This window comes from Vigna umbellata, chromosome 8, assembly GCF_029865625.1.
Source record: "Vigna umbellata cultivar VRB3 chromosome 8, Vumbellata_1.0, whole genome shotgun sequence".
Taxonomy (NCBI): Eukaryota; Viridiplantae; Streptophyta; class Magnoliopsida; order Fabales; family Fabaceae; genus Vigna; species Vigna umbellata.
In genome coordinates this window covers 30584910-30729088 of record NC_142172.1, presented here as the reverse complement: position 1 = coordinate 30729088, position 144179 = coordinate 30584910, and the positions used below count along the sequence as shown (strand labels likewise).

At 32.1% G+C, this 144179-nt stretch overlaps 7 protein-coding genes and 1 pseudogene across 9 annotated transcripts; 3 read left to right on the top strand and 5 right to left on the bottom strand.

The window, feature by feature from the left end:
• Positions 1 to 4986: 4986 nt before the first annotated feature.
• Positions 4987 to 5759, bottom strand: LOC124827344 (acylphosphatase family). The gene is made up of 2 exons (XM_047300364.2): positions 5607 to 5759; positions 4987 to 5517 (listed from the first exon to the last, which is right to left on the bottom strand). Exons 1-2 carry the CDS (start codon positions 5757 to 5759, stop codon positions 5251 to 5253), a joined length of 420 nt encoding a protein of 139 aa, XP_047156320.1. The 3' UTR covers positions 4987 to 5250.
• A 33154-nt stretch (positions 5760 to 38913) lies between these two features.
• LOC124827345 (heavy metal-associated isoprenylated plant protein 5-like) lies at positions 38914 to 40863 on the bottom strand. Its single transcript, XM_047300365.2, has 5 exons — positions 40705 to 40863; positions 40464 to 40614; positions 40119 to 40336; positions 39927 to 40005; positions 38914 to 39790 (listed from the first exon to the last, which is right to left on the bottom strand). The coding sequence occupies exons 1-5, from the start codon at positions 40711 to 40713 to the stop codon at positions 39279 to 39281; spliced, it is 969 nt and encodes a 322-aa protein (XP_047156321.2). The 5' UTR covers positions 40714 to 40863; the 3' UTR covers positions 38914 to 39278.
• Positions 40864 to 54147: 13284 nt separating this feature from the next.
• Positions 54148 to 55807, bottom strand: LOC148194451 (uncharacterized; annotated as a pseudogene).
• A 1014-nt stretch (positions 55808 to 56821) lies between these two features.
• LOC124827346 (zinc finger (C2H2 type) family protein) lies at positions 56822 to 58805 on the top strand. Its single transcript, XM_047300366.2, has 3 exons — positions 56822 to 57139; positions 57749 to 57811; positions 58503 to 58805. Exons 1-3 carry the CDS (start codon positions 56946 to 56948, stop codon positions 58603 to 58605), a joined length of 360 nt encoding a protein of 119 aa, XP_047156322.1. The 5' UTR covers positions 56822 to 56945; the 3' UTR covers positions 58606 to 58805.
• A 5623-nt stretch (positions 58806 to 64428) lies between these two features.
• Positions 64429 to 95660, bottom strand: SAR1 (SUPPRESSOR OF AUXIN RESISTANCE1). 3 transcript variants are annotated; one of them, XM_047300368.2, is made up of 28 exons: positions 95359 to 95660; positions 95137 to 95269; positions 94764 to 95034; positions 94387 to 94447; positions 94091 to 94248; positions 83870 to 83955; positions 82678 to 82782; positions 82496 to 82590; positions 78584 to 78704; positions 77754 to 77936; positions 77454 to 77643; positions 74680 to 75251; positions 73985 to 74147; positions 72591 to 72865; positions 72289 to 72476; positions 71354 to 71430; positions 70921 to 71267; positions 70088 to 70156; positions 69691 to 70009; positions 69298 to 69429; positions 69055 to 69163; positions 68894 to 68965; positions 68565 to 68688; positions 67739 to 67846; positions 67324 to 67464; positions 65236 to 65409; positions 65044 to 65161; positions 64429 to 64948 (listed from the first exon to the last, which is right to left on the bottom strand). In XM_047300368.2, exons 1-27 carry the CDS (start codon positions 95544 to 95546, stop codon positions 65120 to 65122), a joined length of 4503 nt encoding a protein of 1500 aa, XP_047156324.1. In that variant the 5' UTR covers positions 95547 to 95660; the 3' UTR covers positions 64429 to 64948; positions 65044 to 65119. The 3 variants fall into 3 exon arrangements, with proteins under 3 accessions (XP_047156324.1, XP_047156325.1, XP_087953868.1); XM_047300369.2 differs by having other exon boundaries at positions 69298 to 69426; XM_088097742.1 differs by lacking the exons at positions 94387 to 94447; positions 94764 to 95034; positions 95137 to 95269; positions 95359 to 95660 and having other exon boundaries at positions 82678 to 82796; positions 94091 to 94231.
• A 3640-nt stretch (positions 95661 to 99300) lies between these two features.
• ABCB1 (ATP binding cassette subfamily B1) lies at positions 99301 to 105954 on the bottom strand. Its single transcript, XM_047300370.2, has 10 exons — positions 105071 to 105954; positions 104917 to 104971; positions 104633 to 104808; positions 104220 to 104420; positions 103872 to 104131; positions 103458 to 103774; positions 103086 to 103309; positions 101630 to 102003; positions 100824 to 101538; positions 99301 to 100748 (listed from the first exon to the last, which is right to left on the bottom strand). The coding sequence occupies exons 1-10, from the start codon at positions 105500 to 105502 to the stop codon at positions 99465 to 99467; spliced, it is 4038 nt and encodes a 1345-aa protein (XP_047156326.1). The 5' UTR covers positions 105503 to 105954; the 3' UTR covers positions 99301 to 99464.
• Positions 105955 to 109316: 3362 nt separating this feature from the next.
• Positions 109317 to 110016, top strand: LOC124827325 (putative prolyl 4-hydroxylase 7). Its single transcript, XM_047300352.2, has 3 exons — positions 109317 to 109631; positions 109753 to 109839; positions 109921 to 110016. Exons 1-3 carry the CDS (start codon positions 109528 to 109530, stop codon positions 109994 to 109996), a joined length of 267 nt encoding a protein of 88 aa, XP_047156308.1. The 5' UTR covers positions 109317 to 109527; the 3' UTR covers positions 109997 to 110016.
• Positions 110017 to 121226: 11210 nt separating this feature from the next.
• Positions 121227 to 122073, top strand: LOC148194450 (uncharacterized). Its single transcript, XM_088097234.1, has 2 exons — positions 121227 to 121572; positions 121814 to 122073. Exons 1-2 carry the CDS (start codon positions 121227 to 121229, stop codon positions 122071 to 122073), a joined length of 606 nt encoding a protein of 201 aa, XP_087953360.1.
• The last annotated feature ends 22106 nt before the right edge of the window (positions 122074 to 144179 follow it).

Here is a 144179-nt window from a genome sequence, read left to right as displayed (position 1 = left end):
CTTTCTAGTGATTCAAATTAAAAAGAAAAGAGGGAAAATTATTTTAGTCTTTCGAATTTAGTAAACTATGATTTTAATAAGTATTGACTTTAAGAAAAGCAAAGTCTATAAAACCAAAAGGATATTTTTAAATTGTTGAGAACGTTTAGGCTTAGATTCTTTTATAAATTGAATTTGGAATCACTGTAAGGTTCCAAATAATTTAAAAAATATTACTTTTATTTTTTATATTTTATTTTAGTGACGGCATTAGGTTTTAGTTGTTTGTAAAGTCAAAGCCTATTTGTGTTTAGACTTCGGTTTTATAAACAATTGAAGCCCAAACCTTTGTTCAAGGTTAAATTTTATGAATTTTACACTCGCGTCAACTTCTTGTTGCAGTGTTTTGTTGCAAAGAAGTTTCACACTCTACCCTCGTTCCAATCTTCAACCGTTGATTAATTCTTGTAGTTGTGCCACCATTCATGTTAGGGTACTCCATTATGGTGGCATTGCGTAGGTCATATTTCCTTACTTCCAAAATAGGCTCCATTATTGTGGTTCCTATCATCAGCGTTATGAGGTTCTTATGGTTAAAAGTTTATATTTTTTTAATATGTTGTTAATATTGTTGTATGTTTGATATGTTTAATTGTTTATTTATTTAGGATTGATTAATTATATGTTTAAATTTTTCTTATTTGAGATTGTTGTTGCATTGAGTTAGCCATAGTTTTTCGTTTGAGATTCAATACGAAAATTTACTGTTTCAAAGTTTTTTTATGAAATTGTACTTTTAAAAATTAATATAAGAGGAGATAATATTAATAATTTATATATATTGAATCTTGAATTGTTCGGTTGGATAATTTAAGAAGACTAATAACTTTTTCATAGTTTATGAGTGCATACATATTTTAATATACATATGTGAAAAATCATGAATATTTACTAATTGTATTTTGTATTGATCTTTCGATGCATATTTAATTGTGATTACTAATCACTTTCATTTTTTGTAACCTAAAAACCAATGCAAAATGCTGACAAAATTTATGAAATTTAAGATATGTTGTTTAAAATTGATATCTACCAATAAACAAAAAAAAATGAATTTTCTTTAATGCGATAAGGTCACACCTTGAATACAAAAGTAAAGTGATAATTCATTTAAAGATGAGTATCGTATAAGAGTAGAAAAATTAATACAATTTGCATAATGTAATGAGGGTAGAAGTGGTAATGAAGTTAAGTTTAAATATCCTTGTGTCAACTGTTTGAATAAGAAAAAGTTGAATGCAACTAAAATTAAGGAATACCTTATATGTGATGGTTTCCTTTAAAGTTATACAATAGGGACATGACACGAAGAATTAGTAGACTCCCCAACTGTAATCATTGAATCATTGGCAACCAATGACCACCAAACTCAACATGACACGAGTTAACTATTTAAAAAGGGAATTTTGGAGTTTGGAACTTAAGATGTGATCTTAGCCCTAAACAAAATCATTTCATTGCAGATGGACGAGCTAAACAAGCAAATGACGAAAAATTCATCTTGATCCACAAAAATCAAGGCTTGGCGCAACAAGTGATGAAATGTTATTTCAGTTCAAATTATCATGAAAATGGTCTGTATTATAGACTTATAAAGGGAAAGAGGTGTATTCATGAACAACAATAGAAGGTTAGACAACTATTCATGGACAAAAACTTGTCCATTGTGAACAAGTTTTTGGCATCATTATAATGATTTGAACCAAGAAATCTTTGTTTAAATCAGATTTATCATTGTACAAATATGTAATTAGTCATAAAAAGAGCTAACTAATTTTTTTTCTATTTTAATTTACTGTTTTATTGGATACTGTTACATTGAATTTCACCACTATTTTTGAAAAAATATTGTGTTGTAAAGTTGCTTACCACTATTTTAGTTGTTCGTGTAATCAAAGGAGAAGAGAAAAACAAGTTTTCTCACCACTCTACTCAAGGACTACACCACAAAATTTATCACATTTCTTCCTGTGTCTAAGCTATCTTAGTTAAAAAACCATTTTGCAAGATATAATGAATTTTCTTCCAGCTCTTCGTCTTTCATAATACAACAAAACACTAAAAAGTTAATATACTTTTATTCTAACCAAAGCTCGAACTCACCACCTCCAAGTTTCAAATAAACACTCTAAACTAAACAGACTATCACATTTATCTTGTTATTCATATACACAACAAACACTACAAACAATCATCACACACACAATCACGTCAAAAAATAATAAAAATATAAATCGCATACAAAAGAAATCGAACACATGTCCTTCAATCCATCACAAAGAGCTTTAACCAACTGTGTTATGATTTACTTCAGAATAATTTGTTATTTATTGATTTAAATAATGACGTTCACGCTCATACCACCCTTCTTTTATTTTTTTTCCTGAGTCTTAAATTCTCTCGAACTCAAAAATTTTATTTTTTGAAAATTGTATTTACCAGGGAAAAGATACAAATATGTCTTCCTCATATTGTCTATTGTTTTCTGTGTTTATCTGGTCAGAGATGCAAAGTTCGAAGTAGGTACGGGTGAGGAAACTTGAAGGAGCAATGCCTCTTGTTTTCTGTGTGTTTTTCCTATCTAAGGATGAATGATTAATATGTAAGGAAAGAATGGGAATGTGTGGAATGTTAATGGGTAAAGATTGAGAAAGATTTGTGCCCTCTTGGAAAGCAAGAGTTTGTTCATTGTAAGGAAGGTAAGGGTTGAGAAAGGAGAGGATTGATGTGCTAAAGGAGAAAGGAGAAAAAAGAGAGAGGTGCAACACATTTTATTAAAACTTCTTTAAGGGTAAAATGGGGATATTGAAAATTATAAGGTGCATGAAGATAAAAATAGAGGTACAAAAAGAAGGGAACAAAGTAGAATGAAAAAAAACGAGAAGAAAAAGAATGATAAAAAAAGCTTGTGGTTGTTTTCACTAAAACACTATTAACGAAAATGGAAGAGCCGGTGAATCTTTCATTCATTTATTTCTAATTATTTGAGTAAAATTGAGAGTGCAAATTTCAAAGAGTGAAGAGATGTTCTTTGATGAGGTGAGAAGACGAGAAGAGAAAGACAACTCATATTGTATAAATTGACACAAAAGTTGTGTAATTATATTGTGTGCTTACTTAGTGTAACTGCTATTGTTCACTGATACCATTAAAATATATATTAATGAAATAAGAATGCACAACCAAAACAAATTATGGACAAAACTTAACATTAAAGAATCGATTTTTTTTAATGTACATAATATATATTGAAATTTCACATCTAATTAATGATAAGTTTAGTTAATTTTATATGATTAAATTAAGTTTAAAGATAACTTCTTATAAATCAATTTTATATGATTAAATTAAATTTAAAGATTACTTCTTTATATCATAACCATGGTAATAAAATTTATTGTTTAGAAGAGATATTTTTTCAACTTTTGTCTAGTTGCTACATGACCATTTATAAATAATTAGTCTTCACAAGATATATATATATATATATATATATATATATATATATATATATACTTGGTATGAAAAAATATATTAAAATTTTTAAATTTACTAATGACAAAATCACTTTGAAATAATTAAATTAGATTTAAATTTCAGTTCTTAATAATATATATGAATCAACTTTTTTTATACTATATAATAAAATAAAATAATAATAATCATTAATGAAATAAGAATCCACAACGAAAACAAATGGACAAAACTTAATTTAAAATGCACATAATTTCAAAAAATATAGAATGAATTCTTGATTCTTATATATGAAAGGATTTTGATTTTTTTTATATTATATATAAAATAATAAAATAATAAAATAATAATAATAAAATAAAAATAGATAATACAAATAATAATAATAATAATGAAATAATAAATAAATAAAATAATAATAATAGTAATAATAAAATACAACAATAACAATAATAAGATAAAAGAAGTTTTTCAATTGTGGGGTACGACGTTTGATTATGAGTGTGGGTGACAGGTTGGAGTGAAGGAGGGTTGCCTCTTGCGATTACATGGCTTTCTCGTTGGACTTTCAAATATTATGGAATTGTTTAAAAGATTAAGTTCAAGAAAATTTACTCTTAAATTTTCTTTTAACGTGTAAACACAAAAACATACATTTGTTCATAATTAGTATGATATTTCTTAGTTTCAATTCCCTTATTTTTTGTATAAAAGGAGGTATAATCTTTATACAAATTACTTATGAGGAAGTTTACTATGGACAAATATAAAAGTCATTTGTATTGATTTATGAGAAAGAATAAACCACTTACACATTTGTAAAAAGTTTAATATGATTTGAAAACATTTAGATCAATTCAAGGTCATTTCGCTTGCTAAAGGACTTTATAAATTTATTTTTGTTCATTAGAAGACATGTGAAGGATTTTAAAGGTTTAAACTTTGAATTTATCTTCTAACACTCTTTGTAGTTTTGCTTGGAATAAAAGTTTGTTCCTGCTGCTATGAAAATGACGAAAATCCAATTTTGAGTACATGCCTTATGGCCTCATTTAGAGCATTGGCAGCTAAGAGTATTGGCGGCTAAAGGCAATCTTCTAATTGGCATGATATTGATACACCTTATCCTTGGACGATTAGACGATTGCATTATGATTAAGTCTGGAAGATCTTTTGTTTGTGTCTAAATTGATGTCGATATGTTATTTGATGTTCCAAAACATTTGCATACCTTCTAATGAAAGAAAAGAAAACTTATAAAACCTTTACCAAGCGGAATGATTTTCCATTAAGCTAAATACATTCAAGCCACATTAAATATTTTACCAAGATCCAAACTTGTGTGTGGTTTATCCCCTTTTTGTTAACAAAAATATGTCATGCAAATAATTTTTAAATTTTCCAAATCAACTTGATAAACTTCTTTGATAATTTGCACAGAGACTATATTTACTTTATACAAGAAAAAAGAAATTGAAACAAAAGAATATCACACATATTATTAACTATATAAGAAAATGTAAGCTTTTATACCTTCAGACTTGCAACTTAAGGAACAAATGCATTGTAGAAGGACTAAATAGAGTCTACTAAAAGCTAAATTTACTTATTCTTCTCCATACACAATTTATACACCACCAAATCATCGAAAAAGATAGGTGCACAGAGATTCACTGCCTCTAGGTCGGTGGCAGGTACGTACGAGGGAAATTACCGAATTGATGGAAGGATAGAAGATCAAAGCGTTGGCTTGCGGTGAAATCCAGTGCCGGGATCATCATCCGAGGGAAAAACCTGAAGCCCCGTGACAAGCGCATCAGGAGGGCCACGTCGACACCTTTGCTCCATCTCCTGCACCGCATCAACATTCCCAGAGAACAGAGCCTCCACGGACCCGTCCTTCCGGTTGCGCACCCACCCCTTTAACCCTAACTGCGTCGCATTTTCAATCGTCCAGTTCCGGTAGAACACTCCCTGCACCCTCCCCTTTATCACCACTCTCTCCTGCACCCAATCAGCTTGGCCAATCTAAATCACAATCTCACCACAGATGGCATATAACAATAATCAAGATTGAGTTCGTCACTACGCACCGTTTTGGTAGAAGAGGATCCTTGCTGTGTCGTCATCGCAGAGATAGAACGCGTGAGAGGAGAACGGAGATGGAAGATTCTAGAAGCGTTGTTTCTAGGATAAGTGAAGAGGGTGAATCGTGGCGGAATAAGCGTAACAGTAGATGGTGCCATTGCTCCAATTAGTATTATCCTTGTTGCCACATTCGTCTGGGATTAAAAACGGGGTTTCTAGATTTGTATTGGGCCGAGTGAGGAAGGCCCAAGCTATATTGGGGAGCCCAAAGCGTTGGGATTGGAATGGGGATGAGGTATGTGTTAAGGGTTTTCGTGTCGGCGAAGCACATGACGGCGAAGGTGGTGGAAGGGAACAACGGGAGAGAGGTGGCGAGTGCGTCCAGCGTGGAGCATGCACTGAGAAGCGCGTTCGAATGGGGGAAGGGGTGTGACGCGAGAGCGGCGGCGTCCGTCGGGGAGGTGTTGGCGATGCGGCTGAAAACGGAGGCGCCGGAGGTGGGAGTGGGAGGTGGGGTCCACTTTAACGTTGAGAAGGAGATTAAGAAGAAGAGTGTGGACAACGGGGATAAGGTATGGACCGTGGTTAACGCTCTGAGGAAAAGAGGAATCAAGGTTTTCGTCACCGACGATCACAGTTAAGGTTCGCGTTTTCCCAAAAGTTAAAGAAAAATGGCTGTTTATGAATATTATTTTTAAAATTAAATAAATTTTCTTGTTTATAAGTTTCTAATTTTTCATGAAATCGATTTGGTAGGGTTCGTTTATAAATCAAGTTAAACATATGCCACATAAAAAAAAAAGTATACTAGAAAATATAACATGTAGAATTTGTATATATATTGTTCTTGCACTTTGTCAATGATTTTAATGAAGGCATAAATTAGAAAATGCAGAAGCAAAATGATATTTTATTGTTAGTCTCAAACCAAGCTAAAAACTTTGTATTGACATTTTCGTTCTTGCTAACTATCTTATCAATTTAAAAGTGATCTTTAAACAAAATTGATTGCTGGTTTGGAAGATGAAATGCTAACCTCTTAACAGTTGGTCATCTTTAATGGATATCAAAGCTAAATTATTTTTTCAAATTGTCTCACATGCTAACAAATATTTATAATCATTGTATCTTTTTATTTCATTAACAATAACTGTTTCTTAGAGTGAACTTTATTATTTGTAATCTATTTGATATACTTGTGATTATTTCAATATCGTTACTTTACTAAATTGCATGTATAGGATTGAAGTATTTTATGAAATTAAATAATCAATATTTATAATTCAGTATTGAATCAATAATAAATAAAAATACATCACAATTACAAATACAGCAATAAATAATTATGAATACATAAATATTGAATCTGAATATATATAATTGAAATATTTAAATACTAAATAATTAATAATTAAATAGTAAATACATGAAGAAATAAATAAAGCAAACATAACCTATAATTTTAATAGTCGGATGTGATATGTGGCAATGCCACCTAGGAAACTATCATATGTCATTGTCATTAAGTGTTATTATCTGGATTTTAATTCATTCTCTACGTTTCTTTGATTCTATTTAGTCTCAGTAATTTTAAAATTAAACAATATTATCCTTATCCAAATTGAGTCAAAATTTATTATTTGTATAAATATCATATTGATATTTTTATTAAAAATGACTTTTTAACATATTACATTATTGTATATTATTAATTCATGTTTTGTTAATCATGACTTAACTACTAAATTTAATATAAATATTAGTATAACATTTATACATATAATAAATTTGGTCCCAATTAGAAAATGATCAATTTTATTATTTTGTATAAATTGTATAATTAATTTATTTTTATAAAGAAACATGGATTAATAATGTATTAGTTTTAAATACTTATTTTTTTGTAAAAATATTTATACTTAATTAGCTTTAATCTTATAAAAAAATATGGATTAATAATATATAATAAAATAATATATTAAAAAGTCATTTTTAATAAACATATCAATATAATATTTATATAAATGATAAATTTTATCTCAATTTGGAGAGAGTCAATATTGCTTCATTTTGAGAGAAAATTCGACTAAATTGAATCAACGAAACATATTAGAGACTACATTAAAATGTAAATAATAACACTTGATATTCACTGACAGGGGAGTATCTCCCACGTCACGTGTCATCAAGAATGCGTGGTAACAAAATTTTATAAAAAATATAGAAGAAACAACGTTATTAGTAATTTATTTTAAGAAAACATAATTGAGACACTTTCTTTTTGAAAAGTTAGAATGCAATTGAAATTCTTTTCAAAAATTGAGACACCATCGCAACTTTTTTAAAAGTGAGAATCAATTTCAAACATTTCAACCAAAGTAGAAACTAAAAGAATAATTAAACATTAAAAAAAACACAATTCTTTCTTCTTATTTTTATTTTTATTTTTTTTAAAAGATTTATAATATCTACATGATGACCAAACAAGTAGTATAATGATAATTTAAATAGTTATAAGAAAATAAGGCTAACCCATTAGTAACTTGCAAACTTTTGGAATGGGCATAGCTAAGCCCAAATTAAAGTAGGTTAAAATTTGAAAGTAGCCTATATCTTTAGTAAGTTAAATAAAACGATGTAATGAAGCTTGTATAGAAGTTCATGTCGTCTCGCCTACATCAAATGTAGATATGAGAGATGCACCTTCCACCAATGGAAGTGTAATGCGATGCAGTTAGAAGAACCTTCCAACAGCAATGGAGGGTGACAATGGAGGTGAGACATATGTAGTTGCTGATGTATGTATCGAGTTGAAGCGACGCTGCTGTCATGAAAGGAAGAGGGAGTTTTTATTATTTTAGGGTTTAAATTAGAGTTTTTATTATTTTTCAATCAAGGGTAATTTCATCATTTTAATATAGGTATGGGGTGGAGGAAGAAATTAGGGGTGCAGAAAGAAATGGCCTTCGTTGCAAACAAAATTGATCTTTAAAGCCCTTTACAACATTTTGGGTACGTTAACGTGTAGCGAAAAGGCAGCATTGTTATTACACAGGCTTCTCTAAATTCATTTTAGGAGAAAAGATATAAAAAAAACTAAAATTAACTTTTTTATAAACTTAAATTAACTTATGTACAAGTTAATTGTTAAAGTTCTCTCAGAATATCTCAAAACTCTTAATTTCAATTTGAGCATAAAATAGTTTTGATTTATAAAAAAATTTATCCATAACTTTGTTCACAAGAAGGAAAAAATGTGGTTCATTAATTAAAATTAGTGTATGCATAAGCTAATTTATATAAACTCTCTCATAGATTTTCTAAATTTGCATTTTGTTATGTATACACACTAATTTTAATTTATGGACAAGTTTGCTTAATTTTTGTTCTTATTTTTCTCCGTTAGAAGTTCATATGGAGAAATTTATAAATAGACCCGTAGGCCATTTGCATAATCTTTTTGATAAAGACTTTAAAGAAAAAATATAAGAAAAATAATGCTTTCGTAAACTAAAATTAACTTATATACAAATTAAAAATAAGAATTTAGGCAAGTTACCAAATAGAGTTTCTACCAATTAAATTATGCGTAGAATAATTTTAATTTGCAGAAAAATAATTTAATTTTTTTCTCTCATAAAATTCCTAAATAGTATCTTGTTCAAACATATTTTTGATACAAGGTTAGGATCACTCTCTCACCTCAATAGTTTCATAATTCTTATATAAACCAATTTTTCATCTTCTAAGTATTCTTAACAAAACCTTAGTATCATCACTAATTCACAGGCCCTTAAGTTATAACCATGATAAAGACGTAGTCTTTTTATATTACTTATAACTTGTATCCATCAAAATATATGTGTATTCTTCAAAAGATACATTGTAAACTTGTACGTGGTCGCATTGGAAATTGTAGAGCAATGAAAGGTACCATTCAATAAAAAAGAATATGGGTAGAAATATGAACTTTTGTTTTTCATTCATTAAGGGAAATCACATTTAAAAGATTTTATCCACAAGATTTTAATTGAAAATAAAATATTTTAAACAAAATAGGAAGCTAACAAAACATATTTTTAATTTTATTTCTTTTCCAAAATGCTAAGAAAAGATAAAAATACTTAAGTTCAATTAAGAGAGCAAACTCCCCTTTTATTCTAGTTGGAAATCATTTGAGAAAATGATTCAGAATACAATTGTGAATTTAAGTCATTGAGTAAATATAAAAAAGTTGAATATCATATAAAGAAAAATACTTATAAATTCATCTTAAGATTTTACGTTGTTGGAGGTGATGTTAACTTTTTTATATGAGATAAACTTATATTTTATCGATGTTATATCTCTTTAGTACATCTTTCTCAAAACATTCATTAATGATATTAGAGACAAGTATTTGTTTTGGTGGTCGAGAGAAACAAGTCATATATCAAAAGTTTTTAGAGAGGAGGTTCAGGTAAACATGTCTTGTTATAATATGAACAATATAAAAATAAATAAGTACTAATAGTTTAAAATGTTTCTTATGGACAAAATATATGAATATGAATAAACTCACATTTGAAAAAAAGATTGTTAAAAATACAAGTATGAATTTAATTCTCACTTAAGTAAATATAAAGAAATTAAATACTATATAAAAAAACTTAAATCTACGTCTTAAGATTGAGTTTGAGTGTGATCAAAACTCTTATATAAATTAGATTCATATTTTCATTGATATTTAATCTCTAATAAATTTCTTCATAATAGTCATAAAATATGTCATTTTTATTTTATGGGAGTAAATAATTTATTATGTCTCTAACTATTGATTTTGCCAACATAATAACTAAGACATATATAGTAAGAAAAAATATTATAAGAATATGTAAGAGAAAAGAAAAATGTTATAGTATTTATTTATTATGCATTTCCAATACCACCTACTAGTACACGATTTTTCGTCAAACCATAGAATTTTACACGGGAAAAGAAAATCGAATATATGAGATCCTGATTCCAATCCTTATCCAAATTACATATTCCAAATCAAGAAACAATGACCGAAAACATGATGAGCATTACAAAAATAAAAAAGAGACAAAGTTGAACATGTGTGAAAAAGGATTGAAATTGTAGAGGGAGAAGAATTTAGATTGGAGTGCACGTGGGTTTTGAACGGACACAGTATTTGGACTATAATATAAGAGAAATCTACGGCTTGACTATGGGCTTAATAAACAGAAATTGGAAGGAAAAGGAAGATGATTGTGTCCGAAAAGTGTTTTTTTTTTCTTTTCTTAAGAAAAGTGAAGGGTAACCCTTAAACGAAGTCGTGAAATGCAGGAGACGTGTTGAAGTTAAGGGAAAAAAAAGACACTCGTGGCGTGCAAATTCAAACTCCAACACAGCACCATGTGTAGTTGACGTGGGATGGTCCCACTCTTGTATGGTGGCTAACCACGTTGTTGTCTTAGTCAAAAAATAACCAAGATTCAACCCAAACCCTAAACCTTTTTCAAACTCAGACATCACCAACATTAATGCTCCAACACCAACAACGCCAACACTGTAGTAGTAATCAATGTTGTTGATGCCTTACAACAACTGTAAATTTTTACTTTTAATCAAAATATGATACAGGTCTAAAATCTAGAGAATAGATAAGTTCGAACGTTATGGATGTGATTAAAAATAATTAGAATATATATTTTTTAAATTTTTAAAATGTTTCTTAAGAATAAATTTGATAGACTTTCAAATTATATAATGAATAATATTTCAAATACGATATTTGACATATTATTTTAAAAATATTATTATTTTTAAGAAAATATCAAAGATGAATCTTTATTTTTTTAAACCTCAACTAAAAACTTTTTTTTAATATTCTTAATAATATTATATCATTTAAGAATTTAGGTTAATAATAATTTAAATATATTTTTTTTATCATTTGAGACATCTTTAAAAATAAAGTGGAATATATTTTGTTTTTAAACTTTGAATTGAAATTAAAAATTATTTATGTCCTAAACTTTGATATATTTTGATTCAAAACTTAAACAATGAAGTTGTCTAAATCTAAATAAGTTAACTTTTTTTAACGTGTCAAATTGCGTTTCATCTTAGTATTTAAATTGTTTATATTATTTTACAGGTTCTAAGTTAAGTTCAACTTAGAATTTTGTTTAACATACAAAAATGTTGAACACTAAGATTAAAAATGACTACATTAATTCATTATTCATTATTTTATATATTTAACACATATAAAATGACTACATATATTTTTATTTTTTAAACTTTAAATTGAAATTAAAATTCATTTATATCTTAGATTTTTTATATAGTTTGATATAAAACTTTTAAAATGAATTAGTTCTCAATTTTTTAACATATTAAATGACGTCTTAAAATTAATATTTGAGTTATTTGATACATTATAACTCAAATGTCAATCTAAAATTATGTTAGTATTGAATTAAACGACTATATTTATTCATTGAAGTTTGAAAACTAAAATATATAAAATTTAAAAAAAAACTAATTTTAATTTTACATCTACAAATATATTTAATTCTTAAAAATATAATATAATTTTAAATTTTAAAATAAATAATATTTCAAATAGGATCGTTAACTTCGTAATAAATTTTAACCGACGGGATAACCAAAATTTTCAAATAAATTAATCATCAATTGAATTTCTGAATATATTTTATTAATAACATCTTACTAACACCCTGTAAAATAAATAGCCATAGCTTACTACACAACCAAGTACACAGGTATATAATTTCACCAGCCAAATTTTGTGAAATTCTCTTTTTTGCATCAAATAATTTTAATAAATTGTTTTGCATGCCAGTGTCTTTTTCAGACTTTTTATTTTTCTCTGTGTCTTCTATTGTGGGTAAAATATAACTATTTAAGTTAAACCTGTCATCTCATGGCAGACCAGCTTTTAGCCGAAGCAACCTACAATAAATCAATCCATCAACATTCACGATATCAATTCATATCTAAATTATTAGAATGGTGTCAAATTCATTCCCTTTCCATCAAATAATTTTCAAGCTTATCATTTATTTCTTTTGTTTGCTCTTACATGCTCTAGACTCTGTATTCTTTTCTTTTGTGTTTTGATGTTGAGAGTGACATAATTTTGATGATCAAAACAATATTTTTATTAACTAATAGTCAAATGTTAGAATTTTAACAGATAAAGTTCATGTTATCATTAAGGAGTTTAACTATCAAAGTTATTAATAATGAAGATTAAATGGAAGTTACAATTGATGTTGTTTTAATATTATATTTGTAGTAGTGGCTACACATCTATATTTATTTTTTATAATTATAAAAATAGTAAAATTATTCTTATTATTATTTTAATTATAAAATAAAATATAAATACTTTTTATAATTTTATTGTAATCAATTTTTATTTAGTTTATAGATACTTTTTAATAATAAAAAATCAAATCGAAAAAATAATTAAATTTAAATAAACATTTATTTAAAATATAATATTGGTAAAATAAATGTTTTAATTTTAAAAAAATTATTTAAAAGATAAAATAGAAAAACAAATGTGTACACTAAAAAAATCTCTTTAAGTACAGATTATATAATAAATATTAATTTGTAAATACTTATATAAATTTTCATTCATCAAAACGGTTATGGATGGATAGACCATTGCAGTGTTATTAACTATTTTATTTAAATAATGTAAATATTTTATCTGTTTGTTCTATACTCTTTTTCCAAATTCTTAGTGAAGAAAGAAGCTATAATATGTTTTAGGGAAAATGTACAATGGAGTTTCTATTGTTCTGTAGAATATGGAACAAGGTTAAATCTTGTGTATAAAATCGGGTGATGTTTCTAGTACTTTTTACTATCTTCTCCTATACTTTCAAAAAAAAAAAAAATATATATATATATATATATATTAAAAGAATAATATATTTTAAAATATCAAAATCAATATATATTAATCGATTTTAAAGAATCCGTAGATTGACAATAAAGAAACTCAGTATAAAGTTTAAATTCGACCATGCATGGATAAATTGATGGTTGTTAGCAGTGTTTGAAAGCCAGATTTTCGATAGTTTCTATAGCCATTTATTGTAGTAAGGTAAGGTTGTTTCTATTGTTTTGTTTTTATTTTTTTTATTTTTATTTTTCTATTTAATACTTTCACTATAACATTATTTCACTATAACATTATATACATTAGTAATATAAAACTACTAAAGTATTATATTGTATAATAATAATAATTTACAAGAAACTACAAACTATCGATTAAGAAGATTTTATAATGGAAGAACAAAATTCTATGTATGTTACTGCTTCACCCTTAACTTAAATGACTCAAAAAACATCATCCCTAAGTTCATCCCAAAGTGATCATCGCCAAAAAAAAACCTACACAAACAAACAAAAATTAAATCTCAAACACTAAACCCTAAACCGGATATCAAATCAGTTGGCATATGTTAAAAGATTTCATAAATAATTTTTTTAAAATTTTGTTTTTATTTAAATTTTAATAATTATTTAATTTAATTTAATATTTTAATATAATTTAATATATTAAATTATATTTTATATTATTATTTTAATTTTCATTATTATTATTTTTTATTTATTTTATTTATTTAATATAACTATTATAATAATAGAAATTATATTTTAATAATTATTAAGATGTAAATGTATATTAAATAATATTATAATTTTAAATTAAATTAGATTATTATTAAATTTTAAATTTAAAAAAATTATGAATCGGATTTCGAGATCTGTCTATTAAAGTGCATAATGACATTATAATAAACAAATTAAAAAAATTATTAAGATTAAAAAATAATTTTTCAAAAAATTGGAGGTGTAGGATAAGATGTTAGAGATACAAAGTAAAACACCCTTATTTTAATAATTTTTTAAATTCAAATTTAAATAATTTTACTCTAAAATGACGTTAAACTTAAAAGCGTTCAAATGTAATTAAAAAAAAACTCAAAAAGCGAATAAATAAGTTTATTATATTGATAATTTTTGTGTCATTCATCCATTTATAAGATTAGCATTTTGAATGAATAAATTTATAAACATATTTTTCTTTATTTTAGTGAGTCAATCCGGTTCACCACGAGTTTAACCTGAGTGAGTCGGATTAAAAATTGATCCGTATCAAAACATTTCATATTTTTCAAACTCAACCCAGCCCGAATCCATGGTGAACCGGGTTGACCCTCGAGTTCTATCCGATTTTGACAACATTAATATACATACCAACTTTTAAATATAAATTAATTAATTTTAATAAAAAAATTAAAAAAATATGATATTATCATATATTCAATATAAAAATTTGTATTTAATATCAAATGTTTAAAAATAAATAATAATTATATAAATTTTAAATCAAAATTAAATAAATGAAGAAATTATATAAAAATATTACATACTTATACATAAATAAAATTTCATAATAACCAAAACACTAATTAATTTTAAAAATGTTAATAAAATAAAGATGTTAAACTTAAATACATTTTAAAAAAAATTATAGAATGAAAACAAATATTCAAATTTAATAATATTTAAAATATTCTATTTTTCTTAAATTATAATGAAATCTCTTTTTATATACATTTATAAAGATTATAGCATACTACTTAAATAAAATTCCATATAAAAATAGAATAAATTAACAGTAAGAGGTTAGTATTTTGTTAATAGAATCAATCCACAACTTTTTTTTACCTTTCTTTCAAAATTCATCAAACCAACCTTATAATTACCAAGTGTTAATAAAAGAAGTTAAACTAATAATTTCTCTCATCCTTTTTTCCAACTTTACTATTAAACCACCTTGTAACTCCATAAAATTAAAGCTATGATATTTTGGAGATTCGAGAAAAATTTCTAAATGTCAAATTACTTAAACTGTTAAAAAATAATTTAAATAAACAAAAGTCTATATATAAATCAAAAGTTAAGAATCAAAGAAATAAATAAAAGTTTTTTTAAACTATATAGTAAATCAATACTTGAAATTGAGAAAGACAAACATTCTTATTTGAAAATAAAAAAATAAAATAAAAGTGAGTAGAAATAATTAAATGTGAGATAAAAATTTATTTTATTCATTTAAATTGATAATACACCTTTTGAATATAGTTACACAAAAGAATATATATATATATATATAAGTTTTTATATTCCTTAATAAACAATAAATGTTTTAATAATCTAAACGAAATTATTTTATATCTAATTAAAAAGTTAAATATTACTCATATTTATATTTATATTTTGTGAATCGGAGAATTCTCCATATTAGACTAATACTTATACAGATTAATTTTTTAGTTAAAAGTTAATTGGAAAAATAGTTTATTTTTTGATTAAAGTTTGACACAATATTTTATGAGATAAATAGAAAGGTAAGTTCTTATTTTTGTTTTTGAAGACAATGAAAGATCCATTTTGGCTGTTTATAGTAAGAAGGGGCTGAATGACATCATATCGCAATCCGTTCACACTTCACATGTTACTGAACAGTTTAACCGGTTACACTGCTCTAACTGACAACTTCAATTAATCAATATTATAAGAATTTTTAAGACTATTAATACATATGATTTTAATAATAACTATGGTTATACATGTGGATGATCCACATGATATACAATGGATAGTGCATTTCCATGTCATGCATGTATGATGTAGCATGTCATACTCCATGATCCATGAGTAGCCGACACATTTTTGTTGGAATCATAGTCACGGCTGAGTCAGAAATGGTAAGTAGGGACCACGTTCATGACTGTTCCTTCCTCTCAGAGTCTTAACTCAACAACTTCATCAGAGTCATCAAATTTAAATCTCGTATTTTCATACAACGAATGTTGTTGTTGGCAAAATTTCCTTTTCAACAACTATTGTTTTGTTCTTCATTACATTGCTAAAATTATAACTAGTTAACTACCAAAACCACACTTTTTCTAACAAAATAATATGTTTTCTAACATAATAGGACCCATTTACAAAAGAAAAAATTATCAGTATTTTAATTTTCTAATGTATTGGTATTTGATACAAATGTAATGAAATTTAAGTCTAATTAGAAATATTCTTACTAAAATCATCTTAAAAAAAAAGTACGTCTATATTTTTTTTTTTTCTGTTTACAAAATGATGCCTATCTATATCACAAAAAGAAAACTGTAATTCACTGAACTCTGAATCTGAATGTAGTACAACTTGAAATCTGAATATACTACAACTTCATCCTGCACGAAAATGATTTAACACTGCATTTTGAAATCTGTGTCAGATTTTCTTTACTTTTGTACACCAAAAACAAAAGTAATCATTGCCATTGCTAAATTTCCTTGTTTCCTTACGGTTAAAGAAGACAAAAGTAGAGGAAAGTTAAAAAAAAAAAGATAAAAAAAGTTGGAAATGAGTAGAAAGAGAGATTATTTAACTATAAATAAATAAATATTTTACTTATTATTTTTAGGGTTAAATATGTTTTTAGTCCCTAAACTATGGGCCATTTCTGGTTTTCGTCCCTCTTCCAAAGTAAGGTACACTTTAGTCCTCATCCTTTTCGAAACTTTGGTTTGAGTCCTCCAAAACTAACACCGTCAAAAATATGCTGATGTGTCTAACGTCTCTTTGCACGTGTTCAACGTCTCTTTCCACGTGTTTAAACAGCTAAAATGCAAAGTTAATCCAGCGTTGGTGAAGTTTGGTTTATTAGTTTCATTGCAAAGTGTTGTGTGAAGGATTCGAGCAAAGACAAAGTGGAAAGAAGGTTGAAGCTTGGATATCACCTTCTTGAGCGTTGGTGGAGTTGGGCACGTAAGTTCACATTTGTCTTTGTTTTGGTTTAAAATGATGGATGGATTTGGGGATGTAGGGTTTTGTTGAAGGGTACTGGTTTCGAGTACCAATTTCATTCCAAATTAGGGTTTACGATACAATCGACAACTTATTTAAAAAAAAAATTACAAGCAAAAGAAGGCCATTGGAGGTTCGAGATTGAGAGAGGGAAGCTGCAGCGCGGCGGAGGTATAAACCCTAGCCACCAAGTCCTCGGAATTCTCGGTCTTGCATAAAGCATGAAGCTTTTTCACCTAATCAAAATTAAAGCAAGAACAAAGTTAATATTTAACAATAAATAGAGAGAGTATAACGGAATGAAAATGTAAGAATTTGAAGAGTTACGGAAGGAAGAAGGGAAGGATCAGAAGCGGGATCGTTGGCGGTGTTAGAGTCTCTGCCACTGACAGAGAGCTTCCGGAGGTGAAAATCCCAACCTAAGTCCTTCTCTGACATCCCCAGATGACTTAACACACGTCAACAAAAAATCAATTACACGTGGACAGAGACGTTAGCCTCATCAGCATATTTTTGACGGTGTTAGTTTTGGAGGACTCAAACCAAAGTTTCGAAAAGGATGAGGACTAAAGTGTACCTTACTTTGGAAGAGGGACGAAAACCAGAAATGGCCCATAGTTTAGGGACTAAAAACATATTTAACCCTTATTTTTATTATTAAATGTTGATTATTATACTTAATAATATAATAATTAAAGAAAAAATATATCACTTTTTTTAAAAGAAAATAAGTATTATAATGTTAATAATATACAAATATATTATTTCTCTGATGCCTTTGATTTATATAAAGGAGTGATAAAATTGATAATGTTAAAGTGTAAAAGTTATAAGTGTCATTTGCTATAATAGATAGTTTAATATGTTTGTGTTAATTTGAACCTACCTTGTTTTAAACGAGTTATAATATTTATATTTCGTTAGATTATTAGTAAAACAATAAACAATTTTGATCCTCTTAAAAAAAGTAAGTAAAATAAATAATCTTAAATAAGAAAGCTAAAAGTAAAATATTTTAAAATTGGAGTTCTATCAATAAATTAATTTTAATTTTAGATATAATAATTTGATATATAAATACTTTACTTTTATTATAATTACTTTTATACACATACATTCAATTACTTTTATATTAACAATTGAGAGTCTAATTTATTTAGACCATGAATTAAATTATCCTTCTTCTGATAAAAAAAATGAACTAAATTATCATTAAAAAATCGAAATGAATTCATTGACTTGATCTCATCTATTTTTGTTAACTCATTGACATTAGCCATCTAGAAAACCTCATTTTAATAATTATAGTAATTATAATTAAACCATAGTCAAATCGATTCCATTGGAGGCTTCGTGAATCTTGCTATACAAATGAAAAATATAAACTTGCTTTAAGTGTGGTATCTCACGTATTTGTTTCCAGTAAATAGAAGTCTTCAATAATAGGTACACATGAAACTGTTATTAGGTGAATTGAAGGAATATATATGTCAAAGATTTATTTTTCTTTGTTCCAAATGCCATTGAAATAATATTAAGTCAGTTCACATTTAAGATATTATTCATTTTAAATTTTAGAATTTTATCATAAATTTGTCTTTACAAATATAATAAAAGTTAAAAATAATGTATTTTTTTAATTATACTTTGACTTTGAAAATATATGATATTATTGGATATATCATAACAATGATATTAATGTAAGAAATATAGCAAGTGACTTAATTTTCCGCTAGGGGTCATGGAACAAAGATAAAGGATTCATGGAAATGTTTGTATTAGAATCACGTACGATGAAATCGTACAATCAAATGTTCGTAATATTCAAATGGCAAAGTTTGAAAACCATGGTAGCAGCCGTGGGTTTTGAAAAATTATACTAAACGATAAGTAAAATTATTCATAAAAGATAGCACAAATGAAAATAAACAATACCTAAAAGACAATGATTTCTTAAAACCAGCCATTGAATACAACAATATGTTGAAAATATAGGTCACGATAATACATAGCAAGTTACATAAAAATTACTTTTATATTTTGTTGCTTTCGAATTCGTTACCCATCTCCAAAGATATGTTTTACTTATAAAATGTAACATATGATAGACACACAGAACTACAATAATAATAAAATGTAAGACAATTGTGACGGTTCAACCCACGTAGATTATAATTCGAACGTTGTTACTAAGTGGTCGGAACATAATATATATGCATGCGATTTGAGTAACTTTACACGTTCACAATTCAAGTAAGTGGTGTGAAAGTGATGAAGCAAGAAATGGAAGATGCGATGTTAACAAAACTATATATAATTATTTCTTGTACACAATTTATAGTTTTGTACATCTTATTAAATGATTTTGAATTATAATTATTAGGGCCATGATTAAGAGGATAATCTTGGACGAAGCTTCCAATTAGAGAATAATAATGAATCTTAAAATTAAAAATTAGAGAAGGTGTGGGTTGGTTTGGTGTGATGACCTTATCATAAAATCCAAATACCAAAATACGAATCACAGATGTAGTAACTAGCTAGGCTTCTAGATCATTCTTGTTCTTTCTTGAATCCTCCTTCTTCAACTCTTCCTAAAAATGTTATGTGTGCTGACGTGGAAGGCAACTGCATCAATACTTTACATGACTCAGCCAACCCACCAAAGCCACATGAATAAAAAGACCTAAACGTCCTCACAACCCAATACACTTTGTACTGTTAGTATTTTATGGAGCAGGCGCGTAGATATTTTCAATTATTTTACATTTCTTTTTTAAATTTAATGGAAAAGCATCATAATCTCTTCAAAAGGTTCTCATTTTCGAATTTTACGTTATCGAGAAAAACAAAACTTTTTACGTAATAAAACTTACGTTGGTTAACATGAAATCTATGAAAAGAAATACGGAGATATTGTGGTAAATTTCAAAATATTTTTATAGCGGATATTTATATAAATGATGTATTACAGTGATACATTATTAGTTTTTATTTTGATTGATATTAATTTACCTGTGTAAGTGATGTTTTATAAAATTGATTTAAATAAAAACTGATGTTACATTAAGATATATAGAAGAAATAAATATATATTTTGTTGCATTTAAAGTATGTATTTTCCTACTTTCTCCAACTCTCTCATTGCCTCCAACATCATAAAGCACCTAGCCCACCTCCCTAAAATGCCTTTAAACACTAGGTTGTCATGAGAGTAAGTGGCGACCCTCCAATCATGTCACTATGTTTGTGACTCACATCTCCATTGCACATATCCTTATTGATAAAATAAAAATATATTGCACATATCCTTATACAGTTCTTCTATCACTTGAATCATCACTTTTGTCACTTGCAACACCATGTGACGATGACCATTTGTTTCGAAAAACATACTACCATGGTACTGGGTGTCGTTTATTATCATTACCAAGATTATTTACACAAAGGATCGGTTAAATTTCATGTCAATTTCGACATCAAACGTATCACGAGCTTAGTGAAACATATTCAATTTAAGATCTATGTTAACAACTTATTCTAACAACTTATTCTAACAACTTTTCGACAATGAATTACTGTGATATTGTTTTATTGGTCCATATATGTAAAACAGAACAATCACAACCTATCACATAGACGGTTGTAAAAATGTTGTCAAAAAGAGTTGTTAAGAGAACATTTTCTTTCAATTTAACAGACAAGTGAAAGTCGTCAACAAAGTTATAGTGATAGAATAAAAAAAAATATTAGACACGATCAAAAGTAAATGATCATTAGATTTACTAAAAGTTTTATGGACATATAGATGTACTTCACAATTATTAACCAAAGAGATATTTCTTAGCTTCCAAGTTATATCCAAGAGCATTCAGAAAGGACGATCGGGTTCGACACATGGCTAACAATGCTAGAAAAAGTGAAGACAAATTTTTCGCCAACTAGGAAGAACATTTTTGGGTAGTTGAATATGCCGACAAGGGCACCTACAAGCTAGAGTACTTGTTGGGATAACCCATACCTAACACTTGAAATGTAACTTATTTGAAATTTTATTTCAGCTAGATGCTTGTAAAAAGTTGATTGCTTATAACTCTATGTGTACTCTTTCCTTACTCGACCTCTTTTCCACAAGGAGGGTTTTGGTCGAGAAGATTTTAGTGAAACACTTGATTAATAAAATGAGAGTTTTCTCCTATTTACAACTATTTTATGACTTTATAACTTGGTTAATATATGCAACTATAAGAGTTCTCTATTGCCTTCCTAAGCGAAATTAGTTAAGTAGTTCCCTAGAGATCTGGCTGAACCAATCCAGGAGTTCCTTGTCGTCTATATATATATTTTGACGTTTTTCACAAAAGAAAATAATTAAACACAATTTATTACTCTACGATGTCGTCAAGATTCACCATCTCTTCATGCTCAAATAATAGGAATTGTTGAAGTTGAATCAACTTAGCCCAATTCCTACACGAGTCTTCTTTTCATCGACAACTGCCAACTTTAAACCATCATTCTCTTTCTTCAAGGTCTTTGTTTTCCTTCTTCAGCTTTTTCTTAGAATCAAGGCACCTCATCTCCTAGATCTTCAATCTTTTCTCGTTTACTTCCCTTTCTCCTTCAAGGGTTTTCTTCTCATCAGCCCATGATAGTCGACCTTAAAATTCTTTTTCAAATTGGCCAACTCATTAGCCATTTTCGCCTTGTCTTCATTGACTAACTTCTTTTTCAACATGCTGGAAATTCTGTGTCTATACACGAGTGTGAAACTATAAAATTCCAAGAAGATACATATAAGGGTAACTGGCTTAGCCTCTTCTACCACCTTTTTTTCCTCATTCGTTAAGGTCACTTAGACACCTTTGTACATCCTAAGTTGGGGACTATCTCACTCCTCGTAATTAGTAGCCTTACTCCCATAGTTGCAAGCTTGGAGGTTGAACTCTCCCTTTAATATTTTCCTATATTTGTCGATGCCTCGGCCTTTTGTAGGAACATTCCTTTGCAACACTTTGGGACCGACGAGTAGCCACCACAAGCCTTGTCAAATTGGGCACCACATTGATTGTCCTTTTCTTCTTGGCTTCATACGACATCTTGTTCATTAAACAATGAAACAAGTCTTCTTTTGTCCCCACCTTTGTTGTGTGTTGAGCCATATAACTTGAAAACACCAAAAAAAATCTTTAGATTAGCTCAAAAGTATCCAAGTTACAAGATATTCTACACTTATCTTGCAGGTTAGTAACCGACTGAGGTGATATGTAAAAACTAATGATACTCATAACTTGAACAAGAAAGTTGCTCTAAGATGCTTACGATCCTTATATCCTTGTCGAACAAAATGTCATTTGGCCACTAGTTGTATCTAAAGGGTGAATCGATCCACTAGAAAAGAAACTTCGATTTATTATCCTCATCATAGAAATGTGATCAATTAGAAAGTTTCACTACCACTTTAAAATATTCATTCTTAAACGGTTTGAATGGTTAAGTATATGCACTAATTAAACATGTACTCGACTTACTCGTCAATGACAACCATGTGATAGCGTCTCGTGGCCGGATCAAGTAAAAATAAAGGAAACACTTGGTTGAAGGTGATAGGTAAAGGGCTTGACATATCAACCTAAACATCTAGAGACAATCTCAATTATTCGGATAAAGTTGCGTCAGCGCAACATTCAAAAGACGAAGAATACTTATGGTGAACTCGTCAAAAGGTAGTCGAACGTGCAACTGAACAAAGAAAGATATGTACATATAAAAGAAGTCCTCCTCATACTCCTCCTGTCCATGACAGACATTTTCTATGGTGCGTACCCTTTTAAAAGACACAATATCGTCTACCTCCACCACTCCCAGACATATATATTCTATTTACCCAAGAATTTTGCAGCTTTGACCACTTAAACTTAGAAAAATACTTCCTAACTAAGGGATCCACCTACTCATAACCATCCCTCAAGGGTAAATTGTCCTTGATAACCTTCTCAGGAGGATCCTCCCGATAATCTCACCTCCATTACTACCCTTTGGGCCCTTGAAGCTTACACACTAGAGGATGACGAGGTCAACCTACTATCACTATCCTTCCCCTTAGTAGAACCCATATTAGATCCACTATGCGACATGATATTACTAGACAATGTTATTACAATGAACTTCTCTCACAAATATTGAGAATAGAGAAATCTCTCAAAGATGAAGGTGCTCAACTAAGACAAATGAGCAATCTATTTACAAAAATGTTGGCACCCTTTCACCTCTGTATCTTTCATCTCAACCCTTAGATCTTTTTAGATCCAAGGCCCAATAGTCGCAACTCTTCACCTTCCTAGTGTCGCCTCATTTTTTGTGTCACTTGACAACTCTTCATCTTTCACATCTAGTCATACCTGACACATTAATCATTGCAACCTCTTCATCGTTATGCTTCTCGAGGGTGTAGGGATACTATACCCATAGGGTTACATAACCAAAGAAATACAAATTTTATTTGCATTATGTGACACTTAAGATTGGCACCATAGCGAAAAACATAAGGTTCAAGTGCAGGCATATCGATCCTAGGGGGCTAGTGTACAATTTACACTCGACTACATCTTAGTCATCCATGCCTAGGTGTACTCGGTCCACATGGTATGGCCGTAACATAAGGAAGCATGGTTAAATACATGTCAGCCCACCACGACAGTGCTCCTCACATGTCTGAATACATTTAGGCCACCCGCACTTAAATGTACTTAATCCTCATGGTATGATATCATGACAACTTGGTCGAATAAATGTTGGCAACCAGAACCTACAGTTGGAAAGTGTTGACTAAGTTAACTAGCCAAAGACTAATAAGATAATTAGGCTCCTAGATCAAATCAAAAAAGCTCATAAGCATATTATAAATAGCAAATTCTACTAAGTACTTACAACATTGATTACATTCTGATACACTTGACTGTTTGACTTAGACAAAACGAGTATCCTTGGAGAGAACGAATACCTTTAGTTTGAAATTAGAAGTGTTGAATCTTCGCAAAATAAATTTGCCTTTGTTAAAAACAAAAATTATAATTCATTAACCAGTTTTCTTTATATGTTATTTATTTGAATTTCTTACGAGTGTGCGCTGATAATATTTTACTGAAACCTAGGTAATTTTATTTAATCTTTAGAAACGAGTGCGAGCATGAAATTATTTCTTCCATCTCAAAATGAATGTAGTTCTACCTCCTTTCTTAAAAAAACAAATATATTAATATTGTCACTTTTTAATATATTATTTCTATTTTTATTCATAATTTATCAATATACTAATAATTCTCTCATCATAAAAATAAGGAATTTACCGAGAGAGTAGAATTATTGTAGTAAAATTATCCCCCAAAAAAAAATAATGCATTTATCATTAATGTGCAACACAATTTAAAAAAAAAAGGATGGAGTAATTTTTGTGAAAGGAATAAGGTACTATTAGTCTATTAGGCTTCAATATTGCTACTATATTTTTATCGTATTGTTACCGCGTTAGGAATTAAGATTAATTTTAAATTTTAATATTTAATGGCGAATCTTATGAGGGATAGAGAAGTTCAGGTCCCAACCTCATTGTTGGATTTGGATAACAGAAAGAATAGATATTATGGTAAGTGATTAAAGAATGTGTAATTGTTCTTTACTTTTCATTTTCATATAAAAAAACTCATCTACACTATTTTACAAAAATATGAATAATTGATTATAGTGATTTTGTATCAAAATTAGAATTAAAACTAAATTTGGTTTAAGTATATTATTTTGATTTTTCAAAATTATTGATTAAGATCTCACTATTTACATAAGTGAATATATATATATATATATATATATATATATATATATATATATATATATATATATATATATATATATATATATAACAGAAAAACAGTATTGAATCTATTACTTTTATATTTGAATTAAATATATATAAATTTCTTCTAGATATAGATTTTTTTGGTATTTCTCCAGAAATAATTACGTACATTAAGCAATAAAAAGTTGATAGCAGCATGAATGGAGGCGAAATGAGAAACGATCAACGTAATTAATTAAAATTGGTTAATAAGCGATAGTTACAACCACATCAGCCATTGTCAAGGCTTTAAAATGCTTTGATTTTTATGACCTAAATTTGGTGCATTACAAGTTTTAGTCGTTGGTTGATTAGAGGTTAATGTGAATTACACATGGATAGTGGATCCACTTACGTGACATAATTGAACTTAAGATGGGAAAAAGTATGAGATTAATTAATGAACAACTTTGAAAAGAAGGGAATGACAAATTTGTAAGCATTATGACAAAATTTGACACCTCCAAAAGACGAAGGAGATTTTTCCACATTCCAATGATGACTTAGTCTTTATGTGTAAAACGCTTTTAGATTTGAGAAAAAAGGCGTAACTGTGAAAGTTCCACGAAGCACAATCATCACTGCATTCCAATTGTACACGGACCATACAATACAAAAGTACAACGTTGCTGTCTCATTTTATTCCCTCCTCGGTCCCACTCTAACACTTCAATTCATCAACCACCACTAAAACACCTTTCAAACACAATTTTTCTTAGGTAAAAATTGTTTTCACCATGTGTGAATCTAGCATACCTAACCACATTTACCATAACATGACGATTGTAGGTTAGTTTTCAAAATATCCAGAAGAAATGTATATCTTCTGTCAGGTTTAAATCTGGTCACATTTTCTAACAAAGGAATTTTATCTATACTTTATGAAAATCATTTGATTAACAGACTCACGTCTTAAATTATTCAAAGAGATATCAACTCATCAAAATATTAGGCTGTTACTATTACTATTATTATTAATATATTAAATTTGCCAAAATATATATGTTTATCTCTCGTTAGTACAATGAAGAGTTTTCACTTCAATTATTTTTTATGGTATATATTATTGCTAGAATGAATGTATATCTAGTTATAGTGAAAAAGAGAGGGTTCAAGGCTATGGTTTCCAGCCGAAGCCTATACTACAAAAAAGACTATGATTGTTAATACAACTTCTTCGAGGTTTCACAGTATATAAATTGATGCAAACTTTATTACGTAGAATCGATTTAGATTTAAAGTTTATTTCTTAACATGGTATAAAGTTATGAGTTTGAGCTTATCCTATCTAGATTTATTATTAATTAGGCCTATCGTTATCGAGTCTTTATTAGACTATCCATTAATATCTAGTCTCACTCAAAATTTTATATTTTTTGGCATGAGGAATGTGTGTTGGAGATTTTACATCGATTAGATATTACACAAGTTTACAATATATAAGTGAGTGTAAACCTCACCTTACAAACCAATTTTGTAAGGTTAAGTTGTAGGAAGGTTAAACACACACAGGTCTTCACAATAGTAAGATATTGTCCGCTTTAAGCTAAGTCCTTACGAATTTGCTTTTGGTACCACTCCAAAAGGCCTCTTACCAGTAGAGGTATCTTATGTGTATATAAACGCATGTTCATCTCTTATTTTTATACGATGTTTGACTTTGTTTGTATCTTAACAATCCTCCCCTAAAATAAAGGACTATGGTTCTTCACCTCTCATACAAAGTCGAAAGTCTTTTTTTATCCACGAGTACATCATAACTAAGCATCTCTTGCTCTCGTTTACGACCCATGGTCACACCACTAAGCATCTCTTTCTCTCCACCTCCCATGATTCATCGGGCTACTGCCACCGACCACCTACCAGAGCTTCACCTTACCATGATAGGACATATTCATCTAAGCTGGTCACCAAGACTAATCATCGGTTCTGATACCAAATGTAGGGAGGTTCAACATACATAAATCTCCATAGTGGTAAGATATTGTATACTATAGGCCAAGCCCTCACAAATTTTCTTTTGGTACCATTCCAAAAGAAATTTTACCAATGGAGGTATCTTATGTGTATATATACTCATGTTTATCTCTTGTTTTTATACGATGTGGGACTTTGTTTGTATACTTACATATGTTAGGCTTAAATTTTATTCCTTAACACAACCAAAGCCAAAATCATTCAACAAATTTTCAAACCCAAAATTGTCGCGAGAGAGGAACCTAGGAGCGGAAGCGAGAATGAGAATGAGAATGAGAATGAGACAGAGCAAGAGTGAGACCAAGACCATGAGACCAAGACCGAGAGGAACATGGGAGTGGAAGCAAGAACAAGAGAGACTAAGATTGCAACAAAATATGGACACCGATTTTGTCTTATTTATAAAATACACTCATTTTTTTATTGTCAGATTTTTTTGTAATTAAATGTAAATCGTGTGACAAAATTGACTATTTTTACTAGTGATATAAAGAAATAACACACAAAAATTGAAGAGACTTGAAAAAAAAAAGAGAAAAATGAATAAAATTTTTATAAAAAATATGGAAAAGATAAAAAGAGAAATTGAAGAAAGGAAAAAGAAGAAAACTTTGAAGAAAAAGAAAAGAAAGGAAAAGAGAGAAAGAAAAGAAAAGGGAGAGATAAAAGGAACTTAGAGAAAAAGAAGTATAAGAAATGGACAGAAAAAAGAAGAAAAAAATAAGTTATTTTTAAATTATCTAGTGACATGATCAAATACTTTTGTTTAGTCGCCTGTTGAATATTAGATAGCAATTGAAAAAATAATGTGAAAAGAAGAATCAAGCTCTTGAATGTTCTAAATAATGTTATTTAGTTTTAAACTTGACAATAATTGTAAGGACTTTAAAAGACGTTTTTTTTTAGTAAATGACATAAAGAGAAATGAGATTTGATATTAGAATAAATTTTTATATTTTTTTTGGTATTGGACATTTGTACTTTTTTATACTTTTCTATTAAAGACATTTCATGGATATTTCTAGCTAGATTACTATTAGATGGGATCATATAATATTGATCTATAGCATAAATATGTTTATCTTTGAACTTTTTTTCTATAGTTTAAACCTTATGTTGGATGAAGCTGGTAGTTTGTAAGATAATATATCTATAGTTTCACGAGGAAAATTCTTTTATTTTATTATTAAATTATTAATTTATGTTATACACATTTTTATTGTTTTATGTACATATCTGGTCCAAAAGTAGGCTAGAAATCACCAGTCTAAAAATAGACTCAATATCATTTAAGAAGCTCAATAATAAAGAGTTCATTATAATAATAACAATCCACGAAATTTTAGAAAGATATGCTTTTATAATTATTTATCTTTTACTATTTAAAAAGATATTAATAGAACCTATTAATATATCTCTATATATGAACTTAAAAACTCTATAAACACATTCTTTAATCAGAAGGGACGTATACATTTAATACTCAAAACTACTATACACTTTAGAGGTGGACTTCCCTTCTGCTTCTGTTAACGAGACCAGGTAGTGCAGTAAAAAAAACGACAGCGGTTATTTTCACACCGATTCCAGAACCGAGACATATACAGACGAAGTAAAAAGGGTAGGCTTTTCGCCTCGGTTCATAATCGAGGCAAAAAGGGTAGGTTTTCGCCTTCACTCCTTATGAACCAGGACAGTATCTGGGACTCTACGGCCTCGGTTGGGACCTGAACCGAGGCAGTAGAGTGTTTTTTATTTTAGTTTTTTTACGTTTGGTTTCGCCAACTTTTCTACCTCTTGCGAGACCGGTCGGTTGAGACCGATCGATTTCTGCGTCCACCTTCTATGTTTTTTTTTTCTGCGTCCACCGATCGGTTGTGAGAAGCTTGATGACAAGGTGTCCACCAATCTTCAACACTCCAAGTCTGCCAAAACGGAGCTGCCAACGCCATCGACCTTGACACCCATGGCCACCACCATCAGCGCCTCCCTCACCACCACTCGCGTAACCATAGAACAACCCAAAATCAGATAACAAACGAGAAACCCCAATTTAAGAGCCGAAACCCATATCCCAGCCATCAAAATCACAGAAGAAAACACAGAAACCCTACATCTCAAATCATAGAAGAAATCAGATCATTAGAACTGAAACCCCCAAAAATTTAAGAACAACCTAAACCCTAAATCGCAGAATCAGCACCACCAAAATCCAAAATCATTGTGCAGAGAAGTAGCAAAGGAAAAGACAAAGCGAGTCTCCCCTTTGCGCCGCGAATCAGGATGACCAACGTCCTCGCACAGTCCCCGCGACCTCGCTGCACCATCGCGTTGTGATCGTCGCGCCTCCACAAGCCACCACCAGCGCCGCTGCGAGCCACCACGAACGTCGTCTGTCACCTTCTCTCACCGTGCGGCGAATCAGCAAAGGAAAAGAGAAAGGGAGCCTCCCCTTTGCACCACGAATCAGGACCTCTCGCATAGTCATCGTGACCTCACCGCACCATCGCTTCATGATCGTCGCGCCTCCACGAGCCATCACCAGCACCACTGCGAGCCACCACGAACGTCGCTTGTCGCCTTCTCTCACTGTGCGGTGAAGTAGCAAAGGAAAAGAGAAAGGGAACCTCCCCTTTGCGGTGAAGAGAAATGACAGAAGCTTGTGTGAGATCAGAGATAAAGAGAGAAAAGTATTCGCTATTTCAGGGTATATGCCTCGGGTCGCCACTTAACCGAGGTGATATTGTGCATATGCCTCGGGTCCCCACTGAACTGAGGTAGTAGATCAGGGTTCAAAAAGTTGTTAGACAAAAAGGAATTTTTCAGGGTGTTAGGCACCGATTGGAATTCTAACCGAGCTCATATGGTGTATATGTCTCGGTTCCCCTTGAACCGAGACAGAAAAGTTCGAACTATGAAAATGCCACCGCGTTCTAATAGGCTTCGGTTGCTCCTAAACCGAAGCCTATTGTGCGAGTTTAAATCCTCTTTTTTTACTAGTGAGGCTATCGTTGCTATATACCAGTGGTTCGCATGATCCTTCATATTATTTTATATAGATTTGGGGTAGTAAAAAATTTCAATCACGTGACAGCCAGTGTAGCTCTTTGTTCTTTCTAGATTTAAAAAAAATGTCATTTTTTACTTATTGTTAATTTTTTTCCAAATTTTGCAAAAATATTTCATATAGTTAGATTTTGAATTTTAATCTAAACTTTTTTGGGGGATTTCCATAATATTTTGGTGCTTTCAAAAAAATTTCAAGTCATTTAGAGTTGTTTTGAATATATTCTCAGTTTTACCCTAAAGTTTGGATTTATAACATGTAGTGTAGTATGAACAACAAACAAGTTCAACAATACAACAAACATGCTCTTGAAAATGAAAACGAAAACTAACCTTTATGAAGGTGGATTCGTCTAAATAAAGTTTTGTCGCCAGTGAGAGAGAAAATCATACCTAAATTAGTTAATCAACATGCATTTATATAAAATGAAAAGAAATTACATGTGTTGGTCGCGAAACTTCGTTCGAGATAAGTTTGAGCAAAGAAGATGGTCTCACGCTAAGATAAGTGAATGAATTTTCAGTCTCCTGTCCAATTTTTTATTGAATTCAGTAACATATAACGTCTGATTCCGGGCATTCGACGTCTTCTAACATTTTGACGTCTCATTCTAGGACATTTGACGAAATATGTAAGTATATTTTCACCTTCACGCCAAACATTTTTGCGAAATTTACCCAATAAAACGTTAGACTTCTCAATATGCAATGTCTTATAACTAATTGACGTTGGACAAGTCTAAATCTAACGTCTTAATTGAACTTTTATTTACAAAAATGTCACCGTTCATTTTTAACTTAACTTTTTCATTTTTTGACGTTGAACACGAAACGTTGAAGCCTTATTTTGCACTAGTGTTGGATGAAAAATCATTTGAGAACTGCTTTAAAAAGCATTTAACCACAACATAAATCTAGATGGAAACATATTTGGTTCTCGTAAAGAAATGTATACTCTTTTTCTTTAGTTTTGATTTTCGTACTGAATTAGATTTTTGTCAAGCAAGATTTTAAGGAGACATATTTACTCAATTACATCATTTAATTAATCTTAGATGCACCCAACATCCACAAAATACATAACGGAGAATGATAAAACTTATTCGCCTAAAACAACACGATCCACCTACAATTTTGTTAGTTTTTGATGTTTTGGGTCTATGTACATACTCCACCTTAAAGTAGATCCAAAATCATCAATATAACAATAGGCTTAATATCATCTAAAAGACCCAATAATAAATGGTCCATTATAATAATAACAACCATTAAAATATTGAGAAGATGTGCTTTTAATAGAACCAGTTAATATATTCTCTATATATATGAACTTAAAATGTTTATAGTACATCATTCTATTAGATAAAGTACTCATTTAATACTTAATATTACTTTACAATTTTACACTATATATCTACTCTTTGACAGTGTTGAAAGAGTTTTTGTAGATGAATTTTCCATCCGCTTCTATCATCTCACTAGTGCAGAAAGGGCATTTAATGTCTGTTATTTTGGCCTTTTAACGTCAGCTCCAGAACCGACGTCTTTGTGGGTGACGTTAATCAAACGTCGGACTCAAACAGGTCCGACGTCTTTATAGACGTCGGTTACTGCATGACCCCGACGTCTAAAGGGCTCCATAGACGTTTGACAATGCAATGTCCGACGTCTAAAAGGCTCCATAGACGTCGAACATTGCATTAACCGACGTCTACTGCAGCTTGTGTCTTTAGGTAGCATAGTAGCACCTTCTTCCTTTACTAGTTTCATCATAGAAAAGGTTGCGTCTTCTGGATATCTTATGGCATTTCAACCGAAAACTGAATCTGGGTCCTTGCCTAGTTGCATTAAAACTGCCAATGAAAACGAACGGTGACAATAGAACTAGGCAAGGACCGAAGTTCGGTTTTGGGTTGAAACGCTATAAGACATCTAAAAGACGCAAGCTTTTCTTACGAGAAAACTAGCAAAAGGAGAATGCGGTACAAAGCTACCCAAAGACACGAGAAAAACTGCACCAAAACACAACAAAAACTCATTTTAATCGGTTCAAATGAAAGATAATCAACCACAGACTAATATAATCGGAATAAAAGTACGTTTAAACAGTTCAAAAGAGACAAAAACACACCTGAAAAAGCAATGCCGCGGAGAGAAAAGGCGAGAAGGAAGACGATGAAGTGCTCGTAACAGCGGGTTTGCTGTCTGATTTAACAGCAAACTAGACGTCGGCTCCCCAAGTGAACCGACGTCTATTCTGGCCTAGACGTTGGGACCCACATTAATATGATATCCAATACAACTTTTCATCAGGCCATTTAGACGTCGGATGGCGTGATCTGACGACTGTACGACGGAAAAAAATAACTTTTCATCTACCTGTCAGACATATACACGTCCGTTAGGAGGGGCACCGACATCTATAATCAAATATAGACGTTGGGGTGACGGGATCAGACGTCTCTAAGGCAGAAAAAAATGATTTTTCACCTACCTATTAAGCATTAACACGTCGGTTAGGAGGGGCCTCGACGTCTATAATATTATAGTCGTCGGAGCCCCTCCTAATTGATGTCTATATGCCCACTTATTTACGATAGTGCCACCGGTCAATAAATTACGTTGGTTATTTTGTGATCCGACGTCTACGAGATGATGTTAAAGCCCAATTCTTCACTAGTGTGTAGACTAGACTACGATCACTATGCACCATTAATCCAAACGTTGAAGATCTTTCATTTACCTCATATACCTGCTTATCAAATTTATAACTATTACATCTTCTTCAACTTTCGATTTCTTTGTGAGTTTTCTATTTCTTTTTAATAATTTAGTGAAAATTATCATAAATTATTCTTCTTCTTAATTATTGACTAGGTTTGTCTTCGCTTCGACCACGTTTCACCTCGACACAAATGTTTTTTTTATTGTTTTTGAGTATTTGTTTCTTTTTTTTTATTCGGCTTCCCTACCACAGTATGGGAGTAAGACTGTACAAAACATTTTCTTTTGAAGATAGCAAGAGTATATTAGTATATTTTTCTTAAGAGATACTAAGTTATTCTACAAGTCTATGTTTTAGATCTTTTATTTTGGCTTTTAGTGAAAATTTTTGTAAAAGGATGAGATTTTACATTTAAGATCTCAACTAAAGATGTTATATTACGATGTCAATGGAATATCTTGCGTTAAAGATGTTCTTAATGTTATAACATAATTCAAAAAAATCATTATTGTATAAATATAACAGTTAGGTTTGATGTAAGACCACTAAGTGAAATTGATGTATGAGTTTATATAAAATAACTAAATATTATTGTTTGGGGAGGCTTTCTAATATTTATAACTTATAACGTAAAAATATAATAGAATCATTTTCTGTAAGTTTGATTCTCTTACGAGAGGGAAACACTTCTGCCATTATATATATTTTGCTGATTAAAAAAAAGTATTAAAACACAGTTAAAATCAATATAATATATCAAATATATGGACACATTTTTGGAAGTTGAGAAGACATTTTTAATTACATTTTAGTAGCAATAAAATTGGATAAGTGTGCTACAATTTATATTTGAAAATCATAATTAATTTACTTTTAAAATAAATTTGTGTTAATTGAGTCGCAAACAAAAATTATGCCATCAATCTCACCATTTTTTTTTACTGAATGTTATTGCCGTTAATTCGTAATCCTGAAATGATTTAACAATACTTATTGAAAAAAAAAACATATTCAGGACTTAAATAAAATTAATTAGAGAAATAGAAAAAATGGCACTTTTATTGAAAAAATGTACTTTTTATTTTCTATTTTTAGTCTGTTTTTATTTTAACATAAAATACTCCAAGTATTAAATTTGTATTTTCAACATATTATCTGTATTTATTTTTTGTTTTCATTTCCAAATAATTTAATATTTTTCAGTGACTTTTGTCCTATAACCACCTGCAGAAAAATATGTGAGCATGATTTATAAGTCTATTGACATAAAATATAGAAGCTTACGTATTGTATTATGAAACTAGAACAAATAAATTAAATTAGAAGTTAGGCACAACTTTCTAGTTAAACGCAATAAGCTTTGAGTGTCTATAACAGACACCTAAGTTTTCAAAATAACAAATTTTCTTTAAATTGAAATATTAAAACATATTACAAACTTTTGACCATATCATCATATGGCATCAACATAATCTTAAAACGAATATTAATCTTGAACGAAAATAATTATTTTAAAACATTAGTATTTCAAGAATTATTAGTTACGAGAGAAACAAAAATATGAAAGAACTATACTCACATTAACAGTAGAAAGAAAAATATGGTTAAATTCAAAGTTTATATTTTTGTTTTTTTAATATTTAGATAAATATTTTATATCTAGATTTCAATCAAAAAATGAGAATAAAAATATCCAAAATTGATTGTTATACTAAAATTATATATTTTTTAATTAGTCACTAACATGGAATAACCAAAAACTAAAAAGTTGTATATGAAAGATTAATGGAAGAAACAAAGTTACTATTCATACAATAAATAAATGTAAGATTCCTTGTGATCTCTGTAATCTATTATAAGCCTTTCGTATCATTCTTTTTCTAATCACTAATTCACTATAAAATGTGGTGACAAGCACCATTGATCATGCGTATAATGACGCAAGTAATGTCCATTTTCCTATCATTGAAAATATTGGTCGGTACCAATATAAAAATGATTGGTTGGTGCATATTCTTATAAAAAATTAAACGATTTTGTAATTTAGTGTTTTAAAACTTAAAAATAAAAAATATTTACTGAAAATACAATATTTAATGTTATTGATACACATCTATCGAAATTTTTAATAATTTATTTTCATCATCTTTCAACTATTATCAATAATTAATAGATAACAAAAAGAAGAAGATTAAAAGGATTGGCTTTCTCTTTTGTCTTCCCATAAAAAGCAGAATTTAAAAGTCTCCTTCATCGTGTGTCATTATTCGTAGTCTATAGTTATTGAGTGTATATGAATGTTTAGACTTTTGCTAAACGGAATCTTTTTAAATTTCCAACATCTCCATGTTGTCAATAACTCAAGAAGCCTAATTTGGATTTTTCAATAATTATTCTTCTGCTCTGTTTTTGAGATAATCCTTATCAAATAATCTTCCTGTATGATAGTTTAATGGTAATTTAATATATTATATATAATATCCAAAGACTAATATAAAAGAAAAGAAAAAGCCGTGTAACTATGAAACTTGTGGCCTTTTGTTATTGATTTGTGTGGACATTTGCTCATAATGTTGGAGTAAGATTAATAGATAATAATTCTACAGATAATATTCAAGAATATTTATAAAAAACAAGAAAAATTTATAACTTAAATTAATTAGTCTTACAAATTTAAGTTTTTTTACATTTTGAATTGAAATTATATATTACTAGAGTGAGATAGTAATTGATAATGAAATTATTAGGAAGATCTAGAAAAAGATGTGTTGATATAGTAAAAATGAAAGAGAAGAGAGAGTTGTAATGTGTTCGATGAATTTGAAGAAAGATGTCTGAAAGAGGTATTGAATGCAAAGATAGAATCCATGTTCAGACGAGAAAGGCATAATAACCTAAGTGATTGAGGTCCATGCAATGATTGAAGCCAAACATAAAAGACACACCATATACAAACACTTCAATTTCTAATTATTTCTCCCTCCATCTTTATAACTTAATCTTTTCTTTTCGAATCATTTCCTTTCTTTTGGTTATTTAAAAGTCGAGAGAAAGAAAAAAACATCAAAACATATCTTATCCACAGGGAAAAAGAGTCCTTATATTTAAAGGAAAAGAAAAGCTTATTTTTCATATTTTTTATTAGAAATATTTATGTCATTTTATATATACATAATTATTGAGAGTAACACTTTTTTTATTAATGTGTTTAAATATTTAAATATATATATATACATACAAAAGATTTGATGAGAAAAAGCTATATAGGAAGTAGGAAAGTAAGATGAATAAGAAAAAAACATATGTAATTTATATATACAAAAGCTAAAACACTTGTTGAAGGTCTTCCATACGTCATGTTTCTCCTCCCCTTTGGATGATGCAAAAGAGCAATGTCTAATTCTACTATCACAACCATATACTTAACCCTTATCTATATCTTCTTATTATTTCGTATTCCTTTAGGGACATTACACAAACCTAACTTCGTAATCAAATAGTCAACGCTTTAACCTAAATTAATTAATTAATAATTAATCCACAATTAAATTATTGAGTGAAGAGTCATAGAGGCATGCATTCTTGCATATTGCATGCTAATGTATCTTTCCACGCTTCATCAACCGCATGCGCCGTATATGACGAATATCGATTACAACTTACAAAAACTTAGTCACAACATAATAATATAAACCCTTTCTCTATTCGGCTATGTTAGGGATCCAACTCTTAAATAAATATGTGCCTATTAAGAACTGATATTTATTTTCTACCAAAAAAAGTAATAGTTTCTCCACCACCCAACACAATAATATAATAATAATAATAATATCACCACAGGCTAAGTCTTCATTAATTTGACACCCTTTTTGTCGTTTTTATTTTTTGTCTCACTTTTATTTACATGTCTTTCTGTAAAAATTGAGAAAGTAATCCACCGAATTCATTTTTTCTTGCGTAATCGTACGGGATTGTTAAATTATTAAAGCAGGTTAAATTTTATTATAATTTCTGAAAAAACTTTTTCTTCTGTAAACATATCAAAAGAAGAGATATATCATTAACTTTTGAACGTACTTTTAATATGTCAATATTTACTTTAAAGAGTGATCCTTTTAAAGAGAACTAAACCACTTTTTAAAGGAAATAAAATTAAAGCACTAAAAGAATGAAAGCATGGGTTACTCTTAATATAAATTTGAGAGGAAATCGTTATGCATGACGATCATGAGAAATTGAAAATGAAAGAAAAATATGAATGAACTTTTAATGAATAGTGTAAACTTTACGGCGGCATAGAAAGACTGAAAAGATGAGAGTGAATACGTATTAGAGTAGTTGGAGGTACTTGTCAAACTTTAATGAATTAAAAGATTATAAATTAAAAGTGATTATAGATGCACCCACTTGTTAAATGCGTGTGGCTGCGCTCGATTTATCAAACTCTAACAAGCCCTTCTTCGTCATGCCTTCTATTCGTTCAAACAAAACAACAACAAAAAGAGAAAAAAGAGAGTTGGCCAATGGCCCTAGCAATGGACCTCTCACAAGCTTTTAAGTAATGAGAGTGATAAAGAAGATACAACACTCAGCGTTCTGCTAGCTAGCTCCATTAATCACAAGGACCACAACCTATTATCTATCCACTTTTTTCTCATTTCGTAAGTCTTTCCAACAAAAATTTACTAACTAAATACAACATCATTAAAATATGTGTTTATCTCACGTACAAAGTATTGATATTATTTTTAATAAAAAAATTTAAGATAACAAACTTATGATTTTTTTTATATATATAATGTTTAACTTTCTTACTTTAAAAATTATACTTACTTAAATTTGAAACACAATTTTGTCAGATGAATTTGAATTGTATATCCAAAATTTAAATTAATTTTGATGATGCTAATTTAACGATCATGGGTATCGTTTTACAAGGACTGAAATCAACCAAGGTAAACCATAGGCGGTTTGTCTATAAACAAAACAAAAATCGGATCTCTGTTTATTGTTCTTAATATGAATAGGTTGAAAAAACATTGTGGTCGAGAGGCAAGTGCATGACATATATATTGACTGAAAGAGAAAAAAAAAAGGACAGCTTTAGAAAAAGAAACTAATTTTTTTGAAAGGAAGATAAGGGGAGGCTATATCTTGGCCATATCTAGTGTGTGTGGGACTGGATCATTCAAAATCATCATCATAATATTATTTATTTATTCCATTGAAATAAGATTAGGAAATGGCCTCCCTGCCCTCCCACCAAAGTCCCTCCAATGGGCATATATGGGTTGCTTGGAGTCGTTGAAATGTGTGATGCAATTTATGTATGTAAGGTCATAATGTATATGTGTACTTGGGTTAATTTCTTCTGGTTGATCCACTTTACTTTGAACTGCAGCAATCTCGTTCCGATCTAAATTTTCAAGTATTAAAAGCGGAATATTTTTCTGTTGGCAAGACGTTGTCAAGCGCTCCCCACCAAATCCAAACGCATGTGATTTTCAACGCGTAGTTATAATTGAAATAGAAAAGGAAAACAGTAACACAATTGTTAGGTTAAGAATCCAGAATGAAAATTGTCTTTCCCATTTGTACCCAAAAGGAAAAACAGAAAGCAGAAGAAGAAAAAAAAAATCTCTAATGAGACAAACAAGTAACCAATCACTTTTGGCACGTATTCCCTCGGCAAGAACCAATCCCAAAACTTTTCGATAAGATGAATGAACAATTCTCATTGAATTATAGTAACCATTTATTCTGATAATAGAAATATACAAAAAAACAAACAACAGCTCATGTGATGTGAGTTCTTTTAATTTCATATAAACTCTGGACAGGATTCTCCAGCCAGCCGGCCACCCTCTCTAAAACACCAACCTACTTACGCCATTATCGTACATATATAGTTTCAAAATTCTACCATATCATAAAAATTCTCTCTTTTAATTAATTTTCAATAATACGGAATATTCAACCCCCTCAGTTTTTACACGCACATCAGTTTTTCTTTTTCTTTTCTTTATTTACAGATTACATCATGCGTATTCCGTATCCGTATCCCGTATCCGAGTGTAAGTCTACACTGAAAGTTAATCACATGATGGAACAAGCATTGGGGTTCTCATCGCTGAACATCTGCGGAGGAGGAGCGTTAGGGTGCATGTAATACGGTAGAGGTGGCTGCATAGGATAACCATGGTTCATGTACCCTTGCTCCACGTAATGATTGTTAATACCATAGGATGGTTGAACCTCCATGGCGTGACTTGTTTGACCGGGAAACTGTCCTCCTTGGTACCAGAACGAGGGAGGTGGCATAGGGTACATGAATTCCATTTTGTTAACCTCTGCCTTCGCCTCCGCCGCAGCGTCTTTCTCTTTCTTCTCACCGCCCCCGTCTTTCTCTTTCTTCTCTCCGCCATCGGCTTTCTCTTTCTTCTCTCCGCCGTCGGCTTTCTCTTTCTTCTCCTCCTCTTTCTTCGGAGGCACCACTTCCACGTTTCGCTTCAGCTTCTCGTTCAGGTACGGCACCATCTCCTTCACGTCCATCGTTCCCTTCACCGTCACCAAGTCCTTGCTACCGTCAAGGCTCACCGACTGAACACCTGCGTAACACCACCATCACCGTCAACATCCTTAGCCACTTAACCGCCACTTCAATTATTAATCAATTGCTTAAATTATAATAATCAAATGTTCATTTAAAAATTGATTAGGTGAATTAGGTCAACTTTCTCTCACCTTTGAACCTGAGAATGATTCTTCGGATTTTCGCAATGCAACCGTCACAGTGCAGTTTGATCTTCAAAACCACCGTGGTCTGTAGCGAACCGGAAATTAATCAATGGAAAAGTCAGTTAGTTAATCTGAGTTAACGAATTTAAATTTTTTAAATCAAGATCACTAATTGCTGATTACTAACTAATTAATTACCTCTTTAGGCTTTTCTTCTGGTTTTTTCTCCTCAGGTTTCTTCTCTTCGGCCTTCTTTTCCGGCGGTTTTTCGGCGGCCTCTTTCTTCGGCGGAGGTGTAACAAACTCAACCTTCTTCTTGGTTCTCTCGGCGAGCTTCTCTCGAAGCTTCTCGGCGTCCATTTTCCCGGTAACGGTCACTTTGTTAGCCGATAGATCTGCCTTAACGGTTTCCACACCTGCATGTTTTACCGGCATTTTCTTAAATTCTAATATCGAATTTATACATAAACTACAATTTACTTGAACAAATTGAGAAAGGTTGAATTTGAATGATGAATACATCTTCTTGACGATTTACAGTACCTGGAAAGTGGCGAGCGGTGCGTTTGATCTTCTTGACGCATCCCTCGCAATGCAAGTCGAGTTTGTAAACGACAGGGGCGGGTCCATCGTCTTTCTTGGGTGCTCCATCCTCTGGCTTCTTCTCTGTTTCATTCTTTGGCTGCTCCTTTTGCTGTTTAATTAGAAAAAAACATGATTAAAATTTCAGGAGTCTAGTGAAGAAGAGAAGGAATGATTGAATAGAGACGGAACTGAAACTAACCTCTCCCATTTTTCGTTGCCTAAAAACAATAATTATAGTGTTGTGATGAGGTAGCAAAGATAAGATTTTGGTGGTTTATTTGAAGAGTGGAAAGGGAGGCAAGGAAAAGGGTTATATATATAAGGAACAAAGGGAGAGTATAAGTCACTAACGGTGGGTGAGGTAATGCCTGATGGTGGTGCCTTTGTTTGTTGGGTCAGCACAAATATCATCATGCGCTATGTATGCATATCATGATGCATCATGATGTGGTATGGTATGTGTTCATCATACTTTTGTGGGCATGGAAAGGTTGAAAGTTTAACCAATAGTGGCACGTGTGTATATATAAATATATATATATAAGATGAGAATTTATATTTGGTATAATAAATATAAATATGTTTTATGTAAATGACGTAAAAAAAGTTTTAATGTTGCCGCCGAACAGGACTGGTTGTAATTGAGAAAAAGACTGTATGGTGACTCTTGACTCATCAAATTTTGACCGGACTCTCACTTACCAAACCAGGTGACGCATTAATTAAGTTGCGTAAACTCTATCTCATTATGATTTTATACTACAATTTTGCATTAGTGTAATTCTAGACGTATTTGTTTCTTGGGTACATAATTCTAGATGTATGTGTTATTATACAGCACCGGAATGTTAACAAGAAGAAAATTCATATATCATTTCAATTTAATTGGTCTCTAAATTTCAGCTTTTTTTCCTATTTATATATTTCCACAAGAAATTCAATTTCTATAAGAAAACAAATTTCTACTACGAATTTCATCATCTCTTGGTATGTTTTTGTTTTTTAGATGGAAAGAGATGGAGCAGATAAATGCGAGCCAAGTTTAAAAAATGAGACATGAAATTCTGGAAAAGCGAAACAAAAGATTGTCTCTAATGATTTGTGAAGATGCGCGAAGAACATTATAAAATATATATAATCCATTATTAGTTTAATAAATATTATAGCATAATAAATAATTTAAAATATATAAATATAAATACCAATTAAATACTTGCAATAATTTTTATTTATTAAGATGGTATAATAACCTTTTACTTTAATATAAAATTTATTTTTATTTTAATATACATTCTCAAAATAATATAATTGCTTTTATCATCTAAATTACCTATGAATTTCATAAATTTTTCATCATTTCTTATTTCTTATCTTTTATAGTTCCTTTAATCCAAATAACTTCACTTTTATCTCTATTTTCCCTCAAATTATCGCATTTTCATTTTCTCAAATTTATTATCCACTCCAAAAATACAAACTTACTTTTCGATAAAAAAAAATTTATCTTTTTAATTTGTCACATTGTCTTTTATTTTTCAAGATTATGTGAGATCCTTATTTAATTTATATAGAGATGTATATTCAATAAAAAAAATTTCATATTCACATATTTTATCAGACCATACAAGTCTAACTTTAAGTATTTCAAATTCTTTATTGTTGTTCTTAAATTTCATTTTCAAGGTCATGTAAGCTTCAATTATTCTATCACTATTAGATAAAGACTTATAATATGCTTCACAAAGAAAATGTATATCAAGAAAATCTATCATGTATATTTGAGTCATTTGATGTATGATTGATATTGTTTTCTATAACATTGCAATGTGTCTCTTGATCTAAATCTATTTTTGCGTGATTTCCTTCTTCTTTTGAGTCTTTGTTAATATTGAGCAACTTGTCCCCAATTTCTTTTGTAGAAATCATTATTCCAATTTTCTTGACTTCTTATTTGAAAGGACACACATTAATATGTGTTTGACTTTGGTATTCAAGTGAAATGTGTACCTTTGATCTTTGCTCCATGTGCTTCTTGAAAGTAATCTACCTTTGTCATTAGTTAGAGTAGAGATGCCTTCTTCAATACCTTCAATTAGGCTTACATCAATGCTTTTAAGGTATGTTTCCACATGTCAATTTCTTCATTGTTGAAGATATAAGTAGATGGTTTTTTAGAGCTATGCTTTCTTCATGTTGTCTACATTGATCATTCCTCTTGTTTTATTTGGAACTCCCCTAGAGGTGAACTCTAATACCACTTGTTGGTGCAACATCACTTGTTTTCCCAAATACATGATGTAATTTTTTAACTTTTTCATGAATTTAAAGCCAGACAATGGAATTAAGGCATCGTTATTCTCTTGATGTCCATTGAATGCTTTTTTTAACCTTCGATATCAATTATTAGATTGTAAAAAATTTTATGACACATATATAATGTTTTACTTTTGTGTTTCAATTTATGAACTCTAGTGTTTTCTTCACATATAGGACATGTTTTATGACCCTTGACACTATACCTTGATAAATTACTGTAAGCAGAAAAATCATTAATGGTGAAAAATAACATTGCATGCATCACACAGTTTTAGATGCGAAGACATGAAATATTTCAACCGCATTAGCCTAAACAACTTCAAGTCTTCAACTAGTGGACTGAGATAAACATCTATGTCATTTCTAGACTGCCTTGAACTAGACAACATCATGTGTCTTCTCTTCATGTACAATGCAGAAGATTTTTACTTTCTTGACAGAATATTGGGAGAATTCAAGATCAATATTTTTTCATTGCTTTGAATCAACTAGATGACGTAATAATCCATCAATTGTTCTCTCATTTGCATGTCATCTAAGGGTTTTCACGTTATTTGGATTCGCAAACAAACGCTTAAGTTTGGACACGATTGGAAGATACTAGACTACTTTCAAAGTCGAACCATCACTTTCTATCTGACCACTTTCTTCGGGGTTATTTTCCCGAAACCCATATTTCAAACATTTTTTCATGTTTGGACCACGTCAATGGAGGCAATGACAATGATGTTGGAGGCAATGACCACGACGTTCAAAGTCAAGGAAGTAGTATTAGCAAAGAAGAGACATTCAACAGCAACAAAGAAAAGCAAAAAGAAACTGTAAAGGGTTCTATAAATTTACCTTTTTTACCCCTACAAATACGTATTGTCTCAATTATTTGAATAACTAAAGCAATAAGTAATTTATGACCTCGATTCTACTAAGAATAGATGCTAAAAGTATTATAAAATATTTAGAAATAAAAGTTTTGGAGCCTTTCTTTTTGGCTCACACATTTGACCTTGGTTCTTTGTAAAACTGAAGCAAAAGTGGTCTATGACACCAATTTTCTAAGCAATTGATATCATTGGAGTGCTTCAAAATTTAAACAATATGAAGTTCCTTCTACAGAGTACAAGGTCAACACCTTATGATAGTGGTTCTGCAAAGAGCTAAAGTCATAAATCTGTTGAAAATCTAAAAAGTCTGACATATCTCTTTGTAGGGAGAAATGTTAGGACCCTATAACATCTATTCTGAGAATATCTGAAGCTATAGATCCTGATTAGTGTGTCCAGAGTTGAAAAATTTAAATGTGTGCTTATGGGACTCACTAGCAGACTTCGATTATTTGTTAATGTCAAAAGAAAATATGATCTCGATTTTTTTTAATTGAGATCTATATATTCACAAAAATTTCATAAATGTCACGCTTTTTTATACTTAGTTTTCGTGGAAATCAAAACCTAAACGAGTAAGAAACAATATTTTATACTAGTACTGTTGTCTAAACGAGGCTTTATTTATCCAACAAAGCCAAAAGTACAAATATATTGTTGCTGTTTGTCGGCCAAAACACATATATCTTACAAGATCTTTTATTTAGTAATATATATTCTAAAACACATACTTATGTTTTTTAGACCAAAAACTCTTATGATTTATTTGTTGTAGAAACATTGATCAAAACTAATAAAGGTCTTTTATACTTATTATTTCCCACATTCCTTTTTTGGAATTGTTTATTTGTAACTTCCAATCTCCTACGAACGTTGTGTGCATTCACATTTATTTCCACCGCAAGGTTTTTGTCAATGCAGCAGTACATGTTGAACCATTTAGAGATCTTTTCTAGCAATTTCTAACGGTTGTAGCTTCATTATAAGCACAATATTTCTGATTCAACCTTAGTGAGCCCTTAAAATTCCCTTCAACTCGACAAAGGTCTTGAAGGTTCCCACATCTGGGAAAAAAAAATTCTTATAGATGTCTATCACTACAAACCCCATGCTTTATGTTTAAATCTTGTTTATCTATCCATTATGGATTTTCCTCGTACATGCTATATATGTTCCGCAATAACAACTGGAAAAATTTTCTGGACTACATAGAAAATCTGAACAATGAATTAACCCACCCAAATGTGCAAAGATAAAGATATGGTAAGTTGGTGTACAACGAAAGAAAAGGTCGACAATGAACATTCCTTACAAAACAGCATCTATTACAATCCTTGTATAACAGAGTATATGATAGCATATTGAATAGAAAATATATTATCAATAATTTTTAACCTTGTTCAAGATAGATTTGCCCAGGTATGGGTATGGCATGGAACATCCTGTTAATTTTATATAGTAGTTCCTTCTTGTTTTGTAGAGGATATCCAACTTGTATGACGTCTACTTTAATGTTTAGGCCCCTCGATTATAGCTTTTAGCCAACTAGACTTATGTAAAAATAATTTATTTTTCGATACTTTTTATGAAAGATTTTAGACAAAACTTACCAATTTAAATAAGAAGTTGGCTCAATGGATTCTACCAGATATCACTGTCCATGTCTTAATCCAATGAGTGGTATTTTTCTTGGTTACAAAACACATTCTTATACAGATGTTTTGAATTCCAGGTAAAGAAAGAAATATTATACAGATGAAAAATAAGTGATTGATAGCTTCATTTCCTAAACCACACATGACACAAAGCTTATCTACCTTCCACACATATACTTTCTTTATCTAAAGTTTGAAACAAAAATATAATACATGTTTCAACAGTACCAAGATTATCTTGAAAAGAAACAAAGAAGTTGCTATTTTGAAAAGTCATCAACAGTACCCTGATTAATATCCACATACTTCTATATTTGTTTTCATAGGCTTAATAGCATTTTTGTTATTTTTTTTAATTTAATTTGATCTTTATATCTTTTTTCATACAATCACTCGCTATTTTTATACTTTGTTGTCCAATTCAAGAAACAAAAGCGGAGGGAATGACGATAACACCCATCTAATAAAAGACAGCTTTAGTATTTTTGTAAAAACATAGAAAGCACATTAAATAAAATATAAATAAAAGAAGCATTGAATCATGGGTAATATAAAGATAAAAGTTTTAGATATTAAGTAACATCGATAACGAAAGAAATAAGAGTTTTAGAAAAATCAGCACTTGGTAGCCAGCTAGGTTTTGGTCCCAAAAGAGGGCATTATTGAGCAAAGAAAAGATCGCATGAACCTTTATTTTGTCTTGATGGCATGCATGGTTGAAAAGCATTTGTTTTATATATGTGTTTTTGTATGAAAAAATTTGAGAAGTGAAGCGGCGTAAACATTTAGGGTTGAGGACCACTACACTGATATCCGTTTGAAATATCCAACTTGCTGGATGTCACCTTCAAAACGCATTTCGTTTTGGTTTACATGCATTGCTTTGGGATTATCGGCACCTATATCTAGGCAAGAAATTAAACTAGTTTCGGATTGAAGAAGCAATTCTTACTGAAAACAGCGTTTGGTATCATCGTTCCGTTTGCGGAATGACAATGATAATTACATCCCTAAAGATTACGTGTCCAAAGCATACTCTGGAATATTCATGTTCACGGAAAACAAGAACATTCACACATGATGTATCTTTAACTTCCATGAACTGGTTCTGTCTTCGCTTTTTTCAATGCAGCTTATCGCATGTGATTCTTGACTTAGAATAACCAATTAGCTTTCTCACTATGAAGGACTGATATACTCGTATTCAAACGGTTTCGACAAAATAAATCAAACCAAATCAATTATTTTGGATTGGAGATTGAGTTGTATAAAAACCTATGATTAACAAGAAACCCAGAAAAAATGAAAATGGGTTATGAAATTTTTATATTTTTATCTATTAAAATATAAACATAGTCGCGCATGATTTGATATAGTTTTTGCTTTGCAAAATTACACTCCTAAAATTTAAAAATAATTTTATATGAATGAGAATGTAAGGAGGTTGACTTGATGAATTAAGCTCAAAAGATTTAAAACTACACAACTAACTTGTAATGGTCTAGGAATATTTTTTATTAAACTTAATTTTATTTGGATACTTAAATTATATATTCTTAACTTTTTTTATAACAAGGTCACAGGTGATATTAATTTTTATAATTTATTAATTTATTTCAAATTTTCTATGATAATATATATATATATATATATATATATATATATATATATATATATATTAGTTGTATGCAATTTTATAAACTAGTTCGTGATTAAAAAATGTTAAAAGAAATTACAAATTAAAACGTTATTCTAATTAATATTTGTTCAAAATCAGACAAATAGCTAAAAGTAACATATTGAAAAAAATCATTAAAGGTATACTTTATCACTCATTCCGTCTACTTAACCTGTTTCTAATTCTTAAAGTGATAATATTAATATTTTAAGAACTCATTAAGTTATATAAATAAATAAGTTTAAGAATTTAATTCCGGATTAAAAAACACTTATTTTGAATTTGTTTAATTTCAAGATTAGTACAAATCACTTTACTCTTTTAACGAACTGTTTTAATTTTTTAACATCGGAAATCAAGATTATCTTTTATATATAAGAATTACAAAAACATCAATCTTCTCAATTTTACCCAAAACCGAGATCTAGATCGAAGCTTATAACCTCCACAAACTTACTACGTTCATGTACCATTTCAAAAACGCATTTCTTCAATAGAGATTTATATGAGTAATCTTTGTTAGAGTTTTTTGGATTGGTATGTCTTCTTCACAAATATTTATATGGTCTAAAACAATCTTTTAGACATTGTTTAGAAAATTTAGTAATGTTTTTCAACAATTTGGTATGACTAAATATGACATATTATCCAGTCTTTTATTCTCACTCGAGTGTTGATGACATCGTTTTTATAGGCAGTGATAGTCATGACATCTATCTGATGAAACAAAATCTTTACAACCATTTTTCACTGATGCAAAAATAGTCTTTAAGGTCACGCGTTTATCGGTGGCAGTTTTGTAAATAAAACAAACACCACTACAGACATCTAATTATTTAATTCGAATTAGACGTCGGCTCCCCCACCACGAACGTTAAAAAGGTCTGAAAATGTCTCATTTTAAGCGCCAAAATTTATTTATTTTTATTGACTTAGACGACGGCTATAACATCCCTAACGTCTAATTACACATCCCCCATTCCCCGGGGGCCGAGTAGACGTCTGCTGGGAGGGGGGTCGACGTCAAATCCCTTGGATTTTACCCACTCTAGAACGCGATCATCAATTACGCGTTCTGGTTCGTCTTCTTCAGTTTCTCTCATTCACCATTGACGTTGAGGTGAGGTTTCCTTCACTTTGCACCATTTAAAATCATTTTGCATTGATTACAATATGTTTGGAACCATTATCTTTCATTTGCACCATTAAAATATGTTTTTATTGGCTTTTGGTACAGTTTCTTGTGTGCATTCTAGGACCTTGACAACAACGCTGCCGGACCATTAATGTGAACATTTTACTAACTAATTTTGGATCATTGGTAATTTTGACTTATTGATGGATTTTGGTGATTATCAATGAATTTTACTTGCTGATAATTTCACTAATGACAAAGAAAGTAAAGAAAAAATTAACTTTATAGACACATTAGCACACAAAAATACATTTGCAACACAAATACCTTCTCCTAAAGCATAATGGTAATGAACATGACTTCTTATTTTATTATTTGAATCTTTTATTTTCTTTTCTCTTTAGCACTTCTTTCACATGTGTTCTTCTTTTCTTTTTAGATTGTTTTTCTTTACATTAGTAACTTTTGTTCAATTTAATTATTTATCGTAAAAAAGATTTATTAAACTTGAAACTAATTTCGTTTAGAATGGTAACATGAATCACATTATCGTTTGTTTTTCAAGAAGATCAAATTAGTACTTATATTAAAAGAATTATTAGATATATTGAATTAGAAAGTCATACACTTTTAGATATTATAAGTTAAAAATAGTAAAACATAATTAAAATTGAATTAAAAACTTCACGTTAAAAAACTCATTTTTACATAAAACAAATTCACATTCTAAGTGTGGCTACATTTGTTTTGTTGTAAATGTAATGCTTAGTCTCTTATTGACTATGTTATCAAAATCTATTGGTAGATTGTGTGTGTGTTTAAGAAATGCGATAAGGTAGTAGATATGGCAAGTAAAATATAAATAGGTATAATTCTAGTAATAATAATCAAAGAGGAAATAACAATAGTAATGATATAATGAAAACGGAAATAATATTGGTAATAATAATAAAAAAAAGTTATAATTTTGCTCGTAATGGAATGATAAATATAGTTCCAATTATATCTAACCTTACTTATTTATATTGTTTTAATGTTTGACACATTTTTCATTTTAATATTAACAAAATAACACATTTAATATGTCAAAATAATTAAAAGTAATTGAATTAAAATGATTATATTCATTTAATTTTAAAATTTAAGAATTGTAATATATTAAAATTTTAAACAGACATGAATTCTAATTTTATATTAAAGTTTATTAATTAAAACTATATTTAACCCTTTAAATAATAATCTAATACAAAATAATCATATTACTTTGGAATGAGAGAATCAAGTTTGGATGAACAACGTAGTCAAGCAAATTTTTTATTAGAAAGGAATAAAACTAGTTGAAATCCTACTTTTACTATTATTTCTGATTTTATGGTTTATGCAAACGCCTTTGAGTTTTAGTTTATTAAAATCTAGATTAAATTTTGTTGAGAGATGACTTTTACGTTTTCTAATCATATCTAAACTTATTCTTTGATAACGTTTTATTTGTTAGAATTTAAATTGTTAAAATAGATAATTTATTCTTAGAAACTAGTACAAAAATATTGTACAACGTCATTGTTTTTTTGCCTTTCAGGTCGAATTCGAGGTCGACATCATATCAGAAGACGTTAAATTGACATCGAATTTTGTTAATATTCGACGTTAAGCAATTTTTTGGTTTTTTTAATTAATTGTAATCTTTTTTAAGACTCTACGAGACCTGAAAAACAGAAAAACAACAAATTTCAGTTTTTGGTATTTTATAAAGCATGAACTATAAACGTGTATAGTATAGTATCAAGAACAAACAACAATAATAAACAACAAACAAGTTCAACCAAATAACAACAACAAACAAGTTCAACAAAAAACAACAAACAAGTTCAACCAAAAATTCTTCAAAAAGAAAACTAACTTTCAAAAGGTGGGTTCGTCGGAATAAAGTGTTCCCACCCGTGAGTGAGAAAGCAGTTGCATTTGTATCAAATGAAAAGAAAGATGACATGTAATGGTCATCAAACTTCGTTCGAGAAAAGTTTGAGAAGAGAAGAGGGTCTCGCACGCTAAGATAAAGTGAATGAATTTTCAATCTCCCACTCAAATTAAAAGGGGAAAACTTTTGCGTGACAAATAATACGTCGAAGCTCGTACAAAATTCGGTGTATTATATGTGGTTTAAAAGAAAACAGAATTAAAAATGGGTTACTTTTTGGCTTTTGGCTGACAACTGATACGTCAAAGCCCTTACGGAATTCGACGTATTATAGGGTGACTCTTTGGCTTCTCACTGACAAATATTATGTCGAACCACTACAAAATATTCGACGTACTATTGGTGGTTTAAAAGAAAGAAGAAAGAGAATGATGCGCTGATTTAAATAATTATCATTATAGAATGTCGAATTGAATGAGGCTTTCACGTTGTATAATTGCATTTATTTAAAAAATAATTTTAGCTATGCAGTGATTGGACGTTAAACACGGAGTTGACATTTTATCCACCTAAAAGATTTACTTTTTAATTTAATTGTGAAAACCACATTTTATTTTTGTATATAACAAAAAAATTGTATTTAATTTTCGAAGTGAAAATATTCGTTAGTTCATTAAAAGCACATTAATTACTGTAAACCATTAACGAGAAAAAAAAACACTTCTATCAGATATTTGAAAAACAAAAGTAGAAAGAATGTGTGTGAAATTCAAAGAAAACGAAGTATTTTTTTTGAAAAAAAGAAGCGACATAAAGACTAGAGAAAAATCAATTTTTGTTTCTCTTTTATTAATTTTTATTCGTTTATTTTTCTTTCTTGCTTCCTTTTATAGTAACTTTTTTTCTCCTTACTTAATTGAAAGAAAGCAAAATTGACAAGTATGGCTAAGGCAGGAACAATCCGAAATTGACTTCTATAACAATGGAGATTATAGAACTTGGACTAGAAAATGGGTTTTGAATCAAACAATTATTTGTGTCGTGGTGGAAACAGACCAAACGATACTTCCACGAACCCGTCTTGCCCCCAAAATTTATCAAAAGAATGTGATGTGACACGTTCATCATACACACATATACTGTAACTCTTCCTACCATGGAACAAAAATGTGGGGCTAAAGCACCCAAAGAGCTAAAAGAGAATTGGGTTTACCAAAGAAAAAATAAATTATAGCTTATATGTACTGCAAAGAAATGGGTTATATTTGACTTTCCTCACACACACATGTCGAATAGAAATATGCAATTTTATAGGATTACTTCACTACAAACTGAAATAAAACTATATTTTGCATTCATAATCTCCATTAAAATTATTTCTTTTATCAATATATTAAAAAAAACACAAAAACTGTTGTCTTAATGTAAAATATAATTAACCTTTCATATTTTTAAGTAAAACTTTCAACACATTCTATAAGTATATATTAATGATAATTTAATAACAATCCAATAATAAGTGTGACAATAAATTTAATAATAACAAATTTCATTACAAATTCTAACTTATGATTCTAGTATCATATTAAAAAATAAGTTTAAAATTTAATTCAATATCATAAAATGAACTTATAATATGATATTTTTTTAATTATATATTATAATCTTATTTTTAGTTTACATAAAACATTCAAAATAACACATAAATTTCATTGAATGAGTTGTAAAAAAAAATACTCGTACAAATTACCAACTTTTATAATATTTTTAATCTTTGCAAAAATGTGGAACACGAGTAAGATTCTTTGGCCTTGAAAATTTGTAGTGGACATTTATTTAAAACGTACTCCTACGCACTTACGTTTTTTCAAGACATGCATTAATTAATTACCTTAAAAAGGGAGTTAATTAAATTAATATATAAAAAGTACACCTAGTTTCATATTTGTCTATGATTCTACAGTTTTAGATTTCATTTATGTACATTTAGTTTTTCAAATACCTCAAAATATCTTTCGTTTCTCAAATTTGAATTGAATTATGTATTTCAAATAATTTATAATATTACCTCCCTATATGTCTATATATTATAAATCAAAGCCATATTAACAACTTTAATGTGATAAATAAACAAAAAATCATACAATTTATAATAAATTTATATGACACAGTGGAATAGTGGGAACTTAAATCACATAAACTATATCTTAAAGGAATTCGATTAATAAATGAGGAATTAAAATTTCAAAATTACAACATTTAAAAACTATAAGTTCAATAAAAGCTAAAATATGTATAGAAGCCAGTTGAATTGTTTATGATAATATTTGGTTCTGAAACTTGAGCAGTGGGCTAAAGTGTAACTTACATTACTTGTTAAATTGGTGAATTAGAATAAATTAATGCACGCTCACTTGGCAGCAGATAGCAACGTAGCTGCCCCACTTGCTAAAGTGTAAAAATCGTGTTTTTGCTTCTGTTTATAGTTAGTTAAAGAGCACGTTCCATTGAACTGTTTATGTCAAATTTTGTCTCATCCATGTGAGAGTCAATGTTCTTGTTTGCTTTATACATAGGAAGGTTCCTCCTGGCGACAAACTATTCATATGAGTTTTGTTATTACATATGTGCAATCAATCATGTTCTGCACAAAAGCTTTGTCTTGATTGTTAATAATGACATTCGACACAAAAGAATAAGGAGGGAAACAACCACGAAAAACATACGATGTGCACGTTTTTTGAGGCACTAACCTGAACTCATAAAACCAATTAATATGTTCATCCACCCTATGAAGCTAAGACCAACATAGGAATTTTATGTGATGTAGGACCTCCTCATACTTTTCCTTTTATTTATGATTATATTAGTGTTGTAACATTTTCGCACAGACAAATTTGTGGCATGAGAGCAGAACATGATAGACAATTTCATCAAAGGGTAGTTAACAGCATTATTATGAAGAATCACATTCGCTTAGTTAAGATTAGCCCTTGTTGGCAATCTTGCTTTGAACACCCTCCTCGAAAAGAAGCTAAGTTTTGTAGCATCTTTTCCTTCTCACTAGAGGTTGGTTTTATGGAATAAGACCTTGTTTCGGATCCCTTTTCTGTAAAGTTGTATATCTCGTGTGAGAGGTATGTTACTTGCTAATTAAAGAGACTTATAAGTAAACAAATTAATAATGAAAATATATACAATAATAATTGGGTTAATAACTAGCAGAAAAATAGGGTTTATATTATATGAACCATTAACTCAAAGACAAGGCTCTCTTCCTGACAAGTATACTTTCCTAGTATCTTTTGTTTAACTTTATATGTCTTCTTAGAATACCCCATTACGCATTTACTTGCATGCAACATTTCAAAGGCACCTAACCATTGACAACCACATTTCAATTAATTTTAACACCAATACTTAACAAACATCTAAGGACTTTAACTTTCTACACCCCAATAGTTTGTTGCTCCATCTCCCTCAACCATGATAATGTAAAAATATCCTTATATATTTTGCTACCGAGCCTTTGAATTTACAAAATTTCGATATTCTATTTTAAATTATATAATCTATAATTATTTAATTTTTATGTTGTTTGACATTTTTTTTTTAACTTTACGAATCAAAATGTATTTATGGTGAAATCTAAAAAAACGTTTTTCAAGTATCCAATCACAATGTATTTCCAAAATTAAGTTGTGGGTTTAGAATTTTGTTCAATGCAATTTAAAATATAACTGGTAACCCACCTTCACAATTATACAATTTGTAACTATTGCAAAGTTAGTTTTTTATTCCAATGCATCAAATACAATTATATTCTTCAAAGTTTTTGGTATCCTTATTTACATTTGTTGACAATGTATATATAGTAGGAAGAAATCTACATTCTCATTAGGCCACAAATTTGGTCTAATACCCCAAAGTTGTAAGTCCTTTCTTGTCTTTAGATTCTCTTTGCATTTATTATTTGTACTATCATTCAATAGTGAAAACGTTATATTGTCACAAATATTTTTTTCAATGTACATGACATTTAGATTGTGGTGCAATAAGTTATCTACACAATAAGGAAACTAAAAAAAGATATTTTTCTTTTGCCTATGGTAGAGTGTTTATCTTAGGATGATCAACTCTCTGTTGTCTTTTTGCCCTTTCTTCAAGTATATGTTCTTTTCCAAACTCAACATGAACATTATCAACTTGTTGTAAGATATCATGTCTTGAAATTGCCACTGGTTGACTTCTATGTTTAATAGTTCTATCAAACCTTCTATGGGTCAATCTAAACATGTGTCTTGCATCTAACCAACAATGATGACTTATGAAACAAAATTTCCCACCTTTAACAAGCTTTTTAGGAGTTGTATCAAAATTACATCTCAGACATATTAATCCTATAAGAGTGTTCCATCCAGATAAGGTTCTAAGTCCTAGAAAGTCACTAATAGTCCACAATATGGTTGCATGCATATCAAATACTTCATTCTCATATGAATCAAAAGTCAGTCTTCCACAACTCCTTCAAGTCTTCTATTACTAGTTGTAAGTATACATCAATATCATTACTCGGTGCTCGTTTTCCAGAAATGATCGTGGAGAGAATGAATGAACTTTGCTTCATACACATCCAAGGAGGAAGGTTGTATGGTATGTGTACAACTGGCCAAATATTGTGACTGGTGCTCAAGTTTCCATATGGATTGAACCCATCTTTAGCTAAACCAAGTCTCAGATTCCGAGGGTTTAAGGCAAATTGAGGGTGCATCAAGTCAAATTTCTTCGATGCTTCAGAATCTTTTAGATGTCTTAAGGTTCCCTCATCTGTAGTTTCTTATGCATGCCATCTCATATGCTTAACTATTTTAAATGACAAAAACATCATCTATAATCGAGGCTTCAAGGGAAAATATCTTAACACCTTTGCAGGAAATTTCTTTCGCTTATTAACAATATCATCATCACCAATTGTACTTCTCCTTTTTGTCTTCCATCTTGAGGTCTTACATTTCTTACAAAAATCTTTATCTTTGTCTTCTCCAATATACAACATACAACCATTCGAACAAGCATCAATTTTGGTATAATTAAGATCAAGCTTAATGACCTTTTTGGCTTCATATAATGAATGTGGAATTTTAGCATGTTCAAATGCATCTGCTAGCAACTCTAGTATTATGAACATTGTTTTCTCAATTACTCTGCATAGACATTTGATGTGATAGAACTTCATTAAGAATGAAAGTTTTGAATATTTATGACATCCTTGATTTAAACTTCAATGTTCATCTTGCATTAATTCAAAAAAACCCGAACCATCATGTGTCCTAGTATGACTTGACTCTACACCCAAATTATCATAATTGACCATATTATTCTTAGAGCAATGATGCAAAAATACATCATTAACCATTTCACACATGTTATCAGTAATTGTAACTCTTCCATCATTGTCTTCAGCCATGACACCTACTTCATCATTTACTTTTCTCTCCCCATGTAGAAGCCACATTGTATACCCTTTTGGAAAATGTTTAACAATTGAGTGCTCATATTTTACTTCATGACATTGTCATTTCTTAAAATTGAATCTCTGACAGGGACATATTATCTTTTTCTTAACACCACTATTACTGAATGTCAAGTCCAAGAATGTATTCAATCCTCCCATATATTTACTTGTATTTTGAGGCATGTCTATCCATGATTTCTCCATTAAAACGAGTTTTGTTCATGACAAGAGGATTGAAAAGTTAAAATAAATTACCATATTACACAAAGTTCACTACATTAGAAAAATTTACTAAATTGGTTATAAAACTAATTCCTATGTAAACTTAGTTATAAATTTCAAAAGTGAAATGATCCACTTTCTTATGGATACGAAGAATTTAAAACTAAGTAGTTCCCTAGTTTTAAAATTCTTAACTGGAAGCATGCAAGACATATTAAGAAATACTAATTCTTATTAAATAAAAAACAAAGTGATCGCAAAATTTTAAAATAAAAAGATGCAATATAAATGAGAATGATGAAGAAATATCCTTAATTTGCGAATGTGTAACTCACAATAATAATATAATAATTCCTAATATATCATTATTTGTAATTAAATCAGAAAATCCAAATATATATTTCACCTTCAATTAATCTTAATTGTAACTTGAAACGACTTTAGATAATATTTGATATTTATAAGATTATAATATTTAAAAACTATTATTAAAACCTATTTAAACAAACAGTTCAAATTCTCTTAAAATTAAAATGTTCTAATTTAAATTCTGCAATAAAATAAATATCCAAAATATAATAAATACTTTTTAAAATAAAACATAACTAACCATTATTCCTTGTGTTTATATCCTTACTAGAAAACACACACATATTTAAATATTAATTTCGGAATTTCATTAAAATTCTATAAATACACTGTCAATTAAATATATAGTAAATTGAAAATAGTCTTTTAAAAAGCATAAAACAAAAAAAAAAAAACCGGAAAGCCCGTGCTACATACGGGTAGCAGATTAGTAGAAAACAAAAACTTAATTTTGTATTTATACAGGGAGGATTATTTCGGTCTTTACACATCTTCCTAGTGGTGTACAAAGAAATTAAAGAGGTGCAGGAGCCCATAAACTAATTAGACTGGGCCAGGTAGTCCAGCAGGCCCATTTTGACACTCGTGTTTCTCATACATCAGTTGATTTTGTGTTAAGAAGAGAGAGATTTGATTTGAGGCGCCGTCGTTTCACTCTCCACCGTCATCTTCAGAAGAAAAACCCTAACAACAAGTTGCAAGGGAAGTGGAATCAGAGCTGTGAAACCCTAACTGTTGTGAAACGCTAAGAATGGGAGGAAAATGTCCACACCGGAACGTGAAGAAAAGAAGATATTCTCACAAGACAGCACGCCGAACCAAATTTGAGTTGAAAGGCGACGATATGGTTTACGCGCAGCTAAACAAACCCGATGAAGAGATAACCCCTTTACCCGTAGACGAAGATTTGCCTGGGATGGGACAGTACTATTGCCCTCACTGCGAGTAATTTCTTTTTCTTCCTCCTTTTTTGTGTGCTTCTTTTTATCAATATGATTGACGTTTATATATTTATTGATCTTTTAACATGGGATTGAAAAGTTTGGTGTAGTAGAACACTAAGATGCCAAGTTTAGGTTATAGGAATAGAAGATAAAAAGTGTACATGTGTAAGAATATAGAGGATAGATTCGAGAGAATGGATAGATTTTAAAAACTTTTCAGTTTATGGTTTTAAGAACTGATTTCTAGAACTTTTTAATTCTGATTATTCAATAACCTGATAAGTAGAGTTCCGTGATAATGCTGCATTATTGGAGTGGGTTTATAGTTAGGATCGCTAGCATTTTTCTTCTTGCTGTTTCAATCTTTTAACTGAGGTGGGTTTTTGACTTTCTCAGACCTATTCAATCCCATCCCACTTCTCCGTTTTCGAGTGGGAGAACAAATTTTTATTTGCTTTTCTTAATTCTCAATTGCTTATTCCGTTTTGTTATGATTTAAGGAATATGGATACTGAGGTATTCGTCTCCAATCTCCTTTTTTTTTTTTTTGCTTTTTTGGTTGTTGGTTGGTTTCATGATTAGATTGAGTAATTGGTTTTTATTTGTGCAGTCGGTACTTTTCCAATATAACTGTGAGGGATGAACACTTTAAAACCAAACGACACAAGAAACGGTATGCTACTTTTTTTATGTTTTGTTTTTGAATCTATGCTATATTCTCCCCTTATTTATATTGCTGAAGATTGGTTAAATTTATAGAATCGCTCGTGTTTTGCTGTACTATTGTGTTTCATGTATGAGCTTTCAGATATGTGAACATATAAAGCTGATGAACACTATGAAAAGAACAAGTCTTACTTTTTAATAATAATTGAGTGTAGTTGAACATAATACGAGTAATTCAAGCTTGTTTAGATAAAAGATACTGCATTTAGAACTTTAATAAAAATAAAATTGATCCTTCATCTAGTCTCTGTTTTAAAAGGAGTGATCAAATTAGATGACTCGGAATAGATTGATTAATTACTTACCTCAGTCCCAATTATTACCTTAGCTTTTCCTTTCCCTGCTTATTATACTCATAAATTATATTAATATAAGGTGTAAATTCGTATTGCATGTCTATTTATTTTGGAAAAGTAAAGACGTATATGTACACACACATATATAAATGAAGTTAGGTGGCTCTATTAACTAATGAGGAATTACTTATCATCAAATTGTTCTATACTTGTTCAAATCCTTGACTTCACCATCACACATTAAAGGCTGTTACATGTATGTCAATTGAACTGCAAGCACACTGGCATTTACATTTTATAGTAGAATGATATTGCTTCTAATATTACAGTTTCATTTTGTAGTGTAAAAATAATGATGGGTCCTGCACCACATACTCAACTTGATGCCGAATTAGCTGCAGGGATGGGTATGCCAGACAATGGACCAAAGCTGATGTCTATGTAACTTCGTTTTCGGTAGTGGGTAGAAAGATTGTAACACTACAAAAGCAATATTAAATTTTGAATGCTATATTTTTCTTCTTAATTTCTTTGTTTTGTCTAATAGATGAAATGTTGGAAAACAACACTTTAGAGAGTTTGAATTGTAGTTACTGGTGATTTTGGATAATCGGTCATATGGAATATAGTGGTTTTTGTGCTCGAGTGTTCAGAAAAATGCAAGAGAGAGTGAAGGAGAAAAAAGTGGCAATTGCTAAATTGATCCCTCTAATTGCTATAACTGAACCTTGAATTTATTTAAACAAAATTCGCCGCAAGTAATTTAGGTTAGAATTGGTTAAAGAATGTTGATTGTAATCTTGTAATGTTGACGAACAATTGTTTTCACTGAATAAATGATGTAACATTTATATAAATAATTTTGCTTGAGAAAAAAAATATTTTGAATGAGATGAATTAACTAAAATAATAGTTAAGTATTAATGTTGTATTTGTTGTAAGATTTTCAAATTAATTAAACGTTCCTTTTAATGTTGGAATAAATCACTTAAGGAGGGATTAATTAAATTGTCCTAATAAATAACAACAATACAGTTTAGAGCTATGTCCAATTTTCTTTTAAAACAATTGATTATAGATTTCGTTGTCAAATAAATTATTACACTGAGTTCAGAAACTATTTTTAATTAAATTGTCTTAATCTACCATTGAGACTAAGATATCAAAACAAAATAGTAAAAACAACTTTTAAAAGAAAGGACAACTTAAGCTCATAAGGCTACTTTAAAAAGGGAGTTATTACATAAGTTTCACTTGGAGTTATAAAATTGATCGTGTGATCGTCGTGTATTGTATTTTTTATATCTCTTATATTCTTCCTTTGTATAGTCTTTTGAAGATGACCATTTCTTCATCATACTTATTATGAAAAGATCTTCTCCAAAGTCTTAAGACTTTGTCAGGTATGTTGATTTTACCTTACATCTCTTATATGTGTACTGATTGTGAGCTTGCTATGGAATTTTTAGATTTATTAGAGATTCTAACGATAATAAGATTTAATTGAATTTAAGTTGTACTGTGTTTCCTTTTATTCCTTTTCTGTGCTCTAATACGAATGGTGTATACTTTCTATAACAAAACATCGTCCAATTAAACACATTTCAATGTGTATGAATCGTTATAGTTGCTAAGGTATTTTCATTTTAATCATTCAAAAACACATGATTATGACTTCGATTACGTAATCAGTTTTAACCATGATTTCATAATTAAAATTATATAAATGAGTCTTCATGAGTATGGGGATACGATTGTTTAGAGTTTCAACAATCTTTTTATGATGATAAAAAATTTAATGAAAATTGATAAAAGTCAAATAACAAATCATGAAAATTATCATAGAGTATGCACAATTTGGAATTAAATGAATGCTCATTCTATATGTGATGTTTGTGTGAATGTAACATGAGCTAGATTTAAGACTAGAGAAACTGGGCGAACGAACTTCGAACTTTGAATCAATGCAACACAGGTGTTATTGAAGCTTCTTTTCCTCTTATTAATGTTTCAACAAATCTGCTTGTATCTTTTTTAGCTCTACCTGTAGACGCTTTTCTTAACTCCATTTGTTATCTTCTTGTTGAGCTCTGGGATGATAGTGTCTAAAGGTGTTGTGTGCAGAACATAGGTGTAGTTTCTAATGGTAGAAAATATGAGATTATGGGTTCAGGTTGAAGGGTTAGCGCGTGAGAAAAAGACAAACTTCTTCTTAACGTCTTCATTTATGATAGACTCCTCCTCAAGTTAGGTTGGACCAAAGCATGAGGATGAGATCATGAAGGTGAGGTTGGATGGATGAAGAAGATGTTTTCAGTTTAAGTGTTTGTGGTGTGATGGAGGTGTTTGATGGTTCTCTCGAAAAAATTGACCAACTATAGAGAAGGATAACTAGAGGGGACCACATGAGATATTCTAACCTTGACTTGAGATAATATATGATTGAACAAATATTTTGGCAGCATAACATTATAATTCTCAAAGTGGGTTTATAATGGGGAGACACCTCTATTTATAGATGAAGGTATCTCCAAAGTAGACCAAAATCCTAAAATGTTATCTTATACCAAATCCTAAAAATCTTATCTTTGTGTAGGAGAGCTTGAAATGAGGCACTCTAACTTTTAGAAAAAGTCTCCACTTCTAGAGTGTCATGTGGAAAGTCAATTTAACAAAAGTTCTCCACTAAGAAAATAACACATGACCACTACCTTTGTAAGAAAACTCTCCACTAAAAGCTTTCCATGTAGAAGCCACTTTAGCAAAATTTCTCCATTAGAAAAATGACATGGTTACTACCTTTGTAAGAAAACTCTCCACTAAGAGCTTGCCCTGTGAAAAGCCATTGTAGAAAAAGTTCTTCACTAGGAAAAACCTTTGTGAGAAAACTCTCCACTAAGAGCTTGTCATGTGACCAACATGTCTCATGTGGAACACCATCCACCAAGCTAGGGTAATAAAACTAATCACCAAAGATTAGCTTAAGCTAGGTGCAAATATTGTCCTACGACTTAAGCAAGATTGTTCAAAAACCCTATACAACTTGACCCTTAATAAAAGGTCTAAATACTCCTAATCTACTAAAGGTGCTTCATGATGACCTAAGAGAAAGAGCTTTGTTTCACCATGCATAGATGACTTTAGCTCTTCTTGAATGTTCATAGGCCATAGCTAGGGGGTATGCCATTAATGTTACCAATGAGATGCATTGGTGCTTTAAAGAAATTTTGATGATGATGCAAGTGAAGACTTGAAGACCTGAAGAACCTATACAGAAAATGTTAAAATCAATTTATGTAGAAATCATTTGTATATGAATCATTTTACCTTTGTAAATACTTAGAAGTTTTCTTTCTTAAGGGATTCATTGCGTAGATAATGAATTATTTGGTGTAATAATCGATTATCACGAGCCTATTTGGAAAAGAGTTGCTCGGGCAAATAATCGATTATTGCTCAGAATAATCGATTATCATTGTCTGATTTAATATTTCTCAGGTTGCGCAAATAATCGATTATCACTTATGATAATAGATTATATTTCTTTTCATTTTCTGAACCTTGGGCTATAAATAGTGTTTTCCACAGTTCTTAGAAAACAACTTTTCATTTGAGAGTATTAGAGTTGTGCCTAAGGGAAGCTCTCTGTGAGTGAAAAATGATCTATGCCATTTGAGAATACAAAAGTTTTCTGAGGAAGTTCTTAAGTGATAGTGTTGCTTAAAGTCAAGTCTTGTGAATAGGAGAAGCTCACGTTTAGTGTGTCTAAGGTCGGAGCAGTTCTCTTCAAGTTGACTGAGTAGGTTCTTCCGTTCGTTTGTCGAAAGGAATGTTCTTCTGTTCGTTTGTTGAAGGAAGGTGTTTTCTGATTTTTTTTCTTTATTCCATCTTATTATAATTGTGAAACTGATTTTAGTGAAATAGTTAATCAGTCTTTATAGTGATCAACAACTAGATGTAGAATCTTTTGATTCGAATCAGGATAAAATCTTGTGTGTGATTTCTCTTTTACTCTGCACTTGTTATCTACCAGTTGTTCGATAAAAGTTCTAAGAGAAAAACAAGATTTTTAAAAAAATCATTTTTAATTTGGCTATTGACCCTAACACGCTTTATGCTCGTTTATTAATCACTTTTATTCCATTGCGCAATAGCACTGATACCTACCATTTAATTTATCACGGTGTTTGGTCCTTCAAGCCTTTGGGCGAATTGGTGCTTTTAGTTGGTGATTGCTTCCACTTAGCTTGCTCCACATAGGTTTCTCTTTAAGACCTTCTCATGGTAGACAAATCAAATAATAATTAGATGGAATGGCAAGACTACAACTTAAGATCTTTTTACTAGAATGAAAATTAGATATTCTTAATTATTGTTTACGATGTGATGAATTTAATGCGAGGGGTAAGATTATTGAGATTCTTAATACTTCAAAACTTTAAATCTATAAATAATTGAATTATGTTTTTACCAAATACCTCAGCATTTACCTCTTCTAAACTAACTGATTGCACTAGAAGACCTTGGTTGATGGCCATTGCACACGACGAAGAATGCAACGGAATGAAAGAATGAAATGAAGGATTTGGTGTGATGTCAACTAGCTTTGCGGTGAATTGGATGTTTAGAAAAAAGGATGATCTAAGGAATGCATGGTGGTTAGAGGAGGCTTTTTCAAACTCTCTAACCGATGAGTCTCAAAGGAAGAAGTTGCTCTGGAGTTATCTCAACAAATGAACTATCAATTCTCTCAACAGTCCCTTATTCAAAAGTGGAGCATGGTATTTATAATAGCCTCACGCTTGTGCTAGCTAACTAATTGGCCTGATACAACTGTGAAAAGTGGATTTGTTGACAAGTGGCATTCCATGTGTGCTAGCTCATTTAACATGTGCAAAATGTGTGAAAAGCAACAACATCTTTTTGGAACACGTGTGACGTTGGACGCTTAGCAAAGACCGCTGAACGACATGTCATTGGGCATCCAAACAGAGCTCGCTAAGTGAACTTGAGCTTTCCAAATGAGGATTTGATGAAATGGTTAACTCTCTTTTGGTATCTCATCCTTCTTGAATCTTTCAAGTCATGCTACTAGTGATTGAACCTAAGTCATTAGTAACCATTAAAATGCTAATTAAATTCAAATGCTAAAATGAAATTGAATTTACTCCTAGTAAAAATTTGTTGATAATCATTAAAAAACTGTTAGTAAATTAAATTACTGATAACAAAAAATCTATCAATAAAATACTAACTAAAATTTTTTCCCTAACAAATAAAATATTTATCAATAATTATTGATCATCAAAATTTGTCAATGATTATCCATCAATAATTTTACCCCGACATGATTATAAATTATTCACAAATTTTGATGACAAATTTATTATAAAGTAATATTTTCACCGATAATAAAAACTACAATTTATCAATAAATATTAATATGAAAAGATTTGCTGATAATTAAGATTTTAAAATTCGTTAATAAAATTTATTTTACTGATAAATTTTGTTAGTTGTTAAAATTTTATTGATAATTCAATATTTTCTTACCGTAGAACCAAAATTCAAATTAAATAATTATTTGCCAATTGTACTCACTTCTTATAATTTTCATGTATTGTTTTTAAATGAGAAATTGCAAATACGTATGGCATCTCCACTTATGGGACAATTTCTTGCAATGATGAATGCTACATTTCCAAAATTGAAGTGGAATATAGGTTCACAAAATAATACTTTTAGAAGACAATATGATCATCTTTGTTAATTCCATCTGAAATACAAATATATCTATCATCAGACTAATAACCATTGTTTGGATTAGAATTGTATTTGGATTAGTGACATTTTAAAGGTCAAGGTGGCCATTCTGCTTGGGATAAGCTATGCTCAGAATATTATAAAGGTGGTATGGTAATTTGATATATTACAGATGCAAGAGTTATGTATTTTCCAAAAAATACTTTTTCTATTCCAATTATTCATTGGCCGTCGGTATTAATAGTAACTTCTTAGGTTAGAAATGACAGTGATTCTTTAAAAGGATTTCTTAATATTTATAAGAACTAAATAAATGATATTTATCTTCTGGTATTTTTTGTATTGAGTATTTTTATAGCTGAAGTAACTCCAAATGATAAACAACTGGAAGGAAACATCTGTTAGAGAATAGTTTTGAAATATATAATACACACGCAATATTTATTACTAATAATTAAATAAATTATTTTTTAATCATGATGATTAGATAACGAAATTGTATAAATAGCTTGAGAAAGAGAACAAATTTTATAGTAGAAATCGCTATCCTGTGTTATTACAGTCAGTAAAATGTATATCATTACAACAAAACCAAAAAGGTCTTGTGAACTGGCCATTTATTTAGTAGGCAAATAGGGTTTGATATCCCTAATGAAGTTGCTCATTAAACAATTGTCAAACTAGAATTGGGCTAGAACATATTCATCCAGTAGTCATTCTATACCGAATTTCCCTGAAATCAGTTGAACAGCTACTATGCATATCTCTAGCCACAGCACTCTATCAAAGTCAGTCAACCTTGCCCAAAATTTCCAGTAGATAAAAATCATATACAAATTTTATATGGTTGTTCAAGGACATGCACTCTCCAATTCTTGACAGATTAGGCGTTGACCATCATTCAGTAATTCTGCCATGTCCTCGTTGTAAAAGAAAGGGAAATACACTCCACAACCATGACTTTTTTATCCCAAAATTTTCACACTCTATGCCAACTTGCTGCGGCCTTTTCGCTGGATATCATGCTGGTCAGCAGTGAAATGATCAATCATAGGAACAAGCCATATAAATGAGGGAAAAAAATAAAAGTGACAGGAATGCATAATAAAGAAAGACAAACCATTGAACAGAGCGAATAATCAAGAGCAGCGATCCCACTATTATCTACAACTTCCAGTGATCAGTGTAAGTAACAATTAAGAAGTCACAGAAACAGCATCATTTGAATCCACCTTCAACTGAAATCCAGACACAAATAGACTGGTATAAACATATGTGCCAAGCAACTAAAAAAAGGACTAATTTTGCTTACCATCTTGAGATGACTCTGTAAAGAACCATGTAACATCCTTTTGAGTTTCTCACAGTGATCAACCATGTGACCCATTCTAATTAATTCCTCTAGCCTGTACAAAAGCCGCTCAATAGTTGTGTACGGGAACCAAACAGCAAACGGTCTTTTCCTTCTAATTATATCTGCTGGTCTCTGCAAAACAATATTAAATACAGAACGGACGCACTGCATAAACTTGCCAACACTATATCCGGAATATCAATATGAAAGCAGAAGTATTGCAACCCATATTAATGGGAAGCTATCACCAAGAAAAAAGAAACTCAACACTCCAAACAGCAAATGAACAGAGCCCATACCACCCAACATCAAAGAGAAGAAAAACGGGGACAACTGTTCCCAAACCTATGACATCCATAAGTAGATATGTTAAAATGAGTTCTAAACCATGAGCCAACCCGGCCGGGTCATCATCGGATCGAACCGGATTGGGTTGGAAAACTTTCAACTTTTTTAAATGTGGGTTGAATTAAACCCAAGTCACCTAACCCACGGATTAAACAGGTTCGAACCGAATTAAGAAGGATTGACCCGTAATCCACCAACAATACTAAATTATTATTTTTACCATTTTTTATAAGTTTTAATCATAATTATCTACTACTTATATAGGTTCTCAGTTTGATGTTTTTAAATACTAAATGTTATTCAATAAATATTTAAATAGTTTGGATGTTTAATTTATTTGTTTGTCATGTTATATATGTTGATATTTTAATTTTCAATTACCATCTTTATAATAATATTTGGAGAATTAGGTGAAAACTTTGATTGCACCATTATAAAAAATATAAATCAAGTCAATCCACTTTCATTCTACTACAATAAATATATAAAATAAATTATGAAAATAAAACTTTTGTATGAGTCATGGGTGAGTCAATATGTATAAGTCGAGTTGATTAAAGAGAAGAAATAATAGCTTTGGTTGTCATTAATAATAGACACCAACTTGTCATAAATCCTAAACCCCTTTACAAACTAAAAACCTAAACAAGCTAAACCACATAACAATCTATGCACTAGTTAATCAGTGATCACCACAAACTCTAACCAAGATTTTCAGCACCCACAGTAATCATTCAGGATATCCAAATGAACTGTTTCAAAATACCCATCAAGTAACAATTACACTGCAAAACAATTTTCAGCCCTGTTCAGTCCAATAGAACAACCATAGTGTCAGAAGACTCTAGGCATATGCAAAGAGACTTTCCACCTTTGAACCATGATCAACTGATCACCAAGACCCAGCCAGCTTTACCATTACACTGGGGCTTAATACAAGTATTGTGTAAAGGTAACAAATACCAGACACGGGTAAACAGAACTCTTCAAATAAATTTCTCAATTTAACTAATATTTTCAATTTCCCTGACCAAAAAGTTCTGTTCAGTAAAATATTTACAATGCAGCAGACAGACAACCCAAGACACGTTGTCCAGTGATGGAAGTAAATAATTGTCTAGATATCTGTTAGGAAGTTAAAAGTATATGAGCGGAGGAATAAAAGAAGGGAGGAGGGAAGTATAGGCCAAACGGTATCTAGAAGGGAGGAGGGAAGTATAGACCAAACGGTATCCAGAAGGGAGGAGGGAAGTAGAGGCCGAGTGGTATAAATAAACTAATACTGAACGGTAGATGAAAAGGAGGATGGGATCAAAGGCCGAACGGTATATATACGCTAGTACCGAACGGTATTTAGTAGAAGCAGATTGGGTTAGCAGAAAGGATAGGGCGCGGGAAAGTGACACTATTAATAGTCTTCTTTTATTTCTGTTCAGGGGATTATTTTTGTTGGAGTATAGACGGGGCATATTTGTCAGTGGAGGAAGGTAGGCTTTCTTGGGGGAGAGTATACTTGTATTTTCGATACTTTACTGAATCAATAATACATACATACGTACTTTCCATCCTGTTATTCGAGTGTTGAAGTGAGAAGAGAGTATCGATTAGGTTATTAGCATAAAGTAATCTAACAATATCTTATATCAATTGAGCGTACACAAAGAATCAAAGTGATCACTAATAAGAGCAAAAATTTACCATTGAGGCAAATGAGTCTATGCACTCAAGCAAAAGGTAAGTAGCATCTGCATAACGATCATAGGTAACATAAAGCTGAAACAAAGATGCAGGATTGGATTCCCTGCCAGTCATCCCCCACAACCTTTCCTTTTGACCCTCCTGTCATAAGCCACACAAACAATATCAGTAACTGTGCAGAATCCAATATTGTAGAAGCGAAGGCTGGCAGCATCATAATGGAAAAGGTATCCCTTAAATTTGTAGAGCAGAAGCAACTAAAATAGAACACGGGAAATTCAACACTTTAGATAGATTTATACATAGGAATCATATATTCGTTGAAACCCTACGGAGACCAATTTTCAAAACAAGCAGGTACTCTTGCATCAGTGATCGCCAATCGTTGACTGCAATTTTCAGTCCAGAAAATTACCTTGAACAATTGCACAAGCCAAAGAGGCAATTCAATGTTAGGATCTGCACGTAGAAGTGTCTCTGCAACAATAATTGGTAATCTACCGTGAAATTCCTTATACCTTTCCTGCAATTTAGGAGCATTTTTAAAGAAAGGGTGAACCAGGGACTCATAAAATGAAAATAAAGGCTACATAAATTGACTTAAACAACCACACACAAAAATGACAGAATTGTACACCCACTAAGAAAAACTGACAAGAAACTTGTACATGTGTAAAAATGTCTGTTATTAGGGAAAGCTACCTTCAGTAACAGTATACACAGCTGAAAGAAATTAAAATGAGCAAGGAACGCTAAATCCAATACCACATGTTTATGGAGTTTAAGTTCTTTAACCCTTTCAATGTAGGTACAAAAATAGTAGAATCCCATGACCTACCTCTAACTACGGAGACAAAACATTCATTATATTATTGGTTCTAGAAACAAATCAGAAGAATGTCAGAAAATGACACCACCAAAGCTCCAAGCATAATACTAATGTTATTCTTTTATAATATTCAACCTTGTCTAGTTTCTAAATAGCAGTAATGCTTACATAAAATTAACATTCTTCTCAACTTGATACACCAAATCACATAATCTACACTTGCATGAAAATTTTCCTTCTTGTTTCCCAGATTTTTACACAACAAAGGCTAAAAAAGGTGTCTAAATAATCAGAGGAATACCCTTAATTCATTGAATACGGCAGAATTAAAAACCAGTTATAAATAGATGAAGCGTAAAAATGCAAAAATCATGTAATGGCCAACACATTAAAACAAGCAGAAGATACTAACAAGGTAAAGCTTGAGTGTTGCCCACTGGTTGCTTCTTTCAGCTCGTGGAGTTGTGGAAACTGTAACAGGTGAACCATGGACTACCATCTCATTCTTTGATGATGCTAGTAAATGACTGCGTTCTCTGAAATAAATAAATAAAGAGTACATGATACAATCCATACTGACTGTAACAGAGTAAAAAAAATTTCTTAAAATAAGGAAATTGCCAAAACACTAAATAAACAATAATGAAACCACAAATTCTTAATTAAAGTCAGGTATTATATCTCATCAATTTAAAAATAAAAAAGGTTTGTAAAAGAATGGAAAGGAATAAGTGAACATACTCAACCCAATTGGATTCCACCTTGTCAAGGCAGCATTTCAAAGAGATAGCAGATAGCACTCTTTCCAGCTCCCTAAAGAGAAATAGCCAGACTATAAGCTCAACAATACATGCATGTGTGTGAATGTGTGTATGCATGCAACACAAGTTCAAGATGTATACCTCTTCAGTGCAGAACCCTTGAAAAATCTGAGAACGACTGTAAAGGCCATATCATATAAATTGTTTTGGACAAGAAGCTCAGCCAAGTCTGACAGAGCTCCATGTTTTCCTTCAAAATGAAAGAACGGGGATGAAAACTGAATTAAAATTCTATCAAATGAAAAATACAAAGTACTTTGAAACTTAATGACATCAGAGTTGCTCAGGAAGCAACCATATGATTCAGTGACAAAAGGCGCTTACCAGAAAATGTCCACCTCACATTTACCAGTGACAGCATATACTCTGCTGAAGTTAGGACAAATTCATTCTCAAGTTTTTCAATATCAATTGAGGACTGCCAGCCTTGAAGCTCTGCGTCGTTATCAGCTGCTGCTGTACGGTTCAAGATAATAGCATCACCAAAATAAAAAACAAAAGAGAAAAAATAAAACATTAACTAAACAAAGCTACCCAATCCCTCAACATATTAGCAAAGAGTCACTTTTAAAAAGACTATATTATATAAGAATCCTTTTCAACCCAGCATATCATTTTGTTAAAAAAATGAAGTAAAATTGGTGATATAACATCATGAATCCATAATGAAACGATAACTTATAAAACCAGCATAACTATAGTAGTTGAATTACTTACAATGTTCATCTGGGGTTCTTTTAGCTTTCTTACTTGGATAATGATCATTCACAAGAGAACTTCCCTCAACCAAGGAATCAATCCAGGCATATGCAGGATGAACAAGATGTAGTGCATTAACTGCAGCAGAGAGTGCATTCAGCCTCTCTTGCAACATCAAGGAACTGCCTACACTATCTTTCAACGCTGCTTCAGTTCTCAAACGAGCTGAATACATGTATATGTAGTTTGCCGCACGTCGCCAATTATGCCGATGCATTTGAAATGCATAAAGCAACTTGTACAAGTTTGGCTTAGCAGAAATATCTGATCGTTCAGCCTACACGTTACACGTAAATTTATGCATATTCTAGAAAACTTCAAAATTATCAACACAATTTGTTCAGAAATGGCATACCTTCCAAGCAAGCTCTTGCTCCACTTTCTCCACTAAACCAATAAGGGGAAGTTTATTGCTGCAAAGAATCTGTTGAGAAAAAAAAAACAAAAGATAGGGGGAGAAGGGTACTAAATAAAGTAAGTAAATGGAAATTTTACCTAAACAATGTGAAAGGAAAAGTATAAAATATCAGGAGGGAATTATTGAATTGCACCTTCCTTTTTAACACAGAAAATGAATTAAATATTGACATATACTTGAACTATGTAAGAAAATAAAGAATTATTTTATTGATAGCAATCACACAAATTACATTCTCATCATCTCTATTTGTAATAACCAAAACCTTCAAGGAAATAAAAATATGCTGAAGTAAATAGGAAGATTATGAGATATTTTTTCCTAATTACTATGGAGATATTTAGAATCTTTTTAACCTAATAATCTGCTATTTACAACGCACATAACTCTGCAAGTTAAGGAATAACATTGCACTGTTTTTAAGTAAAAAAGTACAGGAATCATAACAAATATTGGAAATATAGCAAAATATAATTAGCATAAAATGGTAACCCATAAGCAGAGACATTCATACATTTACATACTGCATCTCTGCAAAATGTTGTAGGAGTTAAATTAAACTTGCAAACTTCAGTTAAAGACCCATTGCAATCATAACTAATTAAGATTCTTGTAATCATACTTTGAACACAATAGCACAAAAGTACTGTCGCAAAAATAGATAGTGAGATATCTATTTCATTGTATTTTAAATATTAACCTAAGGAAATCATTAAGTAGAGATCATTCAGCTAAGAAAAATCATAAGAGTTTATCATAGTTTGTCCAACCTTTATAGCTCCTTGTTCATAAAGAACAATTATGAATCGTCTCAGGCAAATGTATTTGCTCTCGTCATCTGGATTTGAAATTATTGCACAATATGCATCGTAATATCGACCAAGGTCTAAAGCAAATATGAAAACATTTGCCCATAGTCGTCCTTTGATGGTTGTCACTGATTCATTAACTGAGTTGTTTGTGCGGTTGCCATCTTTCATATATAGAGCCTCATCAACTTGTTCAAGTGCAGCAAGTGCAAACTGGCAAGCACCTTCACTAATGCTATAACGTTCAAATAACTGCATTGCCCATTGATAATATTGAAGCTTCCATGTAGCAATTGATGTACAACCACCTGCATGAAAACCACCAAAACAGAAGTTAAGATTATCCATTTGCTTACTAAAATCATTACAATTATTAAGCTACAGAAATACTCACTAAAACCAAGATACAAAATTCCTAAGTCATCCGATAAACTCTGCAGAGCCTCAGACGCACCATTTCCAGATGAAGACCTGAATTAAACACCAACGGCGATGGGTCATAGTTCAAGGCAACCACAAGTAAATATGCAGAGAACATAAAAGACAATGAAAAAAATGAAAACCAGTGTATACACATATAGAGAGAGTTACACACATGAAGACTACTATTGTTTACGAAATTTCTAAGTCGACAATAAATTCAGATCTCCTAATATTCTTCCTATTGCCTTCTCTCCTTACTCACTTTTCTTCATTTGTTTTAGTCATACATCAATTGACATTGGTGTTATTTTTGCTCAAGGTCATAAGTTGTTGGCATTGAATCTGTTTAAGCAATTTGTGCAACACATCGGAACTGAGATTTAATACTTAGGACTTTCTGTAATAGCAAGGACATAATAAGTGCTAGAATTGGTCATCTTAGATAGAATTTATTGAAAAGCTGTAGTGTGCTTTGTGCTGCACCTAGGTTCTAGATATGACATTTCTTATTCTTTTTCTCTTCCCTCTAGTTCATTGTATATGAACTTCCATTGTCATTATAAATGAGACCCTAAGAGAACGAAATCAAGCTCTTTTACATTCATCTTCAGTATAAGGAATATCAACATAGTTAAAAATGCAATATACTACCCATGAAATTGCACAGTTCTATAACTTTTGCCAAACCCAGAAATGCGACTTACACCTTAAAACACAATCTGTGAGATTTTTGCTAAAGTATAATGTATGTACTTCAACAACCTCAAGTTAGGGGAAAATAAACAATACCCCTCAACTCAGTAATCAACTTACATGCTGAAAATGTAAAATGAAAATTGCATCATTGAATTATGTATAACCACAAAATAATAAAAAGAGAAATATTTCAAAGGTCTGTTGTAATACCTAAAGAAACAGCGAATGGCATCAGAAACTTTTTTATCCTTCTGGGTTGCATGTAATCCACACTGCACCTGTGCAAGTAGGCAACACCCTAGAAGATGATGACGTATGCACCATCCACCATCAGCATCTTGAATACTATGGGATGTCTTCTCTTTTAGTAAATGTGCTTCGGCGATCATAAGCAATTGCTTTTAAAACATTTGTAAATTGAAATACAAGATATTTTCAGTAAAGGTAACTATACATTAAGAAAGAGAAAGAATCGATATCCCATGTGGGAAATAAAAGGACAAGTAAATAACCTCAGCAGGACCATACTGGCCATGCTTGAAAAGAATAAATGCAAGATCAATAGAACGGCTTAAGAAAGTAGAAGATCCTCCAGCCTGACCCCAGATAATCCAATTGATGAAGTCCCTTGCCCTATTAATAAAGCTCTGTGAATTTGAAAAGCGATCTGAAGAAAAGTGACTATGGTTTAAGGATGAACTTCCAACATTGAGCAAGAATATAAACGCCAATGTGAAATCACATCTGCCCAGGTTCACATTCAACAATCTTTTCCCCATGTTGCTATCTGTATCACGCTCAAAAAGGTCAACACAGTATCCAAAGTATGGCTTATACATACTCAATTCAGTAAGCCTCAACCGTACTTGTTACAAACTCATAATGAAAGGGGAAGAAAGAAAAAAATCAACTTTATTGCTTGAATGACAATGTCCAGAGCAAGGAGAATGATCTCTACTCCAAAGATTTTCCTTTACAACCAAGCCACAACCCCATTTACCTTTTGGTAACAAAGCTGAATTCCACTCCCTACTCTTATTTAAGCTAAACCTGTCTTTCCATCCTCTAACTGCGGACGATCTAGCATATCTAACTTATAATATTTTATGAATCTCTAGCAGCCAGAAAATATAGTTTTGACATTTCTTTTAGCCATTGAGCATAAGCTGTACTGTGCTGAATAATTTTACAGTCTACAATCTCATATATATAAATGCAATCCAAATCTCACTATTTTTAACCACTTATACCTGAGATCATGAGGTACAATACCATGAAAGCACTATAATGAGGAGCTTAGTAAAAATAATTTTTTCAATTACCCCCCGCTTCATTATTACTATAAAATATAAATCCAAGCACTTATTATCGACCAAGAAGGATTTAAGGAACTACTCTCTTTCTCAATAATTCCGTATGGCATCTTTCATACCAAGTATCTCACATTGCTTTTCTTTATTTTGCTCTCTCAAATAGTATTGCCTAATTGAGTGAATCCAAATTTGACTCCGAATTTTAAGTTTTGACATATCACATCACATTATAAGACATGGAGATGACATTCCTTGATTTAAATAGTTCTTTCCTTAATTTCCTAATTGATTTTAAATGTCTTATCCCTTTAATTTGTTCCTTCTTATACAATGGAATCTACATAATTGACAAAGAAAAACAACTTCAGTTTCATCTTCTTAGTTCTTATGTTTCATGATTTTACCAACTGTAAATGATGACATTTTTTTAGATATAACTAAATTTAAAATCCTAATGCTATGAAATAATTACTTGTTTCTTCCAGAATTCAGAAGGGGAATAATATTGTGAGCCTTCATCCCCTGACAATGATAAATCCATGCCAGCCTAACTAAATTGGAACTGCCATGATACAATGTAAGTAAAAACACACCTATTTGTAGTGATGAAAGTTTAGAATTGAAGTCCTCGGTTACAGCCAGTGAAGATGGTGTGATCGTAAAGAAGATGATGATTAGCCATTCAAAAATAATTTCTTGAAGCATTGGAACTAACTCAAGTTGTACTTTGTTTATATCATCATGGGTCAAATGGACCTGCATGAAGAGCAATCGCAACATATATGTGTGAAACAAACAAGATATTAATCTACATCTACAAAAGTGCAATAGCATCTCGTTAACAAATGCAACTCTCTGTATATGTTGAGAACTTGATCAACATGAAAGGTCAATTTATTGCGAAGAGAACATAACTATCGAATATTTACCCTATTTTAGGCTAATAACAAATATAAAATCAATTGTTGATGCTAATATCAACCGTTACTACATGTATAGGACTCTAACATATGAACAAGATTCTACACTTCCCCTCAAGCTTATGTATATAGGTAATATGTACCAAGTTTGTTACACATGTAATTAATTCAAGTACCCCTTACTCGGTGAATATATTTGCTAATTGACCACAGGACTTGAACAATGCTAGTATACACTTTACCCCATATACAATTTTGCAATTTCTATCTGATTTAATTAGACAATAATTTCAAATAAATGATGCTTACAGTAAAAAACCAATTACACTTAAGACAATAAGTATGCATACATACGTGTATGGACTCACCTGGCCACTAATGTCCACCAAATAGCTTAAAAATAGAAGAAAGTCCCAGGCAGATTCAAACATCACTTTTGCAATCTGATAAGTAGTTTGTACTACAACGGAAGAATTTATGCTTGATGATACTTCAGTATTAAAATTTTGTATTACTTTCTTCGGAACCAAAAATTTCAGGAAACACTCAATTACATTTAAAATCCTGCCCCATGCAGAAGCCTTTTTGTACAAGCTTTGAAGTGACAAAAACATATCCGCAGAAAGTTTCCTCAAACTTTTATGATCTGCCAGCTCCTTTTCCAGAACAACCATATGATTCCCAGAAGTAGATGTTTGGAACACTGGACCTGACATACAATATCCAGTTTCTAGTATCTTTACAACATAGCGAATGATATCTTCAGAAGAGATCACTGGCGTAGTTAAAAGAGATTCATAAAATATAGAAGAAGCAGTTTTGCCCAACTGTTGGCTGAAACTCATGACACATCTGACCAATTCGATTAGAATTTCACACTCTAGATCATCATCACTAATATCCATGATGCCTGTGAGCTCACTAACATCATCTGAAGAGCCTACAAAGTACAAACAAAAATCTATATTAAGGAAAGCATGTAAAAGCAGAGAACAGATTAAAATTCAAGTTAATTAACTTAAAACTATTAAGTTGAATAGAAAAGATGCAGTTCTCAACTCCATTTTCTTTGTAATTTGTTATTCTTGTTAGTGCCTAGTTTCTGGTGAAAGGCAACCATCAGTAACAGTTGAAAAGATTAGCAACAAAATAAATCACGGAATACTGCTCTAGTACCACACTGACAAGAGAGAAACCGAGAGTGAATATGAATTATGTATTGTGTGCACATGAGCATTCCTATTTATAATGAAAAAGAGGTACAATAATAGGGAACAAAGTCGATATTGAATAACGAGAAATATTTGGTAATATACCCATATTTAATATAATCAAATCATAACTATTAACATAACCAAATCATATAATATATAACATTCTCCCTAAAATTGGAGCATAAGTAATCATGAGACAAACTTGTTACAAATGTCATCCATACAAGACCTCGTGCGAGACTTAGTAAACATGTCAGCCAATTAGTTACTAAAGCTGACAACGTAAATAATGACAAAGCTAATAGATATTTCCCGGACATTTTTCTCCATCAAAATGACAATCAATCTTCAATATATTTCATCCTTTTCAAATCATATCTTAAAATACCCTATCAAGCTGGAACATACATTTCACATGAGCTGAGCTTATTGAAAATTATCAGAGGGAACAACAGCTGTTGAAGAGCATAAAATGAATCAATAACACAGAAGTTGCCAGAAATCAAAAACTGCTGCTAAGGAAGCGTGCCAGCTGCTGGAAATCAAAACACTATCAGAGTTGTGGACCCACAAGGAAAGAACGGATTTAAGTTCCCTTCATGTTAGACCATTGAAACCATGTTGAAAGGATTAGAGACAGTCAAGTCACAGGGTATGGTACTGCTCTAATAATATGGTAAGAAAGAAACTGATACGGGCCAGCAGAAAAGGCCCAAAGTCAAATAAATGTATAGAAGGAGATACAAGAGTGATGCAGCGAATCAAAACCTAGGAGGAAAGAAATAACAGAAACTGCACAGTTGGCAGCTTGGAATATGCGTCACATGCAGTTAGTTACAAGGGGGAAATGCTTATAGTAGAGAGAGGGGAAGAGAGAGGGAGGACGGTGGGCAATGGAAAGGGACTAGATTCTTGGATTTCCTTTTGTTTTTATGATATTTCATAACATAACGACAGACTTGGTCTTGAATCACGTTGATCAGACCAAATTCCATAATACAACTATTGTTTCCATTTCCTTGTGTTGATTTCATTGCTGGTTCTTATCAGAAACTAAAAAAACATATAATGAATTTTGTGTATTGTGTAGACACATGATCAATAGTTAATAATGGGAAATATTTGGTAACATATTTCACTATCAAGTCATATTATATATCTCTATTTAATGTAATGAAATCATATTTTTAACATAAACAAATAACATCTCTAACATTTACAATGAGCAAGTTAATGAATTTAAAACTATTAAGGGTTGTATTAAACAAATGTAGTTCTCAACTACATTAACTCTAGCTTGTTATTGTTGGGGATCCCACATCTAGATATATGACCAAATTAGACTATATGAGTGGAATGTAAGCCTCCCTATATCAAGCTAGTTTTGTGAAGTTAAATTAGACTTACAATCTATCTACTTACTAAGATGGCATTAAGGTTTATCTAATAAGGTTTGTTAGACCTATTGTGCCACCTACTGTTAGGTAACACTCAAGATGTCAAGTCCTCAACACGATGGGATGTGAAAAAGATCTCACATTGACTAAAAAAATGATAAAATAAAAATATATAAGTGGAGGGCAAACCTTATCTAATCACTTTTGTGAAATCGAATTAGGATTAAAGTTCAATTTTTAAGTTATTCTTGTTAGTTATATAATTCTTGCAAAAAGACATCTATCAATTACAATATGCCATCTGCCACTAATAGTTTGTAACTACCTAACTGTTGTATCAATTCTTCATTGTACCTCTCTTTCATTCAAAATAGAAAAGATTCAATTTCTTTCTCTCTTTTCTCACCTTTCCCTCTGAACAGTTTCTAAAGGCTTTCTAACAACAACCGTCTAGGGGAAAAGCCAGAAATATATTTAATAATATAAGAATTCATTGAGAGAACAGAGAGACGTAATATAATTATCATTTACCCTCCATGATCCGTTCAATATCTTCCAAAGACCGAAAAAGTGAAATGGAACTTCTTCTGATTAAACCAACAGCATCAGAAGAGGAATCAACAAGCAAACCATACAATGCATTGCTCTTGCACCAATTATGGAAATAGCGGTTGAAAAAACTTTTCCAGCAGTGCAACAAAGAGACCTTTTCAGATCCAACCTACAGCATTATCAATCTTGTCAGTTTGCCATAACTTTCCCATCCTTAAAATTAAAGAGAGAGAAATTAAGGAGATATTAAATAGATTTTATAAATATGCCAATGTTAACCTCATGTTCTATGATGGAAAGTATCTCCTTCTTTATCCCATCAGCAGTTAATGTTTGCAACTCAGGTTCACCCAAATGCCTGCTATACTCAGCTAGAGTTGCATACAAAGTAGCATTATGATGAACCCCGGGAAGAAGCAACCTTCTTAAGAAAACACAAGATACAAAAGGTAAAATATCATCCTGCAGAAAAGAAATAACTGAATCAAATTCTTCCTCTTGATTTTCTTCTTTCATCAATAAAATAAATAATTAAGTTGTTTCCTTAACCATATGAGAACTCCCAGAACAGTAACAATTTACGCTACTTAATAGAAAAGCCTTTTATTTCAGCACAGGCAGTTTGAAACTTAAATCTTTCATCTACCATTTTTTCTAACCGTCAGAAGCAATGACGGTAAGCTGCTTCTAGTAACCATTAACAGATATTGACAAAAATGCTTTTCAATGTAAATGTTACCAAGCTAGAACTAACCACTTAAATTGATACATATAGATGTCCTAAGCCATGAAAACTAAGTACGTGACAAGTAACAAGCACCAAGATCTTTTTAGGTATGCAATTACAGTATCATTAAATATGCCCAGAGAGTTTGGATACAAACCACCACCATGTTCTTAGAGTAGGAGTAATCATCTTTTTTGTAAAATTATCATTAGCAATAAGAAAACCCAGTGCACATGTATTTGAGTGTACGTAAATGCAGTGCAACCAATATGTGCAGATGCATTCAATGAACCATGAAGTACGGCTTTTTTCTGTAAATAATAGCGAAGGAATAAAAAGTCTCCAAGACCTTTGAAGATGAAAATTATACATGACCTAATACCTTTGAAGATGAAAATATTGAATGTGTGATCTGTAAAATTTCATCTGCATGATGCTCTGAACTTTGAAATAGTTGATCAGCAACAAATTCCTCCTGTAAAGCATAAGAAAATGCTTCTACCCTGACAAAACATAATATAACAGCTAAGCAAAAACAGTCAATGGATGTTTAGATTTTCGTATAATATGATTAGTTGCTCTCCCAGTCATACATCTTAATATATAGAGTTAGGAACCTTTCACACTAGTGTAAAGTGAAATTACTCTTTAGACGATTGAATAACTTAATGAATTTTTTCTTAAAGTTACAATTGATCATATTAAAAGCTACCACAACTGTATATTCCTAAATGAGTTTCCAAATAACCCAAAATTGACTACACTGCATTGCATTTGCAAGTAATATAATTTATGTACATATTGTTTTCAAATATAAGCCCTGAAAATTGACATAAACGGTAACATGACTTAATGGCTAGTTGATGTAGGACTTCCAACACACTAGTGCTGTCAAAATAGGTGGTAACTCGCGAGCCAACCCGGCTCACCACGGATTTCAGCTGGATTGGGTTTGAAAAAAATGTAATTTTTTTATGCGGGTTAGTTTTCAACCTGACTCACTTAGAACCTGGCTCACCAGGTTGAACCCGTGGTGAGCTAGGTTGGCTCACCAACCCACCTAATTTAATTATTTATTATTTTTGTGTTTCAATATTATTAGTTAGCATTTTTTTTATTATATTGTAGATGGAGATTAAAAAAGATGTTTCAAGAGGAAAAGATATTATAGATTTATCATTTCAAGACTCTAATATTATAAATGGACAAGTGATACAAAAATTATCAATATTAAAAACTTATTTGTTCACCTTTTGTGTTTGTTTTTAGATTATGCTTGGATTGTATGATTTTTTTATTTATTTTGAATTGTCTTTGAAGTTTAACATCATTTTAGAGTGAAATTTATTTAAATTTAAATTAAAAAATTATAATTTTTTCATTTTAAAAAAAACATAAAGTGAGCTAGTGGACCAATCCGTTTAACCGACCAACCCGTGGTGGGTTAGGCCGGGTTCAAATTTTTTCAACTCACTAATAACTGAGTCGTGTTACCCGTTTTGACAGCTCTACAACACACCCCCCTCACACCGAGATATATACATCTCGAGCGTGAGACTAGACATTAATGGGTGTTCCGATAACGGCCCGATGGCGGGTGGAATAATATGCCCAACAAACAACAAATATCGCTAGGATAGGCTCTAACCATAGTTTTGATACCATGTTAAGAAGTGGACTTTAAGCCTAACTAAACCCCACAAAATCGGCTTGTAAGGTGAGGTTTGCACCCACTTATATATTATAAATTGGTCTTATATCTAGTCGATGTGGGACTTCCAACAGATAACAAGAAAAAAGGTGTATCCTCAAATAATGTGACATCAGCAGACATATAATATATCTTAGTGGAAGGAGAATAACATTTATACCTTTCCGAGAATATCACAAGAAAACACACTTAATTGCTTTTGCAGAGAGTTTATCAAGGCCTGGAGAAACATTATGAACAACACAAGTACACCAAATACACGTGGGGAACATGGTATAAAGTGTCGTTTGGAAAAATGACAAAGGGAACTTTATTCTTTAGAGAAGAAGAAGGCATCCTATTGATTAGAAAACAGGCAATGAGGACTGCATCGCGCCAATGATGAACAGGAACATTAGTATTCAACTTTAGTATTCAACATCAGGAAGCATGCAATTTCAATGAGATGTCTATCTTTCTCTCTGCAATGTCATTTTGCTATGGAGTGTGGGAAGATGTTGACTGATGTAAAATTTCTTAGGAAGATAAGAATGAAGAAAATATTGCAGAACAATATTCCTTAGCATTATCACTTCTAAGGATTTTATTTGCTTCCCAAATTGGATCTTAATTTCATTGAAAAAGGACATAAATATGGACAAAAGTTAAAATCTCTCTTTCATTAAATAAACCCAAGTATATCAAGAGAATTCATCAATGAAGGTTACAAAATAACTAAAACCAAGTAAAGTAACACAACTTGGTCCCCAAATATCTTAGTGAATAATTGAAAAAGGAAAATTACATCATGTCTAAGACCTTTTAGGATAGGAAGATCTAACATTCTTTCGTAACTGACAAGACTCTCAATCTAAGACTTGAATGTTTTTAAGACTCGAAACCATCATCTTCAACTTGGACAAACTTGGGTGGCCTAAATGATCATGCAAAAGTTTGGGAAATGAAGTTGTAAAATAGGAAACTGAAGAGCTAGGTTTTAAGAAATAAAGTCCTCAAGACTCATGTCCTTCTCCAATTAGACGACTCGTACTATGTTCCTGTATAACAAAGGAATTAGCAGTAAAGGTTACAGAACAATTTAAGGAACAAGTCAATTGACTCAAAGAGATTAAATTGTAAGGCCAATGAGGAATATACAAAACAAAATTGAGCCAATTCCCTGAGATGCCACTTTGGATTCATTGGCAACGATAATGAAATGAGGAATTTTCAGAGAGGACATGAAAGAAAATGAAGGAATGTTACCACATATATGGTCTGAGGCGCCTAATTCAAGAATCCATGGACTATGACCTTCCACGGATTGAGATATACAAACAGTTGACACATTTGACATAGAGGAGGATTGGCCAAGATTAGAAGATTTTCCAGACTTGTACCTCAAAAATTCATGGTACTCTTCATTTGAAATTTTGGACTCTAGATTAGAAGATTTAGAAACTTGAGCAACTTTGTCTGGATAGCCATGTAATGCATAACATTTCTCTTGGGTATGGCCTATTTTCTTACAATATGTGCATTGAGAACACATACTACGACCACCACATCCTCCTCGGCTGCTTCTGCCTCCTCCTCTTCTTTGTGGTGCTACCATAGTTGATGTTTCAATACCATCAATTGAATTCTCGTCTTTTACTAATGTAGGTACCCAAAGAAGTCGAGTAACTAAGTCGTCCATTGATGGGACTTGATCACCGACTAAAATTTGATCACGAACATGATCAAAATCTGAGTGTAGACTTCTTAGAATTAGGACCATATAAAATTTATCAAGCTTCTTGTTGATACCTTCTAAAGAATCAGCCACAAAGAAATTTTTCAACTCTTCTACAGCAGCACGAGCCTTTCCTATGTGAGTGACCATATCATGATTGGCTTGTTTGAGGGAAGTCACTCTTTGAGTTGCATCAAAGAGATGTTGCACATCATTAGCAAAGATATATTGCGCCCTTTTCCAATAAGAGGAGCACGTTTTGTAAGGTCTCAAAATTTCTAAGACCTCTTGCTCGACAGATTGCCATAGGACAGCGCATAATTGAAAATCAAGCTTCTGCCACTGAGATTTTTCCTCATCGGATATAATGGAAACATCTTGTTCAAGATGATCATGGTATCCTTGACCAAAAAACCATAACTCCACGGAAGAAGACCAAGATAAATAGTTTTTCCAGTTGAATTTTGCAGAAGTAATGGTAGGAGTAGTAGATAGAGAGAAATTAATTCCAGTAGAAGGGGCCATTCCAAAGCTGTGAGAAGAAAAAAGAACTTAGGGTTCCAAAACTTGAGGGAGAAAATACATTACATTTCTACATAGATCAAGAGCAGCAAGTAGAAGAGATAATGTAACCATGGCGGCAGGGAGAAGGGATGGCAGTGGCTGGAATTGTGGAGAACTAGCACTATCACTATCAATTGGCAAATATTTAGCTACATAAGAGTTCTAAATCAACTTTCTTCTTTCCTATTGAGCGGTAAAATGCTAACACCTCTAGAGATACAGTTTCAAGGTTCTTATTCTACAACTATTTCTGAAACATGATCAAATGAACAGCCAGATATTAAAAAACTGAAAAGGTTGCATACTCATCAGTATTTGTGGAGAATGTGTGTGATACTAATTCATCATCCTTCAGTATCCATATCTTCTCCAATGTTAATTTAACATCAAGGCATCTTCCCTGCAAAAAATAAAAGGACACTCACATCTGGAGCAAGGGGGAAAGTCACATTCAATTCAAGCTGAACAAATAAAAACAACAGATTACCTCCTCCAAGGGAATGTTTTGCACGGAAGACTCCATAGAAAAAACGATTTTATCTCCAATATTATACAGGATACTACATAAAGAGATCGTCTCCAAGTTTTCATCCTTCACAATAAAGCCTAAAAACTCAGTTACAAAAAGAAAGCAAAACAAACATAACAAGTCAAAGTGTAATATCAACTTTACATTAACTGAACAGTGAATGCTACAACAGATTTTACCATCTTTAACAGACAGACCAAACTTCTCTCAACAAATTTTAACAGAAGTAGGTTCCTATGAACTGTAAACATAAGAAAAACTACAATTTTTCCATTTCAGCCCAAACTTAGAATAAAAAGTAGAAGATTTAATCCAAACAGCATGAGAAAAAGAAATGAGGGAGCACGAAAGAACCATCAAATTTTGATTAATTATTTGCTTTAGAGGGAAACCTTGTGAACTAAATAACTAAACACAGCCACAATTTCTAGGCATTAGTTAAACAAATTCAGATTGGGCTATTGCAAAGCCAACTCATTTGGCTTATTAGCTGGCAATTGCATAAACAAGCATGCATACACAATGAATATGAAATTAATGTCAATATCATTCAAGGGAAGGACAAGGGACATTTTATCACACTCCATCAAATAAATTGAAATTATAAAACAAAACAAGGGAGTAAACTGTTCCTAATTTAATATTTCATATGAAATATATTTCTATATCACCAAATTTTATTCCTATTTCACTAATTAATGCTTAAACATAACATCTTAATAGGTTACAAAAAGCAGTCCTTTCCAAGTCAAACTTAAATAATAATTATCATTGTGAAGTTATTATCACCAGACCTATACTTCAAAAGACTATTTACAGATTAATCTAAGTTAAACTATTTCGAAGGTAAGGTATTGATCACAAGAAACCAAATTGGATTCTTTCATACGCTTCAATGCTAGTGTAGGACCGTAAAGTTACTAGTTTAAACTGTTGTGAGAAATACATTTAAAATAGGAAACCTTCAATCCATATATGCATTTTTTAACCCCTATCCTTTAACAAGTCCTGCTATTATCAAACTTCAGAAACTATGAAGTTTCTTTCAAGTGCATATCCAAACAGAAGATAATCTAAACATAATCAATACTGTATAGCTGTACTTAAAAAAAAAAAATAGTAAGAAATCATAATGCCTTTAAATGCATACCAATGTGTCCCGAAATAATATTGCCAAAGGAATTATGCCGATATCTGAGTAAGATTGACCCACCCATAACCTCACAAAGGTAGCACCTGAAGAACAAACAGCAAAGTATGAGAGAACATTTTGTGAGTATATGATAGGCATAAGAATAATAACCAGGGGTGGATTGTATATGAGAGAAGGAATAAGAGAGCGAGTTTGCTGTCATCATTTAACTGTTCGACAGTTAAGGGGGGGAGGATGAGGTAGTTATAAATAAAGGGTTGGTTAGTGGGAGAGGGACTTTTGGAGTGTTAGTTGTTGACAGGTATTGACCTGTGAAGAGAGTTACGCCTATGTTCTCACTGTACAAACATTAGTTCTGTGAATATCATTCTATATTCTTTCGTCCTTTCTTGTGTTCTTGTGTGAGGAAGAGCATTCTTGATTAGGTTCCCAATTTAGGAACCTATCAATTGGTCTGACCTGCCGGATCCCAATTGGAGAGGAGAAGCTAGCGCATAATGGAGGGGAGAATGGTGGCTGTTGAAGGGCACTTGGAGGCGGTCGAGATTGCAATAGTCGAGACGAAAGCAGACACGGGGGCTCTGCGACAAGAGACGGCAGCGATACGACAGGAAATTCAAGCAACCTTGAAAGCGCTTGGAGAACGTAAATCACAATCACAAAGGCCAACATCAGGATGAGAGTCAATTGTCGGTGAATGATAATGGGGTTGGACCCAACAGCGAAAGGGGAAGAGGCAGAGAAGGTAACCAAGGAGGAATGGTCAATTGGAGGAAACGGGTCGAGTTACCCGTGTTTGAAGGGGGCGAGCCATAGGTATGGATAGGCAGAGCAGAGAAGTTTTTCGAGGTCCAAAGGGTGGTTGAGGAGGAGAAGCTACAATTGGCTTTTATTAGCATGGAGGGCTACGCCGGGAGCTGGTTCTGATTTTGGTGAGAAAAGACCAGGAACCATTCTTGGGATGGATTGAAGAGGGCTTTGGGAATACGCTTCGGGGGAGGAACACGGGGGACGGTTTATGAGAGGTTGTCGACCATAAGACAGGTGGGGCCGGTGGAGTATATTCGCGATTTCGAAGTGTTGGTTGGGCAAACAAACCAGATACCCGAGGAACAGATTATGGGTTATTTCATGTCCGGCCTACGGGAAGAGGTGGGTGATCATGTCAGACAGCATGACCCACCTGATTTGATGACTGCCATGCGAGTGGGGAGGGACGTGGAGAAGTTGTGTACGACTTCGACAGCGGGAGGAAGATGGGTGTCCAAGAATCAAGGTTCTTGGGGAAAAACGTCAGGTGCGGTGATGCGGGTGGAATCTAATCATGACACGACGGTACGAGGAGGGTCGGCTGAAAGTGTTGGGTCTGTTAGGAAAGACGCGACCCAAGGGCGAAATAACGAGAGAATCAACAGCGACGGAAGTGATCGGAATGTCCGCAATCTACCATACTCGGAGTATATCAAACGGAGAGAGGAGGGGAGATGTTTCAGGTGCGGCGGATCCTTCAGCCCCGGCCATCGCTGCCCAAAGAGGGGTCTAAGGATGCTAATTTTAGCGGAAGAGGAGGAAGAAACTGAAAGCGATATGGGAACTGAGTTGAATATCGCTAAGATGGAGTTATTGGCTCTATCAGCCGACGGACTAACGTCACCCAAGACGATGATGTTACGAGGACGAATTGGGCGACGAGAGGTACTGGTTTTTATTGATAGTGGCGCGAGCCACAACCTTATCGATCGAAGGGTGGTGGAGGAACTGAAGATGGCGGTGGTGGATACTCGACCATATATGGTGACTGGGAGACAGCCAGAAGAAGAGAATCAGTGGTTGTTGTGAGAAGGTAGCACTGGAGTTGGGGGATGCTAAGATTGTCAAACGATTTTACCTGTTCAAACTCGAGGGTGTAGAAGTGATTCTCGGGGTGGAGTGGTTGGAGAAACTGGGGGAAGTGACGATGGACTGGGGGAAGCTGACGATGGTGTATCAACAAGGAGGGAAGGAGATAACAGTGAAGGGGGACCCCACGTTGGAACGTAAAGTGGTGGGACCCAGTGCTTTGTTAAAAATTGATAAAGTAGAGGCTCGGTTCATGGTTTGGGAATTGGGCTCAATGGAGGCCCATAATGACGCACAGAGGTATTTGGGCCTCGCCAAAAAACAAAAAGAAGAAATGGAGATACTTCTGGACAAACATGACGTGCTTTTTGCAGAGCCTACGGGGCTGCCACCTAACAGAGAGATGGAGCACCACATACAGCTTCAAGAGGGGTTGATCCCGTTAACGTCCGGCCATACCAGTACCCACACGCGATGAAAGCCGAGATAGAACAGCAAGTCGCCGAGATGCTCCGGACGAGGGTGATCCGACCAGGCCACAACCCCTACTCGAGTCCGGTAATTCCGGTGAAAAAGAAGGACGGCAGCTGGCGCTTCTGCATAGACTACCGGGCACTCAACCGAGCAATGATGCCGGACAAGTTCCCCATACCGGTGATCGAGGAGTTGTTGGACGAGTTGAAGGGAGCGTCCTATTTTTCTAAAGTGGACCTGAAGGCTGGGTACCACCAGATTCGTATGAGTGAAAAGGATGTAGAGAAGACGGCGTTCAGAACGCACCAGGGGAACTACGAGTTCGTAGTGATGCTGTTCGGGCTCACCAACGCGCCGACAACGTTTCAAAGTGCAATGAACAGCCTTTTTCAGCCCTATCTACGAAAGTACGTCTTCGTATTCTTTGACGACATCCTAGTCTACAGTCGCACTTAGGAGGAACATCTCGAGCATGTCAAACGCGTTCTTTCGACTCTGCAGCGAGATCAGTGGGTGGCTAACCGGAGAAAGTGCGAATTCGGACAAACCCAAGTTAAGTACTTGGGACATGTTTCAAGCAGGGGTGTGGAGATGGATGATGAGAAGATAAAGGCCATCGTCGAATGGGAAAGGCCGAAAACGGTGAAGAGCTTTAGGGGATTTTTGGGATTAACGGGGTATTACCGGAGGTTCATCAAAGATTACGACAAGATTGCCCGACCTTTGATGGAGCTGCTGAAGATGGGAGGTTTCGCTTGGAACGAGAAGGCAGAGGAGGCGTGGAAAACACTGAAGAGGGCGATGACTACGGCCCCAGTACAGTCATTGCCAGATTTCAATCAACCTTTCCACATCGAATGTGACGCTTCGGGGCGTGGCGTGGGAGCGGTCCTGATGCAGGGGAGAAAACCGATAGCATTCTTTAGCAAGGCTTTATCCGAGGGAAAGTTAAGCAAGTCCATCTACGAAAAGGAGCTGATGGCCCTAGTGTTGGCCATTCAACATTGGAGGTCATACCTCGTAGAGCAGCGGTTTGTAATCCATACAGATAAAAAGAGCCTCCGACATTTGCTGGAACAGCGTATCACCACACAAAACCAACAGGATTGGATTGCTAAGCTGCTGGGCTACGACTTCGAGATAATCTATAAGGCGGGGGCTGCGAATAAAGCTGTGGATGCCCTATCAAGGCAGTGTGAGGGGGAAGACGAAGAGGAAAAAGAATTGGGCATGGTAGCCAGGCCCTTCTAGCAAGATTTCGGGGAGATAGTGCGGGAAGTGGAGGCGGATGAGTTTTTAAAGAGAGTAATGGAGGAAATTAGGAGAGATCCTAACACCCACCCCGCTTACACCCTGGAACACGAGAGGCTCCACCACAAAGGCAGGCTGGTGTTGTCGGCACAATCAATGTGGATTCCCATGTTGATAGCGGAATTCCATGTAACGCAGACTGGGGGCCACTCCGGGGTGTACCGAACGTACAGGCGCATAGCCCAGTCCTTGTATTGGACCGGAATGAAGAAAGACGTGACGGAATTCGTGGCTAGATGTGTTGTGTGCCAACAACACAAATATCTCTCTTCTCCTCAGGGGCTATTGCAGCCGTTGCCAATTCCTAATGCAGTATAGGAGGAATTAAGCATGGATTTCATAGTGCGACTACCAAAATCGTAGGGGCACGATGCTATATTGGTGGTAGTGGACCGTTTGAGTAAGTACGCTCATTTCCTTCCCCTTAAGCATCCATACTCAACCAGGACTGTTGCGGAAGTATTCATCAAGGAAGTCATCCGGTTGCATGGGATTCCCCTATCCATAGTGAGTGATCGGGATCCATTATTCCTGAGCATTTTCTGGAGGGAGTTGTTCAAGGGTCAGGGGACGAAGCAGAATATGAGTACCGCTTACCATCCCGAAACAGCGGGCAAACAGAGGTCTTGAATCGGGTATTGGAAGGGTATCTAAGATGCTTTTGTTCGGAGCAGCCAAAAGGGTGGATGGCAGTCTTGCCTTGGGCGGAATACTGGTACAATACCAGTTATCAGGGAGCTACACGATGCACTCCTTTTGAGACAGTTTATGGGAGACCACCCCCCTCTTTGCACAGATTCATTCCAGGCGAAACATTGGTAGACGCCGTAAGTCAAGAGCTTTAGACACGAGATGAAGCCTTTAAACAATTGAGGTTCCATTTGGAGAGAGCACAAGAAGTGATGGTGCGTCAGGCAAATAAAAGAAGAAAACCAGAAAATGTTGAAGTTGGAGATTGGGTTTATTTGAAGATAAGACCCCATAGGCAGTCTTCAATGCCAACTAGGCTTCATTCTAAATTGGTGGCTAGATATTTTGGACCGTATCAGATCATTCAGAAGGTTAGGGAGGTGGCATACAAGCTGCAGCTGTCAGAGACCGCAAGGATACATCCCGTCTTCCACGTGTCACAGTTAAAAAAGGCTATAGGCGCACAAGGAGTGGAGAAGGAACTAACGCAGGATCTGCAAGTGGAAGGGCCATCGTTTTGGCCAATGGGCATGCTAGGCAATAGGCAGACGCAGCAAGGAGGAGAGGAAGTGCCACAGTTGCTGATAGAGTGGCAAGAGGGAGGCCCAGATGTGCAACCTGGGAGGACGAAGTGACCATCAAGGAACAATACCCCGACTTCAACCTTGGGGACAAGGTTGGACTTCAGGAGGAGGGTATTGATAGGCATAAGAATAATAAGCAGGGGTGGATTGTATATGAGAGAAGGAATAAGAGAGCGAGTTAGCTGTCATCATTTAATTGTTCGACAGTTAAGGGGGGGAGGATGAGGTAGTTATAAATAAAGGGTTGGTTAGTGGGAGAGGGACTTTTGGAGAGTTAGTTGTTGACAGGTATTGACCTGTGAAGAGGGTTAAGCCTCTGTTCTCACTGTACAAACATTGGTTTTGTGAATATCATTCTATATTCTTTCGTCCTTTCTTGTGTTCTTGTGTGAGGAAGACCATTCTTGATTAGGTTCCCAATTTAGGAACCTATCAGTATAAGTACACAAGAATTGGAAGGACACAAATATCAATAAACAAAGCAAAGCAGAGATCAAATGTAATTCACTTTAAATTGTATTTGATATGCCAGCAAAAGAGATAATGTTTAACATTCTAATAGATTCTAGAAAATTACACAAACAAACTAAATTAAACTAGGAAGTTTTGTTTGGGCTTAAATATGTTTGAGGTCCTTCCATATACAGAGATTTCTCTCTAATCCCAGCAAAAAAAATGAGTTATCATCTCCACAATATTCATTGTCACTTTGGATCCAAAATGCTAAAAATCCAAATATAGTATAATAAAAGTTCATAAGGCGGAAATGGTGATATGGAAAATTTTCAAAAATCAAGATACAGCACAACCAAGATACTTTAAGAAATGTGTGTAAAAAAAAATAAGTGCACATCTATAAAGAGATATTCACATTACTAATTGTTCATCAGATATCAACAGTCAATAAAAGATAGTCACAAATAAAAATATACTCGTAATCATTACAAGTAAGCATACTAAGTATCTTTTCCCCCACTTACTAGAATGTATTTTTGCTACTATAAACCCAACAAAAAATATACATTTTCCCTGCCCAAGTTAGAATAGCACACAAAGCACACATTTTAACAGTAAATATAACAAATATAAAACTACAGTAAGTGTTAAATTGGGTCTCAAGTTATATCTTAGAGTACCTTAGCTGTCAACTATAAAAGAAATTTTTCAAAATAATCAATGTATCAAACACCAATAATTTTTTTGTATTTTTAGAGTATTTGGATATCATAGCCATTACATAAAACATGTTTTGTCCCTACAGAGCTTTTGTCGAAATATGCCGATTTTTGTTTTGACCCTATAAATATAGTAATATTTGTTTTTAGATGGGGCAACCTAAAGACTGTGCAAAGCATGTTTCAACCTACCATTATGTCGAGGACCAAACCAAGTTATGGCAACCATAGTCACTGGAATCTTACGATTTGCAATTTGATACATTTTGGCTATTGACTGATTTGTATCTTAAGATAAATGACTATGTACCTTATACACACGAATGACTGTAATTCAATCTATTTAACACATCCATCCCCTAAACTTCTACCAAATCATACATATAACCTGCTCATTAAACTCCTATCTAAATGCATAACTAACTCCAAGAATCTCTTCTTTCAATATAAACATTGCAAGGATTAGGCTTTGCACCCACACAAGCCCAGCCCCATTCTGTTGGACTAACCCAGTGGTAGATTCGAATCCCCATAGTAAGGACAAATAAACAAGACAAGTGGGTTTTGCTTTCTTCAACTCTTTCCTGATTCATTACATGTGACTACTTCCATTTTTTCAAATATGCACAATCAAAAATCTTTAGCATTCATCGTAGATAAAAACATCATGACAAGGAAAAGCTTCTCCAGTACCCATCCATCAGGGGATTGCAAGGATGCCAATAGCCCTAATAATTAGTGGTTAACTTTTGGTTATACATCCAACTTAGTTAAACAAACATACATAATCTCTTCACAAATTTTTATGTTCAGTTCTAGAGATCCCACATAGGTTAAAAATGTGGCCAAATTATATAGTATATAAATAACTATAATCCTTATCTTATAAGTCGATTTTATGATATTGAGTTAGGTTATCCACTTCCTAAGAAACTATCTAAGTTTATCCTAATAAGATTTGTTAAGTCCATTAGATCACTATCAAACTACCCATTAATATATATTCCCAAGCTCTAGATGTCCAATCCTTGATGTGAGAGAGCATATTAGAGACGTCACATCAACTAGAGATATGGTCAAATTATATATATACATGAGTGCAAGTATTACCTTACAAATAAATTTTAAGAGGTTAAATTCAGCTTAAATTCCACTTTCTAAGATATATAAATGTTGAAAAGTTGCCTTAACTGCAGTCTCAAAGGTGAATATGGCTCAAATGGAACTTGTGAAGTTTGTGTAATTTTAACCTTTCAAGTCAATTTTGTGGAGTTAAGTTAACCCTTAAGCCCAAAATTCTAAGAATAATAATACCTTTTAATTCTAAAAAATAGTAAGTATTTATTAATTATAAATAGAAACTATAGAACTCATTCAATAAATAAATTATACACATCAGACAGTTTGAATTTTTCTATCAATAGTTTAATGTAATAATTATGTTTACAAATATTAAAAATATTACAAATTCCAGTAAAGTAACATCAAGAGTCCATGGAGAAATTTATCTTATTCATATTTTAGTTTGTTATAGATATAAATTAATTATGCTAGAGATATGATTTGATAACGTTAGAAATATGATTTGATAATGTTAGAAATATGATTTGATTATAATAAATAGGGAGACATGATGTGATAACAAAATATTTAACCATATATTTCCCACTATTAGATATTGATTTTGCTCCTTGATATTGTATCTCTTCTTCATCATAAATAAGAATTCTCTTGTTTGAGAAAGTCATATTTGAGAAATATCTACAAGCTTTGTCATTATTTACTTTGATTGAGAGATTATTATGTTTGAGAAATATCTGCTAGCTTTTTCCTTATTTACTTTATGAACTCTAATAACCAATTGGTTGACATGTTCATTAAGCCTATTAAGCCTCTGGATGACATTTGTAACAAGTTTGTCTAAAATGATACATAACTTGATTGAAGTGAGATATGATTCGATTATGACAGAGATATGATTCAATTATGAGAGATATGATTTGATTTGATAGGAAAATATCTTACCAAGAATTTTGTTCCTTAATGTATCTCTTATTCATTATAAATAATACTCGTGTGCAAACAACACTCAGAAATTATTATATTCTTTCTCAGTTTCTCTGTTCTCAACGTGGTACCAGAGCAATACCATAACATGTTTTGTCACTAATCCTTTCAACACTTATAAAATGGAAGATGTGACTAAATATTGACCACAATTTGCTAAAGATACTAAAGAATCTCCCATAAGGACTCTTCCATGACTTTCAAAATGAAAGCAAAATTATTTCTTTATTTTTCTAAATTGACAAATTTAAAAAGAAAAGTAAAAATAAAAAATAATACATCGTCTATAATACTACACAAAGGCATATAAACACAGTATACAAAACTTTTAAATGCATATAGATATTTTTAATGTGTATAATATTTTGATTTTTATTCAACATATTTGCAAGATCTATAGGGAATAGCAAGAAAAAGGATAAAGAATAGACCTAGAATGTGTGTGAATGAAAGTTAATAGACAAAGTGACAAAAAAAATTGCTACAGCCGGAGCAGAAACTAACTTCACTCATGTTTGTAGTTTTCTATAGCCACAAACAAAAATCAAATTATGCTTGTACAAGTGCATGTTTTATGTTAAAAAACTACTGGATATAAGCAAAAAAGTGTACAAGTAGAGATGAAAAGGCAGCTTCTTGTCATTTATAACAATGCAGATGTAAAAATATATACATAAACACATTTTGATTCATGTGTTTGAGCAACTTACATTACAAGGAAAAGAATAAATAAATAGAAAGAGAAGAAAATGAAATAAATGAGAGAAAAAGATTGAACCCAACAAACTGAGAAATACAAGTAGTTTAACTGGAAATAAAAGATGTATGATTTGAAACAACAAACATTTGTCTGATATGGGAATAGATATCATATTTGTTTCCTTTCCACTAAATATAAAGATTATGGAATTAGTGAAGAACATCATTAGCAAAATGCGACCTTCCTTTCAAATTTTCTTAATTACTGTGCTTTGTACTACTCTCTTTGGTAGGAAGGGAAAGGAAGAGAAAGAAGTAAGAAATATGGGGAAAGAGAGATTGTTTGACTGGAAAGAAATGAGGGGAAAGTAAGATGATTTTATTTATTATTAATAATTATATTTCTTATTTTCATATTATTTTATAAATTATTTATCATTACAATAACAAAACACTCAATTATGGCCATAAACGCCTTTTATTTTAGCAACATAATAAATTATGTCCAAAATAATCAATGAGGTTACATCTTTGCCCACCTGCACAATTCTCTCTTCTTTATCTATCCTCAACGTGACTTAACCCCCTTTCTCACCACCTCTGCGCAGAATCAACAGGCAATGGGACCCACAACTTTCCTCACCAATCCCTCAAAATCAGCTCAAGCAAACTACTGCCATACTCTCTAATTCTCTGATTTTTCACATTTGCAACAGTCCATTGGCACAGGCAAACAGAAGCTTAGAGTTCCTAAAGGAAATTACAAAGTTGCATCTAGCACTTACCTTTCATGGAAGTTTGTTGTCCCATACACAATATTAAAGAGGCCGCAAAACTATAATTTTTTTCCTATCACTTATAAAACCATAGAATCCAAAAAGACCGTTTTCACAATAATCATAATCCTAATTCGCTACCAAAAAGCTGTTCGATGCTAGATATTAAAAGGTCTCCCAGAATCTGGAATAATATCAAAGACAGCCAGTGCTTGGCCCTAAACATCCCAAATTATATGCTAATAACCTACTCCCATGAGGTGCATACTAATTACCAATTTTCATATTCCTACTAGTTAAATCATCATTGAGTCCTGAAACCTCCTTAGTTTATCCCATTAAAATAAACATAAGCACTGCAAAAATCAAAATTAACAGTTCACTTCAACATTTATGGAGGCTGGTAGTAATGGAACAAGCATAACACATAAATAAAAGAATATAGTATCCACCAGCAGATTTCTTAATTCGTCCCATTCATATAAACATGAACGTTGCAAAACCAAAACTAACCGTCCTTGTCAATGTTTATATAGACCTGCATTGCAATGGACAAATAAAAAATAATGTAGGATTGAATTAAATCCAAGAGGAAGACAATACCTGCCATTGTCATAGTCCCCATGTTATGACTAAAGACCCTGCTGTGAGATGCAAGATCCCAAATACGTAGAGTCCCATCCAAATGAAGAACAAATACAAACTTTTTCTCGTGCAACTCCAAAATTACCAACTCCTGTACAGTACCTACCATTTTCCCCCTAAATACACATTTCAATTAAATGTCTTATAACTCACATCATAGAGACAGGTTCAATTGAAGAAAGACACAATATATTAGAACATTGGAGAAGATACTAAACATGCTTAACAAGTATTAGAATTTAAAAAGAAAATACCGTGGTAATAAACCCCACAAGCGAGTGATTCCAGCTTCGTCTCTCAGCTCATGGACAAAACCTTTTTGACAAAAACAAATTCAAAACAAACCATTGAAAAGTGATAAAATAGACATAACCGAAATTTCAAAACAAGAGAAGAAATTAACGACAGTCAAAAGATGAACTTATGTTGCTATGCAATTGAACCTCAATCCTATTTTCTAATTCGCCATTAAAACATCCCACAACACCAACCTAAACCAGACTAGGGGTGAAGTTTCAGTGCAATCTTAAGTTCCAATAGGACATACAAATAATACAGCTACAATTTACTATGAAAACAAACAGAGGCAAGAGAAAAACGCATGCCCATAGAGAAAATAGCAAGTTCATACCAGGAGCACTGGGTTCTAGTACACCGAGTTGGAAACAGAAAACAGAACCATCACTCGTGCCAACAACAAGACCCCCGGCAGTGGCTGTCACAGCAGCTATCGCTGCCGCTTGATTGGCAATATAACCACGCACATTAACCTCCAGAAGCTCGTCCACAGGGACAATGGAAATGGACGCATATGCAGAAATATTTCGAATTCTCAAGAGGTACCCGACGCCAGAGACAGTCAACACATAGAGCAAGTAAGGGAATCTAGAAGCACCAGAAATCTGCGCAAACGACAAAGGAAACAAAATGAATTGCGAATGCAAAAAAAAACACACACACACACACACCAAACCGTAACCAAACGTGGTGAAGAAGTAAGTAACCTCGTTTTTGCATATGAACGCGAAGGGGCACAGAACGTCGGGGAAAGTGAATCTGAGTCCCACGCGAGGGAATTCCTTTGAAGCGGCGAGTTCAAGCAACTCGAGAGAGTGAGGTAGAGCCTTGTGAATTCTCCTGCGGTTAGCAAAACGGTAAGTTTTCGGAACGCGCAAAATGAAATTAAGAGAGGAGAGAGAGAGAGGGGAGAAGAAGAAGAAGAAAACCAGATGAGATAAGTAGGAGGATCTCCAACGACGAAGCAGGAGGCGCGGTCGTAGGTGGTGGTAGGAGCGGCGTCGCCATTGACGGCGACATTGTTGGAGGAAGAAGGAACGTGGAGATCGATCCAGCGAACGGCGTCGCTTCCGACAACGGGAACTTCTTTCCCAGCCAATGCTGAACCCGTTCCCATTTTCTACTAGTGGAATCGCAGTAGCTAAGCAAAACCCTAGTGCATGTAGAAGGCTCGGGGTTTTGAGACTTGGAGCTTGGCGCTAAAAGGTGAAAATAAGGAAAGAAACGTTGAAGCAAATTTAGGATTTGACTCCCCCCTCTTAATAGTTTAATTCGACTCAATTTTAATGGGTTTTACGTAATAAAAAAAAGGTATAATACCTATTTTTGTCCCAAATTTGATTGGGAATGTTAGAAATGGTCGGTTTAATGTAGTTTTAAAGAATATAATTCCTATTCAATTTGGTTCTTTTTGTAAAAGTCGTTTAAATCGTTAACGGGCATATGTTTATATGTGCAATTAGAGAGTGAAATGTCATATATTGGCTTACGTGGAGTCCTTTGTGGCGTTGTGAGTTGGATTTATTATTTTTGAAATTCTATTTTTTTTACGTGGAGTCCTTTGCTGCTCTTCTTCCTTGGTGTTGCACGATCAGAGACGAAGAAAGAATTTTTCTATTGCAGATTTGTGCTTGTGATTGCAGGGTTTCTGATGCAAAGGAGGTGTAAGGGAAAGCTTGCTTATGCGCAGCGAGAATAAACGAAGATAGGATCTTGTCCCTTTTATTCGCGGCGGCTCATGGCGGCGCGATGGTGCTTGCAAGAATGGCTGCTTCAATCTGATTTATGGGAATGATTTGCAGGGGGTGAATGGAGATAGTGCGCGCGAGTGGAGGAGACAAATGGAGAACACGCAATTTTGTTTCACGTTTTTGCATTCTGGGTTTGTGCGTCAATGGAGGATTCGCAGTGGTTGTTGGGTTTGTTGTTTTTCTGATTGCAAGTTCGGTGATTATGGATGGAGAAGATGAAATCGCTATCTGGTGGAGGATCTCGCAACTGACGGTGAGTTTGATGGTGATGGAGAATGGCAGTCTGATAAGGGTTTCGTGGTGGAGATAGAAGTCGAGGAAGACACTGAAGATGATGATGGAGGACTCGCGAGTTTGGCGTTCACGTTCTCTATTGGTGACGGTGGTGGCTATCGGCGGCGATGCTGGTGAAGATGATGGGTAGTGGTCCGATGCTAGGGTTTGGTGGTCGTCTAGTGACGGCACAGCTTCATGGTGGCAGCATAACTTCGCTGACGGCGACATTGGCTAGGTTAGGGAACTAGGGTTTCTGTGGAGATGATGATGATGTATCAAGGGTAGTGATGTGTGACAACAACTGATTGGTTAATCCTACTCACAATGCCACAAAATGATTTTAAAAAATAATAAATTCAACTCACAACGCCACATAGGACTCCACCTACATGACATTTCACTCTCTAATTGCACATATGGACATTAACGATTTAAATGGAGTTTGCAAAAAGGACCGAATTGAACACAAATTACATTTTTTAGGACAACATTAAACAGCAAAAAATAATTAGGACCATTTCGAATATTTCCAACCAAAATTGGAACCTAAATAAGTATTATACCTAAAAAAATAGCTTGTGTTCGAATAAAAATAAAATAGAAATAAATTATACTTAAATTACTTATATTTTCTTTTTCATTTTTTAAACATTTGTTTGAATGAAATAATTAAAATATATTATATTTTATTCTTTTTGGATGAAATTTTATTTTAATATATAGAATTTAAGAAAAATATTAGTTAATTTTAAATATTAAGTAATTCAATTTTTAATATTTAATAATTTAAAAAAAATATAAGTAGTAATACACTTTTATATTAATATTGATTGATTTTATAAAAGAAATACAACATCATTTACTAATTACTTCAATAAAATCTTTTAATTATAAAAATTAAATATTTTAAGATATAACATAAAAGCACAATATTATCAGTGTGATATAATTAACCACAATTAATTATATGATGTCAAAATATATGATGTCAAACACCAACTATATCTATAAAAAAAACAATATGCTAGAAAATTTACCTTTTTATCCATATCTATTATACTGAAAATTGTCCAAAAGTTTGGGTTGTTTGTCATTGGCACTGAAAACTTACCATATTATCTATGTATATTAGGTTGAGAACCAAACAAAATTAATCATTTGATCTTTCATTTTATTTCCACTTTTGTTTGTTACTCGGTGAAGTTTTCTTGCTCCTCAAATCTTCACAGTTAGAAAGACGAAAACGAGAAAGAAAGTGGAGTCAATTTGACAAGTGAAAAACTCTATGGTTTATCTATGAACAATATCAATCACAACGTTAAGTTGTTTTATTTGTTTTACTACTAACATAAATGGGTTTTCAACATCGTCAATTTCATGCTAAGTGTAACAAAATCACAAGTTAAAAATGTATAGTTGTATTTTTTTGAATATTTTGTTCAAATTGATGATGGACCAACTTCCTACGGACGTTAATTCCTCGTTTAATGTTAGTTATAGATCCAACATATGTTAAATAACGTCCTACCCTAGGACTAGTATTAAATTGAAAATTAATATCTAATGGGAGGTGGATCAAAGTCAAATAATCTTTTAGCATTTCAGAAAACAACGACACCTCTCACCTTTCTCTTTTTCATTTGGATGAAATCTCCTACCAAAGTGTAGTGATGACGTTAAACTCAAGTTCTTCAAATGAGTTCGTTTCATCTTACTTATTTAGGCTTAAGCTTTCATTCTCTCTAATTGTATTTCACATTAAAGTTGGTGTTTTCATTCACTAGTCATTGTTCTGTGTATAAATGTTACATTTTTAGTTTAACCTATATTATCCTGATTTTGTAAAATTCATTAAAAATACTTAGAAAATTATTTTTTACTCAATATTTTTACGTGGTCAATTCCATCAAGATCCTTTTCAGTTACCATGTCATGCACACAATCATATGATCTAAAATCAACAATGTTATTCTCTAAGCAACAAGTTGCATCTTCGCATGCATCCAATTCAGACCTCGAGATCAGAAGATTTACAATTTCCATGATAAGATAATTAACTATGGCAACTTGTGTGAAATAATTTAATATAAAAAATGTCATCTCATGATAGAAAATTAACAGGTGTTATCATCCATATCAAACATCTAATTCAAATAATCTTTTCCTGGTTTATTTTAACGTGATAAATTCTAAAATCACACAATTTGACATTAATGATATTTGGGTAACTAAGACTTCAATTTTGTAGATAACCGAGACCAAAAGTCCTGCATAGATATTTGGATAGCTAAAAAGTCAGTCTGAATAAAGGGAATGTCAAGATTTATAGCCTCGATTCTATAGATAACTGATGTTACACAAAGATTTGTGTCAATTGAAAAGTCTTTGCTTGACAGTTTAGCAAACCCTATGACAACGATTCTTTGTGACAACTGAGGCCATATGTCTTGTAGAAAGATTTATGTCACTTGAAAAATCTTTGGTTGTCAGTTTCGCAAACTCTATGACAACAGTTCTTTGGACAATCTAAACCATATACACCATATTGCTTCAGTTAATAATGAACCAAGACACATACTTTTGTAAAAATTTCAAAAATGCCACCACGCCATATTATGTTGCGATTTCTCAGTAACCGAAGCATAATAGATGCATTAGTATCTCCTTTTTTTATACCACTGGTACCCACATTACTAGCCTAGTCACATACTTCATATGACATAAACATTATATACAAGGGTTAGCATGAAAATAAATGTTTTGTATATATTTTTTTTTGGTATGTATTTTTGTAAAGATATATTAAAACCTTATATTCTTAAAAGACTTTTGCTTCTATCTATCTGTTTCAATCTGATCATGTGATTCTTCCTTAGTAAGATAAGATTCATAAAGACAAGATACATTCTTAAATGGGAGGAGGTGAGGGAAGATACACAAACTATACTATGTCAAAACAAAAATGCCTAACAATTACAATAGGTGTGTGGCATATACTCCTTTATCCCTTAGCCTTCTCTTTCATCATCTTTTGTTCTTGCTGAAGAACTTGATCCTGCGGCCACTCCAATAACTTGGTTATTTGTTAACCTTTGTAACTGAATCATGCGTGCATAGATCCCATCAGGGTAATTCTTTAGTAACTGCGAATGGGAGCCTTGCTCTGCTACCTTCCCATCATCCATCACTGCAATCAGATTGGCATTCCTAATAGTTGATAACCTGTGTGCAACAATGATGGTAGTTTTTCCAGCACAGGCACGGTCCAAGGCCTCCTGAACAGATCTCTCAGATTCAGCATCAAGTGCACTTGTTGCCTCATCAAGAAGCATAAGTTCTGCCTTCCTCATAAAAGCTCTAGCAATTGCTATTCTTTGCTTTTGTCCCCCTGATAGTTGAACTCCCCTCTCACCAACAAATGTCTTGAATCCATCAGGCAGAGAAGATATGAACTTGTGAGCATTGGCAAGAGTTGCAGCCTCTATGATCTCAGCTTCAGTGGCTGAGTCATGTCCATAAGCAATGTTCTCATAAATAGTAGTAGCAAATAGGCATGGCTCCTGAGGCACCACAGCAATGTGCCTTCTAAGAGACTTGAGATTGTATTTCCTTATGTCCTTTCCATCAATCATGACCCTCCCGGATGTTGGATCATAAAACCTTTGTATAAGTGCAATGACTGAACTCTTGCCACAGCCACTAGGCCCTACAAGGGCAAGAGTTTTACCTGCCCTGGCACGAAGGCTGAGGTCACGAAAAACTGACATATCTGGTCTAGTTGGATAAGAAAAGTCAACATGCTTGAGTTCTACTTCACCACGAAGGTGATCAGGAACAGGGGTAGCATCTGGGTCATCAGGCTCAATCTCAGTTCTTCGGTCAAGAAGTTCAAAGACCGATCTCATGGCACGACCACCCTTTATGAAGTCAGGGGCCAGGGTTAAGGTTTCAGCAGCACCATTAGCAGAGACCATGAGAACCATAAAAACTCGGATTGTTTTAGAAAAATCAGATATACCGTGCTTCACAAGCCAAGAAGCATACCAAAGACCAAGTGCATAGGAAGCATAGAGTGCAAACTGAGCTATTCCATATCCACTTCCAGAAATCTGTCCCTTCCAAAAGCAGCGCCGCAGTGGAGTTTCAAGGTTTGATGTGAAAAGGCCAACAATTTTCCTTTCTGAATTAAAAGCAGCAACTGTCCTTACATTGGCTATCGCCTCTCCTGCTAGTTGAGTGGCCTTGGCATGAGCAGCTTCCAGGTCGCCAGAGAAACCAGTCATGAACATTTTCTGCTCAAAATTTATTGTAAATAATAAGTGACTAGTACAAAATTGGATTACTAAGAAATGTGAGAAAAAGAAAACCTGCAAAACAGTGGCTGCAACAACAACCGGGAATACGGCCACAAGAACAAGGGCAAGGCGCCATTGCAATACAAACCCTGCAGTACAGGCAACTAGCATGAGTGCAGTGTTCTGCACAATTACTGAAATTCGATCTCCAATGGCTGATCTAACATTGTTGGCATCAAGAGAAAGCCTTGCTGCAACTCGAGCACTTTCATTTTCCTCCTGATCAAACCATGCCATTTCATTTTTAAGCACTGCAGTAAGCATTTTCTCCCTCACTCGTTTTGTAAGATTTTCACCAACAATATCCCAGAAGGAGTGCTGCAATGCGTTGAAGAGGAGAGCAGCCGATGATAGCCCAATCAACAAGTAACAGTACTTTTCAATTTCTTGGATCATGTGTCTGTGGTTTGGATTGTAATAAACGCTGAGGACAGCACTGAGAACATAAGCAAAAAATGCACTGAGGGATCCACAAACGACAGATCCTACAGAACCAATTAAGGCATATAGCCATTCAGGAGAGTTCATTTTTGCAAGTCGCCAGAAGGAACTAGCTTGATCTTTGAAGGCAAGCTTTTCAGGCCTGTGATTTGGATGTGATGCATCAAGGGACAGACTAAAATCAGATGTAGAGAAGTCAGATAGTCTGCGTGAGTATGGTGATCGCCCATAAGAAGAATTTCGTGCTATAATGGGTGAGCTTACAGAGTTTCTGGCGCTTGAAGGCCTGAAAAAGAACACACCATCGTCTTAAAACATCTATTACATGTAACAAGAGCATTAAAAGAATGCCTATGATCAACATTGGTGAAAGCTACCTAGCACTACTCTTTCTGGCATTAGTCATAGAAGTTTCATGTGCCATCTCCTGCATCCGGATAAGCTTGGCATAGACTCCATTTTCACCTTTAGCAAAGAGCTCATCATGAGTTCCAATTTCAGTGACACTTCCTTGCTGAAGCACAGCCACAAGGTCAGCTTTCCGAATTGTGGAGAGGCGATGAGCAATTACAAGAGTTGTTCTGCCAATCATGAACCGATCAAGGGCCTCCTGAACCAGCTTTTCTGACTCTGAGTCCAATGCACTTGTGGCCTCATCTAGGAGAAGAATTGCAGGGTTTTTCAGCATTGCCCTTGCAATTGCTATTCTCTGCTTTTGTCCTCCTGAAAGTTGCAGGCCTCTCTCCCCTACCTGCAATTTCACATAATTTCCATTTTTTACCATACTGGTTCAACTACTGTAACTGTTATTTACTAAGTCTTATTACAAGGTAAGTGACCTTCCAGCATTATATTTTATCTGAAATCTGAGCAGTTTATTTTTAATATATTCATTATCACATATTACTTTATGGTAACTTCTGTTATGTTATTAATAAAAAGGAGTTTGAGTTCAACACAAAGTATTAATCTTTTTTCCAAAATGAGTTTGACGTCAATCTTATTTTTTCTCTTCTGGGCATCTCATGCATTGATAGTTTTCGGCTTTAAAGTAATAATAAATGTCAATTCCTCTGGAATCCCGCACATGGACTGTTGACCTAAGCATGTTACCTTCTGAATCTTTGTAAAATGCATTGTATGACCAATCACTTCATGGCTTTTGACTTTTAAAAACTCGAGTTAAAGATAATGGTTTTGCTTGTTGACCGAATCAATCAGTACTAACTAAAATAATGGAGGGTGTAATTATAGACTCCCGAATTGTCCAACAAAAACAAGAAACCAGGTCAAGATCCGTATGCTTGTGGGTTTCACATTTTTCTATGATAAGCTTTCCTCATCTCTTGTACCTTAACTGCAATAAAATCGAAGAAGCTATCCTCTTTCAATATAAATGTTTATTTCTTACCAAGTTTTCTGTTTAGCATATATTTTATGTTTAACATTGATATATGCTAAAAGTCAAGATCTGAATACTTGGGGTTCACATTTTACTATTACAAGGCTTTACTCCTTCCTTGTACCAAGCGCAACTGCCATAAATTCTTGAGACATTATCCTCTTTCCATTAAAAGTTAGTTTCCCACCGTAACAATTATGACACGATGTGTTTTCAATTTTACCATTCAGCAAAATATGTTATACATTATTTTATACGAAGTGAGTAGCAGTGATGGAAACAAGGCATGCTTGATCTGAATGATGTGAAAGGTGTGACTGATTTTACAGGAGTTGTTGATGAATCATGATCAAGATCAACCACCACCACAAATACGCATTTTTACTGGACCAACTTCATTCACAAAGCAACAGTAGTCTAAATTGACTGACCTGAGTTTCATAGCCTTCGGGAAGTTTGATGATAAAGGAGTGAGCATTGGCCACTCTGGCAGCTTCTTCAATCTCACCCTGATCTGCATCAGGCCTACCCAAGAGTATGTTTTCTCTAATTGTGGTAGCAAACAAAGCAGGTTCTTGGCTCACCAGTCCTATTTGCTGTCTCAACCATCTAAGCTTCAATGTCTTAACGTCATGCCCATCTAGCATTACTTGTCCTGCCAAACAGTGTAATCAGGCACACAGATCACATAATTACATTACAAACTCGTAACTACCACAACTTCAACCTCTCAATTAACTAGTTGAATGTCTACTCTACTTGATATTGAAAGACTATGACTGTAAATGAGTTCACTGTATTACCTGAAAAAGGATCATAGAATCTCTCAATGAGGGACACAACTGTGCTTTTTCCTGATCCACTGCTACCTACAAGAGCAATGGTCTTGCCAGCAGGTACACTCAATGAGAAATGGTTGAGGATCATAACCTCTGGCCTCGAGGGGTATGAAAAGTCCACATTTCTCAACTCTACCAGTCCTGTAACACTCTCTAACTCCAAACCCGATTCACTCTTTCTGTCTATACCCGGCTTGTGATCTATCACACGAAAAATCTTAGCAGCAGCAACTCTGGCCTTGGTAAATGCAGCCATGCTAGGTGCAGACTGTCCTAAAGCCCTACAACACAACAAAAAGTATTATCTCAGCAGGCGAAGAGGAGTCATGTTTGGATGAGATTGCTAAAACATGAAAAAGCGGCGGAAACAGTACTTACAGTCCACCAATCATAACAGAAAACATGGTGGCAATGGCAAGTCCTCCGTTGGTGTAGTGGTGTCTAACCAAATAGCCACCATACCAAAGCAAAAGAGCATAGCAACAGAAAACAACAAAGTATGTGGCCCCCAATCCCATTCCTTTTGCAAATCCAGTCCTGTAGCCAATCTTCTGTGCAGTCCTCAACGCAGAGGAATAGGCCTGCAGTGCTCTAGTCTCCCCAACAAAAGCCAAAACCACTCGAATTTGAACAACTGTCTGCAAATTTAGCCCAACATCATCACCACCCAGATACAAAAAAACACAGACCAAAACAATGATTGGAGTCGGGTCCCTTAAGTCTCACCTGTTCCACAATGTTACCAGCTTGAGATAGAGCATCCTGGCTTTTACTAGATAACTTGGCCAAGGTGGTAGTGTGAATGCCTCCGATTACTGCAATTATGGGGACCACAGCGAGGGTTACCAGTGCCAGTTGCCAGACCGCAGTGAAACCCACAACAAAGCCAGAAACAAATGTAGCCATGTAGTGAATGAAATTACCCAACTGCACAAAAAGAAAGTAGAATCAGTCACCACATTAAACAATAATCAAATCATCATGGTAATATATGGTTCAAAGATAAACATATCCTTTATATATGTGGTCAGAGATGAACTCTATCTAGAAAAATTAGATTTTGTCTCTCCGTTGAGAATACCCTGGGCACCCAAAAACTAGTATAATCCCATGCAAAAAGCAAGCTTTTTGTGCTTCACCTTCTCGCTAATGGCATCTTGTACCATAACAGCATCACTGGTAATGGCAAACACAACATCGGATGTTCGAACCTCGGTGTCAAAGAATTGAATGTCCTGGTCCAACGCTGCCTCCAGATACCTGATCCTCATTCTCGTTGATTGCCTCTCACCTGTCCACATCCAGCACGAAATCTCTGCAGCAACAAAACCAAACCTCTTTCGACATTCACACACCCTCTAAAATTCCAAAAACAAAATATCCAAATTTAGAGCGGAGGTTAGAAATTTAGAATGAAATTTACCTGCCCAGGAGGATGCCCATATGGCAGCCCCCACCACCAGGAAGTAAAACGCATACTGCAAACACAAAACCACAAAGAACTCCAACTCTCAAAATCCACCAAAACCATCACGCACCAAATCATGCTTAGTTTGTTGTTATTGTAATATCATTACCTTCACCACTTCCTGAGTCATCTTGTCCAAGTTATTCGCATTGGCACCAAAGGAATTCACGAGATCAGCGAAGAAACGAAGAAAGAGTGGCAAGGAGGAACCATGTACAAATGCTCCAACCGTTCCAATTGCCATTAAAATGTAATCCAACCCATCCGCAAATCTGAAAAGCTCACCAAACCGAACAGAAGAAATGCTCTCACCCTTCTTATCCCCACCACCACCACCACCACTACAAGTACCATTAGAAGCAGAAGCATCTTTCTTGGCTACTGAAGCCTCCTCCATTACCCTTTCTTTTTTTTCTTCCAATGTTGAGTTGGATTCATGTGAATGAGAAACAGGAGCAGAAGAGGACATAAGCTCAAGGCCTTGCATTTCAGACCATCTCCACTGTTCAACCGTCTTTATCTCCTCAGAATTCTGTGACATGGCTAAAACTCAAACTCGAATTCCTCAGCTTTACGTATGATGAAAATAAGACCTCCCCACTGCCCTTTCTTTATTATCTCACACTCTTCTTCTACCTGGCTTTTATTGAGCTCGTGCTCCTGCTCCTGCTGCCACCCTTTTTTTTTCTTCTATTCTTTTTATTCTGATTCGTAACTCTTTCTCTCTCTATTGCTATTATTCATTCTTCTTGTTGTCTGTGACGGAGATAGGAACAGTATACTGTCGAACACTAACTAACGTTGGTGTTGGTGTTGGTCTTTTTAGTAGTATTGCTGTGTTGGGTGTTAGTCTTATCTTGTAAGAGAGGGAACAGGTGGTGCTTGAGTGGGTTAATGTTCAGTTTGCTTCTTCTGTGAAGAAAAGAAAACTTGGAAAGTGACATGTGGTGAGGAGCTAGAAGGCAAAATTTTTGAGACATGGAGAGAGAAAGAGAGTGGTTTTCCTCCCGACAAAAAACACTGTGTGAAAACTTGAAGATGGGTTTTTGACTGGGAACAGATTCAAACCAGAGGGAGAAAACTATTTTTTTAACTGTTTCATTTTAAATAAGTGATTATCATCATACATTTCCATTTCTTAAGGCCTTCCACTCAACTTGCTTGTCCTAATCCAGAAATTCTCTTCTGTGGGAATATATTAATTATTTTCAAGAATTATCTTCTCAACAGTCTTTGAACAACCTTAGTCGCATCTATTGTGTGTTTTTCAGCAAACTGGAGTGAAATGTACTACACAAAAACAGAAAAGATGGTGAAAATAGGAGATGTTTGACTGAAGGAAAAAAATAAATAAAAAAGAAGATATTCAAATAGAAAAGATGGTGAATACAGGAGATGTTTGACTGAAGAAAAAAAATTAAAAAGATGAAATTTAAATAAAAAAGTGAAAGTGAATATTTATAATTTTTTTCTTTTTTTTTCATACCAAAACAAATCAGTTTATTTATTTTTCTCTGTCTTTGTTTTTCTCTATTCTTTCCTTTCAAGTGTATCATCAGTGCAGTCTACAGATTAAAAATGATAAACATATGTTTGAATAAAAAGTATGTTGTAAGTTTATGCTTCATTTAAAAAATAGTATATTAATAATTTATATCAGTATATAAAAAAATATGTTAGTTATGCAAAATACTTTTGCTTGATTTTGTTCATGCAAAAATGTAAATTAAAATATCAATGGAAATTTGAGCATTTAAGAGCAATCGTGATATTAGTTTGAGTTGGAAAATAGTTTAAGCTTCTTTTCTTTTTTCCTTCCCTTGTGGTTTATTCATGGAGTTTTATAAATGTGTAAATTAATTATTAATTAGCTTTTTGAATGGCAAGAACTAGAAATATATTTTGAATTTGTGTAAAATTCAAAATATGTTTTAACTACCCAATTCAGAATAATTAAAGAATTTGAAAATACATTTTAGACTGAGAATTTTAAAATTATATATTATTATATAATTCAAAATATATTTCTGAATTTAAAAATATCTAAAAATATTACAGTTAATAATTAAAAAACTTGGATAATACTCTATATTAGATACTGGGAAATAATCTGAAAAAAGTATTAAAAAGTTTAGTTCAGCTGCTAAAGTTGAGGCTTAAAATCTGAAACAGTAATATTTTAAACCCTTAAATCAAAGTATACGATGCAACCAAATTGTGCGGTAATCGTGGACATATCTGGGATTCCTCTGAAAAAATTGATTCCTTTTATTCAGTGAAGGCAAATTGAATAATTTGTTTAAGGAATAACTATCTAATTCAGAGTACAATTAAAAATGTTCTAAACATTAATCATGATTAAGCTTAAAAAGTTAAATTAATTACTGTTTCAGAGACTGTCTTACATTGCATCACGCTTTGGCTGAGTCTTCTGACACTGTTTAATACTTAAATTCCATAAACTTAAATTAAGAAATATATCATAGTCAGTATCACAATGTCAATAATTAGATCAATGTACTAGGATAATTAAATAAATAAATAAATAAATAAATAAAGCAGCTTTTGAGAAAGTATATAAGTTAATTATTAAAAGTGAAAAGAAAAACAAACGTAATAACAGAGAAAAAGGTTGGAGTTGGATTTCTTTCTCACATTTCACGTTTGCCGTACACAGATATAAAGGATTTATTCAATTATTCTTCTCTGGGGCAAATCTCCAACCTCAATAAACACTTTTCACTCGCAAAATCAATGAATTTATTCTTAGAATCTCAAACAGGAATTGTCCGATAGCTATAAATAACTACATTTTGCAGTATTAACTTTCGATAACTTTTCTTTTAACTGGTTTTTTTTAATTTTATTAGACCATTTTAAATATATTTAATTTAATTTTAGTTTTCAAAACATAAATCAATATCATTCTTTTCATCAAATTTGTGATAATAATACTAATACATTGACATATAAGATTTTTCATTGTGTCACAAGTTACTTCTTTCAATGAATAAAATTGGACTAATAAACTTCTTTCAATAGATAAATTTCAACTAATCATAGGTCATTCGTATAATTGATCATAATTTATAATTTTATTAGGCACACTAAGATAATAAATTTATGATAAATTTGAATATTACTAATAAAATAATAATATATTAAGTTATTTTACTCACTTATAAAATCTTATTAAAAATATATATAACATTTTGTAGTTAATATAAAATGAAATTACAACTAATGTAAAATAATAAAATATTTATTATTTTAACTTTAGATAACATAAAATATTCTGATAATCGTAAATAATGACGTAAAAATTATTGATAATGAGGACCAAAGCTACATAGCGAAGGATGAGCATCGCGTTTCAAAGGTATATAACTGCATAATGAGGGTTGGGAGCTACGTGTTGAAAACCAAGTAACATTTTTCAAAAGTTGAGATCTGCATGTCGAAGGTCGAGGACTGCTTGCCAAGGGTTATGTGCCTTGTACCGAAGGCCAAATCTACCAAAGGCTAAGGGTTGCCTATTCAGGACCGTGTGCATCTTACCAGTTGTGTACCACCTGTAAGGACCTCATGCCATCTACAATAGCTGACTACCGCTAGTAAAAAGCAACATGCTTTCTACAAGTTTTGTGCGTCGCGTATTAAAGATAATGATGAACCACATGTTGTATAACTTAGCCAAAACTGACTAACCATCATCTTAGGTAAATGGGTCATTGAGGCTACACCTAGGCCCATTTAGGTAACGACCCATAAGTATTAAATTATGGGGAGTTGCTCCCTCCACCCCCACACATCTCTTCCTCCACCTCCCCAATTTTCTAAAATGCCAATTATATCCTTCTAAAATGACAATTATATCCTCAAGTTAAAATTTTTTAATTTTTATTATTTTAATTTATTTAAAACTTCTGATTTACTTCTCTGCACTCTTCCTCTCTTCCATTTTAGTTCAATTTTCTCTCTTCTGTAAAGCTTCTTCTCCATTTCTCCATTTCCGTTTATCATTTTCTCTTCAAGCCTCATCAACCTTTCACTTCTATTTCTCCATTTCTTTCTTCTTCATTTTCCGGGAGAGCATTTGCGGACCGTTGGTGATTGGTGCGGTGGAGGCCGTTCATATATAACATTTAAAATTATAAATTTAAATATAAATTACTGTAAATAAAATAAACAAATAAAATAAAAACGAAACGAAAAAGCAACGCTGCCTCTGGACGGATGACATCCTTCAACGGATGTCAACATCCGTTTAAGGCGAAACGGATGTCGACATCCGTTTAAGGCGAAACGGATGTCGACATCCGTTTTGTGATGTCACACTGTTTTATAAACGAAGGTTCGAGAAGGTGGGTTTAAGCACACATTAGAAACAGACAGAGGAAGTAGAAAGCCAAATCAAAACCAGTGGGCGTTTCGTAGAATCCTCATTGCTCTGAAAACGACAAACCGAGATTTAAAAAACGCCCACATTTTCACTTTCAACTCTTTTATTACATTGCATAAATTTCAACACTCTTCTCAGATTGCCCACCGAAAAAGCCTTTCACCATGGTTTCTAGCCGTTTCGTGTCGCTCTTTCTCTGTTTCCTCTGTTTTGAGATCTCTGTTTCCTCCATTCGGTTGCCTGGTGTGGACCAAGAAGCCAAGGCCACGTAATGATGATGATAATTTTATTTCTGAATGCACTTTTGCCATATGGGTATCTCTCTGCCCGTGAATGAGTTTAAAATTTTACATTTTTTTATGTTTTGGTTTGTGGGTGTTTGTTTTCAGCCATGGATCGGGGCTTGGGTTGAACAAAGGAGTCTGTTCAGTGAAATTTGATCCCACACGGGTCACTCAGCTCTCATGGAATCCCAGGTTTGACCTTTTCCTTTGTTAGACAAATGGGTCGATTTTATTTTCTTTTGTTGTTGAATTTTTGTGAATTATATCATGCAGGGCTTTTCTGTACAAGGGATTCTTGAAGGAGGAAGAATGCGACCATGTGATAGCTCTGGTTAGATTTAGTTTTTGATCTTAGTCCTTATACTTTTATTGAGGGGCAAAATAGTAAAGAAAAAATGAAGGAAGGGGCAAAAAAGTAAAGGGGAGGTGGAGGAAGAGATGTGTGGGGGTGGAGGGAGCAACTCCCTAAATTATGTTATAAATAAAATAATAATCTAGGTTTGGATTTACTTTTGACATTAATTGTCATTTTTACTTTTCTTTGATTTTAAAAGTTGATTTGAGTGTCAGAGAATCTTCTGCAAGCACCACACTGAGAAAAGGAAGAAAGAGTGATTGACAAAGTAAAGGTTGAAGGAGTTTCTTAAGTTGAAGTAATTTTACATGATACCTCTTCGACTTGTAAGAACATTCTCTAACCATAGATCTCTAATTGAGGATCTTAACAATCAAAATGAAGAATCCTGTGCTACAAACCTATTTTCAAAATTCTAGCCCAATCCAATGATAACGAAACAAGAATCTTAATTTTACTGAGGTGGTTCGATGATATGCCGACAAATTTTCTCTCCCATTTCTCTCTTTCAAAGAGTTCAACTTACACACTTTTTCTTCCAAAGAGTTCGACTTACACACTCTTTCTTCCAAAGAGTTCAACTTACACACTCTTTCTTCCAAAGAGTTCGACTTACATACTCTCTCTTGACTTAAAAGACCCATCTCCACTTAGATTAATTATTTAGACATAAATAAGCTTGATTAGGTTAGACATTTTGGACACATAGTTTGGAGCCCAACCCAAGGTTGTGGCTAAATTTCATTGGTATTGTATGTCCTTGATAAATTCTTTCCTCGATAGAGCCATTAGTGGTATTAGAGCTTATGGTTAGTCTTAGTGACCGTCTCATACGAGTACAATATGATCTTATATCGAAAGTCTTATTGACAAATGGTTCATATATGTGTCCACTTAAAATGAACGACGATATGAAATGGACACTTATAGTTGAGAGTGTTTCTGCTCAACGAGAAATGTATTAATATGGAAGGAACTAATCCTTGTGGGAAAGATTGTTGAGAATGCAAGTGTGAGACTAAGTCTCACATTAGATAAGAAAATTAAGTACTTTATAAAAAGAAAGACCTATAAACTCATTGCCTTAAGGTTTTAGATTAAAAGTAATATCAATCTTTTACGTTCGTTAGACTGAGATCTCGTCAGTGTTATATCTACATTATAAACTCTTCCCTTGATAGACCCCATAAGTTTTTTTAAGATATATTATATATATGGAAGAAAAGACATATATGAATTATTTTTGCATTTATTAATACACGAAGAAAAGTGACAAAGAAATGAGAAGGCTGAAGAATGACTTTTTAAATTTAACATTTTTTACTAAATTAATAAAATTCATCTATAAAATAAAAGAAAAACTATTTAAATTAAATTATAAAAGATATTTATATTTAATTATAATTTTACTATTTTTTATTATTAAAAAATTAAACACACATAATGTTTTCAATAATAATAATAATAATAATAATTTTTATCACATAAACAATTTGATCTATTTACAATTTCATTTATTAAAACAATTTCTTTATCATTCACATCAATTAAATCACTTATAAATTTTTACATATTTTTCTTTTATTTTATTCACACAATTCCACCTTTGTTTTTTTAAATTAACTTTTTATTCTTCAAGATGATCTTCAAATTCAAATAAAAGGATTATAATAAAATTATATATTTGTAATTTACACAACAAGATAAAAGTTTGCAAGAAGAATAGCAACAGGGATGATGGTGGCAGTGAGTGATTGATTTAACAGGGGAAGGTTGGTAGAATAGACATAGAAAATATTTTGTAGGTGAAGAAAACACGTCTGTTACTCTATTCTATTATCACAAGTCATGCAATGGTGATTTTGATATGACACAGCAAGTCAGCACAGATAAGGTAAACAAAACCAAAATAAAAAACTCCATCTCTCTATTGAGTCTGAAACACAACAACTGCAGCCTGAACTCTTCTTATTATAACTTGTCATCCAAATAAAATGTTTACAATTGTCTTATCCCGTGTAAACATTTTATACCTGTTTTTATTATTTTTTGTATAACATAATTTAATTTAATTTATATTTTAATATTTATTATTAATAATTGGTTGCATAAAAAAAATATGTTAATGTTTTTCCAATTTCTTTTCAAACTCTTCTTTTCTTCTTTACATTAAACATACCGCTTATAATTAGGTCAACTCACATTGACCCCTTATTGGCATTCAAATTATGCCAAATGGACATAAATAAACTAGTGACAAAAAAGCCTAATATATTTTTGTGATTTTTCTAGTGAATTAATGAATCGACCTACATTGACATCTCTATTAATAATGTATATAGTTAACACCATAGATTTTACTTTCCAAGTAAATAAAATCGTATGTTTTAACAAAATACACAATTGATAATAATTTTTTGTTTTTTAATTCAAATTTCTAGCTCATGTAATTTTTTAAATAACTAAGTTCGAGGTTTGATTACACTATTTTTAAACATAACATATGAAACCTAATAATTTTTTTTTCAATTCAATTTCATTTTATTATCTTGGTTTACATTGGATTGGATTAATAATTTACACTTTTTATATTCCAGATGCTAACATAAGCAAATTTCTTTCCTTTGTTTCTTATAAGATTAGCTATATGGTAAAGTCGTAAAGTTTTACCTATAAACGAAAAAAAAAATTAAGATAGGTGAAGATGAAATATCATAAAGACTTCCACTTAAGTGAGTCTTACCTATCATTCATTAGATCCAATTAACAATATATACATTTTATTCCTGAAAAATCATAATGAATATATAAGATATCTTCTTTATTTTTGTATAACATGTTTAAATGTTTAAATTGAGTGATGAATTCAAAAATATAAGAATACAAAAATAATGTAATGTCATGCAAACAAGAATAAGTGATGAAAATGAAAGTAAAGAAAAATAAAAAATGGAGTTAGAAGATGGAAGAGATCAGTTGGGTTAGACTTAAAGAAAATTGAAAGAAAGAACCAAAATTTGAATTTCTAACTATTTTACCTTATGTTAGAATGAGAGATTTCAACAATTCTAAAAAATTAAAACACATAGTATTTCAATTACCTGCAATTGAATTCTCTTCCATTATTCTTTATTTTGTATAATATGAGAATATCACATGTTTAAATTGAGTCATGAATTCAATAATATAAGAATACAAAAACAACATAATGTCATATGAAAAAGTATAAGTGATAAAGTAAAGAAAAATAAAAGATGGAGTTAGAATATGGAAGAGATAATTTGAGTTAAACTTAACAAAATTGAAAGAAAGAACCACAATTTGAATTCACAATTTGAATTCCTAACTACTTTAACTTGTATTAGGAAGAGGGATTTCAACAATTCCACTGTTTCAATTATCTAGATTGAATTCTTTTAATTTCTTAAATACTTTGTTTGAATGCAGTAATTAAAATATCTTATATTTTAAATTTTTTTTGATAAAGTAATTTAATTTTTATTTTAAGGTAAGTTCAACTTCATCCGTGAGCTTGAATTAAGTTAGTTCAACCTTCGATTCAAGACGACTTCTGTGTAAACCAATTCGACTCAACATTCGATTTGGGCTAACTTTGCTTGACTTTTGGTTGAAGCCAACTAAACTCAATATTTGGCTGGGGTTGGCTCTGCCCAACCTTCGATCCAAACAAACTCGACTTGATATTCGACACGAGTTGTCTCGGCTCGACATTCGGCTCAAGCCGACTTTGCTTGACATTCGTCCGAGTCGACTTGGCTCGACCTTCTATTGGGGCTGAATCGACTCAATCTTTGGCTAGGGTCGACTTGGCTCAACATTTTATTCGAGTTGAGTCGACTTAACCTTCAGCTCGGGTCTATTCGGTTAGACCTTCAATTGGGACCAACTCCACTTGACGTGCAACCTAGACCAACTCGGCTCGACATTTGACCCAAACCGACTCGACTTGAACTTCAACCTAGGTCGACTTGGCTCAACTTTCGGCTCGGGTTGACTCAGCTTGCCCTTGACTCAGGCCGACATACTAGGCCTCTAGCCAACTTAGCTCAACATTCGATTCGAGTCAACTCGACTTGAACTCGCCCTGGTCTGACTTGGCTTGACCTTTGACCCTGACTGACTCAACCTGACCTTTGTTTTTTACGAATCCTGCTTACCTTAGGTTTATGCTGAATTGGCTCGACCTTTAGTTTATGTCAAAACATAACTCAACCTTCAACCCGAGTGACTTAAGTTGACTTTTGACTTTGTTCCATTTAGCTCAACCCCTGTCTTTAATAAAAGGTCGAGTCAAATTAATCTGTGCTCATAAATCGATATAAGTCGATTTTTTAGACTTGTGGAGTTTCTTCATCTAACCAATTAAGAATTCATAACTTGTAAAATTTTAATTTTTTTTCTTTTAATTTATTTCAAATTTGATTATTTTTAGTTATTTGAAATACTTTTTTAAAATTTCTCAATTTCAATTTATTTTTAATTTTTTCACCAAACAAATCATTTTAAGATAGAAAACCAAAAAATAGAAAAATCACTCTATCCGAGTCACACTCTCACAAATTCATAAAATTTGTATTAATTTTAAAATATGAAACAAAACTATATGAAAACATTAAATATGCATGTTTCACTCTCATTTGACTCCAATTTTTAAAATTCAAAAAGAAATTCTAGATAAACCTAAAATGATGCACCAAGTGAGGTGTGAATCATATTTTCTTGATTTAATTTTCAAGTCACATTTTCTTACTTTATATGTTGAGGTGGTGCGTTTAAAAAATGAGACCATGTTTCTCATGCTTACTTCTTGTTTGATTTAATTCATTGAAGTGTTTGGTCTTCTAAAAAAGTCTTCTCATGTGCACTCCTTACTTGTATTATCCAGATTTCTTCCATATTACTTCCGACTTTGATTAAAGTTCATCCATAAGCATTAAACTACAATTATAATTAAAAAAATACAACCTATTCTAAAATTAGGAAAAAAAGAAGACAATTCTATGTTATAACTAATAAGAGTATTATACCAATACCATTTTTATTTTTTTAATGATTTTTATTGTATATTTATCTGAATAAGTCTTTTGAGATGTTGAGGAAAATATAAATTATTATAAAATTTTAAACAGGCGTTTTTAATTTAAAAATGTTTTTACCAATAAGTTACACAGAAACAAACGTGCAAACCCTTGATTCGTGTAAGCTTTATAGTAATGGTATACATTTTATTGTTGAATATGATGGGATTTCACTGGTTTTGCGGGATGTCTTATGTTTTATTTGAGCTCTTTTTCTCTATTGGAGTCTCGTTAAAGCATTAGATTTACACTCAACATTTCTTTTAATAAATTACCACTGTGTTATATATAACTATTTCTAAAAGAGGTAAATTACTTTTTAAATATAAATAACAAATCATTTTATATTTTAATTAAAATAGTTAATCACATTTATTTAAAGAAAAATATATTTAATTTATATATCATTAATTACAACATATATTATTAAATAATAAATAAATAAAACTATCAATCAATTTATTTATTCACCAAAACATAATCACACAAAATTTAATTTAATTTATTTATTATTTTTCTCGGGAGCTCAGCGCCAGTGTTCATACAAGCATGCTCATTCAGTAAGCATAATCTCTCGTCAAGTGAAATATGGAGAAGAAAGCTTCAGACTTGTAATGGAGAAGTGATACTCAACGCTCGAAACCACCTCTTAGCGCCCATAAAATAAAGAGTTCATTGACTTTGTAGTGCTCAACGCCCATAATGACCGTTCAACGTTATACTAGAAGACAACAAATCAAAAACTTAATTTAAGTGAACTCAAAACCTATTCAAATGATCAAATTGGAATTCTTGACACTAGGATAGATTCTAAAACATATTTAAACCTTAGATTAAATATCATTTTACTCAATTGACCAAAAATTTAGTTCGTCATATCAAGTCAAAACCCACAAAAAGCCCAAATAACAAGTTAGCATACTAAATGACCAAAATTTAACAATTTCAAAACCTAGACCAGTCTCAAATGTCCTAAAAATAGACTTCAAACACCATGTTCTCTCATAACTCAACTTCTCCAGAATTTCACCTATAAAACCCCCTATTTTAGACCAAAAACCAACCATCACTCTAACTTTCACAATATCAAGATCCAGTAGATATTTCCAACCAATTATATCAATAAATCCACTACTTCAAGCATCCAAAACAAGTACATCATCAATTAATTACATCAAGGTTCTTTCAATATCAGACAACGAATATTCAAACCAAATTCACGCAATCATGTTACAACACAACGGAATTTCAGCAAGCTTAATTCATTTAATTCAACTTAAACATACCAACTCATATCATTAAAGTACTTAAAACTTAAACCAATGTATTTAACTTCCCTTACCTTGACAAATGACAAACCACTCTAGAAAGCCTAAAATAACTTCAAACGTACACGAAGTCTTATCTACTCCTATAAATCATAGATACACGATCATGGTACACTATTAGGACTACTGATCAACAGAGAGTCTTATAAAAGACTTAAACTCCACATGCAAAACAAAAAGAACTAGCATGCAAAGAAAACAAAACATACCCAAAAAGAGGAACATAAAACTAATTTACTCTATTTGATAAACTCATTGGTTAAACTTGAAGATCTCGTCGTGAGGATCACTGGACGACCTCCGATCTTCAAACAAATAAACAAGAAACGATAACTCTTAAAAGTCAGAAAACTTTTGAAAAGTGATTTATGGATAAATGTGTTTTAAAATAATAAAACTCATTCATAACAAAATTATTCATATTAAAACCATTTAATATTAAAATAATTGAATCTCATTATTCTTAAACCACTACCACTTTTAAAATACTATTTTCTATGTCTTTAAAAAAAACTTACTTAACCCATAAATTTAACAAACTAAACATAAAGAATTCACAATAAAAATTTACCAAAATCTTCAAAGTGAGTTTTGCACATTTTCTACCTTTCACTATTAAAGTGAGTTTGATAATAAATGAGAACAGGTTTCGTGTAGCATTTGCTTCCATTAAATATTACAGGTTTAGAAGCAAGCATAAAGGCAATATCGTAACAACCACCAAACTCTTAATTTTTCATTATTGTGTGCTTTGGCCCATTAATAGATTCAACCAAAATCCCTGACTTTCAATTTGTCGACACTAAAAGAAAGGACATACCACAATAGCTACTTTTTCTTTTTCATTAAAGAGATTCTTGAATTTTATTAAATCAAATTAATACTAAAATACTATTTTCATTCTTAATTTCACATTCAAACTAAATATGAATTCTAATTATTACTTTTAAAAAAATAGGCATCGAACCACTTGTATGCATTAGTTTTAGCAAAGTTTCTACGAAACTAAGAGTTTCCATATTGTAAATAATATTATCAATCAATTCTAGTCTTAATGTGATAACTAGAGAAGTAAAACAGGGTTCATTGTGGCCTAAAAAAGTGAATAAAATATGCTTTGGTGATTGATGATATAATTTGTACATAGCCTAATTTATGGATCCAAAAATAATAACAGTTATTCTTATAATTTTCTCTAAAATATTGAAAGATAATGAAATTATTGAAGAGATCCTGTATATTTCAATTATTAATTACCGTGATATTAACATAATCTATTAGTATATTCGTTATAGGTCTAAAAGTCTATATTTTTATCATACTAAGCATCGTACTAAACATGAAATTCGATAATTCATTGAATCTTAAAAACTGTTCGCTTACTCGATAATTGAAAATCTTGCATTCAATAATTGAAGATCTATTTTTTTTTTCTTTAGATAAAGACAATGTGACTTCTTCCATTAAATTGGATTAACATTGTTTTCAAAGTGTTACATATTAGAATTTGAATTATCTTCTATTTCTCAAACCCTCTTTTATTTTTTTTTTGTTTTTTGTTTTTTTTTTTTCATTTTCTCCCTCCACCTTCCTCCATCTCCCATCACCTTCATCTACCATCGAAAAAAACCACCCATCTCGCTCCATCCTCGTAAATACCACTAAAAATCTCCTCAAACACCTCATTTGTATCCTTACGAATCTAAATTTGAAGTAGGTAATAAACACACTGACAACGAAAACATCCAATTTCAACTCAAGTTTAATAATCCACGAGTCATAGATACAGTAAGAGAAGGAGAAAAGAAACAATAGTGGTAAAGAGAGAAAGAAAGGAAAAAAGGATGGTGGAAGATGGATGGTGAAGAAGACAAAAAAAGAAAAGAAAAACAATGATGAAATGTGATACCTTACAAACGACGATGTTAATATTGATTTAGCCAAAGAAACCATATTAACTTTATTTAAAAAAATAAAAATTTAATTAAATAAAAAAATAAAACCATAAGTTTATCACATGCGTAAATATACAAACCAAATTACTAAAGTTAAAAAATCAAAATTACATCAACTTGAAAATAACTAGTTATGAAATTATGTTATTCTGATTTTTTTTTATTTGACTACACTCTCTTATTAGTAAAATAAAAATAAATAAAAGTTTTATGAAAAAAATATTTAATTTTGTGATTTGACTACACTCTCTTATTTTAATTTCTAATTTTTATTAAAAAAATTCAATTAAATCCTTATTTTTTATTTGATTCAATTTAGTATTTTAGTTTTTGAAAATGATTTAATTAAATATTTTATATTAAATTGACTTTTATTTTCTTTAAATTCATACACATATAATTTCACCTAACAAATCAAATTAATTTAAATATTTAATTTTTTTAAGTAAAATTATTTGATATATAAATTCTAACAAAAATCTAATATAAATTTAACAATAAGAACTTAATTAAAGTTTTATAAAAATTAAAAGAATATATATATATATATATATATATATATATATATATATATATATATAAATAAGTAAATGGTAGGAGAAAAAGTGTTTCACATTATTCCCAATTATAATTTCCTTCCGTTTGTCTGGTTGTACATGTGGTTCTTGTCAGAGTACGAATAATTATTTGGTAGTTAATTAGGTGACCATTATTCCCTTTAGTGGGTACAATAATACATTTTCCATGGAGATTAATTATGATAAGAGGCCTATACTATTGTTTTCATAGATTTCTTCTGATTAGGCTTTTGATTAATTTGTGTTTTGAGATACTCCAAAGACGCTTTCCATAACAGGTATCCTTAAAGGCAGCAAAACCTCACCCAATTTCAAATCTCTTTTTTCAAATCCCTAAAAAAAATATCTTTATTACATTCTATAATATATCTTCCCAAATTTGCTTTCTATAAAGCCAGATTTAAGATATGATGTAATGTTAAAGCCACATGGTTTATGCATCTTAAACCCTGTTAGCTACACTTGTTTCAATTTAAATCAGTGCTTCAATTGTTTGATATTGGATTATGCAAATTAATTGAACAATATAATCGTGGATGAAATTGTGGTATCTAATTCTAATTAATATAATATTTAAATGGAATGAATGATTTCCCTCTCTCAAATGTCGTCAAAGGATGGTAGTGATTATCAGATCTTCATATTTAACCTTATCGTGAAAACAGACTAAATATGATGTTAAATTGTTTATTTAAACTTTTTAAAAAAATTTGTAAGATATATATAGTGTGATAATACGTAGTCAAATAAGATAATTTGTCAAAAAAAAATTTAGAACTCAGTTTGTAAAACTTTCCTTACATTATTTTCAATTAAATAACATACAATATAAAAAAAAACTAAAGAAAGCAAATACTTTCTCTACATTTCCTTAGATTAATTTCAATTAAATAACATTCAATATAAAAAAAATAAAAAAACAAAATACTTTTTCTACATGCTTTTTATTCTGATTCATATATACACATACATCATCCTACATTAAGTTCTCAATCAATTCAACAAATTTTATTAAATAAACTAATGTTATGAAAATTCAAATGTGTATTATTTCGAATATAATCCATCCTAACAAAAAATAAAATATGATTTGAATAATAACCCCTTCTAATTAAAATGTTTGAATATTATTTGAATTATAAATACTTTCCACTAAAAATTTAGCTATTACTTGAAATTCATTTACTCTTAACTAATATAACAAGTATTGTTTCAAATGTAACCACACATAATTTAGAATATGTATTGTTTGAAACATAATCACTCATGATTAAGACGGGACATTATTTGGAGCGTAGTTATTTCTAACTTAAGAATAAGTATATTTAAAATGTAAATACTCTTCACTAAAAACCAAAAACAAGTAAATATAAAAGATCACATGATAGCTCACCAAAAAAAAGATTACATCTTATGAAAAATACAAGATATGTTTACTCTTTTAGGTTGTTGGGTCTATCGAGGAAGGGGTTTACAGGGGAGACACAAACATCAATTATATCTGAGTCAATATTAGATATATAATACAAAGCTGTCAAGTACTGTTATTTCTAGTTAATTCTGTTGTAACACTTTTGTCTTTCATTTTACTCTACATATAAGCATTGCTTTTGATGCAAATAGTAAGACACTATTTTCACTTTCTAAACTCTCTGAAATTCTCTGCACTCTTTTCTCTCAGTTTTCTTCTACTCCCTATCAGTGATATCCAGAGCGTAGGTTGCAGAAACCTGAGAGTGTGCGTCTTCAATCTTTTCTTCACGGTGAACACTGCAGTGGCTGAAGGGTGTGGTTGAGACGTTTGAAGGTGATCAAGAAGATTGATCTTGGGCGAGAAAGAGAAGGTGTCATGGCCGATATCCCTGTTGCAAGCTTCCCTGTTCTCACAGACAAGAATTGGAGCAGGTGGAGTGCGTAGATGAAAGTTTTGTTCCGTTATCAAGGTGTCAATGCGATTGTTGAAGAAAGGGGATATGAGCATGGTCTGGGTGACACCAAGGAGCAGAAAGAGGAGCTTAGGAAGAAAGATGACAAAGCCTTGTTCATCATCCACCAGTGCGTGCATGATATGCATTTTGAAAAAATACAAAATGTTGCCACGACGAGAGAAGCTTGGAGTATCCTGGTACGCTGTCATGCCGGTGGAGAAAAGATAAAGAAAGTAAAACTTCAGACGTTGAGGAGACAGTACGAACTTCTTCAAATGGAGGACAACGATAAGGTCAGCGATTACTTCAATAAGATTTTGACGCTTACACAATCAAATGAAAGGATGCAGAGAAACGATCACCGATTTACAGATAATTGAGAAGATAATGAGATCATTACCTCAACGGTTTGATTTCATTGTGGTTGCTATTGAAGAATCCAGAGATCTTGAGAAGTTAAAGATTGAAGAGCTGCAAAGCTCGTTGGAGGCTCATGAGATGAGACTACTGGATAGGAATCCCATCAAACACGATGAGGAAGCGTTGAAAGCTCAGCATATCAGAGATGAAGGAAAGAAGAAGTTCAAGAAATGGAAAGGGAAATCGACTACAAAAGGAAAATGGAAGAATGATAATAGCATGGATGATCAAGAAGAAAAGACTGAGTCGACAAAAAGAAAAGGTGAGTTTGACAAGAATGTGAAGAAGAAACATTGAACGAATATAGAATGCTTTAATTGTCACAAGATGAGGCATTTCGTGTATGGGTGCTACTCAAATAAAGGTAAGCAGAGTAAGAAAAATCAGAATAAGGAAGCCTACCTAGCAAAAGAGGATTCAGACTTAGAGACGTTAACTCTAATGGTGACGACCTTCGTCTGAAGGTTCCAACTCTTTGAATAAGTCTTGGTATTTGGATTCAGGTTGCTCAAATCACATGACATGCAATAGGGAATGGTTGGTCAGTTTGGATGAATCAAAGAAAAGCAGAGTTAAATTTGCGGATGACAACACTTTAAGAGTAGAAGGAATTGGAAATGTTGTCATAAAGAAGAAAGATGGATCACATGCAATGATAGAGAATGTTTTACTTGTACCAGCAATGAAATGCAACTTATTGAGCCTCAGCCAATTGGTAGAAAAAGGTTTTACTGTGGTTATGGGAAATCATGATAGTCTGTAGGTGTTTGACATCAACAAGAGACTAATATTGAGAAGCAAGATTAGTAAGAATCAAACTTTCAAAGTCTGTATGGATACAATAGGAAGTTGGCGTTGTTTGTCCACTGTGGAAGATGATGAAACCTGGAAATGGCACTTAAGACTTGGCCATTTGAATTTCAAAGATCTAAGACAGCTAAGTGAGAAAGGTTTGGTTTCTGGAATATCAGATATCAGTCTACCAGAAAACGTATGCGAATCTTGTATTATTGGAAAGCAAACTAGAAGATCATTTCAACCAAGATTAGAGATGAGATCCAAAGAGTGTCTTGAGGTGGTACACTCCGACATATGTGGCCCCCTGGAAGTGTCAACCTTGGCTAGAAATAGGTATTTTATTACCTTCGTTGATGAATTTAGTAGAATGGTTTGCGTGTTTCTAATAAAATTGAAGAGTGAAGCGCTTGATGTAAGACCCATAGAAAAATCAAAATAATTTTATGAATATTGTGGTTTTGAATAATTAATTATGGTGTGCATTCATATGTAAGATAAAGATTATTGTTTGTATTTTTTTACCATTTTGTTTAGCTTGGTTTTTCTTGTGTTAATTATTTAAATTTGATGCAATTTGTTCTGGCCATCTTTGGTTAAAAGGAGGGACATAATTATAAATTAAAAAAAAAATAAAATAAATATTACTACTAATATGGAAAGAAGAAGACAATATTGAATCATGGAGGTTGATGATTTCCGTAAAACATGGGTGCATGTTTTGGTAAAAGGGGACCCATCCCTTTCAATTGTTGTTTTTCTTTTCTTTGCATTGTATTATTGCAAGCAGCATACGGGGATGCTTTATTCTTCTTTATAAAAACTTATTAAGGCCATAAGAGAGGAGGAAAAGAGAAGAGAGATTTAAGTTAGAATTTGCTTTGAATTTGAGAGTGAAATCAAGCAAAGGTGTGGTCTAGGAACATCAAGAGTGAAGAATTTCTTGCAAGGAGAAGAGGTAGGGGAGCTAATCCTTTCTTGATTATGATCATGAATATGAGTATGCATGTGTTAAAATTGGTAATGGTAGTTATATATTGACTTGTGTAAAATTTGGTTTTCAAGATTATAATCTCTCATTTTCGAGTTACTGTGGTGAAAATTTTCTATTAATTGTTTTCACCGTTGGATTTAGCTAAAATTTTAGTATGTGAATCCTAAGACCTATTACTAAACTTTGACCGTTCGGATTTGAAAATAGAAGTCTGTAATTGGAGAAATAAGTTCTGCAAGATTGAGTAAATTAGTTACCCCTGTAGTTCTGTTACTGAGTTGTCTCGGTATAATATTGATTCTGACCTATTGGACCGTTAGATCAACCTCAAAATTTGATATATGATCCCTAAGACATATTAATACACTTTGACCGTTCGGATTTGCAATTAGTAGTCTGTACTTGGAGATATATATCCTACATGTTTGAGTGAATTAATTACCCCTGCAGTTCTATTACTGAGTTCCCTTGGTAAAATATAGATTCTGACTTATGGGACTGTTAGATCAACTTGAAAATTGGATATATGATTCTTAGAATACATTATTACAGTTTGACCGATCGGATTTGGAATTGAAGGTCTATGTTTAGAGAAAGAAATTTCGAAAGTTTGAAATATTTGATGAACACTGCAATTCTGTTCTTAAGTTATTATGGTAAAAATTTCATAGATATTTCATTTACCGTTAGATTGAGCCCAGACTTTAGTATGTAGTTCATAAGACATATTAAGTGATCTTGACCGTTCAGATTTGGAATTAGATGTATGAGATTAGAGGAATTCATTTCGCATTTTGAGTTTAACCGAGAACCACTTAAATTTCTGTCTCTGAGTTACCTCGGTAAAATCTCCATATCTACTTAGATAACCGTTAGATTAATCTGAAATTTTAGTATGTTGATCCTAAGAGATAGTGGCATACTTCGACCGTTCGGATTTTAGATCGGAGTTACAGAATTAGAGATATTAATTTCGTATCTTCTGAGGGATCTCAATATTGTTAATTTATGTTTTGGATCATTTATACAAAATTGATGATTTTCGCCTCATTAACCATTGGATTGGACTGAAAAGCTTACCATATGATCTAAACATGTTGTTGATTAGTTTGATTGGTTCAGATCGTCGATAAATAATATATTGAAAAAGGTAATTTGGTTAATTTGTGCTACTTTGTTAAGTAGGCAGAATTGAAACTGAGATATGTTGATTGGTTATTATGTACTTGTTAAGCATGATTGGTTTGAGATTAGTGGTTGAGATGGCATGTGATTGGTTATGAATAATATGTTAGGAAAATGTAATTTGGTTAATTTGTACTACATTGGTATGTAGACAAAAGGGAATTGAGAAAAGTTCACCGGTTTTCTTATGCTTGTTGAGTATGATTAGTTTTGGATGGGTTGTGGTTGATTATGAATAATTTGTTGAAATAAGGTAAATGATGTTGGTTTGCGCTACTTTGGTAAGTAGGCGAGTAGATGTTGGGTCTGCGTTACTTTGGTAAGTAAGCAGGGTGATTTGCGCTACTTTGATAAGTAGGCAGGATGAGATGATGAATGAAGAGATAAAAAGAACGATATAAATTGTGCTACTTTGATAAGTAGGCAGATTAACTATACTGTGCTACTTTGGTAAGTAGACAGTATTGTCTTGCTGCGCTACTTTGGTAAGTAGGCAGAAGAACTTGGTTTGTGCTACTTTGGTAAGTAGGCAGAAGATCTTGTGTTGTGCTACTTTGGTAAGTAGACAATATCACCTTGTTGTACTACTTTGGTAAGTAGATAATAAAAAATCACCTTGTTAGATTACTTTGGTAAGTAATCAGTATATCATGGTTATACTACTTTGGTAAGTAGACAGAAGGATTGTTGACTGCTGTGCTTTGGTAAGTAGGCAGATTAATAATATGTTGTATTGACTCTAGTGAATCGACTGATGATTTTGACTGGAGAAATATTATAAAGTATCAGTGTAATAGTTGGTTTTTGAGTATGTTTGAGATGCATGTATTTGACTGATTTACCACACTTGTGATGTTAGTAAGATTGTGGATGATGTATATTTCTTGAATCGGTTAGCTCACCCTACTGTTTGTGTTTGTGCATGTGAATGCGATGATCGTATAATGTGTGATATTATACGGGAGCAGAAACTATATCAGATGAATTAGCAGATGGTTCTGGACTTGCTTAGAAGATGAGAGATCTGTGGGGAAAAGGAGACATGGGGAATTTCTAAAATAAATCTGTGTTTGAATTTCCGAACTGTGAGAAATTTTAAATTTCAGAAGTTTATGAACTGTGTGGACTTTTATTTTCAGAAGACTTGTGCTGTAATAAAGAACTTAATATTTTATGGGTGTTGAAATTTGTTAAAGAAAAATTATATATGTATTTTGTGGAATATTAAATTGTAACGCCTAAATCGGGGTGTTACACTTGAGATATTCAAAAGGTTCAAAGTTAGTGTAGAAAGGGAGAGTGGAAAATCAATTAAGGTGCTTAGAACCGATGGTGGAGGTGAATATACATCTCATGTGTTTGAGCAGTTCTATCAAGACAATGAGATTACTCACGAAGTAACAGCCCCCTACACTCCGCAACATAATGGCTTGGCAGAGAGGAGAAATAGAACAATCATGAATATGGCCAGGTGTCTTCTGAGAGAGAAAAATGTGCCACGAAATCTTTGGGGTGAAGTTGTATCAACAACTGTTCACATCTTGAACAAGTGTCCCACCCAAAGACTCACAGACAAGGTGCCCTTTGAAGCTTGGACAGGTATGAAACCTTCAGTTAAACATTTTAAAGTGTTTGGATCCTTGGTTTTCAGTCAAGTTGCAGATAAAAGAAGATCGAAGTTGGGAGATAAAGGAGAGGCCATGGTATTCGTAGGATACCATCCAATCGGTGCGTATAAGCTCTACGATCCTATAAGAGATAAAATGGTATTAAGTAGGGACGTGATAGTTCTAGAATATAAGAATTGGAACTGGAAGCATGGAAAGACAAACCTGAAGAAGATATCAATGGTGCATGGAATCACAGATGAATCTATACGAGCTGAAGAAAATTCTGCAGATGTTGCCAAAAGTGAAGTAAATCTGGGGAATACAGCACAGAGACCAAGGAGACAATCTGTGAGACCATCGAGGTTTTCAGACTATGAAGTCTACTCTGATGCAGGGGTAAATGATGAAGGAGATCTAGTTCATATTGCTTTGCTGGCTGGATCAGACCCAATAACTCTAGAAGAAGCTTTGGTACAACCAGTCTGGAAGAAGGTGATGATTGAAGAGATGAGATCAATAGAGAAGAATAAGACGTGGAGTTTGGTTGATCTATCACCTGGAAAACATAACATTGGAGTGAAGTGGGTTTTTAAAAAGAAGCTTAATCCAGATGGCACCGTAGCAAAGCACAAAGCTAGACTCGTGGCAAAAGGTTTTTTGCAAAGACAAGGGTGGATTTCATAGAGCTATTTGCACCTGTTGCAAGGTTAGAAACAATTCGATTGGTAACTGCTATTGCTTGTGCTAAACGATGGTCATTATTCCAACTTGACGTTAAATCTACTTTCTTGCATGAACCTTTGGAGGAGGAAGTCTATGTTCAACAAACCCCCGGATTCAACAATCAGGACAAGAAAGAGCAGGTGTACAAGCTCCAGAAGGCCCTCTATGGCTTGAAGCAAGCTCCGAGAGCGTGGAACAAGAAGATTGACGCTTTCTTCATTGCTCATGGGTTTGAACGATGTACTGTGGAGCATGGCCTTTATGTAAAGGAGAATCCTGGTGGTGAAAAGATGATTATTTGTCTGTACGTTGATGATCTACTGGTTACCGGTTCTAACTTGAAAGAAATTGATGAGTTCAAGAAGATGATGGAGGTTGAATTCGAGATGACAGACCTTGGGAGGCTTAGCTATTTCTTGGGAATGGAATTCACTCATACAGCTACAGGACTACTGATGCACCAACAGAAGTATGTGAAAGAGTTACTGGAGAGATTCAAGATGATCAAATGCAATGATGCTAGAAGTCCACTTGAAGTGAATATCAAGCTAAGGATAGATGAAACTGAAGAAGGAGTGAATGAAAAAACTTATAAACAAATAGTCAGATCTCTGCGGTTTCTCTGCAACAGCAGGCCAGACTTGATGTTTAGTGTTGGCTTGATAAGCCGTTTCATGGGCAATCCAAAGAAGAGTCATATGAGTGCTGCCAAACGTGTACTGAGATACATTAAAGGAACTACGAGTTATGGAATTCTGTTTCCATATGGAATGGAGAAGAATGAGTTGAAGCTTGTTGGCTATGCTGATTCGGACTATGGCGATCAAGTTGAAAGGAAGAGTACCTTGGGGAACATTTTTTTCTTAAACAAATCACCTATCTCGTGGTGCTCTAAAAAGTAATCTGTCATTGCCTTATCGAGTTGTGAAGCGGAATACATATCTGGTTGTCATGTTGTATGCCAAGGAATTTGGCTAAATAAAGTGTTGAAAGAATTGAGAATACATGAAGAGGGTTCTGTGGTGTTGAAGATGGATAACACATCTGCCATAAACTTGGCAAAGAATCTGGTGAGCCATGGAAGAAGCAAACACATAGAGATAAAATACTATTTTTTGAGAGACATGGTGAACAAAGGAAGAGTTGAAGTAGCTTACTGCAAAATTGACTTTCAATTGGCTGATCTATTCACTAAATCACTCAAGTTTGACAAATTTGAGTTTCTTAGAAAGGAGATTGGAGTACTACTTCTTGACTACTTTCTAAATTCTCTGCACTATTTTCTCTCAGTTTTCTTCTACTCCCTATCAGTCAAACCATATAAGGGATTGACGCCACTCTCTACCAAAAACCTTAAGGCAATGGGTCTTTCACCTTTATATAGGTGAGTCCCTTCTACATAGGTACACTCCCACCAACCACAACCATGAGTAGCCATTTTCAACCATAACGAAACTTACTTACCTGAATACCCTTTGCTAGGAAGACTTTCGGTATAACTCTGTTGGGTCTATCGAGGAGAGGGTTTACAGGGGAGACATAAGCACCAATGACATCTGAGTCAAACCATATAAGAGATTGACATCACTCTCTACCCAAAACCTTAAAGCAATGGGTTAATGAGTCTTTCACCTTTATATATTGCTCTACTTTCTCATTTCTATCCAATGTGGGACTTAAACTTAATTTGGATTCCCAACATAGGTTACTTTAGAACACAAATAAGGTTCTTCCTTACAACTATAAAGGATATGAATGTCATGAGAACTTGAGTTTTATACGTAGAGTTTTGCCAACATTCCTTTTCAAAAAAATATTTTATACGTAGAGTTTGAGATGAAAAGAGTCGTTGTATATACTTTGTTTGTAAGGATACCTTATGTTGCTTCTTCTACGTCTAAGCACGCTTTAAAGCTTCAAGACAAATTAAATTATCCTAACTTATCATTGAATACATGTGACTTCTTTGACAATACTTTTAGAACGTGACAAAACTTCCTATGCTAAATGACTTCTCTTTATCTGTTGAGCAAATTGTAGGATGTGACGCAATATACTAACTTCCTATAAAATAAGCATGTTTTAAAGTTTCATGTGTATTATGGAATGCTTATGGCTTGATTCTATCAAATGAAGTATATTATTGTATGCTTAACAAAAATTTATCAGATGCATGTGTAGAAAACTTTGCATTTATAAGATGAAACACAATATAAAACTATTTTATCCTTAGTTGTTTAAGCATACAATCAAAATCAGCAAAATGTTTTTTTGAACTTGGATTCAACACTTCTTAAGAAGTATATTTTAAACTCAATTTTACAAAACCAGCTTGTAAGTGAGATTTGCACCTACTTATATATTTTAAACTCGTCTTATCTCTAGTTTATGTGAAATCTCTAACATACGCCCTTCATGCTAAGACACATACATATCAAGCGTGAGATTATACATTAAATGATGGTTTGATAATAACTCAATAAAAGGTAGCATGATAAGGTTAACAAACTACAAATCTCATTAGCATAGACTTGAGATGATTTTGATATTATTTTAAGAAGTGAACTTTAAGTCTAATTCAATTTTATAAAATATTAGTAAATATTGTACCATCTTATGTCTTGTAAACTCCTCTTATCTTTAATTAATTATTGTCAGACATCCAACAACACTCATTTTTATACACATTGGATTCGTTCTTAAACATTATTACTCTCAAACATTATTAAATGGGTTTGAAAGGTTGTTTCTTTTTTGGTTTATTGATTTAGGAATTTGAGGGATGGGAACGAGAGTCTAAAAGTGAAGGGCATACAATTTTACAACAAAATGAGTTACATATAAAGTTGACATTGCTTGTAGATGCAGATAGCAGAGGTTGGGAAATCCCTAGGAACAGTCATTGTGTTGGATACAGAAATGGTAGTGGAGTAATAACCATGCGATGATGGTTATGTCATGTTTGAACTTTTAGACGACAAAAACGGTGCTGTTGTGGTGCATTTTAATGATGAAAAGTTCTTTGCTCCATTGGAGCATTTGGATCATGACCTAAAGAAACAAAAATAGTGGCAGTTAGTTTTGGCATTCAGGTGTTCATGGCAACACTTGTATGCATGTGTGAGCCTCTATATAATTACTTTTGCATCTTCCATAGCACGCTTAAGGGCCTATTCCCTTTTTGCCCCTTTCTTCACTTTCCTCTTTCTCATTTTCAAATAACTCCAATTCTACTTTCTATCTTTTTCTGTTTGTCTTAATCCTCTTTTTTTTTTGCATAACTTATGAATCAATCTAACACAGTCACTAAAGTTATAATCAAACAATCACTAAAAATATATAGTTATTTGGTCCAACTCCATTCAAAATTAACTTGACTTCTCAGATAAATTATGGTGGAAGAGACTTTGTAGTATGAGTTTAATGATTATGTAAAATAGCTTTTTACCGTATTTCAATTGCATAAATTAAAATAAAGCATTTACGTGTCATAAAAGCTTCATCTTATTAATTTTGTAGGTTAAAATCAAGTTTAAATTCAAATTATAAGATGACATACAAATAATCTATTTTAATAAATTGTTAGATTTTTCCAATCTTTCGTTATTAAATCAAGAGTTTGAGATCTCATGTTAAATCTGTTTTTTTATATTTAAATAAATAATTTTGCATTAATTAATTTTAGAAAGATTAATTTTACATTAATTTAAGAGGTGGGTAAATTTTGTTTATTAAAATAATAGAAAACTACTTATTTTAAACATAAATAGATTAGAGAAATAATTCTTATTTGTGATTCAGAAACAGTTCCTTTTTTTATGTGAAGATGAGTCAATAACAGTTAAATTAAGTAAAATATGAGAGTAATTATTTGAATTTAATTTGGTTGAAGCGTCATCAGAAGCAACCTAATTAAACTTGATTGTGGGGCCTTTTTAGCTTGAGATTTCCGTAATCTTTTTTACTTCTTGTGCAAATCCTATATTAATCTTTACCTTAATCACTTTATTCCTAAGTATAAACAAGGTACCTACAATTAGCTAATCAAAGGTTTCCGTGGCATCAAATAGACAAAGGAATCTCACGTCATCATTTTATGGATCCTTTTTTGCCCAAAAAGAAGGATGTCAAAAGAAGGAAAGAATATGTTTGTTGGTTTTGCGCGAAGAACGCATTAATGATTCTAATTTCTTCATGGGTGTTCATGTTTTTGTTTCTACAATTGATTTTCAATTAAAGTTAGTACTCATACAGAAAGCTGATTGTAATATTTTTTGTGACATCTGAATCTAAGATTTAACATAATGTCAAACATTATAGTGAACTAACAAAATATCTCTTTCATCTTAAATATCAAAATGAAACATTTTAAATATGCACATCATTTATTTTCTTCATTCATTTGTTCATTAATATTAGAAATTAAAATATTAGTCTAAGTTCTATTTAAAATGAAAAAGTTAAACATTATATAAAAATTATATATAAATATTCATTATTTTGAGGTTTTAGATTGATGAAATGTCAATTATTCATGTTAATTGAATTCATATGTCATTAGTGTTGTGTTTAGTGTTTTTTTTTAAAAATTCATCAATAAAATATAATAATGAAGTCAATTTTCTTCTTTAGTTTGATGGTTTCTGTGTTTATATTGTTTGAATTTTTACTATTTCAAAAGGAAGTAGGATTTGAGTACTTTAAAAGGTTTAAGTTTAGATAGTTAAAATTTTTAATATTAATTGATTTTTCTCGAAGAATGTATGCACAATTAATGTTGGGTTTGTCTCTAATAAATGAAACCTCAATTTGTATATGATTTTACCTATACATTTTCATTGTTAAAGTGAAATTTATATCTATTTATATATTGTAAATCAACTTTATTTTTTTAGTTGACGTGGATCTCCAACACATACCTTACGTTGAGATATATACATATCAAGTGTGAGACTAAACATTAATAAATTGTTTGATAACTTCAACAAACAACAAATCTTATTAGGATAGGTTTTAGATAATTCCGATATCATCTTAAGAAGTGAATTTTAAGTCCAAGTCAATCCTATAAAATCTATTTCATAGTTTTGAATGACTCTGATACCATTTAAAAAAATAACTTTAAGATTAATTGAATCATACAAACCCAACTTATAAACTAAGCTTTGCACTTACTTTAAAACAACTTTAAATTTGTATTATCTTTAATTAATGGGGGATCTCCAACACTCCATACTCATTATCATAATTGAATTAAAATACATTAAAGAGAAGAAGTGGCATATAGAATTGATAATGATAGGTTTGATCTTCTTTGTCAATTAGTACATGTGTGTTGACAACTTAAATGTGGGAGATATTTTGATGAATGACCTATGTGAGCATGATTTTGATACAAAAATGATGTGTGAGAACACAAAAACATAATTAGCAGCATGATAACAAAAGTACTTTGTGTTCGTTATCATAACCATAAAGTCATGATAAGGTTACCACCTTCCACAATATATATACTATAAGCTTTGCCTCCACATTTTTTTGAAGGTGAACATATTTACAAGAATCCGTAATTAATATGAGAATTAGGACTTTAACGAGTATCAAGTCATGAATTACTTTATAAAAATATTTGACGTCATTTTAATGATGAACTTCTTTTTACATATTAATTATTCATCTTTCTCATGTTCACTTGACTTAAAAAACTTACTCCAAACTTGAATTCTATGCAATTTTTTCATCAAGTGTAAATTTCAGCACCTCCAAATATTTTTTTCACAATTTTTTCTTTTAAAAAATTTTCATAAATAAAAATAAGAATTAAATTGTTTTTATTTTAAACTTTGATACATTTTCGTCTCTAAAATGAATAATATAGTCCTTTTAATTCAACCACATCAATTTTTGTAGGTGTTAAACAATGTTTGACGTTTATATTTGATTTGCTTACATGTTATAGTTCTAACGTCAATTTAAAATACTATTTATCACTCATAAAAGAAAGTTGAGTATTTGGTTAAAAATTTACATTGATTATTTTTTAAATTTGAAAATCAAAATATATTAAAATTTAAAATAAAACAAAAATACAATTTCGCATTTACCGAACCTAAAAATAATTATTGAATTTCTCACACTCTTTTCTTTGAAGTCACCTTGGCATACCAACTTCGAATTATCCAAATTTGAGAATGAGATGAATTTGATAATTTGACATGGGGTTAACAAGGGGGAAATGCGTACTGTTTTATCTTTGCATTTCTTTTTACTGAAAAGGTGTCCCAGGAAACCAAGATTTGATTGAAAAGTTTACTCATTCCTACCAGAGATGTATGTGTTGCGTTACGTAAAGGACTGAAAATCATAACTTGTTCCGTTTATCTAACAATTCAGATGTCATAGATCAGAAGTGATGAGAAGTACCTTTTCAACCTCTTTTCTTTTATCATAAATAGTGTTTTCTCACTCAAAGAATCAATGTATTTTTGGGATGATGTTTATACATTTGAATTTAGATAACCCTAATTTTAAATACTAAAAACAATACAACACCTCAAACTTATTTAATCCTATTTATAACACGAGATGATATAATTTTGTTAACTTTTTCTAAATTGTACTTTTGATAAATATTTTTAAAAAGGAAAAATTGACTTCAAATAATCAAACAGTATTCTTTTGCCCGTAAGTATTATGTTTTCTCCTCAAAGGATACCAAAAATGCTTTGAAAAGTTGCAGATTTGATTCAAACTAAAAATAGAAGGGTTGTCAAAGCTGCAGTTACTTCCAAAGCTATAAAAAAAATCTCTCCCAAGACATAAGAAAAACATCTCTCTATAATTGATTTTTTGCTTTTGATTAGAATATTTTTTTCGTGCACATGTAAGGTTTTAAATGGGATAGAAGAAAAAAATCTTAGTAAGTTTTTTACTTGCATTTAATCCATCACAAGTGATAATTAATAATATTTTATTTTCATCCAAGTAAGTAATATTGTAATTTTGTATGAAAGATTCTAAGTGACAGTAATTTTATTTAAGGTTTAATGTCTCATTAGGTCCCTATTTTTGTTCAAAATCTTAAATGTGACAGCGTAGATTTAATGTACATGGCACTAAAACGTGGTTCAATTTTATTTTTTTAATTTTTGAATTAAAAAATGATGTGTACAGAGTGGTAATATAATTTCAGTAAGGGCAAAGTAGGGAAATCCAATTAAATGAAGTGCTGAAAACCCCATTTTTCTCTGCAATTTGGAACTCGAAATGAAATTGGGGGAAGTTGAGTTTTAGGGTTCGTGGGAAATTCTGTTCGAAACAATGTTGGTTCAAACAATAGGCATTTCCAGAACTGTGGAAAAGCGATGAGAAGCCTGAAAGTGTGGAGTGTTCTAGAAAGGTTTCAATTGAGACATCAGTAGTAGCTTAACTTATACTTCCAAGTTCTAAAAACTTTTGGTGTCTGGTAGTGTATTGTGCTTTGATGTTGATTAATGTTGTTGGAGAATTTTATATATTTATTTCAAACAATAGGCAAAGGTAGTATGTTTTGAAGAAAGACAAAAACTCCCAGAACCATGCTTCCAAAAATCCATAAATTACATATATGTGTGATTATTATCCACACAGAAATGCTAAGAATAGACAATGTTGGTTCAACCAATATTCCGTTTATCAAAAGAAAACAAGACAAAATTAGACAATAAGGATCAATCCATTAACGTATGCTTCTTTCCAGTGAAAGGCTTGAACTTTAGTTGTTCTTTCTTTTGGAATTTCTCTTGTCTTTTGTTTCCTGGAGAAAACTAAAAACAAAGAAAAATTGGTTAGATGGACTTCTGAAGAGAAAATGCATACAAAAATCATGTAAACAAATTATAGACTTTTTTTGCCATTTCTGTCTATCAATAAAATTGTTACTTATGAGAACTACCTTAGGTGTTGCTTGAAAGCTAGGCGTAGTTACATTAGATCCAAACACAAGATTTCCAGAAGATCTACGTGACGCAGTATTTTTTGGCTTAGAATAAGAATTCTTCTTTTCTTTGTCAGTTTCTTTGTGCTTTCGCTTTGGACAGGATGTTTCTTCAACTATTCTTGGTGAGGCTTTACCACCCAAACGTCTTCCAATTCCTGAGAACGGAATGAAAGGCTTGTATTTTGGATCTTCTTCCTCTAGAAATTTCTCTTACCATTTGTTTTCATGAGAAGTCTAAAATCAAAGAAAAATTGGTTCAATTTCTCCCACGAACCCTAAAACTCAACTTCCCCCAATTTCATTTCGAGTTCCAAATTGCAGAGGGGAATGGGGCTTTCGGCACTTCATTTAATTGGATTTACCTACTTTGTCCTTACTGAAATTATATTACCACTATGTACATATCATTTTTTAATTCAAAAATTAAAAAAAATAAAATTGAACCACGTTTTTAATGCCACGTACATTAAATCTACACTATCACCATGCCACGTACTACCCTCACTCACGGCGTTTGATCAATTTGACGGAAATCCTTTATTTGAGTCAATTTTACAAAAATAAGGACCCAATTGAGACACCGAACAAGATGATGACCTATTTGAGATTCTGAACGAAAATAGGGACCTAATGAGACATTAAACCTTTATTTAAAGATGACAAATGAATTTGTTTAGAGTTCTCGTATTGATCAAATACAAGTATGAGTATAATAATAACTAATTTTCTTTTTTAATTGGGTACGAGGACACGTATGAGTATCTTAGTTTAAAATTATCATTAGTTTAATATTTTTCTTTGGTTCAATTTAGTTTAATATAATATTTAGTGTGTATAATAAAAAAGATTAATAGAGACATTTGAAATATTTTTAATCTTGAATATTTGTTTTCTTTTTATAACTTTATGTAAATACTTTTTTAACTTTAGCAACTTTGTTTCATCAATGTTTGCAAAATTTATAGATGTTTTGATTGTGAAATTTTATTTATGTTAATTGTGAAATATTTTATATGATTCTTTCACTTTTATCCAATTGTTATTTGATGTGTTGATTTGAAATTTATACCATTATGATTTCTTTCTAAATATTTGACACCTAAGATATGAGAATATATCCTTTTGATATTGAATTTTTTATAATATTATGTTTTTTTTATGTGATTTTTATTTTTTTATACAAAATAATTAATTGACACTGAAACAATAAAAAAATAGTATGGACATGGATATATATGTACCCCTATGGGGATTGGGGATAGGGATGAGACAAAAATCTTATATCCATTGGGTATAAAGGTGGGGACAAGGATGAATTTTTACCTCGAAGATGGGTATGAGTAGAGTTGTCGAAACGGGTAACTCGGCTTAACCCGACCTAGCTCACCATGCCAACCCAATCCGACTCACTTATTAGTGAGCTGAAAAAATTCGAATCCGACCTGAGTTGGTGGGTTAAAGAGGTTGACTCACTGACTCATTTAATTATAATTTTTTTTAAATAAAAAAATTACAAATTTTTTAATTCAAATCTAAATAAACATCACACTAAAATGATGTTAAACTCTAAAGACAATTCAAAATAAAAAAGAAAGTATCATATCATCCTAGCGTAATCCAAAAACATGTACAAAAATAGATAAATCTATAATATTTTTCTCTCTTGAAACATCTTCTTTATCACCATCTACAATATAATAAAAAAAAGCTAGCTAATAATATTGAAACAAAAAAAATATAAATAATTAAATTAAATTAGGTGGGTTGGCTCACCACGGGTTTAACCCAGTAAGCCGGGTTAAAATCTAGTCTGCATAAAAAAATTACATTTTTTTCAAATCTAATCCGATTCAAACCCGTGGTGAACCGAATTGACTCGCGGACCATTTTGACAACACTGGGGATGGGACAATGAAACTCATCCTCGTCCTGTCTTGTCTCATTACCATCTCTAATTCTATCTCAATTAACATTCTTCACTTCATTATGATATCATTGACAAATGACTCTAAATAGTTTTAATATGTTTTGATGCTTAAATGAAATGACTTGGTTCAAATTGTTATTCTTTTCTTGCTTTTCATGTATGTTTCTTTTATTTAATGTTGAATCATTAGTTCTCATAATGCAAGAGTTATTTTCTTTTGTTTTTTTCACATTCTTTATAATATTTCTCTAGAATGTGTTAGATCAAACTTGTCATTGTAAAATATGTTATGTTGTGAGTGTTAGATGAATAGGGTTTACCACACCTTATTTTAAAATTTATGGGTATTTTAAAAAAAATTATTTTATAAATTTTAAAATAAAATCTAACTAAATTAAAAATATATAAAAAATATAAATTAAAATTAAATTTTAATTTAATAAAATAATAAAATGCAAATTAAATTTAACTTAATAAATTTAATTTTAATTTTAACTTTTTACCTTTAAAATATACTCATAATATAATATCTACATCTTATTTATTTATAAATAAATATTAAATATTTATTATCTATAATTATCAATATCCACAGTAAATTTTATTCATAAATGTTTACAATGATATTTTTGTAATCATGTTAACTAAGAGTAAATTGGGTTTGACATTTAACTGGTGGGACCATGACTTGAAAAAGCTGAAAAGATAGGTTCAGGGCGTGACAAATCTGTGTAATAGGTTCACTGAAAGAGACTTAAAAAAAAAAAAAAGAGGGTGCCGCTAAACTCAATTATTCAACTGTTTCATCAGACAGAATCTTATGTCAAAATCTAAACATGGTGGGGTTAAGTTTCTCTACCATCATTTACCACTCCCCCTTTCCTTTCTATTTCTATGTATCTAGCATTAGAACCAATTACTCTAGTAAAAGAAAGAGGGCTTGATGAAAAAAAAATGTTACTACCAGAACATCTTTATATAACTGGACCATAATATCTTAAAATTTTGGATTTTATAATATGTTTTCATTGAAATATGTTAACATGATATAAAAATAGGACCTATAATGCTAACAAAGATCTGGATCTTAAAAAAAAATTGTTTTAAAAATACATATGTAAAATATTAATAAAAATGTGAATCTTATAAAACTGTAAAATTAAAATAAATATTATAAAAAATATCACCAAAGTTAAGTTAAAATCTTATATATAAACCCACTGTAACCACTATATCTGGATCCAAAATTTCCATTATCTGAATAGAGTACAAAAAACATACATATAATTTTTAAAAATGTGTTTAAATTGCTTTTTATAAGTATATATAACAAAACTAGAAGAAAAAATACTTGTGGGTATTTTATTTTTAAAAAATAAATAAGTTTAATCCTAATATTTACCTGATAGAGATACACATTAAAGAACAGTACGAATAAAATGTGTAGAACTGTACTTAGGTTTTACTTATAAAATCACTGTTTATCTGTAGTTCTTCTTATCATTGTATAAAAGAAAAATATTTTCACTCTTTTTATGTTATGACATATACTAATTATGTACTTTACAAGGAGTTAGATTCTACCCATTAACATGCATTGAAGTCAAGCATTAGAATAACACAGTTCCTTAATATGTCTGTCAGAACATATGATGAGGTATTCCGCAACCTGCTGAAGCAACCGAGAGAAAAAGGACTAGAAAAAGAAAAAGTGCAATAAATGTTATGAGCATGTGGTCTTGTCTAGATGCATTTGGAAAGGTAGCAAGCGCAGGTAAAAGACAAAGGTTGTTGTTCAGCTTTTCTGAGATGGCTTCTAAGACACACATATTACCTATGTTGTTTGGTCTTCTTCTTTCTGCCATGCACAGGGACAGTGTCCATAACATAAACATACACATGATGAATGTAACAAAATGGTGAAAGTGAAAGAGTTGTTGAGTTATGTCAACCCTTAGCATGTCAGGGAATGAATGATAGAGTGCATGCAAAAGAAGAGGGTGATTGTATGTGCTGTAATACTTCCAAAACACAAGTCAGAATTACAAAGGGTATTTGCATATATATATATACATATATGTGTCTTCTCTATCACTTTTTCTTTCTATGCATGAATGGTTCTCCGACATTGCACCAGCTTTTTTTTTTTGGAGATCATAATTATTCACCTCACTGCATATATATCAGTACATTTTTTTTCTCTCTCTCTGAGTAATGTTTGTTGTTGCACGATGGAATATTGTTTCCTTTTGGATCATGAAACCAGCTCATAGAGCATGAAGGCAGCAACATCTTAAGGGATGGAATTTGTACTCTTTTTCCCTTTTTGCATATGAAGTGGAGGAAATAAGTTAAGTCCCTTGTTGGAATCTTTGAAATTAAAGATTTGACAATTGAGTTTGATGTTCTTTTATCTTTGGTACAAACCTTTCCACAGTTCAGTTGACAGATCATACGACATGAGATAAAGAGATAAAGCAACTTCAAACTCTTTTTTGTCTCTCAAGTTTCAACGGGGTCATTCTATTAGCATTTGGCTTTTTCTTCTCCTATCATCATGATTTTTAAAATCAACATATTTTAAAATCTTCAAAAATAAAAATATTTCAGGATTATTAAATACATTGTATGTGACCGAAGACCTGGGCATGCTACTTACTTTTAAGTGGGTTATTCAAATAAGATCTTACTATCTATTGGGAACCTAGTAGAGTATTGAATATCAAGTATTAAGTATTGAATATCGAAAACTATAAAAGATAAATCTTCTTGCATGTTGGATAATCCTGTGCAGACTTTATAAAATAAGTTTGTTTCTGTAATAACATTAAATAAACTTTTCAGAATTTTCAAAATAAAATTTTTGGAGTAGGATTTTAAAATGGAATTTTTAAACACATGAATTTTGGAATGAACTTTGAATAACGTTGTTTTCGAAAACAAGTTTTCTAGACATATACAATACCTTCTAAAATAAGTTTTCCAGAACAAATTATTAAGACTTTTTTTTAAACACATCAAATATATTACAGAATGAACTTTTTAGAATAAGATTTATTCCAAAAAGCTGTTTTTTTTTTCTTCTTTTTCCTCTGCAGTGACTATGGTGCATTGGTGGTGACGATGATACAGATGATAACAAGATATTTTAGTCTTTTTCTATTAGTTTTGAGTGCAGGAAGAAAAAGCCTTAACATTTTATACATCCATCTTCTTTCTCTCTCTTTTTCAGTTGGGCTTGAATCCATTTTCAGGGTGTTGCTCCCTCCACTACCACACCTTTCTCCCTTCACCTTTCCTTTACTATTTTTCCCCTCAGTAAAATTTTATTTTTAGGGTTATTATTTTTTAATTTTACCCATTCACAACCTATTTCACTAATAACCTATTCTAGTCCCGTACATGAGTAAAATACTTTTCTTTCATTTTAACATTATACTTCTTTCTCTCCTTCTTTCGTCGTTGTGAGATACTACAAGTTACAAAGGTTGGTGGTGGTGGAAAAAATTATCAAGCAGTTTCCCTCTCGTGGTGCATTCGCTCTCGGGGTGCAGTGCGTGTCGTGCTTCCTCCATGTGCGTATTCGAATAAACCTTGAAAATAAACCCTAAAATAAAAAACGTAACCTTTAAACGGAGGTGACATCCTTCAACGGATGTCAACATCCGTTTAAGGTAAAACGAATGTCGACATCCGTTTAAGGTAAAACGGATGTTGACATCCGTTTTTTCTTAAACGGATGTTGACATCCGTTTTTCCTTAAACGGATGTTGACATCCGTTGAAGGATGTCACCTCCGTTTAAAGGTTACGTTTTTTATTTTAGGGTTTGTTTTATTAGGGGACATCCGTTGAAGGATGTCACCTCCGTTGATGTATACTTCCTCATGTTGGTCGACGCTCTGGACGCTCCTCCACACCACGGCGGCGACACTCCTTCACACTACGGTGGCAATGGAAGCTTTCAAACCAAAAAAAAAAATTGGGAAGAAAAAGGAATGTAAGCGTGGGAGGTGGGGAAGTGAAACGAAAATGGGGAAAGGGGAAGAGAGTTCTGTGGGTGGGTGCTGGAAAAGTAAAATTAGGGTTTCAAATTATTTAAAATAGGATAAAAGTAAAAATCTTTTTAACTTAAGGATATAATTTATTTAAAATAATGTGGGGAGGTGGAGAAAGTATAGGGTGGTGGTGTCCTCATGGCTTTAACTTTAAGGTAAAAATTGAATTTGCTAAATACAATTTTTAATTAGTTTGAATTATTTTATGTGGCATACTTTTTAAAATAATTTTAGCTAGCCTAAAACTTTATCTTTTCTGTGCATCAGGGAGTTAATTCTAACACTTAAACAATACGTGTTGCAAAAGTATGGTACTACTAACCATTAATTTCAATTGGGCCCATCTCCAATGGTAAAGGTTTAGGCTAGTTCATTGACATTGTTTTCTCCACTCCAATATTTTATTTATGCACCTCCCTCCCCTTAGATTGTAATCATGAAAATGAGTTTTCAAAATTGTTAACATTTCCTAATAGTGTTTTTCGCAATGTATTAAAAAGCTTCTGAACTATATATTCTCAAAGTATGAAAAAATATATTTTGAAATACAAATTTTGAAAACGATCCTAGATATATAAAAAAAAAAAAAAAATATTATGAAAAGATATTTTCATAATAATTTAAAGGTTTAATCCTTTAGTACATCCCTATTTATGTACGAATGTCTCAATTGGGTCCTCGTTTTTTAAAGTGTATCAAAATGGTCCTTAATTTTGAAAATTCATATCAATTGAGTCCTTTCCGTTAAGTTGGCTGGACGACGTTAAAAAAATTCATGAGTGGATGCTGAGATGACGAACGAACGCTCGTCCACCAGCGAACGAACGCTCGTCCACCAGAGAACGAACGCTCGTCCACCAGAAAACGAACGCTCGTCGACCTCTTACTGCTGGACGACCGTTCGTTCCACACTGGACGACCGTTCGTTCGGTGGTCGACGAGCGTTCGTTCGCTGATGGACGAGCGTTCGTCCGCTGGTGGACGAGCGTCCGTTCGTCATCTCAGCATCCACTCATCAATTTTTTTAACGCCGTCCACCCAACTTAACGGAAAGGACTCAATTGATATCAATTTTCAAAATTAAGGACCATTTTGATACATTTTAAAAAACGAGGACCCAATTGAGACATTCGTACATAAATAGGGATGTACTAAAGGATTAAACCTAATTTAAAATATATTTAAAAATATTTGTTCTAGTATGACAAATTTGAAACCTTCTTAAATATCCTTTCCTAAAGTTTTCATAAAGTTTCTACTATTGACTTTTAGAATTTAAGGTTTAGCTTGTTATGACACGGGATAAAAAGGATGAGTTTATGACCAACATTAGGAGTGTCCACTAAGGAAAATAAAATAATGGTAGCAACTAAGATAAATTTGGGGAGAAGAAAGACGTTGACAAAAAATAATTTGCGTGTTCTATGTAGTGAGATAGGGAAATATAGGTCAGATAACAAGGATTAGAGATGACACAATTGATCAAGGAATGTAATTGAGGGAATTTTCTTTTATAGTGTGTTAGGGTGAGATAAGTATAGTCCTTGATTTGATGATTTTAATACAATGTATTCTTAGGATTCCTTTTCATAAATACATAGTGTAAGGATAAGGTTCTTTGAGAGTGTAATGTGTTAGATTAATTGATTTAAATAAAATGACTTGACTAAATGTATACAACTTTTAAAAAATAAATAGAAGTACTAAAAAGTTTAACGATAATTTAATTAATTGCGAAAAAAAATCCAAAATTATAATTACATAATAAAATATTTTTAATTAGAAATAAAAATTTCATTTATATAATAAAATTAATATAGTTATTTCTCCTTATGTCATTTTATATTTATAAACAAATTTATTAATTAATTTACCAAACACTTCTAATTTAATAAGTTAGCTTATTAACTCAAGAATTTATAAATTATAAGTGTATGGGTTAGCAACTAGCATCTTAATTAGTTTTTCACAAATAAACTTTCCAAATGAATTTATATTTAAATTTTGATTAAAACTTTCAATTTAAATATTATGTACCAAATAAAATATAGTTAAAATGAAAGTGAACAATTATTTCACACTTACTCATAGTTGGCATAAATTTAGGCAAATCTAAAATATTTGTCATATAGATGTGTCTTTATCTATTTTGTTTTTATCATTTGTCTCTAGGGTTCTCGTCTAGTACTTGTTCCTTTGTTTTTCTCGTTATTTATCTTTTGTTCTATTAGTTTTTCACATGCTTTACCGAATTATTCACATGTTTTATCATGCTCTTCACATGCTCTATCTAGCTATGCGAGCTGTTAAGACACTTCTTCGAGTTATTTGAGTGTGTCTCTCCCCAAGCTATCTAAGCTCTCCATAGTCTCTATTGAGCTCTCTAAGCTATTCAGACATCCAATTGAGTTATTTGGGTTATCTGCACATCTTACCATCATTTCTAACCTACTCAGTTATCTTGTCAACCTATCCATGCTACTCAGTTGTCTTACCGAGTTTTCCTTGCCACTCGATTGTCTTGCCGAGTTTTACACTCGCTTGTACTTGGTATGTGTCATTATCAACAATGTTGCTTCTTCTTTAACTTCTTTTGTGAGGTTGATTTATTCTTTTCCATTAGATGGAAAATTTTTAGTAAAATGTCCGACCTTACCACAACTGAAACACTTATCCAAGTAGCACTCATTTGCATAATGACCATACTTGCTTAATCGACCTCCTCTCCATGGACCTCGTCCTCTTTCGTGTCAATTTTGTTGGTTGGACTATTCTTTCTCTTCATTTTTCCCTGGGCTTCTACCACTTGGATCACTTCCTTTGTTGCTTGTGTGCTTTGAGAGACATGACAAGCTCCTCAACTGTGAGCGTTGATAGGTTCTTGGACTCCTCAATCTCTTACACCACAACTCGGCTATCGAGCAACATCTCTTTACTTATGTTGAGCGGTTCACCACAGTTTCAACCTGAGTTATATACTCAGATACTCCTACTATCTACTTCATCCTCATGCTCTCTAACTAGCACTTGAGTGTTTGAAGTCGCACTTGCTTCACTTGGTCATCTCCCTTATATGTTTTTTATAATATATCATACGCTTCTTTTGAAGATTTAACGCTTCCTATCTTCTCAAAGCTAGACTCGTTAACATGTAAAAGGATACCTTATTCTTTACAAGTGTTGCTTTCAACCATTTAACTAAGCATTTGACCAATTTGTGGTGTTTCCCGGTGACTATTTTCCACCACCTTCCAATTATCTTAAAAACCAAGAAAGGTCTTCATTTGAAGACTCTAATTGCCATAGTTGACCACCTTTGTAAACTTGGACAGTGATACACTATTTGTAAGATTGATCATCACACTCTCTCTTTTTCAAACACACAAGATCTCTCGCTCTTTTTTTTCACTCAAACACTTAAGCTAATTGGGTTTGATACCACTTTGTTGACAACAAACCTCTCTTTTGAAAAAGCTTGACTCACCTCTATTGTTGTTGTTGTTTGATTCATGCATTCAACAATACAATTTATAAATTCACATATTCTTGACTGTTGTACTCAAAACAGACAAAATCGACTATAAATGACTAATTACCCAT

Bases quoted from the DNA above. Each gene is read 5' to 3' on its own strand.
- LOC124827344 (XM_047300364.2), bottom strand. From the start codon at position 5,759: ATGGCACCATCTACTGTTACGCTTATTCCGCCACGATTCACCCTCTTC. The intron at 5,518-5,606 runs GTGCGTAGTGAC...GATTGGGTGCAG, and splicing joins GATCCTCTTCTACCAAAACG to GAGAGAGTGGTGATAAAGGG.
- ABCB1 (XM_047300370.2), bottom strand. From the start codon at position 105,502: ATGTCACAGAATTCTGAGGAGATAAAGACGGTTGAACAGTGGAGATGG. The intron at 103,310-103,457 runs GTAATACAGTGA...ACTGTTTGGCAG, and splicing joins ATTCTATGATCCTTTTTCAG to GACAAGTAATGCTAGATGGG. The intron at 101,539-101,629 runs GTAGCTTTCACC...GTTCTTTTTCAG, and splicing joins GCCAGAAAGAGTAGTGCTAG to GCCTTCAAGCGCCAGAAACT.
- LOC124827325 (XM_047300352.2), top strand. From the start codon at position 109,528: ATGGTTTCTAGCCGTTTCGTGTCGCTCTTTCTCTGTTTCCTCTGTTTT. The intron at 109,632-109,752 runs GTAATGATGATG...GTTTGTTTTCAG, and splicing joins GACCAAGAAGCCAAGGCCAC to CCATGGATCGGGGCTTGGGT. The intron at 109,840-109,920 runs GTTTGACCTTTT...TATATCATGCAG, and splicing joins CAGCTCTCATGGAATCCCAG to GGCTTTTCTGTACAAGGGAT.
- LOC148194450 (XM_088097234.1), top strand. From the start codon at position 121,227: ATGAAAGGATGCAGAGAAACGATCACCGATTTACAGATAATTGAGAAG. The intron at 121,573-121,813 runs GTGAGTTTGACA...ATTTGGATTCAG, and splicing joins TGAGTCGACAAAAAGAAAAG to GTTGCTCAAATCACATGACA.
- LOC124827345 (XM_047300365.2), bottom strand. The intron at 40,337-40,463 runs GTACTGTAAATC...TAAAACATGCAG, and splicing joins CACCGCTCGCCACTTTCCAG to GTGTGGAAACCGTTAAGGCA. The intron at 39,791-39,926 runs GTGAGAGAAAGT...GGTGTTACGCAG, and splicing joins AATCATTCTCAGGTTCAAAG to GTGTTCAGTCGGTGAGCCTT.
- SAR1 (XM_047300368.2), bottom strand. From the start codon at position 95,546: ATGGGAACGGGTTCAGCATTGGCTGGGAAAGAAGTTCCCGTTGTCGGA. The intron at 70,010-70,087 runs GTATGCCATTTC...TGTAACGTGTAG, and splicing joins AGCAAGAGCTTGCTTGGAAG to GCTGAACGATCAGATATTTC. The intron at 65,162-65,235 runs GTAAGCAAAATT...TCTGGATTTCAG, and splicing joins TACAGAGTCATCTCAAGATG to TTGAAGGTGGATTCAAATGA.
- LOC124827346 (XM_047300366.2), top strand. From the start codon at position 56,946: ATGGGAGGAAAATGTCCACACCGGAACGTGAAGAAAAGAAGATATTCT. The intron at 57,140-57,748 runs GTAATTTCTTTT...TTATTTGTGCAG, and splicing joins TACTATTGCCCTCACTGCGA to TCGGTACTTTTCCAATATAA. The intron at 57,812-58,502 runs GTATGCTACTTT...TTCATTTTGTAG, and splicing joins ACCAAACGACACAAGAAACG to TGTAAAAATAATGATGGGTC.